This window comes from Oncorhynchus gorbuscha, linkage group LG04 (genome assembly GCF_021184085.1).
Source record: "Oncorhynchus gorbuscha isolate QuinsamMale2020 ecotype Even-year linkage group LG04, OgorEven_v1.0, whole genome shotgun sequence".
Classification (NCBI taxonomy): domain Eukaryota; kingdom Metazoa; phylum Chordata; class Actinopteri; order Salmoniformes; family Salmonidae; genus Oncorhynchus; species Oncorhynchus gorbuscha.
This window is the reverse complement of record NC_060176.1, coordinates 18,083,578-18,227,756: the sequence shown is the minus strand read 5'-3', so window position 1 is coordinate 18,227,756 and position 144,179 is coordinate 18,083,578. Positions and strand designations below refer to the sequence as shown.

Below are 144,179 nucleotides of genomic sequence, written 5' to 3'. Positions count from 1 at the left end.
TAGTATGGCAACTTGGTATGAACTTTGAATTCGTATTCACTAAAGAAATTATACATCCTAGACGTTGAGTTATCAGCAGCAGTTGTAAATGTGCGTGGCCTTGGAAAGGACGGACAATCTCTTCAGAACAACAGGGTACTACAACGTATCCGTTCTACCACACGACGATGGTACTACAACGTATCCGTTCTACCACAAGACGACAGACTACAACGTAGAGTGGCCAGATGGAAGCCACTCCTCAGTAAAAGGCAAGTGATAGTCCGCTTGGAGTTTGCCAAAAGGCACCTAAAGACTCTCAGACCATGAGAAACAAGATTCTCTGGTCTGATGAAACCAAGATTGAACTCTTTTTCCTGAATGCCAAGCATCATGTCTGGAGGAAACCTGGCACCATCCCCACAATGAAGCATGGTGGTGGCAGCATCATGCTGTCGGGATGTTTTTCAGCGGCAGAGACTGGGAGACTTGTTAGGATTGAGACAAAGATGAACAGAGCAAAGTACAGAGAGATCCTTGATGAAAACCTGCTCCAGAGCACTGGACCACAGACTGGGGTGAAGGTTCACCTTCCAACAGGACAACGACCCTAAGGACACAGCCAAGACAACGCAGGAGTGGCTTCGGGACAAGTCTCTGAATGTCCTTGAGTGGCCCAGCCAAAGCCCGGACTTGAACCAGATTGAACATCTCTGGAGAGACCCGAAAATAGCTGTGCAGAAACACTCCCCATCCAGCCTGACAGAACCTGTGAGGATCTGCAGAGAAGAATCGGAGAAACTCCCCAAATACAGATTATCCAATCTGTGCTTCAACAAAGTACCGGTTAAAGGGTCGGAATAGTTATGTAAATGTAACATTTCAGGTTTTTTTTTCTTATAAATTAGTAAACATTTCTTAAAACCTGTTTTTTGATTTGTCATTACAGAGTACTGTGTGTAGATTGATGAAAGAAAAATCAATTTAATACATTTTTGAATAAGGCTGTAATGTAACAAATTGTGGAAAAAGTAATGGGTCTGAATACTTTCCGAAGGCACTGTACACCTTCCAATGAATAAATGACTCAGATGAATATGACATATGTTCAGAGATTACCACACACACCTTACCCTTATAGTGTTGATAAGACAGCCTGCCCTACACTAACCTGGAGATATACATCATTACATCAAATGTGCTTTTCCAAATGACTGGAAATACACACAGCTGATTTGCAGCAATTATTTTACCCCAGCCTCTTGTTTCTGCAAATTAATTAGCTTTATTGAGGTAAATTGGCCTGTCAAAGTCAATGTGTGGCGGCTGACACAGTGCCAAGGGAGGATGGGAAATGGTTAAGAGGGAGAGAGAGACAACTGCAGCAGATAAACAATACCAAACAATGGAATCCTTAAATGCAATTAGGCTAAAGAATTAGGAAGTCTATGGTTGTGAAAGAGAATGTTATGCCTCAGAAGATCCACTCTTCTCAGGGAGAAAAATCTTCTGCCACCTGATAATGCAAAGCCCATAATTTCTCTTCACCGGTATCTTCCGAGTATTAAAGTGGCCATTCTACTTCAATATATTCATTTTCACATATCCAACCAAGAGAATAAGCACCTAAAAGCACTTGTAAAAGTTGTACTACTTTTTTGGGCTTGCTGAATAATTTCACTTGCTGAATATATTTTTGGATAAATAGGAGAAATGAGAGCATCTTTGTAATGGAAGACCTTATGGATCTCTGACCCAATACGTATCTGAAGTTACGCTTGGTTGGTTTGGCATTTTGCTAAAGCTGCAGCCGTTCAGTGACTTAGGAAGAAAGACACTGGAATATTGCATGACCCAGGAAAGACTCACTGCAACAACATGCTGCAGCTGAAATTTGGCCATACCAACCCTGTGGGATACTATAGCTGTCCCCATATACTCCCAGAGGGTTTGTTTTCTCCTCTACAACAGAATGGGTAATGCCATCATTACCCATGCTCCCGTGGACGGGGAAATAGTGCATGCTGCTAAAATGGAATGCTAAAAGGTGATGAGGAAACACCTATACCTAATTATCAACTTCCCTCATTCTAATTTCCCTCCACTCTGCCTTGTGACAGGTGCTCGCTCTCTCTCACAACTAATCTAGTTTATATTTCCCCATGATCTGCTAAGCTCAAACATGGAGCCTCAAATTGCAAACATTTGCTATGGTTGCTTGGAGGGAAAACGTGATGATGAGCTGTTTGGTTCATTTTACATTAGTCACTCGAATTTCACACATTCAGTAAAATATACACATGTTATCCCAACAACGCATTGGATAATGCAGTATGGAAATCTAGCTAGAATAGTGAGAATAGAGAACAAAACTTCAACTAGCAGTTCAATTAAAAAGAAAAAGTGACAAAAGCATTTTGTTAGGCTGTTGACATTGTCTATTATGTCATTCTGTCATTTTTTGAAAAATATACAGTACCTATAAGCTCTTATCATGAATGCTCCAAAGGCATCTCCATGGAAACCATTGTGGATAAATAAAATGACCAAAAATGATCTATTCACTTCCGTCTCTCACTGAGTAGCTTTCCATAAACATATATTCTCAAAGGGATACAATTAACCAAACAACGTCACGCTTCACTTATTAAAGGACAAATAAACCATGTTCATGAAATATTTACAACAAAACATGTAGCCCTAAATGAAACTGGAATAAACACCCTTTTCTCTTTCATAATGTGATATCTAGACAAATTGGAATTCATTCGAGTCGAATGTATTTAAACTCAAGCTGTCAGGCAATTGTCTGGAGCTTTCAAGTTTGTTTGCTGCTTTTTGCAAGATATTTCAGTGATTTCTTTTGTCCAAAATCAGCTATTTATATGATGTGATAGCTATTGCAATTATACCCTCAGCAAGTGGAGCGAAAACACACAAAATATTTTTTATCAAAATATGCAAGCCTAAATCAGCCGCATTTAAATCCTGCACACTGACAATTGGGAGGATGTTACACTGAAAAGGAGTGCTGCCCCAAATATCCATGGGTACACTCAACAAGACCCTATGTGTTTTCTCATTTCCTTTCATGTGTGGGTGTGTGTGAATGTATCTGGACCCCCTTTACACGGTCTCTCATTTATACCCAAAAGCACATCTTACAAGGCCACTGGACTGCAAAGTTTACCCAAAGGGCATTCTTTGTTTTATGGTGTACTTGGTTACCCTGCAGTCTGATGGGCTTGGAAGGTAGGCTACTGTTTCATACACAGTACAAGGCAGGTCAAGGCCGTTGTAACTCAGTCCTACAAGGGAGAGCAGCTCCAGAGGACCCGAGAGGAAACTGAGAGTGTGGGGTCAGGGAAGGTGCTGGGATGAATGAAAACCTGGTCTGTCAGATGTGCACACTGCCTGGAGAGTCCAGGAAAAACAGAAACTACTAGTCTATGGATGCACTATCACAAGGATTTCAGTAGATATCTCGCTGAAAGGGCTATTGTTCTGTACATCCTAGTGTTTGATGTGATAGCTGAAGGCTATGCAACCTAGAACTGGACTGTTGTTTGTTTGTTCAGAGTTTGTTGACTTTCATAATCCCAATGGCAGGCAAGTCTGCAAAAAAAATTATACTCTTGTTTTATGATAGGGAAAAATAGATCAAATCTGTTTGAAGACATGATTCATCTTGTATGAAGTTCATCAACCAACCCAGCCCTCAATTGTTTATTCTTTATTCTCCAAAGACCAAGTGTATATCACTTCCTTCCAACAGAAACTCAGCGAGGGAAAGGAAATCGGAATTATGCTCCAGGTCCATTTCCAAGTTTCTCAGTAATATGATCGGGTACTGGTGGGAACATTGTGACAACTCAGCCTTTATTAAGCCTTAACTCTGAATCTAATACCACATCTAGAGTCACTGAGTGTGGCTAAGCAGACAGAATTACAATCTGACCACCCAGAATGTCCAACACCACATGCCTGTATTCCACTAAAAGTAGCTTAGATGGAAAGGATATCCTTTACTACCCTTAATGAAGGAGGAAGTATTATACCCCCTCTAAACCTGCAAAAATGCAAAATTCTAATACAAACTCAGCATATTATGAAGAAGGCCATAAGCACAGTAACTCACTGTGCCCTCCTCTCTATCACTCTTCTCCTCTCTTCTACCTGTCATTTCATCACAGTGACTAATTACCTCTCTTGTTCTAACAAATTATTAGGACTCCACAGCTCCCATCTGTCCTGAATTCGAGTCCAATCATCAAACATAACCAGGTGATCCACAGCACGTGAGGAGGGACTAGAGCTGCCTTTTCACACAAAGAACACACAGCAATTCTGAGAAAATCCCAATAGGTTCCATTTCATAATGATTCTGCATCACCACATTCTTCACAGTCTTTGTTTCAGTGAGAAGGATTTGAAATGTAAGACTGCTGATTATGGCCATTCATTCAGCAATAGAAAAGAGTGCATCACCAGCCTGTGTGCATTGCAGCTGCATTAGCTTTCTGGACTACACCGTAACTCAGGGATTACACCATCTGGAGCAAGTGGATAATGACAGTCTCTTTTCCTCTTCCTTCTCTCTCTCACTGATTCATTTGTGATACAGCAGTACCCAGGCTCAATCCACTTATCAGAGGAGCATAGCCCTCACTCTGTTCAACAGTGTGGCCAGTGATGAAGATGAGTGGTGTGCTAACCTGGAAACAAACTGAGGCCAGACTTTCCTTTACCTGGCTTAAACTGGGCTGACAGAGAGCATTTAATTCGGCTTGGGACCATAGGTATAATATATGTAGATATTAGACAGGTGTAGAGAGAGAGAGCCAATCACATATATAGGATTTATCAGTGTGGTCCCACCAACTTTAAAGGGTTAGTAATGAAAGGACAAATGCAGATGTTTTCATCTCAATATCAAAACATTTTTTTTGCTAACAGTTACGTACCTTACTGGGATTGTTTTCAACTAAAATGGTAAAAAAGGAACCAAAATAGCTTATTTGCAAAAAACTATTTGTCATGCAAGAATTTTACTAGGACTGCCTGGGAGTGGTCTGAGTGCAGAGGGAATTTGAAAACGAGCTGTTATTGTTAGAGAGGTTTGGAACTTTCTTTCTTATTGGTCTGTTGACTCATTTACCACCTGGTGATGTTTTCCAGGCAGGTGAAAACTCTGTCCTACTAAAACAGGCAAACATTTCAGCCGGTCTTTTTAAACTGCTCTTACACTAAATGGCATTATCATCATTTTCACAATTTCACAGTATTATTCCCACCTCATACTGTGGAAATCTATATAAAATACAGGAAATCACATTTTTAACTGCACTGGGCCTTTTATAAGGAATTTTGGAAATTAATGATGGCTGTGTTGTTTTTATAAAATAACATTTTTATGGCATTTTAAGAAGACACCTGAAAAGGTCACTTTAGCAAGTCCTTTAAGTGATAGTATGTATCATCAAAATGCAGCTTCAGAATCTTAAATCAGATCACAAGAAGCTGACAGTACAGGATGAAACATACAGTAATTCCCAATAGTTATCTGGCTCCCTGATCAGTTTTGATTTATCAGCCATTATAGTTGGATATGATAATGGATTGTCTTCCATCCCCTCTACATCTGCTTCCAAGTGTGAACTGACTGCTTGATTTATGGGACTTGGGAAATGATCATTAATTAATTCAGTTGTTAAAAGATGTCCTGTTCAAGGTCATTGTCCATTAGGTTCCCATAAATTGGTCTCACGCAGTAAATCTCTATAGAATCCAATCTGAGTGGTGGTGAATGGAGTGGTCAGGAAATGGACAGTCCAAGACCTTAGGTATCGATATCATTTCGGAAATATGTGTCACCTCCACGTTTGTCAATTTTATGAATGGAATTTATCATTTATCCTAATAATAGGCAGTAAGATAAACCTGCGTTATGTCTTCTGTCAAAACCATTAGATGTAAAAAAGAGAGAACATATTAAAAATGAACACAGAGTCAGTGACACTTTCCTCTTGGATATACATTTTATAATGACTTATTGGTATAGATTCATGTTCAAGATGAAGATCAAATATCTTCCCCTAAAAAGGGGAAAGGATTGTGATAAAAATGAAAGACGCTTTCACCAGATTACAGCAGGTATCAAAGGGAATGTGAATCATTGTTGTGTATCAAAACTTATTGGCTGAAGGTCTGAGAAGGACATGCATCTTAAAGACAAAGGACATATCCTAGAGTGAATCATCATTCATCAGTTAGCATCCAAACATACTTTGTACAGTAAGGTCACAGTAAAACCTAACATACATATAAAAGTGTTGGCCATTGTTTCACAACCCCCGACAATGCAAATAACCTGAAAGATTAAGTCATTACACCAGGTTCTGTGGAGAGAATGGTCAGAATCTACTTCCCTGTAAGATGTTGAGGGAATTTTAGGGGGATCTGTTTGGCTGTATCAAGCTAAGTTAAACTCTCTTGAGCTCAGTAGGTGTTAAGGGCTTTATCCCTCTTTGCAAATGGACATTATATTCCAACAAATCCTGCTCTCTCTGCTGTGTGGGGCCGACCCAGACAGCTTGATCCTCACCCTGGAGGCTCTGACCTAATGACGTACCCAGCTCCTGTTGAACAGTCAGGAGAATAGACCAGCCGTTTGTAGTATTCATCTAGCCAGTCTTGTCTTATGACTGAAGGATTCTGATCAGAAGCAGCAGTACTACAGGACAACAATGTTTGAATGAGATTTATTTGTTTCACTCTTGTTTTGCGGAGAGTGTAGGTTGGGAAAATGCAATTCAAATGTCATTGTAACGAAAGCTGACAAATTAGATGTGTACTGTGCTTCAAAGGAAATAGGTAAATACATTCCTTGGGGACACCTGCAATCGGTTGGAAAGGAATTGAACAACAATGTAAATGTAAAAAGCCTAATTGGAAGTTCACGTTTCTCCATCTGCTTCATGACTTTGTAGTAGGGGTATGGGTTTAGACAAATTGCATAGCCTGTGGTTGATGTTGGAGACAGAAGAAGCTATTAATTCAACACAAGACAGAATAGATTTCACACTTGCTTTCTCACTTATTTCTTAGGGTTTTCACATACTGTGAGCTCCAAAAGTATTGGGACAGTGACACGTTTTGTTGTTGTTTTGGCCAGCGGTGAAAAAAGTACCCAATTGTCATACTTGAGTAAAAGTAAAGATACCTTAATATAAAATGACTCAAGTAAAAGTGAAAATCACCCAGTATAATACTACTTGAGTAAAAGTATTTGGTTTTAAATACACGTAAGTTTCAAAACTAAATGTAATTGCTAAAATATACTTGTGTCAAAAGTAAAAGTATAAATCATTTCAAATTCCTTACATTAAGCAAACCAGACGGCACAATTTTCTTGTTTTTTTCATTCACTGGTAGTAAGGGGCACATTTCAACATTCAGACATAATTTACAAATGAAGCATGTGTGTTTAGTGAGTCTGCCAGATCAGAGGCAGGAGGGATGACCAGGGAAATTATCTTGATAATTATGTGAATGGACCATTTTCCTGTCTTTTGGGTGCCAGGGAAAATGTATGGAGTAAAAAGTACATTATTTTCTTTTGGAATGTACTACTTTAGTAGAAGTAAAAATGGTCAAATATATAAATAGCAAAGTAAAGTACAGATACCCTAATAAACAACTTAAGTAGTACTTTAAAGTATTTTTACTTAAGTACTTTAGACCACTGGCGTTGGCTCTGCATTCCAGCACTTTGAATTTGAATTAATACAATGACTATGAGGTTAAAAAGGGGAGTAAGTACAAGTATTGTCATTTCTAAACAGTTCACCTGATATGGATTAAAATAGCCTACAATTAAAGCTGACAGTCTGCACTTTAACCTCATAGTCATTGTATCCTTTCAAATCAGTGCTGGAGTGCAGAGCCAAAACACAAACAAAAATGTGTCACTGTCCCAATACTTATGGAGCCCACTGTAAAGTCCTCTTTAAAATAACCTGTCGGTCCTCTTTAAAGTCAGTTAGCTAACTACTTCTCTCACACATCTGCTGTCTCAGCTACTGCCTGTCACCAAGGGTATACCCCAAGGCTCGATCCTAAGCCCCACCCTCTTCTCAATTTACATCAACAACATAGCTCAGGCAGTAGGAAGAGTGCACCTCTTCCACAGGTGTGATTACCCCTGAGGGTTTAGAGCTTGAGTATCTTACAATTACTTGGGAGTATGGCTAGACGGTACACTGTCCTACTCTCAGCACATATAAAAGCTGCAGACTAAAGTTAAATCTAGACGTGGTTTCCTCTATCGTAATCGCTCCTCCTTCACCCCAGTTGCCAAACTAACCCTGATTCAGATGAACATCCTACCCATGCTAGATTACGGAGACGTAATTTATAGATTGACAGGTAAGGGTGCTCTCGAGCGCCTAGATGTTCTCTACCATTCGGCCATCAAATTTGCCACCAATGCTCCTTATAGGACACATCACTGCACTCTATACTCTCCTGTAAACTGGTAAACTCTGTATACCCGTCGCAAGACCCACTGGTTGATGCTTATTTTTAAAACCATCTTAGGCCTCACTCCCCCCATCTGAGATATCTACTGCAGCCCTCATCCTCCACATACAACACCCGTTCTGCCAGTTACATTCTGTTAAAAGTCCCCAAAGAACACACATCCCTGTGTTGCTCGTCTTTTCAGTTTGCTGCAGCTAGCAACTGGAACAAGCTGCAACAAACACTCAAACAGGACAGTTTTATCTCAATCTCTTCATTCAAAGACTCAATCATGGACACTCTTACTGACAGTTGTGGCTGCTTTGCGTGATGTATTGTTGTCTCTACCTTCTTGCCCTTTGTGCTGTTGTCTGTGCCCAATGATGTTGGTACCATGTTATGTGCTGCTACCATGTTGTGCTGCTGCCATGTTGTTTTCATGTTGTGTTGCTGCCATGCTATGTTGTTGTCTTAGGTCTCTCTTTATTTCGTGTTGTGTTGTCTCTCTTGTTGTTATGTGTGTTTTATCCTATATTTTAATTTAATTTATTTAAATTTTAATCCCAGCCCCCGTCCCCGCAGGAGGCCTTTTGCCTTTAGATAGGCCGTCATTGTAAATAATAATTTGTTCTTAACTGACTTGTCCAGTTAAATAAATAATAAATCAATTAATTTAAAGTGAACTCTGGGGTGAAAACCTCAACTCAAACTCAACTAAAGCTCTCTTGCCAGTTCACTTCAAAATGTTTGTGATCTGAGTCCTCTGCATACATTTTGCTATGTTTAGAAAAGAACAAAGATATTTTTCCAACATTTTTTATTTATTTTATTTATTCATCCTTTATTTAACTAAGCAAGTCAGTTCAGAACAAATTCTTATTTACAATGACGGCACACTGCAGGACAAACCATACCATCAGAACCTGTTATCACACAGCCATGGATGTACCTACATACATTTTGAAAGGTAATAGTTTGTATTTAGTTACAAAATAAGACGTACTAATTATAATCAAAATATAATGTTTACATGTAAAAATTACTGGTAGCGTGATAAATAGCAGAAGAATAATTGTAGGTTTAAATAATGCTTAAATTGAAAATGTTATACTCAAAATCTTACCACCAACCTGCACATCATCTTTTTTTAGTTGGTGGCACTAAGGAGAGGGGCTGTGGCAGGGGAAACATGTTGCAGTAGCTTATGGTGCTTGATGTGGAAATAATAAGTGAACCTGGAGAGCTTTGTGTTCACATTGCACTAAAACAGAGAACCGAACAAAAGACTTCAAGTGAACCGAACTCTGACCACCTCTCGAGGATGTTCTCAGTTCGGTTCACTTTGTGGGCTCTTTTGACGGGTCTCTTAGTTCCTTTGGAGCATTCACAATGCACAAAAAGGTAAGCGAACCGCACTGAGTTCCCAAAAAATGTCTGAAAGGGACCAAGTGTGAGTTCCCAGTTCTGCTTGAGCGAGGCGCCACTTTGTTAAATGGATGATGAATGACTTGTGTCTTGAGGAAATGTCACCATGGCCTAAAAGCCATAACAGTAGGTCCATAAATGATTTTAGCCGCTGGTGCAGTGCCTGAATGAATAATGTTCAGACATTTAAGATATTTTAGAGCTGAAAGTTTTCCTTGCTGAACAGACGAGCTGGCCTTTTCATTGTACTGCGCTCCTTGCCGTTAGACAGTAATTGGTTTTAATGCACAGCTAATTGCACTCTCTGGCAGGAGAAAGACAATAACCGAGCTGAGTGCTTTAAGTAGGTTGTTGATTAAAAAAAATGTATGCTTTTAATCAGTACAGTTACAGTTCAGTTTTTATGTGTGGACATCCATTTTACTAATGGTCTCCAATTTGCTGAAGCAATTTGTAGATAATGCATCATTACCTCTCTCTCCACCTAAACCACTGGACAATGCCCTTCTCTCTGACTTTGACACGATAATGAGGAAGGAGAAATAGGATGTTTTTCATATCCATTGTCCTTCCAGTATCTTCACTCATCAGGCACACTCCACTCCAGTTAGACTTCAGTGTGAGAGTGTGAGGGAATAGCATGGACATGAGGAGAGCAGAATGCAAATGATTCCCCCTCCAAATGAACCTGCCCCCTCCCCTCGACCACACAGCCACTCTAAGGAACATTCCGGTGACTGTAGAAACCTGTGACAGGACCATTGGACCCATGAGCACTTCCATTTCCACAAATGGAATGGCCCGTCCTTCTCAATGAGGCCCAGATCCGTTCCTCTTAAAGAAGCTATTAGCTTTCTAACCAGATGGAGCACAGTTGGAGGAGACTGGAGGAGGAAGGCGGAGGGCTGGAGGAGACTGAGGGAGGACGGAGCAGGAAGAAAGAGGGAGGAGGCTGGGGGAAGCAGGAGGATGCTGAAGGAGACTGGGAGAGGCAAGAAGAGGTGGAAGGAGGCTGGAGCAGGGCTGGAGGAAGCTAGAGCAGGAAGGAAGAGGGAGGAGGCTGGGGTTGAATAGAGGAGGATGAGGGAGGCAGGAGGAGGCTGAAGGAGATATGAGGAGGCTGGTGCAGAGCTGGAGGAGACTGGATAATTGCTGGAGCAGGAAGGAAGAGGGATGATTCTGAATCAGGAAGGAATAGGGAGGAAGTTGAAGCAGGAAAGAAGAAGCAGGAAGTTGGAGCAGGACTGAGGGAGGCTGGAAAATGGAGGACCTGTGCTGCTGAGACAGAAAAGCTTTAGGCTACCCTCAGAGGGAGAAGCTGCTTGGGTGACTCTGTGTGTGTCCCAGGCAGCCACCAGTATACGCTTAATTTGCAAACACAGGTACTGGGATTTGGATGTTGTTGTGTTAGTGAGACAATTTTATCTTACTGCATTGTGTGCCTCGAGGACAATATCATTTAGCTTCTCTACATGAATGGCTTTGCTATTGCTTTCCTGCATTCCCATTTCCTTGGTGGTGTGATGCTTTTTCTCTCCCCTCCATCTGACCCTGGTGAATAATGAGCCCAGACTGCTATCGATTACCCCAGGGCCCATACAGCCAAGGTCTACAATTCAGAAAGGAGTCAATAGTATCGTAACAACAAAGGTTAGCGCAATGGCTATAACATGCCCCATTTGCAATTAGATTGACTAAACAGTAGGAGAAAGACACTTGTTAAAGTTCACTTTGAAATAGTGTCATTCACACATCTGGGATTCAATAGTTTTCTGTTCAATTGTTTCCCAGTCTAACTGGCTAACTATAGTACACAGCCCAAAAGGAATCACAAAGTGAAATGCTGTGGGGAAAAACATTTCTAGAAATGTTATGTTTCTGGTTGTGGTTGTTGGAAAATGTCATTTCAGGCTGCTGATATTATTTAGGAAAAGGAGTCCATAGCCATTGCCAGTTCTGCAGTGCTCAGATTGGACTTGCTGGGGCAAAGTTAACATTATTTTGATGCAATTTGTGGGAATTTTTGATTATTCCTTATGCTTATGCTAAACTTCACTCTAAAATGAATTGGTGCTATTTATTCTCTCCAGAGTTTGTATTGAAAAGGCAGCAGTGAATATGTGGTGTCGTGTTTTGGCTAGGACAGAGGCATGGGGAAGAGGATTGCCTGGGTTAAAGCTCTACTCTGAACCCTGACTCGGACTCTGGTACAAGACAGCGACGTTTCTCAGAGCCTGATGTCCATGATGAAGAGTGAATGTTGATCCAAGTCAACAAAAAACTGCCCAGTAAACAAACAGTGTCCCAGTAGTCCCTCCAGGTTATGGCATATGCAGTACTAGTTCTGCAGAGAGAGATAACGTGTGGTGAGTGTAGGCACGGAGGAAGAAGAGGCCGATTACAAATCCCAGACAGCAGGCAGTAAATCGGCAGTCCCTCAGCGGTTTGAGATGTGAACCATGTCACACTTCTTCCTGTATTTATCAGACCCGGGGGACAGTCTGAATGGCTTGTCATGTTCGTGGGGGGATATGTGTTCTGACAGTGTTGGTGTTCTGTCTGCACATCTCCCCACTTTGTGTCGGAGGAGCTCATGGACGCATACATGGTCTGGGATACAGGATGGGAGCGTTCATGACCATTGAATCACACAATGGGAGTTATGGACACACTGCAGCTGAGTTCTGCTTCACTGATGGGTATGACCAGTGGCTATGTAGCCTTTCAAAGGACTGTCTATTTCAAGACAGACAATTACTACAATTGTTACATAAGAGTTCTTACAGCTGTAGATATAATACAATGAAATATCATTACTCTGTAGAATAGACAATAGAACTCAGGTAGAGAGGAATGGTTACATCATGCCACCTCTGGCACAGCATCAATCTAAGGTGATGGCAAAGAACATTGGATTTGAACCACACTGGAGCTATTGCATTTTTGCCAGGAGTACAGTAGCTGCAGTGGATATTTGGTCACATAGGGCTGTTAGACAATACTTTTAAATGACACAAATGCACGAGAAGCAACATTCTTGAGACACAAATAATAATATGATGTCTTAAACCCCCACAGCATATTTAAGCCTATAAATATATCAGGTCATGAAAAGCCATGGCCTTTATTCTGACTCTGTATAAATCAACCCCCAAAGCAGAAGTAAATGCAGCGCAGCAGTCTGGATGCTCTGGTGCTCTGGTGCTCTGTACAGCCTGCTGAGGCATGTCTGTGGCAATTAACCTCCTCCTGCAAACAAACCCTGAGTCCTCACTGTTCCACTGTGGCTTCCCTTTCAACTTTAAAATGCAGGTCTGATAGAGAGAGAGTGAGAGAGAGAGAGAGAGAGAGAGAGAGAGAGAGAGAGAGAGAGAGAGAGAGAGAGAGAGAGAGAGAGAGAGAGAGAGAGAGAGAGAGAGAGAGAGAGAGAGAGAAGAGAGAGAGAGAGATTGAGACAAGAGAGAGAGAGAGAGAGAGAAAAGAGTGAAGAGAGAGAGATTGAGAAAAGAGAGAGAAGGAGATAGAGAGAGAGAGAGAGAGAGAGAGAGAGAGAGAGAGAGAGAGAGAGAGAGAGAGAGAGATTGAGAAAAGAGAGATAATGAGAGAGAGAGATTGAGAAAAGAGAGAGAAGAGAGAGAGAGAGAGAGAGAGAGAGAGAGAGAGAGAGAGAGAGAGAGAGAGAGAGAGAGAGAGAGAGAAGGAGAGAGAGATTGAGAAAAGAGAGAGAAGGAGAGAGAGAGGGAGAGAGGGAGAGATTGAGAAAAGAGAGAGAAGGAGAGAGAGAGGAGAGAGAGAGGGAGAGAGAGAGAGAAGGAGAGAGAGAGATTGAGAAAAGAGAGAGAAGGAGAGAGAGAGATTGAGAAAAGAGAGAGAAGGAGAGAGAGAGAGAGATTGAGAAAAGAGAGAGAGAGCAAGAGAGAGAGAGAGAGAGAGAGAGAGAAAGGGATAGAGAGAGCGAGAGAGAGAGAGAAGGAGAGAGAGATTGAGAAAAGAGAGAGAGAGAGAGAGAGAGAGAGAGAGAGAGAGAGAGAGAGAGAGAGAGAGAGAGAGAGAGAGAGAGAGAGAGAGTGAATCACTAAAACAATACAGAAATACACTACGGAAAAAGAAGGAACAGCATGTCAGAAATCAGCTCAATGTAATTGAAGAATCCATAGACTCTAACCACTTCTGGGAAAATTGGAAAACACTAAACAAACAACAACACGAGAATTATCTATCCAAAATGGAGATGTATGGGTAAACCACTTCTCCAATCTTTTTGGTTCTATAACAAAGAATAAAGAGCAAAAACATATACATGATCAAATACAGATCTTATAATCAACTATTAAAGACTACCAGAACCCACTGGATTCTCCAATTACATTGAATGAGTTACAGGACAAAATAAAAACCCTCCAACCCAAAAAGGCTTGTGTTGTCGATGGTATCCTCAATGTAATGATCAAATATACAGACAACAAATTCCAATTGGCTATACTAAAACTCTTTAACATCATACTTAGCTCTGGCATCTTCCCCAATATTTGGAACCAAGGACTGATCACCCCAATCCACAAAAGTGGAGACAAATTTGATCCCAATAACTACCGTGGAATATGTGTCAACAGTAACCTTGGGAAAATCCTCTGCATTATTATTAACAGCAGACTCGTACATTTCCTCAATGAAAACAATGTACTGAGCAAATGTCAAATTGGCTTTTTACCAAATTACCGTACAACAGACGATGTATTCACCCTGCACACCCTAATTGACAACCAAACAAACCAAAACAAAGGCAAAGTGTTCTCATGCTTTGTTGATTTCAAAAAAGCCTTTGACTCAATCTGGCATGAGGGTCTGCTATACAAACTGTTGGAAAGTGGTGTTGGGGGTAAAACATATGACATTATAAAATCCATGTACACAAACAACAAGTGTGCGGTTAAAATTGGCAAAAATCACACATTTCTTCACACAGGGTCGTGGGGTTAGACAGGGATGCAGCTTAAGCCCCACCCTCTTCAACATATATATCAACGAATTGGTGCGGGCACTAGAAAAGTCTGCAGCACCCGGCCTCCCCCTGCTAGAATCCGAAGTCAAATGTCTGCTGTTTGCTGATGATCTGGTGCTTCTGTCACCAACCAAGGAGGGCCTACAGCAGCCCCTAGATCTTATGCACAGATTCTGTCAGACCTGGGCCTTGACAGTAAATCTCAGTAAGACCAAAATAATGGTGTTCCAAAAAAGGTCCAGTCACCAGGACCACAAATACAAATTCCATCTAGACACTGTTGCCCTAGAGCACACAAAAAACTATACATACCTTGGCCTAAACATCAGCGCCACAGGTAACTTCCACAAAGCTGTGAACGATCTGAGAGACAAGGCAAGAAGGGCATTCTATGCCATCAAAAGAAACATAAATTTCAACATACCAATTAGGATTTGGCTAAAAATACTTGAATCAGTCATAGAGCCCATTGCCCTTTATGGTTGTGACTCTGCACGCAGAATTCTGCAAAAATATCCTCCGTGTACAACGTAAAACACCAAATAATGCATGCAGAGCAGAATTAGGCCGATACCCACTAATTATAAAAATCCAGAAAAGAGCCGTTAAATTCTACAACCACCTAAAAGGAAGCGATTCACAAACCTTCCATAACAAAGCCATCACCTACAGACAGATGAACCTGGAGAAGAGTCCCCTAAGCAAGCTGGTCCTGGGGCTCTGTTCACAAACACAAACACACCCTACAGAGCCCCAGGAGAACAGCACAATTAGACCCAACCAAATCATGAGAAAACAAAAAGATAATTACTTAACACATTGGAAAGAATTAACAAAAAAACAGAGCAAACTAGAATGCTATTTGGCCCTACACAGAGAGTACACAGCGGCAGAAAACCTGACCACTGTGACTGACCCAAAATTAAGGAAAGCTTTGACTATGTACAGACTCAGTGAGCATAGCCTTGCTATTGAGAAAGGCCGCCGTAGGCAGACATGGCTCTCAAGAGAAGACAGGCTATGTGCTCACTGCCCACAAAATGAGGTGGAAACTGAGCTGCACTTCCTAACCTCCTGCCCAATGTATGACCATATTAGAGACATATTTCCCCCAGATTACACAGATCCACAAAGAATTCGAAAACAAATCCAATTTTGAAAAACTCCCATATCTACTGGGTGAAATTCCACAGTGTGCCATCACAGCAGCAAGATTTGTGACCTGTTGCCACGAGAAAAGGGCAACCAGTGAAGAACAAACACCATTGTAAATACAACCCATATTTATGCTTATTTATTTTATCTTGTGTCCTTTAACTATTTGTACATTGTATATATATATATATATATATATATATATATATATATATATATATATATATATATATATATATATATATATATAATATGACATTTGTAATGTCTTTACTGTTTTGAAACTTCTGTATGTGTAATGTTTACTGTTAATTTTTGTTGTTTTTCACTTTATATATTCACTTTGTATGTTGTCTACCTCACTTGCTTTGGCAATGTTAACACATGTTTCCCATGCCAATAAAGCCCTTGAATTGAATTGAATTGAATTGAGAGAGAGAGAGAGAGAGATTGAGAAAAAAGAGAGAGAGAGAGAGAGAGAGAGAGAGAGAGAGAGAGAGAGAGAGAGAGAGAGAGAGAGAAAGGGATAGAGAGAGCGAGAGAGAGAGAGAGAGAGAGAGAGAGAAAGGGATAGAGAGAGCGAGAGAGAGAGAGAGAGAGAGAGAAAGGGATAGAGAGAGCGAGAGAGAGAGTGTGCGTGTGAGAGAGAGACTGATAGGATAAATCAAAGACCCTGTGGAATCACAGACCATTTATAAGGATATTGTGTTCAGTTATAGCATAAATCATCCTTTGCCAAAGTAACTCTCCAGCACACACACACAATTGGTCAAATGTGCAGTATAAAGTCACTGTTTAATATTTTCTGTTTGTACTGTAGTCTAGTCCATGTCTGGAAGTTAGAAATACCACACCTTTCAGGGTTTTGCTATTGTCTCTGCAGCTAAACCTAAAATTGAATTACAAGTATATGCGGCTGGAAAATGTAATCGCTATGGTGGTGTCCCTTTGGGGTTTAAATCCACTTCTTTCCATTCCTAGAATGCTTCAGAGAATATCAGAAGCTAGTGGAGACAGTGAGAACCAATAGCCATGAACTGGATATGCCACAGGCGTGTAACCCCAATTTCAAATGTTAAAAGAACCTAATTAAGCCAAGGCATGCCTGGACTGCCCTATAATATCATAGAATACTGGTGTAGTGGCTCTAACTCAAGATTACAGTTTGCACTGATTGCACATGTGAACATTTATAATAGAGATGAATGATGCTCTGTGTCAGCCAAGCTTATTATTTAGTGAGCTGTCAGGTCAATTCAAGCACTGCTTTTTAATAGAATAGAGGATCTTCCTAATGACTGTGAATTGTACAGTGCATGCTCGCTCCTATTAATGGAGTAATTGTGTCTCAGAAGAGGGTAAATGAACTACAAAATACTCCACAGAGAATTATACATTCACAGTCGATATCTGATGATTAAAGGAAAGGTAAGCAGTGCTCTGTGCTCAGTTGAATTATTGCTAATAGTTTCAGGCTTGTGAATTATTCCATATTCCTTTGTTTCAGCTTCAGAGCTTTGATCTTTGAGACACAAACACAACATGTCCACATAGACACCTGTTTCCCGGCCTCTCCTCTTGGCTGATCCATCCAAACTCCCATGGATCCAAATGTTCCTCCCCAGGTTTCCCAGCCTCATCCACCTCTCTAATGTCTCCTTCGTCTCACCTCACAAACTTTGTCTCACCTTACTGGCTGTGATTGGATATACCTGATTGGACATACATGTGGCACCAAAGTAGGTGTCGGCCTTTGTTTACACTGGTTACTGGTGACACTGGGATATGGAACAGACAGGGTCCCTTGCTTGTCTGGGGAGCTTCTGCCAATGCCTTACAAATGAGGGTGAGTGTAGTTGATGTATGGTCTTATGCTGTTTTCTGTGGGTTCCTCTGTCTGAGAGAGAAGAAAGCTACATTATTTCTGCCTGTGCTTCCAGGGACTTCATTTAGAGTCATATAGTGAAGCTGTAGGCTGATGGAACACTGTTTTAGTGAGGAGAGAAGCATCACCTTCTCTGAGAGAGGATTTTTTTAGTTTGTTTTGTGGAGGGGATTGTTGTTGGATTTCAATCTACTGACCGGTGAGTGTTGTACCACACTGTTGTAAAACATGAGAAAACATCCTCTTTGTGTTTCTGTATTTCACCCTGTAGCCATGCAAATTCAGTTAAAATCTCAAGGGTGGTCTCGCTAAAACAGTCTATGATCCACCTCTATACAAAATCCATGTATTTTCTTTTCTAAATAAGACATCAAGGTCAGGGCTACGCTTTCAAACAACTTTGCGTAGTAAGCAACTCTACAACAAGCCTCTGAGCTTAGCCCAATTGAGGTTTTTAATAGACGAGGCACCCAGTCAGCACTCCCCACTTTATAACTCTGACTAATGAGAGGAAGCAGTGCACTCTGGATCCGGCCACAGCACAGAGCAATAGCATAGTGACATCTCTAGCAGGCACAGCATCAGGAGGTCAGCGGCCTAGCACACAGGAAACAGAGCAGGGAGCTGCCTGTCAGCTTTTGATGTTCTCCCAACACAGAGGAGACAAACACAGCAAGTGCTGTGAGTGACAGCTGAGGACTCGTTTGCTCATCAAAGCGTCAGTCTGAATCCCTAACCATATCAACTGGGCACAGAGAGCACCTGCCCGGCAGTCCTAATGTTAGAGAGACGCTGGCCCAGAGTAACTGGGGGGAACCATCACCCTCACTCCAATTGATTTCCCCTTCTTTCTCAGACTTAATGAAATCAGAACCAAATCTGGAAGGCTTTCTGTCCCCACCTCTCTCTCTCTCTCTCTCTCTCTCTCTCTCTCTCTCTCTCTCTCTCTCTCTCTCTCTCTCTCTCTCTCTCTCTCTCTCTCTCTCTCTCTCTCTCTCTCTCTCTCTCTCTCTCTCTCTCTCTCTCTCTCTCTCTCTCTCTCTCTCTCTCTCTCTCTCTCTCTCTCTCTGCTGTTGCTGTTGCTTTGAAGTTTAAATTAGATTGGACTGCTACATGAAAGCAGAAAGCTCAGATCGTACACCAGAGACCTTTTAAAGGGCAGAGGGCATGCAGGAGGTCGGCGGGTGTCAGAGTGCATCTATTTCACCAGACGCATAGTTCAGAGAGGTCCACGTTACACTATCAGCAGGGCACCGGATCAGAACATGGTCCTCTCAGACTTGTTACTTCTGATAAGTATATGGACTTAATGCCTGAGAGTTAGAGGATTGGTTGTTCCATGTGATTCAATCTGGATGGTGGAAAATGTCTCAAAATTGATAGTCAATATCCACCCTAAGGGCAACTGGTGAGTCAGAGACGGAGTTCAGAAATTCAGTGGTGCGAACTTAGGATAGAAAAATGTCAACAGCCAAATGCAGTAGACTGCTCACATCTGTTCTAGGGTATAATGTATGAGCAATCTAAAGAACATGACTAAGCATGCCCTATTACATTTTGTATGAAACTACTTCACACAGCATGATAATGCGGTCATTAGGGCAGGCTGCTTAACTTCTACAAGAACACCACAACATTGGCTCAGACATACAAGCCTATGGCCACTGGGCAGTGTTCAATGCCAGTGGAACAATACAATTTAGAGATAATCCTTATCACTGGATTACTGCTAATGATGTGTGGGCTTCCAGTTTCCCAAACTATAAATGGTGTTCCTGTTGGATAAAAGAGGGAGTTTGTGTTGGATGGTTTACCATAGAAATGGACATAATAGAAAAGACAGAATTAAGGGTTGCCCTGATTAGGCCTAAAGTTGACTAGTTACTGGTTACTTACCGAGGCCCTTATTCTATAGTTTATGTAACCTAGCACGATATACAACTATGGTTGACGGCCACTGAAGGTTTTTGGCTGACATAAATGGGGTTCTTTTCAGACTTTTTCAGGAGTGGATTTAATCAGTGTTTGCTCCTTGACTCCTCCACTTCAGCACATAATTCCCTTTTTGTACCATATATTACGGTCTCCTGTTCAGTTCATAATGTCTGTAATATTATTTTCTGGCAATAAAAGATGGGTGCAACGCCGATGTGTGATAAGATCTAATGAATTAGTCATCCCACCTCCTGCACTTGCATCCATTTATAGAGAGAAGAACAAAACGACAACACAGACAGTGATGTCCTCATTTGATTCCTCCATGATGACATCTGTCCCCTGTGCTGCTGGTGGAGCTCTTTCAATAATGCAGGTTTGTCGTTCGGCCTCAAAACACACACTCACACACACTAACACGTCAGTGAGTGACAGGAATCACCATGTGATTGACAGCGTAAACATGATGTGCTCGGTGCTCCATGACAAAAACGGCAGACATCAAGGCATCCTGATGGGCTCGCTCAGTCCCCCGGGGAGAGGATGTCAAGACTAGTTAGCATTTAACAATCCAGGCCCAACACCTGCTGCTACTGCTCATCCAATGATCTTCACTAACAACCCCATCAACTAGCAGAGGGCTTGTCATGTTATACATGACTCAGGCGGCAGGCAGTCTAGTGGTTAGAGTGTTGGACTAGTAACTGAAAGGTTGCTAGATCAAATCCCTTAGCTGACAATGTAAAAATATGTAGTTCTGCCCCTGAACAAGGCAGTTAACTCACTGTTCCTAGGCCGTCATTGTAAATAAGAATTTGTTCTTAACTGACTTGCCTAGTTAAATAAAGGCACATCACTCAGCATTTGGTCATACGTGCCATTGGAAATGGAGAAGCACAAGATAAGAACCCACTGGGTACAGGTGTCAGTTCAACGTTTATTTTGGCTTTACACTTGGTTGAGTTGTCAACTAATGTGAATTCAACAAGAATTCACCATGACATTGGATTTAGGTTCGAAGTTGGGTGAAGAACATGAAAAATTACATTGATGACTTCTTGCAAATCCAATCAGTTTTCCACGTTGATTCAACGTCATCACATTGAATTGTTTTTTGCTGAAATGACGCAAAAACAATGTTGATTCAACCAGTTGTTTTCAGTGGGAAGTGACCTATGTCTATTCCTAATGAATCGTGATCTTTACTACACTTACCCCTTTGTCGTGTAGATACCTCACAAGAAATCCATCTGCCTCAAGGAGAGAGCAACTACATGTCTTCATTAGTGATGTGGCACTCTCCCAAGAGGGTAGACTTCAACTTTGCTCTGTGCCAGTTTGTTTTGTGACCTCAATTTGCACTGCGCGAGCAAATGTTCCTGGAAATGGAGAAGTCTAAATAGGTTTGACATTTCAAAGAAATGTGTGTTTATTCTGTCAAAAGGGACCCCCATAGAATGGGTTCGTTAAAGCCTCGACATGAAACAAATGCAGACTTCCATAACATATATATTTCCATTCTGCTTCAGAAGATACACTTGATAACTGAGATTCATTTAATGGGTTCATGCATGCCGTCGGTTATCCTCCAAAGTTTGTCTCTACCCCTACCCACATGTACAGTACATACTGTATTCCCTCAATGAGCTCAGATATCTCGTACCCCGGCACATTGACTGGGTACTGACTCCTTGCATACGGCCCCGTTATTGGTTCTGTTGTATTACCATTTCCTTTTTGTATTTAGCAAACACTCGTCTTGCTTTTCAACTAACTCTGCACTGTTGGGAATGGGCTCATAAGTAAGGATTCCGTTGTAAAGTCTACACCTGTTGTATTCAGCGCAAGTGACCAATACAATTTGATTTGATTTTGATTTGAAAAGGTCTCGTATAGCTACCAAAATGTATCAGATTCAGTCAGTAGCATAAATCAGAATCAGGCATAACATACAATGCCTCGTGTACACGATAGTGTCATTGTTGTTCACAGTGCTCGACTTGGAATGAAATAGGTTCCGCTACTCATTTTGGGTGCAGCTACTGTTTATATTTAGGTGCAGAAGCTCAACAGTACGTTTGTGCTTATAATCTGTAGCAGGAACAGGAGCTCAAGCAGTAGAACTTTTTAGGTGTCGGTGAGCTCAAGCTCAAGCACTGGTTGTTCAGTTAAATAATATCCCCCATGCACATGGGTCAGAACACTAATAATCTGTTCATGTAATTCTATCCCTGCTCATGGGTCTATCCTTATTGGGTTAATAATTCAGAGACTCAAAAAGCATCAATCTAATGGGCTAAATCATTAAATTGTCGAGAAGTCAGGGCCAGGAGAATCCTCACAATTGATTTTCTTCTCAAGTGTTCCTGCTATGCCTGTACTTAGATGCTCTTACCGCTCAAACCCATAGATTAGATTAGATTAGATTATCAAAGACCATGGTGACCTGATCAGGAAATTCAGTACATTTCTCAGGAAAATGCTATTGTTGTTCAATCCTCCCATAGCCGCTTGGTTACGATTTATATCCTCAAAATGGAATTTTCCTTTAAAATTGCATTTAAATATACTCACCATTGCTACTGGGTGTTCAGTCAAAGACAAAGTGTTATTTGCACACACTGATTTGTAAAAGCCTCTCTTCAGGGACTGAGTTTCCTCTTGTGTCCTTGTTTTCTGCTGCCCACAGAGAACATGGAGATAAGTGACAGTAACAAATTGGTATGAGAGATGAAGTGGCAGACACAAGGACGGGCAGGCTGGCGGCAAGCACCGACTGGTAGGCGGCCCTAAAAGCTTTTGTTTCACCATGGCCTGTCGCAGACTTCTTGGTCATAGTTCTCAAGCTTCACAAGCTTTCCACAATATGTAAAGAGCTTTTCAACAGCAAGCTAGCTAATCACCATACCGTGGTAATTACAAAGACACTCACTGAAGATAAATGAGTGATATCATCTGTAATATTGTCAAACATTATATGAATATGCTATATTGATCTGATATGTATGTCAATCGCTTTATAGGTCTAGGGAGAAATAAAAACAAGTTCCGCTGAAGGATCTGAGTCACGGTGGATGCAGCAATGACAGTCAGGTATTAGAACAATGTTACATTTACCCTGACCCCTGGGTGCCGAGAAATTACTGAGGTAAGATTCAGGAGTGAAATAGGGCAAAAGTGACCAGGGGCTTGGAAGATCACTCTCAAATAGGCCTAGTGTACAATATTTGGTAAAAATGTCCTTTCCCCCTTGCAGAGATGGTGATGCATTAGGACAGAGGCAGCAGTGTTCCTTTCCTGTCTAAATGTCTCTACGCTATAGAAAACCCCCATGCAGTCATTATTACTGACATGATCTCCTGAAGAGGATCCTCTTGACAATGGAAATTTCCTCAGATGAGGCCGATAGGAGTCTGTTGAGAGATCAGGCACTGAGAATCATGGGTGGTCAGTAATTAGACGCTGATCTACTCTGACCACGTGATGTCTGGCTGCTCCTTGCACTGCTGATATGTGACTCACCGCTCACTCTGACATGTGAGTGAAAATGTGAGAGGCAATAGTACATTCAAGCGCAGATTGTGTCCTCTCCTCAGTGCTCTTCTTACTGTATACACCAGAGAAATGGAGCAGATTGTGTCCTCTCCTCAGTGCTCTTCTTACTGTATACACCAGAGAAATGGAGCAGATTGTGTCCTCTCCTCAGTGCTCTTCTTACTGTATACACCAGAGAAATGGAGAGGAATTGCTGCCTCCGCCTGCAACACCAACTGAAAAAGAGGGATTTTCACCCAGGTGTTAGTTCACTACTGTTATCATGTTATTATTGCTACTTTCTGGTTACTGGGAGAGAGCAGAGCAGAATTTGTACAATTTTTGTGAATGCAAATGTCGCATTATCTCATAAAGGGCCATAAAAGGTAAAGACCTGCAGTATCAGCAGGAACCACAAGCTATAAGCACAGCACTATCTACACATAACATTCCAGTAGCATAGAACTGACATGCAGCTGTCTCCATGCATTGTTGGCCGGTTACTCGTAGTCTGTTGATCAGGAGGAGAGTTCATTGGATTGGATTAGAATAATTGATTAACCCAAAGCTGTACTTGACAAGGCTTATCAATTGGTTGTTTTTCCTCCACATAAAAAAAGCACATAATGGTTCAAACAAATACATCACACATCCAGCACAGATGAACCTGACAAGCATCTTTATATATCTATGTGGGACGAACGCAGCACAAGTGTGCGGTTGTTCCTACATGATGCAAAGCGACATTCAGTACTACAACGCCTCAGAGATAAATTGCAGTTTATTTGCCAAAACTTTAGTCTTATTTTGATTCTATTACAAGAGACCCATATGATGTATTGCTTGGGTGATGACTGAGACGGGAAGAAAACAATCATATACCAACTAAACATGTGCCCTCAGCAAGTGAAGCTTTCTCCCATTTTATAACCTCATGGATGTAACTTACGTCTCATACTGTAGTTCAAGAACAATGTTTCTCAAGTCAAAATTATTTCCCTTTCTACATCATTCAAGCAAAGACTGGTTTTCTTCACTACACAGGGTATTTTTAAGGGTAATCCTGTCAGGTTTAGCCTGGCATCATGTCTACAGACTGGTAGCTAGTGTTATCTCTCTCTCTCTCTCTGTCCTATATTTTTATTTCAGCAACTGAGAGGGCTTCAAAAATGTTCAACTCGTTCAACTCTTGGATTAGGGACTGAAATGAATGAAATAAAAGATACCATTAAGATTCAATGTCCTTTGCTGTAGCATTGTCTCAATAACTCGAGCTCAGTGATAAGTTATCCTTATTTGACTCCTGACTGCCTGCAGAGAGAAAGGCCCCAGACTTTTGTTCCAGGGGACCCAACTATGCCCGTTAATACTATTACCTTCAAATCCCCTGTGACATCACAGATGATTCTCTTCACATATTCATTTTCCTGCCTGTTGTTTCTCCTTGTTTCCTGATTATTTTCCACAATCTGAAGCAATTCTTTTTAAAGGCTCACATCTGGCCCCACTGAGCTTTCCCAGCATGCAGCATGATGAGAAAATTAAAACATGTCCCCTGTTAACTCCCCTCGTTGGTGACCTAAAGTGTCTGTTCCTCCTGTCTGAAGGCCTCTGTTTCCCTCCATTCTCTGGGCTCATTTATTGTGAACATATCTGAAGCCAGTGAAGTCAGAAGAGACTGGCCAAGGGCAGGAAATGTAATATCCCCGTTCCACCTTAATCTAATCTGTGACCACCCATCCAACAGCTCAACAGAATTGGGCACAGATAGTAATGAAAAACAAACAGACATTCTCCTCTGGGTCCATTTACAGCATAGAACAAGATGACGTAAAACTCAGAGCTCTGCCTCTGATATTATTATAGACGTATGACTTGCATGTGAATTTTGAATTAAAAAAAACATATCTCTAAACATTGCAACAGCAGTTTAGAAGTATGCCAGACTTCCAAAATACACATACACACACACACACACACACACACACACACTGAGCTATACTGTCCAAAGAGGAAATTGGAGTCCATCCCCCAAAGACCTACCACGAAGGCCAATAAAACTGCTTAGCTATTCAAACACCCTACACAGATCTCTTTAAAGGTGTTAGGGAAGATACTGTATAAAGTGAATTAGTTAGGTATGCCAAACGCAGCGCCGTAATCCCTGCAGATGCACAAAAGGTGCACAGAGCACCTGGCTCCTTCCTGTTGCCTTTCAGCTTTTCACGCTGTAATAAGCTGTGAGCTCATTAACGTGGAGCTGTGTGTTTGTGTTTACTATTAAGAGGATCCATTTCAAATCTTTAAAACCTCCATATAAAACCCTAGTCCACTCTTAATAATTCATATGCACAATGTGGAGACATTTAGAAAAATGACTCAAGCTCCTTGAGTTTATTTATTTCATCTGTGCCTGTGGCCTATAAACTGTGTGGATTGTTCATGCATGCAGAGAGAGGATTAGTCCCATGAATTATTCTAAGAATCACCCCATCACCACATTCCCTAGCTAAGAATCAATCGGTTGATTACTAAAGGGACTCATGGGACCCCAGAGCTTCCATCACAGTAGAGGATGCCATAACCCCATAATTAACCTGTATGAGTCCCATCAAAGTATTGATCATGGGGATTGGCCATCACTGAACATTTTCTGACATGATAACGAAGTATGAGTGTTTTCTGCGGCTCAGATGAAGGAGAGTGTCTGCAGACCAGCAGCCAGAGGAATACAATTACATCAGCACTGTTCACATCTGTAGGATCAGTATCGTATTGTCAATAGTGTAAAAAGTGTAAAAAGTACCCAATTGTAATACTTGAACAAAAGTAAAGATAACTTAATAGAAAATTACTCATGTAAAAGTGAGAGACCCAGTAAAATACTACATGTGTAAAAGTCTAAAAATATTTGGTTTTAAATATACGTAAGTATCAAAAGTATTTTTTAAATTTTGTACATTTTTGGGGGGAATTTTACCCCCTTTCCTCCCCAATTTAGTGGTATCCAATTGTTAGTAACTACTATCTTCTCTCATCGCTACATCTCCCGTACGGGCTCGGGAGAGACGAAGGTTGAGAGTCACGCGTCCCCGAAACACAACCCAACCAAGCCGCACTGCTTCTTAACACAGCGCGCATCCAACCCGGAAGCCAGCCGCACAAATGTGTTGGAGGAAACACCGTACACCTAGCGACTTGGTCAACGTGCACTGCGTCCGGCCTGCCACAGGAGTCGCTAGCGCGCGATGAGACAAGGATATCCCTATCGGCCAAAGCCTCCCTGACCCGGACGATGCTAGGCCAATTGTGCATCGCCCCATGGACCTCCTTAACTTTAGCCTGCTCGAGCCAGCTAGCACTGCGATGCAGTGCCTTAGACTACTGCGCCACCCAGGGGGCCCTTATTTTGTATTATTTAACCTTTATTTAACTAGGCAAGTCAGTTAAGAACAAATTCTTATTTGCAATGATGGCCTACCAAAAGGCAAAAGGCCTCCTGTGGTGACGGGGGTTAAAACTAGGATTAAAACTAAATTAAATACAAATACAGGACAAAGCACACATTATGACAAGAGAAACAACACAACAATACATAAAGAGAGACCTAAGACAACAACATAGCATGGCAGCAACACATGACAACCCAGCATGGTAGCAACACAACATGACAACAACATGATCGCAACACAACATGGCAGCAGCACAACATGGTAGAAACACAAATCAGGGTACAAACATTATTGGGTACAGACAACAGCACAAAGGGCAAGAAGGTAGATACAACAATACATCACGCAAAGCAGCCACAACTGTCAGTAAGAGTGTCCGATGATTGAGTCTTTGAATGAAGAGATTGAGATAAAACTGTCCAGTTGAGTGTTTGTTGCAGCTCGTTCCAGTCGCTAGCTGTAGCGAACTGAAAAGACAAGCGATCCAGGGATGTGTGTGATTTGGGGACTTTTAACAGAATATGACTGGCAGAATGGGTGTTGTATGTGGAGGATGAGGGCTGCAGTAGATATCTCAGATAGGGGGAGTGAGACCTAAGAAGGTTTTTATAAATAAGCATCAACCAGTGGGTCTTGCGACGGGTATACAGAGATTACCAGTTTACAGAAAAGTATAGAGTGCAGTGATGTGTCCTATAAGGAGCATTGGTGGCAAATCTGATGGCCGAATGGTAAAGAACATCTAGCCACTTGAGAGGACCCATACCGGCCAATCTATAAATTACGTCTCCGTAATCTAGCATGGGTAGGATGGTCAAATGAATCAGGGTTAGTTTGGCAGCTGGGGTGAAAGAGGAGCGATTACGATAGAGGAAACCAAGTCAAGATTTAACTTTAGCCTGCAATTTGATATGTGCTGAGAGAAGGACAGTGTACCATCTAGCCATACTCCCAAGTACTTGTATGAGGTGACTACCTCAAGCTCTAAATCCTCGGAGGTAGTAATCACACCTGTCTGGAGAAGGGCATTCTTCTTACCAAACCACATTTCCTTTGTTTTGGAGGTGTTCAGAACAAGGTTAAGAGCAGAGAATGTTGGACACTTTTTTGAAAGCTTTGTTGTAGAGCGTTTAACACAAAATCTGGGGAGGGGACAGGTGGGTATAAGACTGTATCATCTGCATATAAATGGATGAGAGAGCATCCTACTGCCTGAGATATGTTGTTGATGTAAATTGAGAAGCGCGTGGGGCCTAGGATCGAGCCTTAGGGTACACACTTGGTGACAGGCAGTGGCTGAGACAGCAGATGTTCTGATATTATGCACTGCACTCTTTGAGAGGTAGTTAGCAAACAAGGCCAAAGACCCCTCAGAGACACCAATACTCCTTAGCCGGCCCACAAGAATGGAAGGGTCTACCGTATCAACATATTTGGCCAAGTCAATAAAAAAGCAGCAGAACATTGCTTAGAATAAAGGGCAATGGTGACATCATTGAGGACCTTTAAGGTTGCAGTGACACATCCATAACCTGAGCGGAAACCAGATTGCATAACAGAGAGAATACTATAGACATCAAGAACGCCAGTCAGTTGATTATTGACAAGTTTTTCCAACACTTTTGATAAACAGTGCAAAATAGAAATAGGCCTGTAACAGTTAGGATCAGCTTGATCTCCCCTTTAAATAAATAAAGCATGAACCATAGCTGCCTTCCAAGCAATGGGAACCTCCCCAGAGAGGAGAGACAGGTTAAAAACGTCAGAGATAGGCATGGCGATTATAGGGGGAGCAACCTTAAAGAAGAAAGGCTCTAAATCATCTGACCCAGATGTTTTTTGGGGTTCAAGTTTAAGGAGCTCCTTTAGCACTTCGGACTCAGTGACTTTGTAGTGGGGCAGGGGAAAAAGAGGGAGGAGCATCGGGGCTAGTGGCATTAGAATGGGTGGGAGATGAGGAAATGTTGGACGGGCAATGAGGCACGGCTGAGTCAAATAGGAATTCTCACTTAATGAAGTGGTGATTAAAAGCTCAGCCATGTGCTTCGTCAGTAACAACCACATCATCAACTTTAAGGGACATGGGCAGCTGTGAGGAGGAGGGTTTATTCTCCATGTCTTTAACCGTTTTCCAGAACTTATTGGGGTTAGACCCACAGAGAGAGAACTGCTCTTTAAAGTAACTAACTTTGGCATTCCGGATAGCACGAATGCACTTTTTTTCTAATTTTCCTGAACGAGAGGCAGTCAGCCTGAGTATGCATGTGCCAAGCCTTTCACCAAATGCAATTCTTGAGGTGGAGTAACTCTGCAAGATCACGGTCGAACCAGGGGCTGAACCTGTTTTAAACTCTCATTTTCTTAACAATATCACTGAAAATATCTAAAAAGAAGGTCCAAGCGTCTTCGACAAAAGGGATCAAGCTGATTCTATTCTGGGTTGGCATCCCCCCCCCCCCCCACTTGTGTTGTGCCGTGGCGGAGATCTTCGTGGGCTATACTCAGGATGGTAAGTTGGTGGTTGAAGATATCCCTCTAGTGGTGTGGGGGCTGTGCTTTCGCAAAGTGGGTGGGGTTATATCCTTCCTGTTTGGCCCTGTCCGGGGGTGTCCTCGGATGGGGCCACAGTGTCTCCTGACCCCTCCTGTCTCAGCCTCCAGTATTTATGCTGCAGTAGTTTATGTGTCGGGGGGCTAGGTTCAGTTTGTTATATCTGGAGTACTTATCCTATTTGGTGTCCTGTGTGAATTTAAGTGTGCTCTCTCTAATTCTCTCTTTCTTTCTTTCTCTCGGGGGACCTGAGCTCTAGGACCATGCCTCAGGACTACCTGACATGATGAGTCCTTGCTGTCCCCAGTCCACCTGGCCGTGCTGCTGCTCCAGTTTTCAACTGTTCTGCCTTATTATTATTGGACCATGCTGGTCATTTATGAACATTTGAACATCTTGGCCATGTTCTGTTATAATCTCCACCCGGCACAGCCAGAAGAGGACTGGCCACCCCACATAGCCTGGTTCCTCTCTAGGTTTCTTCCTAGGTTTTGGCCTTTCTAGGGAGTTTTTCCTAGCCACCGTGCTTCTACACCTGCATTGCTTGCTGTTTGGGGTTTTAGGCTGGGTTTCTGTACAGCACTTTGAGATATCAGATGATGTAAGAAGGGCTATATAAATACATTTGATTTGATTTGATTCTATACCAATTTACAGAGGCCAGGCCATGAAGGAAGGCTTGCTCATTAAAACATTTTAACAAGCATCTATGACAAATCAGGCAAGGTAATTTCACTGTGCAGCAATTACGAACACAGGCTGTAAAACAGTGATCACTAAGGCCATTACAGAAAACACCAGACTGATACCTATCAGTATTATTTGTGAGGATAACATCCAGGAGAGTAGCCTTTTCTGGGTGTTTGGAGTCATACTTTGTGGAATTGGTAATAATCTGAGAAAGATTTAGCAAGTCCCATTGCTTTAGGACTTGGTCAGATGGTTTAAGCATGTTCCAGTTTTGGTCACCTAGCAGGGCACACTCAGACTTAGTGTAAGGGGCCAGGAGAGAGCTTAGGGTAGGTAGGGTACAGGCCGGTGCTGATGGAGGACCCAGCAACAGTCAACGAAGAGCTATTTGAAAATTGGGGCTAGTAACAGTAGATGGGCCAGGATGTATGTGTACATGCACATTTCCATTTGATGGCAACAAGATCATATTATACAGCAATTTCATCAGGTAACATGATTACAAAGCCAGCAAGAGGTGGTTAGAATAGGATGGGAGGCCAAAAGTCAGTGTAACCAATAGAGAGTCCGAATCCAGAGTGTGGGAACAAACATAGTCTGTCCCACAGTTGGGCAAACAAGAAAGTTCATAGTCAACAAAGCATGCAGTAGTCATGAGGAAAATAGCAAAAAGCAAAATGCAGAAGAAAAAAAAGATAACGACTTGGGGCTAGCTATTGTGAGTTCAGAGTCACTCGCCCCCACTCGGGGGGGGGGGGGGGGGACGACGACAACCAGAGCAGAAGGTGACAGTTCACCAGGTGGAATCCAAGCAGGAGTGCAGCAGGCAACGGGAGTAGGTGTCACGCCCAAGCTTTTATTTCTGGAGGCAGATTTCTTGTAGAAAATGCCAGTGGATGGACTGAACAGCAGGAGGGGGCTTCAAGGCCTCTGGATCTGGGTGGGGTAGCCTGCCATGTGTTGGGCTCATAGGCTTCGAAACCTCTCACTTCACACCTCAGTGCTAATTGAAGTTGTATCTAGTCTGTCTGTTCTGTCTCATTTCCAGGTTGGTGCGGCAGGGTAGCCTAGTGGTTAGAGCGTTGGACTAGTAACCGGAAGGTTTCAAGTTCAAACCCCCGAGCTGACAAGGTACAATTCTGTCATTCTGCACCTGAACACGCAGTTAACCCACTGTTCTTAGGCCGTCATTGAATATAAGAATTTGTTCTTAACTGACTTGCCTAGTTAAATAAAGGTAAAAACATGGTGTATTAATCCTTCCAGATCGTTTTTCCCAAAATTAGGTAATACATTTGGAGTTTTGATCTGGAATGAATGTTATGCTGTGGAGGGCTGTATATGTCCCTGCCGAAAAATCCATTATCTAACTCTATCTTTTTGAAAAATGTGAGAACTCACATGCAGCTGTGTTTCTTTCTCTCCCTCCACCTCTGTAGTAAATATAATTGCCAAAATATACTTTAGTATCAAAAGTAAAAGTATAAATAATTTCAAATTCCTTATCTTAAGCAAACCAGAAGGCACCATTTTTTTTACAGATAGCCAGGGGCACACCAACACTAAGTTACAAACTAAGCATTTGTGTTTAGTAAGTCTGCCAGATCACAGGCAGCAGGGATGACCGGGGAGGTTATTTTGATCAGTGTGTGAACTGGACAATATTTCTAACCTGTTAAGCATTCAAAATGTAATGAACACTTTTGGGTGTCAGGATAAATGTATGGAGTAAAAAGTACATTATTTTCTGTTGGAATTTAGTGGAGTAAAAGTAAAAATTGCCAAAAATATAAATAGTAATGTAAAGTACAAATACAGTGCATTTGGAAAGTATTCAGACCCCTTCACTTTTTCCACATTTTGTTACATTACAGCTTTATTATCAAATGTATTAAATTAATTGTTTTACTCATCAATCTACACACAAAAGCTGATAATGACAAAGTGAAAAGGTTTTTAGAAGTTTCAGCAAATGTATGAAATATAAAAAACATAAATACCTAATTTACATAAGTATTCAAAACCTTTTGAGAATTTCCATTGATCATCCCTGAGATGTTTCGCAACTTGATTGGAGTCCAACTGTGGTAAATTCAATTGATTGGACATGATTTGTAAAGGTAAACACCTGTCTATGTAAGGTCCCACAGATGAAAGTGTATGTCAGAGCAAAAACCAAGCCATGAGGTCAAAGGAATTGTCCGTAGAGCTCAGAGACAGGATTGTGTCGAGGCACAGATCTGGGGAAGGGTAGAAAAACATTTCTGTAGCATTGAAGGTCCCCAAGGACACAGTGTCCTCCATCATTCTTAAATGAAAGAAGTTTGGAACCATCAAGACTCAAGCTAGCCGACCAGGCCAAACTGAGCAATCGGGGGAGAAGGGCCTTGGTCAGGGAGGTGACCAAGGACCTGATAGCCACTTTGACAGAGCTCCAGAGTTCCTCTGTGGAGATAGGAGAACCTTCCAGAAGGACAACCATCTCTGCAGCACTCTACCAATCAAGTATTTATGGTAGAGTGGCCAGACGGAAGCAACTCCTCAGTAAAACAAACATGACAACCCAGCTTGGATTTTGCCAAAAGGCATCTAAAGGATGATGAGTAACAAGATTCTTTGGTCTAATGAAACCAAGATTGAACTCTTTGGCCTGAATGCCAAGCGCCACGTCTGGAGGAAACCTGGCACCATCCCTATGGTGAAGCATGGTGGTGGCAGCATCATGCTGTGGGGATGTTTTTCAGTGGCAGGGACTGCGAGACAAGGGAAAGATGAGCAGAGCAAACAGGATAACGACCCTAAGCACACAGCCAAGTCAAGACAGGAGTGGCTTCGGGACAAGTCTCTGAATGTCCTTGAGTGGCCCAGTCAGAGCCCGGACTTGAACCCAATCGACATCTCTGGAGAGACCTGAAAATAGCTGGGCAGCGATGCTCAACATGCAACCTGACAGAGCTTGAGAGGATCTGTAGAGAGGACTGGGAGAAACTCCCCAAATACCAGCGTGCCAAGCTTGTAGCGTCACACCCAATAAGACACAAGGCTGTAATCGCTGCCAAAGGTGCTTCAACAAAGTACTGAGTAAAGGGTCTGAATACTTATGCAAATGTGATAGTTCAACAACAACAAAAGAAATGTACAAAACAAAGTCTAAATAGGTTTTTGCTTTGTTATTATGGGGTATTTTGTGTACATTGATGAGGTAAAAAAAAAACTAAATCCATTTTAGAATAAGGCTGTAATATATGGAAAAAACCTAAATCCATTTTAGAATAAGGCTGTAATATATGGAAAAAACCTACATCCATTTTAGAATAAGGCTGTAATATATGGAAAAAACCTAAATCCATTTTAGAATAAGGCTGTAATATATGGAAAAAAACTCAAAAGGTATGAATACTTTCTGAATGCACCGTACCCCAAAAAATCGACTTACTGTATGTAGTACTTTAAAGTGTTTGTACTTAAGTACTTTACACCACTGCATAATGTAGTTTGACAAGCATAGTTTAGTTAAGTATTGTTCTGTGTCTGGCAAGACTTTTTGTTTTGTAATATTCCTCTCTAGCAAGTTTTCGCAAAGAGGAAATTAATTTCTAGCTAGAAGCACCATGGGTTGAGTCACATCCATGTTTGCAGGCTATAGTTCAGATTGCGTCCTTGGTACTTAGACAATAGACATAAAACTTCCTACATCTGTTCACAGTGAATCATTGTTCTCTCTGTAATGTAAAGGTCAGACTATAAATATACAGCACCCGCTCCAGTGTAAGGTATGTTGATTAATGGACCCTGTCTCTACTGGCTTAGGGCAGTTTCTTTGAACCCCGCAAAGTCCGGGTCTCTGTTGAGATTGGGAGGCTGCTAGTGTTAGCTGCTGCATGACTAGGCCTACTAGCTTCCAGCTGTGATGGTGTTTCATCAAACGAGGACAAGGGGGTAGCTTTGCTGATGTGAAAATTTGGTACGAGCTTGATCAGATAAAGCTTTTTTTGGCGGCGTATTTGTGCACCAATTGGTCTTGACTATTGTTTATCCACCTTGAACAACTCACTCACTCTCCATCCAAGTTCGATCCGATTCACCTAAATTTTTTGAACTTGATAGGCAATAAGGTGATGAGGCCGAGGCGGGCTGCCGCTGGCACCATTGAGAAATAGGCTAATTCGATTCATGGAAACTATATTGTCTGACTCACCTACTGTAGATTGGACAACACAATAATTTTGACAGTAACCCTCCTTTTTAATTTACATGTGAAAATGAAAAAGGAGGGTTACTGTCAAAATTATTTATAAAAAAATATATATATACAATTTAGACATAAATGTGAGATGACAGGCGCATGGGCCCCAAGCTTAATGACAACACACTGCTATGTCACTGCGGAGGCAAGGTTTCCAAGGTTGGCATCCTCAGCTATTATTATACCTGTAGTCAGAGATTGTTTGAGGATACTTTGACCACAACATGTGAGATAATCCTATGTTGGGAAATACAGGCATTTACTGTATGCACTGTCAGGACTAGATGTATTGGGTTAAAGAGGATGGAGTATATTTGCATCATGGGCTGGAATAAGCAGCATGGGCTGGAATAAGCATAAAACTATTTCGACATTAGCACTTAGACATTAACCTAAGGGCCATCTGTCAGCCATGTCTGTCATCAGAGTGATTAAAGACAGAGAATATCATATTAATAATATGGTGGTCTAAACCCAAGGAGAGTTGCCATCTGCTTTCTATACGCTTTGATTAAAACGCTAATGCCATAACTTGAAGCAGAAGAGCTTAAGGCCAGTTCTGTACCTTGTTATGAACTGTGCAGGGTTAGAACTTAGTTTAAAAAACACTTCAACTGACCTGGAAAAATCCAAGTCTAAGTTTTTTTTTTAGGATAGCCTGAACACTGATTTCCAAGACACATACTGTAATGTAGATAGATATGGCAAGGTTAAATGAAAGGAATGGAGGCTGGGCTGGAGTGGTGGGGTTGCTATTCATTCTGATGTAAGTGTAAATAAGCAGAGCCAGATGAAAATAAGCACTGCCATTTCACATCACACCCAGGTAGCCCTACAAGCCTCTGCCTCCACACTGTAGTAAATCACAGATGCAGTGGGCTGTATGCCTGTTAGCTGGGAGGAATGGACCACACTGATCATGCTGTATAAGGGCCTGACTCATTCTCGCATGAGTGTGAAGCTGATGAGATGGAGCAACAGAGGAGACTAGTGGTGGTTTGTCATGTCACCTCAGGGCTGACACTGGGATCCAAAACAAATGGATCCCATCTTGCCATACAACTCTCCTTCCGTGGCCTCCAACTGCTTTTAAATGCAAGTAAAACGAAATGCGTGCTATTCAACCGATCGCTGCCCGCACCTGCCCGCCCGTCCAGCATCCTGACCCCTCCTGTCTCAGCATCACTACAGTTTGTTTATCAGGATGGTTCTGACTTAGAATATGTGGACTACCTGAACTCCCCAGTCCATCTGAAGTTTCAACTGTTCTGCCTTATTATTATTTGACCATGCTGTCTGGTTCATGTTCTGACTGTAAACTGGCCACCCCTCCTTCCAGACTCACTTTTACACCTGCATTGTTTGCAGGCTGGGTTTCTACAGCACAATCAGCCTAAAAATAAATCTAGAATTTGGGTTCTGACTTAGAATTTGGACAACGCAAAACAAAGCATCCTTCAAAGCATCCTTCACTCATGCTGCCAAACACCCTCGTAAAACTGACCATCCTACCGATCCTCGACTTTGGTGATGTCATTTACAAAATAGCCTTCAAATTGGATAAGGTCTATCACAGTGCCATCAGTTTTGTCACCAAAGCCCCATATACTACCCACCACTGTGACCTGTACGCTCTCGTTGGCTTGCCCTCGCTTCATACTCGCCGCCAAACCCACTGGCTCTGGGACATCTACAAGTCTCTGTTAGGTAAAGCCCCACCTTATCTAAGCTCACTGTTCACCATAGCAGCACCCACCCGTAGCACAAGCTCCAGCAGGTATATCTCACTGGTCACCCCCAACACCAATTCTTCCTTTGGCCGCCTTTCCTTCCAGTTCTCTGCTGCCAATGACTGGAACGAACTGCAAAAATCACTGAAGCTGGAGACTTATATCTCCCACACTAGCTTTACGCACCAGCTGTCAGAGCAGCTCACAGATCACTGCACCTGTACATAGCCCATCTGTAAATAGCCCATCCAACCACCTCATCCCCATACTGTATTTATTTATTTATCTTGCTCCTTTGCACCCCAGTATCTCTACTTGCACATTCATCTTCTGCACATCTACCATTCCAGTGTTTAATTGCTATATTGTAATTACTTTGCCACCATGGCCTAATTATTGCCTTACTACCTCCCTTATCCTACCTCATTTGCAGACACTGTCTATAGACTTTTTGTACTGTATTATTGACTGTATGTTTGTTTATTCCATATGTACCTCTGTGTTGTTGTATGTGTCGAACTGCTTTGCTTTATCTTGGCCAGGTCGCAGTTGTAAATGAGAACTTGTTCTCAACTAGCCTAGCTGGTTAAATAAAGGTGAAATAAAAAATAAATTCAAATCTTGATGATCAAATATATTTCAATAACAATGCCCTCTATGTTCAAATGTGATGTGATTCTAATGGGATTATAAAGGAATACATTTGATATCAAATGATAAGCAGATGGTACATCTTCTAATTGTGTTTGCATAATGTCTTCCCCTACTGATCCTTACAAATTCCCCATCAACGCAATTGTTAAAGCTTTTTAATTCCCAAAGATGCTGAGGCTGCTTGGTGCTCTCTACTTGTGGCATCCTCTCTCTGATCAAGTTTGTAATCAAGGCCAGCCACACAGGCGGCCAGTAATTCATTCTGTTCTGAAGAGGCATGGACTGTGAGTGTCCCACAACGAAGATTGAGAGGGCAACTGCCACCTCCCTGCTGTGGCATAAATATGCTGGTCAAACTCCTTAAGCAGTGCAGACGTCTGTCAGGGGCAAAGAACTGTCATAATTATTCGCCTTTAATCCGGTGTTGAAAACACAACTGGCCTGCTGGGGCAACATTCCCTGCCTCTCTTTCATCACATCAATTGTGAGTCTGGCCCTGCTGCAATCTTTGACTGGTGCTTGTGATGACTAAGACACTGAGTGCCAATGACCCTCTAGCTCTCCTTCAGATCATATTGAGAAATGTAGTTTTTGGTTGGATGCTGATACCAAACTTTGATACTGCCATTTATGCCCATTAGGAATCCAGAGGGAGAGGAGGCTGAGAAACTCGATGCTTTAGAAATAGGGAGCTACACAAAAGTAATATTCTGGTCACACTGCAACAAACCTCACAAGAGGACCATGGGGCCAGCAGGATTTATGAATACAACGTATAGAGTGGACTGACCTGTAAAAAGGTATAAATTAGTTCTTCTTGATTGGCGACAGGAAAAGGGGGGTTGGAAGCCGCCCGTATCAGAGGAACAGTTGAGGCATTACACAAAGATCTGTCATCTCTAAAAGCAGCCAGCATGAAGAGGGAATCAGAATGGGTTTTGGGGACATTTTGTTCCAACAGGTACACAACAGAAAATCCATTGGCCCCACTGCACCATGAACATTATATTCCAGCAGATATGAGAATTACAGCATGATGCTTTGGACTGAGATTTTTACAAAAACCTCTCCACTCTGACTAGGTTCTGCGGAATAAGCCTGGCTTTCTGCTGTGCCCCTTAATTGAGTCTCCATTCTCTCCCACAGCTGCAGTGTGCTTGGCACTTACAAAACTGCCACTGAAGCCATTCACAAAGGGCCTACACTCTGAGCAGATGCAAATACCAATTTTCCAAATTAAAGTTTCATACGACTAGACGATTTGAATTCCATTAACAGCGTCACAACAAAAGGGAGGCCCAAAAGGAAATTAGTGTACAGTGGGGCATGTCATTCGGGTTCAAGTCCAGGTTCTGGCTGGGCCACTCAAGGACATTCGAAGACTTGTCCCGAAGCTACTCCTGTGTTGTGTTGACTTGAACCCGAATGTGGTGTGGGGGCTGTGCTTTGGCAAAGTGGGTGGGGTTATATCCTTCCTGTTTGGCCCTGTCCGGGGGTGTCCTCGGATGGGGCCACAGTGTCTCCTGACCCCTCCTGTCTCAGCCTCCAGTATTTATGCTGCAGTAATTTATGTGTAGGGGGGCTAGGTTCAGTTTGTTATATCTGGAGTACTTCTCCTGTCCTATTCGGTGTCCTGTGTGAATCTAAGTGTGCGTTCTCTAATTCTCTCCTTCTCTCTTTCTTTCTCTCTCTCGGAGGACCTGAGCCCTAGGACCGTGCCACAGGACTACCTGACATGATGACTCCTTGCTGTCCCCAGTCCACCTGGCCGTGCTGCTGCTCCAGTTTCAACTGTTCTGGCTTATTATTATTCGACCATGCTGGTAATTTATGAACATTTGAACATCTTGGCCATGTTCTGTTATAATCTCCACCCGGCACAGACAGAAGAGGACTGGCCACCCCACATAGCCTGGTTCCTCTCTAGGTTTCTTCCTAGGTTTTGGCCTTTCTAGGGAGTTTTTCCTAACCACCGTGCTTCTACACCTGCATTGCTTGCTGTTTGGGGTTTTAGGCTGGTTTTCTGTACAGCACTTTGAGATATCAGCTGATGTACGAAGGGCTATATAAATAAATTTGATTTGATTTGATTTGTCTTGGCTGTGTGCTTAGGGTCGTTGTCCTGTTGGAAGGTGAACCTTTGCCCTCAGTCTGAGGTCCTGAGTTCTCTGGAGCAGGTTTTTTATCAACGATCTCTCTGTACTTTGCTCCGTACATCTTTTCCTCGATCCTGACTAGTCTCCCAGTCCCTGCCGCTGAAAAACATCCCCACAGCATGATGCTGCCACCACCATGCTTCAACGTAGGGATGGTGCCAGGTTTCCTCCAGACATGACGCTTGGCATTCAGGCCAAAGAGTTAAATCTTGGTTTCATCAGACCAGAGAATCTATTTTCTAATGGTCTGAGAGTCTTTAAGTCCCTTTTGGCAAACTCCAAGCGGGCTGTCATGTGCTTTTTACTGAGGAGTGGCTTCCGTCTGGCCACTCCACCATAAAGGCCTGATTGGTGGAGTGCTGCAGAAATGGCAGTCCTTCTGGAAGGTTCTCCCATCTCAACAGAGGAACTCTGGAGCTCTTTCAGAGTGACCATCGGATTCTTGGTCACCTCCCTGACCAAGTCCCTTCTCCCTTCTCCTCAGTTTGGCCGGGTGGCCAGCTCTAGGAAGAGTCTTGGTGGTTCCAAACCACTTCCATTTAAGAAGGATGGGGGCCACTGTGTTCTTGGGAACATTAAATTCTGCCTAATTGTTTTTGTACCATTCCCCAGATTTGTGCCTAGAAACAATACGGTCTCGGAGCTCTAGCACAATTCCTTCAACCTTGTGGCTTGGTTTTTCCTCTTACATGCACTTTCCACTGTGGGACCTTATATAGACAGATGTATGTCTTTCCAAATCATGTCCAATCAATTTAATTTACCACAGGTATACTCTAATCAAGTTGTAGAAACATCTCAAGGATGATCAATGGGAACAGGAAACAGAAAGCGCCTAAGCTCAATTTCAAGTCTCATAGCAAAGGGTCTGAATACTGATGTAAATAAGGTATTTCTGTTTTTTATTTGTAATAAATTAGCAAACATTTCTAAAAACCTGTTTCGCTGTGTTTACTGTGAAACCATTACTTTACAAAATAATGACACCATATCGTTCAAGCACTGAATCACTCGTTAGAGGGGGGAAAATAATGGCTTGCACCAGCACATTTGCATTCCTACGAAGGCATAAAGTCAAAGTCTCAATGTCCCTCTGAACTCACGCTGGCATCAGAGATCAATAGCCTTCTCAACCTTACAATATAATATTGTATATCCATCTTCTATGATGCCCCCATTGAGCGGCTGTTGAGATGTTTCAGTGCTTATTACCGTTTTCAGGCCTGGGCCAAATGCTTTCACCATGGTCCCTACCCAAACAGTTGTAGCCTGTTTCAAGTAGGCTTCTCACTCAGGGACACCTAAATGCACACAGCAAATATTGATTTCTGTGCCATTGTGTAATTAAGGATGTAGCTGTGCATGCAAGGATAATGTGTATTCTAAGCGACTTTGATTATAATAATAATGATGACGATGAGGATGAAAATGGGAATGTGTTTCAGCACCTTATTGTTTTGTTTGGCTGTCTGTTTGTGTACTCTGTGTCCTCATATAGCGTACCTGTGATGATCCATCGAAATGTAGTAATTGGGTTGTCCAGTGTTCCTCCCTTTGGACAGAGAATAAACTTAATCTACGAGCAACAAGCAGGACACTGTTATGAGATAAACGTGTTAATTTTCTAACATGAACCTCTCCTGTCGAACTGATGAAGTAGTGTGCACAAACAATTATAATACACCTTACCATTTAGGTCCCAGTGTCTCTATCTTGTGGCTTAATTAAGTATTGCTAGTGATCTCTCATGCTCAGTGCTTCATCCATTGGAAACAAAGTTGAATGTTCAATTTGCAGGGAGAGACACTATAAAAAAAATAGGTCAATCATTTATTTGGATACAGAAACCATTAGGTGTCAACAATTACCATAAGCCATAAGGGGATAGTTTTATCACAAGTTCATGACATACCAACTGATTCCACTTTTCAACATGAGGAGTGCTTTCTCCAAGCCAGTCAGTCTGATTGTCAGTAAAGGTGGCACTATTTAATATACTGTCATCTCTAGGATACGTTTACTAGGCCTACTCTTAGTATGTGACAGGTTGTAGATGACAAGAATGCATGTGACAATAAATAAGTATTTGACAAGAATGTAAACGTCACATTTCGCTATATAAATTGTAGCCTAGGTTTTAATCTTTTCCTTGATTGGAAAACAGTAAAGTCAAAATGTAATCATTGTATGACTTCTTGGACTGTACAGTAGCCTCCCTTTATGTCAAAATAGAAAAATATTGAAACAATTACAATTAATAATTGCTGCGACATTGTAAACGAGCAATTACTATCCATTAATTATTAGCACAATTGAAAACGTTCACAATAAAACCCTCCCACATTCTAATCAAAATGGATAATTGTGGAAATGAATGCACAGTAGCCGATTACACAATTTCACTATCGTATCTCATTGGACAGCGGTTGAACGTATGTTCCACACGCCTTTTGTCGGTCGGGGAAATCGCGACTGGTGTGGACTTGCAAATTAAGCGAAATAGGGAACGTTCGTCACCAAGGCAATCAACTTTACTTTCCAACAACTGAGATTAAAAAAAAAAATCTTTGACCTACCTATTTGGATTAAATCATAGCCTTCTGCGTGTGAAGACACAGTGCGGTTATTGGCTCCGTTGCCCGCGTTTGCAGAACGAATTGCAACGTTGTGGAGTTGTTGTAATTTATCCAGGTTGCTCTCAAGTGACGCGCATAGCACATTCTAGGATTTTGGTGGGCGACAGTCGCACTTGTCCTCTGGTATACTGAATTTCGTTGGCTGTATGGAGGGATGTCGGGATGGCTTGCACCAGGAGAACCAAAACTTTGGTGTCTACATGCGTGATCTTGAGTGGCATGACCAACATCGTGTGTCTGCTCTATGTTGGATGGGTCACTAATTATATCGCGAATGTATACATCAAAGTCCCAATGCCTGTCCCAGAGAAAAAGTTAGAAGGCGACAAGAAGGGGGAAACCCTACGGATCATAGAACGACTTGATCGACTTGAGAATGTGGTCAACCAGCACATACAAGGTAAAGTAACCACTACAGTGAGCAAGTATCCTTTAATTGGCATTTGATAGATTCTGAGTTGCATATGTTTAATTGCATTGAATGCATGGTTTGTGATTTATTCATGATATAGGCTCGTTCACATAGGTCGATATCTCCAAACGCAGCAAATAATGACATTGACCATAACATTGTCCTTTATGAATAATGTGACCGCCATTTGTCATCTCCTTACTTCGAATGGTTTGCCTGTCTGGACCATGTGACAGAAAGGGAAAAGGACAATGAGATCATTGCAAAGGCCATTGATACTCTGGGGGCAAAATTCCTAGTAGTCTATGCATTATAATTTGAACAGTGTTGGTGACCATAATTGCTTCTCCCACCATGTGAAATATACATATAATAAATGTATAGCTGCAGTTATACTCAACCTTATTGTTAAGTTTGCTGTCTCTCACATGCTGAAGCTTGAAACCTTTTTCAAAACCCAAGTCTGTCTCCTTATACATTTTGGCATAATTGTCTATTTTTTTGTGTCTGCTCATCAGGTTTATTATGAAACTCTTGAAGTGTGTTTTTCTGTTAGGCCAATAGTAGAAAACGGTCTAATTCTCTCAGACTGTCTCAAGACTGTCTACAGTTTGTAGTGTAGAATGTGAACTAGCCCAGCATATACTGTACGTATCTGCTACAATGTCATCTATTTTGAGCTATAAACTCAATGTCAAATGTACTGGGACTACATTTTGAAGGATGTTATGTCAATGTAATACGGCACACACAGTATAAACTGTACCCAAACAGACGTTGGTCTGTCTTCCCCAGACATAGCGTTGGAGACACTGTTGAACTTGCAACAAGTGAATTTCCACAGACAATGTTTTTATACTGTACTTTATAGTGTTCTCACAAGCTCAAATGCAACAGAATGGTGCCATTAATTCAGTTAATCTAATGGGAATTTGATATAACATTTTTTTTGGGGGGGGGATATTTGACTTTGGATTCCTCTTGTGTTCTAGGGAATGTCTGGAATTCCCTTCTCAAATTCCTTCAGGCTTTGCCCCTCGCTACAGCATTACTCCATACTCTTACTGTAATTCTCTCCCTCCCTTTCTGTGTCATGATTTGAGCTTTACTATTGTCAACTTGAGAATAATGTTACCCAGGCTCTGATTTGAAGAGAGGACAGGTAGAGTATGAGTTACAGGGAGGCACCCATCCCTAGGTCACGGGCAGAGGTGGACTTCACTGAGCTGTGAGGCACTGTACATAGTCAAGCCTGGCTGGTCAGTTGAGTAAACATTCTTTGTGGTGCCAAGACTACATTTCACTGTTTGGCACTGACAGAGAGCAGCCTGTTGAACAGCGCTCTGTACATTTTCTGTGTAAGAGTGTCTGCCTCACTGTCCTATCTCCTCGGGAAATGTTTTGACTATTTGTGTTACTCAAAAGGGGAAATGTCGCATTAGGTCAGATTGTAAAGATCAATTCAATGTGGCACAGAACACGGCTGGAAGGGCAGAATGCACTCTGTCTATAGCACTATACTGCATGGGTGGACTGATAAAACATGCACTGTAACTCAGCTGTACATGCATGTTGATTTGGAATGTATCATCAATCAGCCTATTAGAGGTGGGCCTCCGGTTTGAGAGCGGTTTGAAGACACGGCTTGGGCAGGCATAAAATATTTGGATGCATTTTGTAGAATAGTAAACTAGGAAGACTACTACTCAGAACACATCTAGAGTTCTGTTTATCTTGCCAATGTAAGTGCCAAGAATGAAAACATTTCTAGTTTGCGTAGCTGACAAGTCCACACACGCCCACCATAAGTGCTGTTACTGCAGTCTATGGCTTTCCTCATACTCCCAAAAGGCTTCATACTGTTAATGCTTGTGTGTGAGGGTGCTGCTGTACTAAACGGACAACAACTTACACAGTCCTCTATTAATAAATGCGCTGCCATGACACTTGTTTACCCTGAACAAATGACTATCGTTCTAAACCATTTAGTATGTGACAACCAAATATGGATGGAGTGTTCTTGTACAGAGACATAGAAATGTGTCTTGCACTGTATAACACTGGGCGTCATTCAGGCATCAACCACTCCGAATTATGGTGTTTGTCTTGTAAGTGTGAAGTGTCTTTCCTCCTGCAGTGTATTTACCTGGCTTTTTATGAGCATACCAGCGCTCACATTTTGAGCCACTCCGAGTGCTCCTCTACACAGGTAACTGCGAATTCACCTGAGAGGTCTTCTTGAGTCATCAAAAAGTGAATATGAATTTAGACATGACAGAACTCCAAAGGAGTTTTCTTCCATAAAGTACAGTTGTGCCTCAGACTTTTTTTATTACTATAAATCTCCCCTCTGAACATGAGGAAATGAGGAAACATTTGGGGATTGTTTTTGTGAGAAGGCAGTGGTCCTCTGGTTGATTTAACCCCTGGGGATAACTAATTATATGGTGCTGATTCAGAGAGATGATGATGCCTCAATCAAATCAATTGAAAAGCCCTCTAAATCATAATGAGTGTTTACTCTTGAGAAGAGGAGTGGGAGAGTGTGTTTGTTATTGTATAATGGATCAAGAAATGTATATCCGATGGTATTATCTTTTTGCTTGGTTTTGGCTACAGAGCACTTATCTGCCTTGTTGCTTCCACTAAAATATCACTCCACATAATCTGCCATGCCAAGTCAGTTTGCCCCTATATCATTTTCAATGAAATATTGAATGACACATAACGACTGCAAGAGGCTGCAGGCGTTGACCAAGTGTCATAATAATACATAATGCTTAACTTGCCGAATATAGGTTAAATATGGATCACAAACAAATGGTTCTTGATCTAACATTAGGGCTGAACCGGTCGTGTTCCGCTGATCTGCTGACTGTTGAGAAGCTGCCCAAAACATTAATCAAGTCATTGGCAATGCCAGGTTACTTTTAGATATTTAGTTAAGTACCCTGTTTCCTTTCACTGACAGTCTTTATGTAGCCTACTCTTCAGAGACCAATGAATATCCTCATTTCAGAGCAGAATTCAGATATGCTGTAACCCTTTTCCCTCAAAGGGAAGTGGAGATACAGCATCTCATTCTCCCATACTTCCTTTTCTTTTCTCTCAGAATTCCTCTTAGCAACTCCCACAACTCTCTTAGCAGGTTGTGGATTGGTAGAATGTGGGTGTCAGGGTAACATTAGTGCCACCATAATCAAGTAGAAATGTTGTCATTTCTCTACAGCGTGTCTGTTCTTTACAGAGCACAGCCTCAATGTATGTAGTGGTTTTGGGATTGTAAACTTACTGGAATGACTAAGATCTACCAATCCTAAGTGAATGTGGTGTCAGTGAAAGTGTGCTGAAGCAGAGCTGAAGTGTGGATAGGGAGGGGAAAGGGAGTCTCCAGAATGTTGATTTCCTTTACCAGTAAAGGACTGATTATTGAATTACAGTTAAACAAATGCACAGGAGGACGATTGCTAATGAAAACAATTAATTACCATGTATCCAGAGGGCAAAAGCATCATGAAAAAAATCTGAATAAATTAGAAATTGTAACCTCCCTTGCAAGTATTTCAGTTCTGAGTTTCCCCTGACAATTTACTCTAAACAGGAAAATATCTATGGCACTTCTTCAAGGCTGCTGTTCCTTGTTTATTTGAATTAAATTATAAAATAGTGTCTTCATGTAATTGTTAGTCACTACTCTGATTCTGAGGTAGATTCATGTCTCATTGCTGGAGAAGTGTAAGGAGGGGGTTATTTTTACGGTTTACTCACTATCTGCTATAATATCTAGAAAGCAACGTGCAACGTGTCCCACTGAAACAAAAGCGTTTGACAGCCCTCTCTGGCTTTACCTTGATTAAGATGGTCCCAATGCAGACTCTTCCTCTCCTCTATACCCCACCATCATCCAAAGCAATTTGTCTCAGTCCCTCATATCTGCCCTGTCTATTTCCTAAGTGCACACATGGGCACAGACAGCTTGTGTTCCACCAGACAGGCATTTTAGGGAAGGCTCATCTCCATGTGGCGAAACGAGGAAGCTGAGTGAAGGTGACAGTAACTTAGACAAATTGGAGTGCTTTGTTTTTACATGCTAGATTGTCTGTCTACCCATATTCATCTGCCATCCTATATACTTCATAATTCATGCCTCTGAGTAAGAAAGCAAAATTGTGGTTTTAGCAAAAAATTACATATTTTTTTCTGGAGTTCTACAGTCTTTCTAGTTTTCTAATACCCTGTTAGTCTTTGTTGTATTAATTTATGAGTAGGAATGTCTTCTCATAGAGCAGGAAACATACCAGGATGTACTACACAGGGGAAATGCACAAACTCATTTTCTTATTTAGGAATTCGTATAGAAACTCCCTGACAAGCATGAAGGAAGGGTTGGCACAGTGGTGCAAATCGAGGTCATGCGGAGCACAGCACAGTCTGGCTGCATTCAAAAACGGGTCTTAAGATATTTACATATGTAGGATCTTAATTTGAGCCATTTCGCTACAGCAGGAAAATAATCCTGCAGCAACAGGAAATGTGAAGTATTATGTGGATTATCACGAATGGACATCTTTGTAGGGGTTGATGCAATTTTTCAAAGGGAAAAGCAAGGGAATAAAGGGAAAATCCAAGGGAAATTCCAAACTTCAGAATCCTTTTTAAACCTTAAATACACTACACGTTTGACATTTTCTGCATTTCAGGAAGGTTCTCCTGCAACACAGTGATCAAATGAAGATCCTGTATCTGTAATGAAGATATTATTCCGTAGGTAGTGTCTGCAGGTTAAGACATTTAAGGTAGGGTATTGCTGGAGTATTGGCAAAGAGGAAAAGAAGAGTTGTTCTTTATTGCATGTCTAATTACTCTGTGCCTCTCCCTTGTGAATCAGCAGACTACAGATGTAGGATCTTAATTTGATCACCCTGTTGCAGGTGAACTTTCAAATGTAGTGTATTTTAGGTTTAAAAGGGCTTCTGAAGTTTGACATTTTTCAGACTGGATTTACCCTTTTGAAAAATGTATCAACCTCTACAAAAATGTCTTAATTATAATCCACATTTCCTGTTGCTGCAGGATATTTTAACCACTGTAGCAAACTGGCTCAAATTAAGATCCTACATCTGTATCCTGCTGAATGTTTGTGTAAACCGTGGATTGATAACCCAGAGACTGAAGGAAGAGATGACAGGAAGGAAGGAGGATACTCAGCAGGAGGATACTCAGCAGGAGGCTGCCTCACCAGTGACCTGCCCGGAGATTCATCGCTGTTAACCCTAATTGGGATGTTAATCAAAACGCGTATGTCTCATCATGTCCCCAGCTCACTGGCTCCCAGGGCTCATAAAACAACAATAATAATCCATCACTGATACAGAAGTGAACCGAATGGACCTAACTGTCATTGTGTGTTATTCTATGATCGTTATTCATTGGCACATGCGTAGCTGTGAGACTATTGAGGTTGTTGCTATGTCGTTGTTTAACAGTCAGTGAGTGAAACAACTCCCTCCTGCATCAGTGTTCTTATTACGGAGTGTACTGAGTGGAGAGGCTTTCTAACTTATACTAACTATTGAGTGTATGACGCAGCCAATTACAGAGAAGCCACTTTTTTTGCACCCATATCTTGAGCAGGGGATTCTAATTAGCGGCAATGGGACCTAATTGCTGGTTAATTAGAGTGAATGAGGAACCTGTGAGTAGCTGTGAGTATCGGCCCAATCAGCCAGAGTTGAACATTCCCTGATCCTGACAGAAATTAGCGCTCCACTGCAGACAGGCATTTGTGCTGATGTATTGCAAGAGCGCGCTACTAAGGCATCTCATACCCACAGGATGTTGAAAATCAGCCTCAATTATCACCATGTCTCATTTGATAATTTTTACCCTGGAACTTAATTACTTAGTGCCGCTAAATTCTCCTGTTATCTAATTGTTTGTCAGTATTCCTCACAAAACACCTTGAAGGCAACACCCACACCACACAGGTTTATTTTCAGATGTTTATTAAAATCGCTAGAGCAATTAGCATCTGGCCACTTTTGTCCACTGGGTTGAAACACGTCCTGTTATTCATAATAGTTATTACCAATCCATATAATCACAATCTGCCCTGTGCGCATTAAAGACATGCCTCATTCATGCTGTCGTGTTTTCTTATAGTGCACATTTACTACCAATAATAGACTACACATTACTATCGTTATATTGAACATATTCTGTGGGGGTCATGACCTCTTGTCAGTCGGTGATTGTCAAGCAAATAATTGCCGGTCTCACAAGGCAATTTACTGTTAATTAACATAAACACGTTTAGCATCTCCTGGCTTCCACGCATAGCCTACAAGCCACTGATGCAACATTTGGAACATCTACATTTTAAAAAGTTTAATTAATCCATTTAATATAGCCTACACCATCACAATAAATCCATTATTAATTTTAGCCCGGTCTAAAGAAACATGATATGAAGAAAATATAGTCTTTCAGAAGATCAGTACAGATTTCTGAGTTGTCCACATGTTAGCCATATGCCATATGGCTGTGGGCTACACTAGTTCATTTAGCAGACTAGTTGCTTAGATTCCACATTATTTTATAGTATGGAGAATACAATTGAACATGGCTGAATAAAAATGAAAGGATATTTTCTCAATGATTTCCAAAGAAGTGCACGCTATTCTGTGTTAACAAAGAAACAGGTCCTGATATATGATTAATATTGAGTTATTTATGTTACTTTAGTTGTGATATAAATGTTGGGCTATATGTTTAGATTTAGGCATGAGCTCTGATTTATTTGTTCTGCAGGCTGCACAAACTTTGTCAATCACTCATTCACAATTTGACAAGCATTTGATAATATTCTCAACAGCCCATTGTTCCAATAGCAGTCGGAAATGTGTTTTGTCTTGTCCCGTGTATATATAATTTCTTCATATATATTTCGTATATATTGTTAATCTCAATTTCCATCTACGGACTGAACATACTCTCCTGCAACCCGCCTCACCCAATGTGGTACGGATCTGCTATTTTATACTTTAGAACCGGAACCCCCATCAGAAGCTTACCAGCTAGTCGTCAGTTAGCCACTGCTAGCGGTCATCACCGTTAACTCGGACATCAGCCAGCCTTAGTCCGGTCAATTCCTGCCAGTCTGCACAGCGTGATATCAATCCAGAGCATATTGCACTGCTTTTTCTCTACCGCTCTGGATTCCTACTGCAAGCTCTGGACCTTTACACCGGATCATCACAGCTAGCTAGCTCCTATCCGAGTGGCTACTCCTGGCTGACGTCTCTGTCCCGAAGCAAGCACCAGTTAGCCTGGAGCTAGGCCCATCTCCCGGCTAGCCGAAGAGGTCCATCAGCCAATTCTTGGGCTACAATACCTCTTTTGCCAATTTGCCTGGACCTGTTGCTGCCGACACGGAGCCCAATCCATCATGACTGGTCCACCAACGTAACCGTCCGAGGTGATTTCAACAGGCTCTTCTGTTGCGACGTCCCCTGTTTTGGTTCGTGATTGCCTTTATTTCACTGTAGAGCCTCCAGCCCTACTCAATATGCCTTAGCTTGTCCTTCTGTTCCACCCCCCACACATGCGGTGACCTCACCTGGCTTATATGGTGCCTCCTAGAGACACAATCTCTCATCATCACTAAATGCCTATGTTTACCTCTACTGTACTCGCATCCTACCATACCCTTGTCTGTACATTATGCCTTGAATCTATTCTTCCGTGCCCAGAAATCTGCTCCTTTTATTCTCTGTTCCGAACGCACTAGACGACCAGTTCTTATAGCTTTTAGCCGTACCCTTATCCTACTCCTCCTCTGTTCCTCCGGTGATGTAGAAGTTAACCCAGGCCCTGCAGCCCCCAGCACCACTCCCATTCCTCAGGTGCTCTCATTTGTTGACTTCTGTAATCGTAAAAGCCTTGGGTTTCATGTATGTTAACAGTAGAAGCCTCCTCCCTAAGTTTGTTTTATTCACTGATTCAGCACACTCCGCCAACCCAGATGTCCTAGCTGTGTCCGAATCCTGGCTTAGGAAGGCCACCAAAAATCCTGATATTTCCATCCCTATAACATTTTCCAACAAGATAGAACTGCCAAAGGGGGCTGAGTTGCAATCTACTGCAGAGAGAGCCTGCAGAGTTCTGTCATACTATCCAGGTCTGTGGCCAAAAAATTTGAGCTTCTACTTTTAAAAATCCACCTTTCCAGAAACAAGTCTCTCACCGTTGCCGCTTGTTATAGGCCCCTTTCAGTCCCCAGCTGTACCCTGGACACCCTATGTGAATTGATTGCCCCCCCCCCTGTCTATCTTCAGAGTTGGTACTGTTAGGTGACATAAACTGGGACATGCTTAACACCTCGGCCATCCTACAATCAAGCTAGATGCCCAAAATTATCAAAGAACCTACCAGGTACAACCCTAAATCTGTAACTATGGGCACCCTCTTAGATATCATCCTGACCAACTTGCCCTCTTAATACACTGCTGTCTTCAACCAAGATCTCAGCGATCACTATCTCATTGCCTGCGTGCAACAACCGCTCCCTAAAACACTTCAGCGAGCAGGCCTTTCTAATTGACCTAGCCCCGGGTATCCTGGAAGGATATTGACCTCATCCCATCAGTAGAGGATGCCTGGTTGCTCTTTTAAATGTGCTTTCCTCACCATCTTAAATAAGCATGCCCCATTCAAAAAATGTAGAGCTAAGAACAGCATTTTATTGATCACCTACCAACCAGTAACAATTCCGGCTCTCACAGACCTGTTAGTTTTTCTTTAAAATGCTAATTAATTACTTAAACCACACAATGTGATTCCATCTCTCACAGTTGAAGTGTACCTATGATACAAATTACAGACCTCTACATGCTTTGTAAGTAGGAAACACTGCCGATTTTGCAGGTTATCAAATACTTGTTCTCCCCACTGTATATATATATATATCTCTCAGTCAGTTAGGAAAGCAAAGGCTAGCTTTTTCAAACAGAAATTTGCATCCTGTAGCACTAATTACAAAATGTTTTGGGACACTGTAAAGTCCATGGAGAATAAGAGCACCTCCTCCCAGCTGCCCAATGCACTGGGGACAGGAAACATTGTCACCACTGCTAAATCTACGATAATCAGTAATTTCAATAAGCATTTTTCTACGGCTAGCCATGCTTTCCACCTGGCTACCCCTACCCCATCCAACACCTCTGCACCATCTGCAGCAACTTGCCCAAGCCTCCCCCTGCTTTTCCTTCACCAAAATCCAGACAGCTGATGTTCTGAAAGAGCTGCAAAATTGGGATCCCTACAAATCAGTTGGGCTAGACAATCTGGACCCTCTTTCAAAACTTTCTGCTGAAATTGTTGCAACCCCTACTACTAGCCTCTCGTATCGTCTGAGATCCCCAAAGATTGGAAAGCTGCTGCAGTCTCCACTATGCAATCTGGTTTCCGAGCTGCTCATGGGTGCACCTCAGCCACGCTCAAGGTCCTAAACGATATCATAACCGCCATCAATAAAAGACAGTACTGTGCAGCCGTCTTCATCGTCTTGGCCAAGGCTTTCGACTCTGTCAATCACCGCATTCTTAGCCTTGGCTTCTCAAATGACTGCCTCGCCTGGTTCACCAACTACTTCTCAGAGTTCAGTGTGTCAAATCGTAGGGCCTGTTGTCCGGACCTCTGGCAGTCTCAATGGGGGTGCCACGGGTCAATTCTTGGGCCGACTCTTCTCTGTATACATCAATGATGTCGCTCTTGCTGCTGGTGATTCTTCATCCACCTCTACACAGACGACACCATTCTGTATACATCTGGCCCTTCTTTGGACACTGTGCTAACAAACCTCCAAACAAGCTTCAATGCCATAACCCTCCTTCCATGGCCTCCAACTGCTTTTATATGCAAGTAAAACTAAGTGCATGCTCTTCAACTGATTGCTGCACGTGCCCGCCCAAATAGCATCACTACTCTGGATGGTTCTGACTTGGAATATGTGGACAACTACATACTTAGGTGTCTGGCTAGACTAAACTCTCCTTCCAGACTCGCATTAAGCATCTCCAATCCAAAATTAAATCTAGAATCGGCTTCGTATTTCGCAACAAAGCCTCCTTTACTCATGCTGCCAAACATACCCTCGTAAAACTGACTATCCTACCGATCCTGGACTTCGGCAATGTAATTTACAAAATAGCCTCCCACGGTCTACTCAGCAAATTGGATGCAGTCTATCACAGTGCCATTCGTTTTGTCACCAAAGCTCCATATACTACACACCACTGTGATTTGTATGCTCTAGTTGCCAAACCCACTGGCTCCAGGTCGTCTAAGTCTTTGCTAGGTAAAGCCCCGCGCCAGCACACTGGTCAGCATAGCAATATCCACCCGTAGGACTCGTTCCAGCAGTTATATTTCACTGGTCATCCCCAAAGCCAACACTTACTTTGGTCGCCTTTCCTTCCAGTTCTCTGCTGCCAATGACTGGACCGAATTGCAAAAATCGCTGAAGCTGGAGACTTATATCTCCCTCTCTAATTTTAAGCATCAGCTGTCAGAGCAGTTTACCTATCACCGTGCCTGTACACAGCCAATCTGTAAATGGCACACCCAACTACCTCATCCTGATATTGTTACTGGGGTACAAAAGAGCAAGAGGATAAGTATCTCTACGTGCAGATGATCTGCAAATCTATCACTCCAGTATTAATGCTAAATTCAAATTATTTTGCCTCTATTGCCCCCCCCCCAGGTAGCCTAGTGGTTAGAGAGTTGAACTAGTAACTGAAAGGTTGCAAGATCGAGTCCCCGAGCTGACGAGGTAAAACTGTCGTTCTGCCCCTGAACAAGGCGCTGTTCCTAGGCCGTCATTGAAAATAAGAATTTGTAATTAACTGACTTGCCTAGTTAAATAATGGTAAAATAAAATTTGCACACACTGTACATAGATTTTCCTATTGTGTTATTGACTGTACGTTTGTTTGTAACTCTGTGGTATTTTTGTTGCACTGCTTTGCTTTATCTTGGCCAGGTTGCAGTTGTAAACTGGCCTACCTGGTTAATTAAATAAAGGTGAAATAAAAAAAGGAATTTCCCAGTGGCATCCCCCTTGTAGCTAGCCTACAAAGTCAACAACGCAGCCACTGCCAGCTAGCCTACTTCAGCAGTACTGTATCATTTTAATCATTTTAGTCAATAAGATTCTTGCTATGTAAGCTTAACTTTCTGAACATTCGAGACGTGTAGTCCACTTGTCATTCCAATCTCCTTGCATTAGCGTAGCCTCTTCTGTAGCCTGTCAACTATGTGTCTGTCTATCCCTGTTCTCTCCTCTCTGCACAGACCATACAAACGCTCCACACTGCGTGGCCGCTGCCACCCTAATCTGGTGGTCCCAGCGCGCACGACCCACGTGGAGTTCCAGGTCTCCGGTAGCCTCTGGAACTGCCGATCTGCGGCCAACAAGGCAGAGTTCATCTCAGCCTATGCCTCCCTCCAGTCCCTCGACTTCTTGGCACTGACAGAAACATGGATCACCACAGATAACATTGCTACTCCTACTGCTCTCTCTTCGTCCGCCCACGTGTTCTCGCACACCCGAGAGCTTCTGGTCAGCGGGGTGGTGGCATCGGGATCCTTATCTCTCCCAAGTGGTCATTCTCTCTTTCTCCCCTTACCCATCTGTCTATCGCCTCCTTTGAATTTCATGCTGTCACAGTTACCAGCCCTTTCAAGCTTAACATCCTTATCATTTATCGCCCTCCAGGTCCCCTCGGAGAGTTCATCAATGAGCTTGATGCATTGATAAGCTCCTTTCCTGAGGACGGCTCACCTCTCACAGTTCTGGGCGACTTTAACCTCCCCACGTCTACCTTTGACTCATTCCTCTCTGCCTCCTTCTTTCCACTCCTCTCCTCTTTTGACCTCACCCTCTCACCTTCCCCCTACTCACAAGGCAGGCAATACGCTCGACCTCATCTTTACTAGATGCTGTTCTTCCACTAACCTCATTGCAACTCCCCTCCAAGTCTCCGACCACTACCTTGTATCCTTTTCCCTCTCGCTCTCATCCAACACTTCCCACACTGCCCCTACTCGGATGGTATCGCGCCGTCCCAACCTTCGCTCTCTCTCTCCCGCTACTCTCTCCTCTTCCATCCTATCATCTCTTCCCTCTGCTCAAACCTTCTCCAACCTATCTCCTGATTCTGCCTCCTTAACCCTCCTCTCCTCCCTTTCTGCATCCTTTGACTCTCTATGTCCCCTATCGTCCAGGCCGGCTCGGTCCTCCCCTCCCGCTCCGTGGCTTGAAGACTCATTGCGAGCTCACAGAACAGGGCTCCGGGCAGCCGAGCGGAAATGGAGGAAAACTCTCCTCCCTGCGGACCTGGCATCCTTTCGCTCCCTCCTCTCTACATTTTCCTCTGTCTCTGCTGCTAAAGCCACTTTCTACCACTCTAAATTCCAAGCATCTGCCTCTAACCCTAGGAAGCTCTTTGCCACCTTCTCCTCCCTCCTGAATCCCCCCTCCCTCTCTGCAGATGACTTCGTCAACCATTTTGAAAAGAAGGTCGACGACATCCGATCCTCGTTTGCTAAGTCAAACGACACCGCTGGTTCTGCTCACACTGCCCTACCCTGTGCTCTGACCTCTTTCTCCCTCTCTCTCCAGATGAAATCTCGCGTCTTGTGACGGCCGGCCGCCCAACAACCTGCCCGCTCGACCCTATCCCCCCTCTCTTCTCCAGACCATTTCCGGAGACCTTCTCCCTTACCTCACCTCGCTCATCAACTTATCCCTGACCGCTGGCTACGTCCCTTCCGTCTTCAAGAGAGCGAGAGTTGCACCCCTTCTGAAAAAACCTACACTCGATCCCTCCGATGTTAACAACTACAGACCAGTATCCCTTCTTTCTTTTCTCTCCAAAACTCTTGAACGTGCCGTCCTTGGTCAGCTCTCCCGCTATCTCTCTCAGAATGACCTTCTTGATCCAAATCAGTCAGGTTTCAAGACTAGTCATTCAACTGAGACTGCTCTTCTCTGTATCACGGAGGCGCTCCGCACCGCTAAAGCTAACTCTCTCTCCTCTGCTCTCATCCTTCTAGACCTATCGGCTGCCTTCGATACTGTGAACCATCAGATCCTCCTCTCCACCCTCTCCGAGTTGGGCATCTCCGGCGCGGCCCACGCTTGGATTGTGTCCTACCTGACAGGTCGTTCCTACCAGGTGGCGTGGCGAGAATCTGTCTCCTCACCACGCGCTCTCACACTGATGTCCCCCAGGGCTCTGTTCTAGGCCCTCTCCTATTCTCGCTATACACCAAGTCACTTGGCTCTGTCATAACCTCACATGGTCTCTCCTATCATTGCTATGCTGACGACACACAATTAATCTTCTCCTTTCCCCCTTCTGATGACCAGGTGGCGAATCGCATCTCTGCATGTCTGGCAGACATATCAGTGTGGATGACGGATCACCACCTCAAGCTGAACTTCGGCAAGACGGAGCTGCTCTTCCTCCCGGGGAAGGACTGCCCGTTCCATGATCTCGCCATCACGGTTGACAACTCCATTGTGTCCTCCTCCCAGAGCGCTAAGAACCTTGGCGTGATCCTGGACAACACCCTGTCGTTCTCAACTAACATCAAGGCGGTGGCCCGTTCCTGTAGGTTCATGCTCTACAACATCCGCAGAGTACGACCCTGCCTCACACAGGAAGCGGCGCAGGTCCTAATCCAGGCACTTATCATCTCCCGTCTGGATTACTGCAACTCGCTGTTGGCTGGGCTCCCTGCCTGTGCCATTAAACCCCTACAACTCATCCAGAACGCTGCAGCCCGTCTAATGTTCAACCTTCCCAAGTTCTCTCACGTCACCCCGCTCCTCCGCTCTCTCCACTGGCTTCCAGTTGAAGCTCGCATCCGCTACAAGACCATGGTGCTTGCCTACGGAGCTGTGAGGGGAACGGCACCTCAGTACCTCCAGGCTCTGATCAGGCCCTACACCCAAACAAGGGCACTGCGTTCATCCACCTCTGGCCTGCTTGCCTCCCTACCACTGAGGAAGTACAGTTCCCGCTCAGCCCAGTCAAAACTGTTTGCTGCTCTGGCTCCCCAATGGTGGAACAAACTCCCTCACGACGCCAGGACAGCGGAGTCAATCACCACCTTCCGGAGACACCTGAAACCCCACCTCTTTAAGGAATACTTAGGATAGGATAAAGTAATCCTTCTCACCCCCCCCCCCCCTAAAATATTTAGATGCACTATTGTAAAGTGGCTGTTCCACTGGATGTCATAAGGTGAATGCACCAATTTGTAAGTCGCTCTGGATAAGAGCGTCTGCTAAATTACTTAAATGTAAATGTTGTGTGGCCATAATGCCACCTAAAAAAATCAATGCCTTTTGCGTTGGCTGTTGTGCCCTTGGGCTGAATATAACAATTATAATTCCCTCCCCCCTGGCTGTGGCACTCCAAAGAGCCTCTCAATCACATGGCTCTCTCGGATATCTAAATTCTTATTAACCAATGCCCTTCACGTGATCAGGTCCGACTCCGGGATGCTGCCCTTCTAGGCAGAGTTCCTCTGTTCTTTTGCCCATCTTAATCTTTTCATTTTATTGGCCAGTCTGAGATGGCCTTTTTTCTTTTCAACTCTGCCTAGAAGGCCAGCATCCCAGATTCACCTCTTCACTGTTGACGTTCAGACTGGTGTTTTGTGGGTACTGTTTAATGAAGCTGCCAGTTGAGGTCTTGTGAGGCGTCTGTTTCTCAAACTAGACACTAATGTACTTGTCTTCTTGCTCAGTTGTGCACCGGGGCCTCCCACTCCTCTTTCTATTCTGGTTAGAGCCGGTTTGCACTATTCTGTGAGGGGAGTAGTACACAGCATTGTACAAGATCTTCAGTTTCTTGGCAATTTCTCACATGGAATAGCCTTAATTTCTCAGAACAAGAATAGACTGACGAATTTCAGAAGAAATGTCTCTGTTTCTGGCCATTTTGAGCTTGTAATCGAAACCACAAATGCTGATGCCCCAGGCCAGTTTTATTGCTTCTTTAATCAGAACCACAGTTTTCATCTGTGCTAACATGACTGCAAAAGGGTTTTCTAATGAACAATTAGCCTTTTAAAATGAAACATGGACTAGCTAACACAACGTGCCATTGGAACACAGGAGAGATGGTTGCTGATATTGGGCCTCTGTATGCCTAGATATTCCATAAAAAAATCTGCCGTATTAAAGTTTATTTGTCACGTGCGCCGAATACAACACCTTACAGTGAAATGCTTACTTACAGGCTCTAACCAATAGTGCAAGAGAGGTATTAGGTGAACAATAGGTAAGTATAGAAATAAAACTACAGTAAAAAGGCAGTGAAAAACCGTAGCGAGGCTACATACAGACACCGGTTAGTCAGGCTGATTTGAGGTAGTATGTACATGTAGATATGGTTAAAGTGACTATGCATACATGATGAACAGAGAGTAGTAGTAGTAGTACACAATGCAGTTAGCCAATGTGCGGGAGCACTGCTTGGTCGGGCCGATTGAGGTAGTATGTACATGAATGTATAGTTAGTGACTGCATATATGATAAAACCGAGAGAAGCAGCAGCGTAAAAGAGGGGTTGGGCGGAGCACACAATGCAAATAGTCCAGGTAGGTATTTGATTACCTGTTCAGGAGTCTTATGGCTTGGGGGTAAAAACTGTTGATAAGCCTTGGCACTCTGGTACCGCTTGCCATGCGGTAGTAGAGAGAACAGTCTGACTGGGGGGGGGGGGGGGTGGCTGGGGTCTTTGACCATTTTTAGGGCTTTCCTCTGACACCGCCTGGTTTAGAGGTCCTGGATGGCAGGCAGCTTAGCCCCAGTGATGTACTGGGCCGTACGTACTACCCTATGTAGTGCCTTGCGGTCGGAGGCCAATCAATTGCCGTACCAAGCAGTGATGCAACCAGTCAGGATGCTCTAGATGTTGCAGCTGTAGAACCGTTTGAGGATTTGAGGACCCATGACAAATCCTTTTAGTTTTCTGAGGGGGAATAGGCTTGGTCGTGCCCTCTTCACGACTGTCTTGTTGTGTTTGGACCATTCAAGTTTGTTTGGTGATGTGAACACCAAAGATCTTGACGCTCTCAACCGGCTCCACTACAGCCCCGTCGATGAGAATGAGGGTGTGCTCGATCCTCCTTTTCCTGTAGTCCACAATCATCTCCTTAGTCTTTGTTACGTTGAGGGATAGGTTGTTATTCTGGCACCACCCGGTCAGGACTCTGGCCTCCCTATAGGCTGATCAATGACAACAAGACAGCCTATCACTGTTGTGTCATCTGCAAACTTATTGATGGTGTTGGAGTCGTGGGTGAACAGAGAGTACAGGAGTGGACTGAGCACGCACCCCTAAGCGGCTCCAGTGTTGAGGATCAGCGTGGCAGATGTGTTTCTACCTAACCTCACCACCTGGGGGTGACCCGTCAGGAAGTCCAGGATCCTGTTGCAGAGGAAGGTGTTTAGTCCCAGGATCCTTAGCTTCATGATGAACTTTGAGGGCAATATGGTGTTGACTACAGCTCAGCGTACAATGAATGGTTATTCTCACATATATGTTAATTTTCTTCACTTGGGAAAGGGCAGTGTGGAGTGCAATAGATTGCATCATCTGTGGATCTGTTTAGGCGTTATGCAATTTGGAGTGGGTCTAGGGTTTCTGGGATAATGGTGTTTATGAGCCAGCCTTTCAAAGCACTTCATTGCTACAAACGTGAGTGCTATCGGTCTGTAGTCATTTAGGCAGGTTGCCTTTGTGTTCTTTGGCACAGTGACTATGGTGGTCTGCTTGAAACATGTTGGTATTACAGACTCAATCAGGGATCTGTTGAAAATGTCATTGAAGACGCCTGCCAGTTGGTCAGTACATGCCCGGGGCACACGTCCTGGTAATCCGTGTGGCCCCGCAGCCTTGTGTATTTTGCCCTGTTTTTAAAGGTCTTACTCACGTCTGCTACTGAGAGCGTGATCACAGTCGTCCGGAACAGCTGATACTCTCATGCATGTCTGTTGCTTGCCTCGAAGCGAGCATAGAAGTGATTTCGCTCGTCTGGTAGGCTCGTGTCACTGGGTAGCTCGCGATTGTGCTTCCGTTTATAGTTTGCAAGCCCTGAACTGATTTAAGTTTCCCTGCATTAAAGTCTCGGGCCACTAGGAGCGCCGCATCTGGGTGAGTGGTTTCCTGTTTGCTTATTTCCTTCATTTTCTGACTGAGTGAGGTCTTGGTGCCAGCATCTGTCTGTGGTGGTAAATAAACAGCCACTAAAAGTATAGCTGAACTCTCTAGGCAAGTAGTGTGGGCTGCAACTTATATCAATATATTTCAGGCGAGCAAAATCTAGAAACTTCCTCAGATTTCGTGCACCAGCTGTTATTTACAAATATGCACGGACTGCCCCACCTCGAGTGTGCTGTTCTATCTTGCCGGTGCAGCGTATATTCCACTAGCTGAATATCCATGTCGTAATTCAGCCACGATTCTGTGAAACATGTCCCGTTGGTAGGATATTCGTAATCGTACCTCATCTAATTTATTGTACAATGATTGCATGTTGGCGAGTAATATTGATGGCAACGGCAACTTTCCTACTCACCTTCTGCGGGTCCACTCGAGGCATCCCACTCTGTGTCCCCTGTACCTGTTGGATGTTGGCCCTGTCCTGTGCCTCTTGCTTGTTGAAGAAAAACTCTTTGTCTAATCCGAGGTGAGTGATCGCTGTCCTGAAATCCAGAAGCTCTTTTTTTGCCGTAAGATACGGTTGCAGAAACATTATGTACAAAATAAGTTACAAATAACATGAAAACAAAACATAATAGCACAATTGATTGGGCGCCCGTAAAACTGCTACCATTTCTTCCGACGCCATTTTACTACAATAGTCATTTACATCTACACTGTATTTCGGATTAATTTGATGTTATTTTAATGGACAAAAATGTGCTTTTCTTTCAAAAACAAGGCCATTTCTAAGTGACTGATCCTAATGATTCGTTTTGAAGCCAGAGCAACGTGCACGGTTCGGTTGAAGCCCATTGAGGGCACCTGCTGTTATTGTTTTTTTGTTGTAAACCACAGATGACTCAAAATACTAACTTTGAACAGGTGTTATTATGAGGGGGAAATCATCCATGCCTGCACTATCAAACCTCTCCATTCTGGCCAGTGGGCGGAGGGCAGCGGTTTAGTCATCTCTGTCTCATAGACTGACTCATCTCGTAAGGAAGAACAGAGCTGTAGAAGCTAACACACTCAAATTCAGCGTAGCTCACTCAAGAGACTGTTGTCTTGAAACAAAACATTGGATTAGGTTTAATATTTGTGTTTTTTAAAGATTTTTAAAGCAGTTTCCCAAGAACGGTTCAGGTAGGCTTCAAGGCAAGCTCCTAATCTGCTCTGCTCAGAAAGAAGACTCAATGATGTGTAAACTTTCCCACTGTGTTAACTTTGCCACCTGTGTTGGTATGTTTCGCCTCTGGCATTACCATGCGTCTTGTAACCTTTTGAATCTAGATAAAATTGCTTCAAAGAATATCAACCACTCTCATTATCCCATCCTGTTTTGATTACTTCATTCACCTTACATCAAAGATAAGCCCTAATTATTTTAACTTTAAAGTTGTGACATTAGCATGAAAGACAGTAGCCTTAAATTCTTATTTTAAGAGAATGATAATCTATTTAGCCTTCAGGTTCAACTCCCTCTTCCTCTTCTCTCCAGTTGAAATTGAAAGCCCCTGTGACATTGGCATTTGCGTACGTCAGATGTGAGGACAGATAGCAGCCTGTTCCTCTGCTGTTTCAGTAAACTCTTACACTTGGGGTGTTGGTGTCAGATGCCTCATGTTGAAGAGCACAGACCACAGGGCTGGAGGAGGAGAACCCTTTATACATCTGTTTTCACAGGGAACCAGTACAGAGACTACTCTGTTACTGTAGGACGTGATGCTCGGTGAAGTTATTAGGCCCTTTGAAGCTCAGAGCTTGCACCTGAATTGCATCAGTGTCACAGGGGACATCTTCCACATTGACTACAGCAGGTACATCAGGCAGAAACCATGTGGGGGTATTTATCATACACAATATTCAGGAGTATCAAATGTTGTTTTCTGTTTTAAATCTTGTCTGAAAAGGTCTCTTCAACTTGTCAACACTGGTTAAGTCCTATCCACCTCTCTAGAGGTGTCACTATGTCACTGCAGGCCATACCTCAAGGAATGCCCAGCGAGATGAGTGGTGTTCTGAAACATGTCGTCTCTACTCCTGAAATAGTCTGACATTTTACTTGTTCCAACAAATGCGTCTGGCACACAGGCATCACACATGTGTTTCTCAATCAGCATTTGAGGTTTTGCACATTTGAGAGGTATGGATCTGTAAACCTCATTACTGATATCTTTAGCATGTGTGGTTTCTATATTCTACATCCTTATGAAACCTGCTTCTGCTGGCATTCTTTTTGAGCTGCTATTCTTTTTATTGATTTAGAATCTCTCCTATGTTCATCAAGGCCATCAGCCTCTATAGAAAAGTAGCCTACGCCAGTCAGAGGTTGAAGTGGAGCCAGAAACTTTGGTCAGAAGAGGAGTTTATGCCTGGAGTGCTCTGCTCAGCTCTGCCAGCCTCTCTCCTCTGCCTCTCTGTTCCGCCTCCTCACTGCACAAGTGCAAGCCATCAAATATTCACTGCTGCCTTTAGAATGCAAAGTGTAAAAATAGATCCAATATGTTTTACGGTGGTGATACTGGAAGGAACGAGTCATTACACATTCTCCCCAAAGATGCTTAAAATGCTGTTTGTGTTTGCATCTGACCGCCTCCACTGAATTGTGTGCGGAACTCTAATGAACTCAGGCTGAGCATTCCAACAGCGGTAGTGTTGGCTCGCTGCAGTCTTGATTCTGTTGGACCCACAAAAGGCTCCTTTAAATGGTAGTGGTGCATTCATCAAAGAGGATAGCCTGAAATGTATGATGTGCATCTGCTAGTACTTTGCGCACACATGACCCCTCAGACCTCATGTCTCAGGGTCAGGTTCTGCCTCATTAGCTACTCCCGCTCTCTATCAGGTATTTAATAAATTCCCTAAACTGCAATTAATTCAGATAAATATCTATGTGAAGACAAATAACACTGTGTGGAGAAGGTTAGAGGACTGTTAACAACAAACCTGATGCAGGTATTACATTCTAAAGTTAGTTCCACAACAGTGTATTGTATTCTCTTATTACAGGTTTATCAACTCTGAGAATTTGTAGAAAGGATAGTACTGTACTGCTCTGTAACTGACAAATTGTTATTTTATTACATCTGCTACAGAAGGACAAGAGTGAGCCATGGAAATGAAAGTGCTAAAAACAAATTAGCTCCCTACTTTAAAAATGAGATGGAGAACAAGCTGGTGCAGGTACAGCCAACTAGTGCAAAAATAATATTGCGATATATTCAAACTGATATTATATAATATCCTGATTTGCTTTAAACCTTAACTGTATACTTTTTTTCCCGCTATCTCTAGTAATAACTCTACAGCAGGCATGCTGCACAGAGCACAATGCAAATAATGCCTATTTCGTAACCAGATATTCATTCTCCGGTCACAGCGTTGAATGTCTTCATGCTATGGTTGGTGAATATTGTCGAGCCACCAGCAGCTTGAGAAGAACAGAAAAGAGAATGGTCTTGATTTGAAAGGCTACAGGGCATTGTGTATTACTTCTGAAGGCTCTAAATGGAGACTTCTGAGCTGCCTTTCATAAAAACCTAGTTTGAAGCTTTGGAAAACAGATATTCTGACAAAACGTGATAGGAGGAATATAGCCACCAGGCAGTGCTTTGTCAGTCTGGCACAGAGGGCAATGGCAGCCGTCAGCAGCCAACCACTCTGTCTGACCTAAGGGGTTAGCGAAGCAGCACAGCGAAAACCTTCCCTCTCGTGTGCTTTAGTGGGGCATCTGCAGGGTGGTGATAAGGAGTGGACTGTTTAAAATTTCCCCCCCTCACTGGAGACAGTTTCGAGTCAATTAAATCTCTCATAGCACTTTTTAGAATTTTAAGTTAGGGAAATTGTTTGGTTCAGAATTTGCAACCCCAGTCGTGATAGAACATGTTGTAAAATGATAGCTGGGTTTATTGTCGTAAACCCCTCCAACAGTAAGTTTAGCATGTATGTGATTTACTCTGATTACAGAATTGAACATCTAAGCATTTCTTCCCTCTCACTGTGCTGCATATGCCAGGAGACTGCAATTTTCTTTGAATTAGAGCTACAGTTTAAACTTAATCTTATTGCATCTGAGTATCAGTGTTACTGCCAATTTCACATCCCCATAGTCAATTTCAATTCATCAAGTTCACCTCACATGGGAGTTTTACTCCATTTTAATGATTTTGAAGGTAACATTTCCTTCTGTAAATAGTTTGAAGAATGATGGCTCTAGTGTTTTCTATGCCAGGAGACAGAAACAGCATAGACGTGCATGATGTAGAATGCTTTATTCTCCAATGCAAAGACTTCCAGGGACTACATACTATCGGAAGTTTCTTCAATGAATTAAAATGTAAACCGTAGGTGATGTCAACAATTGAAATGTCTTTTCTTCTATGGTTATCTATTGCTTTCTTGAGATGTAGTAGGCTGTGTATGAATATAAGTTTGTTTTCATAACTGCTCAAACTCTTCAGAACTCCCATAATCTAATGTCGTGTTCATGTGCTAGTCGTAACTAGGAAACTCGTACATTTACAGCTAACAGGTTGTGGTTATACATGTTCCGTGTCCAACCAGTTAGCAAGTAGAACATTTCCCTACTTCCGACTAGCACATGAATGCGGCATTAACTGGTGGTCCATGCAGCTGCAGTTCCCTGTTGTGATTCACTTTAAAGAATGTGTTGTTTGATGTGTCTGAGAGAAACTTTGCTAAGGAGATAGGTCAAACCCTCCAGCTTTGAGAGAAATGAAAGTTGTCTGCTGTAGCAAGGTTGGTGAAATGGTAATTATCACAAATGAGAACGCTTTCACCTTTCCATAAATATTTAGAGAGGAAAAACATCCATGAAAAAAATATAAGACATCTGAATGCACATCTTTGTAGCCTCATTGAGTAGCCTTCCACCTCAGGCAAACAAAGCGTAACGTTGTTTGTCTGGTACATACAATGCAGGTTCAGCCAAGCACTTCTCTCTCTGAGAGGAGCCTAAAGCTCCCTGCTGGATGTCTGTCTCTGCAGCACACAGACTGAGCACACTCAGCAGCACAGAGCCCCCCCAGTCAGTCAGGCCCTGTTTAAAGGACGGTCTCATCCATTCACCCCCAGCCTCCTCCCTCCTTCTTCCTGCTTCAGCCACTTCCTTTCTGCTCCAGTCTTCCCTGGTCTCCTCCAGTCCTGCTCCTTCTGGTTAGAGAGCTAATAGCTTCTGGAAGAGGGGATCTGGGCCTCATTGAGAAGGACAGGCCTTTTCATTTGGGGGAAGTGGATGTGCTGTGTCCATTGGTCCTGTCACAGGGTTTCCATAGTCACCAGAAAGTTCATTAATCTCTTTGGAATATGTGGGACGGTAGCGTCCCACCTCGCTAACAGCCAGTGAAAGTGCAGGGCGCCAAATTCGAAACAACATAAATCTGTTAAAATTCCTCAAACACAAGTATTTTACACGATTTTTAAAGATAAAATTCTCATTAATCCAGCCACAGTGTCTAATTTCAAAAATGCTTTACAGCGAAAGCACCACAAACTATTATGTTAGGTCACCACCAACTCACAGAAAAACACAGCCATTTTTCCAGCCAAAGAGAGGAGTCATAAAAAGCACACATGGAGATCAAATTAATCACTAACCTTTGATCTTCATCAGATGACACTCATAGGACTTCATGTTACACAATACATGTATGTTTTGTTCGATAAAATGCATATTTATATAAAAAAATCTCATTTTACATTGGCGCAATACATTCAGTTGTTCTAAAACATGTGGTGATTGTGCAGAGTCACATCTATTTACAGAAATACTCATTATAAATGTTGATGAAAATACAAGTGTTATTATACATGGAATTAGAAATATACTTCTCCTTAATGCAACCGCTGTGTCAGATGTAAAAAAAATAATAATAACTTAGCCAAGAAGTTAGTGGCTCTGTGGTACAGGGGAGTGGGCAGGTTCAGTTGGAGAGGGGTAATCATTTAAATTCTGCTCTCCTTGTGCCCATATTACTCCCTCTGAGAGAGTGGGAGGTGGTGGAGACAGGACTCAAGAGAAAGCTGTTTATTTTCAGACTGCATGCACCCTTATGGGTGACTTAGGCTCTGGGGCTTGTTTTCCACCTTCAATGGCTTGTGACACATTCAGCCTGCTGGTTCATTTAAGGAGGCTCTGCTATTACTACAACAACAACAACAACACTACTACCTCAGGCTATCATTCCACCCATCCCATCTCTCCTTCATGCAGCAAACCTGTTCACACCGGCAGCAGAACAGAGGAGGCTGGTTCAGTAGAGCTGGGTTAGCAGAATATAATGGCAGACAAATCACACGCTTACTGTACTTCAACTCTGTGCTTTGATGAAGCAGGGTGGTGTACGTGTGATCCTAGCCTCTGCCATCTAGGAACTTATGTTCCTTGCCAAAAGTCAAGCACCAACAGAGCAGCAGTTTGTCTGATTTGAAGTAATTGCAAAAGGCTCAGTCTGGACTGACCTGTACCAGATTCTCATCAACATTCCCACAGTAAAAATCTGAGCTCTCCCAACTTGAATAATTAATTGAAAACCAACACCAGCTGGAATAACTGATGTTATGATGATGAGAGATCCCAGTGATTGGGCCTGCAATCCAAATCCATGTGGACCTAGTGTTCTTGTATATAGGCCAGTGAAGTCTGTTTTTAGTTGCAGTGAGAAACGACTCCAGCTAAGGAGCACATCACAAGTGGTTGGTGTGACATCTGTAGAATGGCTGTTTTAAAGACTGCAGTCTGTAAATGAAATATTTTAACACAGCAGATCGAAACCTTCAGTTGTCTCAAGTTCCTTTACACTTTACCTACTGGTGTCTTCATGGATTGGTACAGGTAAAGGAATAGGTCATGGTGGAGCATGACTTGAGTTCTAGATTTGTGTTTTTTGTTCTTTCTGTTCAAAGTTTTCTTTATAAAATATTATGTTGTCTCATTTGCTTGATTACAATAATTAAGATTTAGATATGGTTTAGATTAGCGGTCGGAATGGCCAATTTTAATTAGGGCCAATTTCAAGTTTTCATAACAATTGGTAATCAGCATTGTTGGACACCGATTACATTGCACTCAACAAGGAGACTGCATGGCAGGCTGAGTGCAGCAAGGAGACTGCATGGCAGGCTGAGTGCAGCAAGGAGACTGCATGGCAGGCTGAGTGCAGCAAGGAGACTGCATGGCAGGCTGAGTGCAGCAAGGAGACTGCATGGCAGGCTGAGTGCAGCAAGGAGACTGCATGGCAGGCTGAGTGCAGCAAGGAGACTGCATGGCAGGCTGAGTGCAGCAAGGAGACTGCATGGCAGGCTGAGTGCAGCAAGGAGACTGCATGGCAGGCTGAGTGCAGCAAGGAGACTGCATGGCAGGCTGAGTGCAGCAAGGAGACTGCATGGCAGGCTGAGTGCAGCAAGGAGACTGCATGGCAGGCTGAGTGCAGCAAGGAGACTGCATGGCAGGCTGAGTGCAGCAAGGAGACTGCATGGCAGGCTGAGTGCAGCAAGGAGACTGCATGGCAGGCTGAGTGCAGCAAGGAGACTGCATGGCAGGCTGAGTGCAGCAAGGAGACTGCATGGCAGGCTGAGTGCAGCAAGGAGACTGCATGGCAGGCTGAGTGCAGCAAGGAGACTGCATGGCAGGCTGAGTGCAGCAAGGAGACTGCATGGCAGGCTGAGTGCAGCAAGGAGACTGCATGGCAGGCTGAGTGCAGCAAGGAGACTGCATGGCAGGCTGAGTGCAGCAAGGAGACTGCATGGCAGGCTGAGTGCAGCAAGGAGACTGCATGGCAGGCTGAGTGCAGCAAGGAGACTGCATGGCAGGCTGAGTGCAGCAAGGAGACTGCATGGCAGGCTGAGTGCAGCAAGGAGACTGCATGGCAGGCTGAGTGCAGCAAGGAGACTAGCTAGCATTAAACGTAGCTTTATAAAAAATAAAAAAATCTTAACTAGTGATTATGTTAACTACACATGGTTGATATTACTAGTTTAACTAGCTTGTCCAGCGTTGCAAATGATCATTGTGGTGCCTGTTCATTTCTCATCGAATCACAGCCTACTTCGCCAAACGGGTGATGATTTAACAAGCGCATTCATGAAAAAAGCACTGTCGTTGCACCAATGTGTACCTAACCATAAACATCAATGCCTTTCTTAAAATCAATACACAAGTATATATTTTTAAACCTGCATATTTAGTTAAAATAAATTAATGTTAGCAGGCAATATTAACTAGGTTGTGCAATGGAACAGCAATATTTAGACTTATGGATGCCACTCATTCAATAAAATACTGAAGTTCCGTATTTCACTGAAAGAATAAACTATATGTTTTTTTTAATGATAGTTTCTGGATTTTACTATGTTAATGACCTAAAGGCTTGTATTTCTGTTTGTTCATTATGTTATAATTGCTCTATCAAATCATAGACTTAGTCTGACTGAGCGGTGGTAGGCAGCAGGCTCGTAAGCATTCATTCAAACAGCACTTCTGCTTTTGCCTGCAGCTTTTCGCAATGCTTGAAACACAGCGCTGTTTATGACTTCAAGCTTATCGACTCCCGAGATTAGGCTGGCAATACTAAAGTGCCTATAAGAACATCCATTAGTCAAAGGTATATGAAATACAAATGGTATAGAAAAATAGTCCTATAACTACAACCTAAAACTTCTTAACTGGGAATATTGAAGACCCATGTTAAATGGAACCACCAGCTTTCATATGTTCTCATGGCACATACAGTTGAAGTTGGAAGTTTACATACACTTAGGTTGGAGTCATTAACTAATTTTTCAATCACTCTACAATTTTTTTTTAAACAAACTATAGTTTTGGCAAGTCGTTTAGGACATCTACTTTGCATGACACAAGTAATTTTTCCAACAATTGTTTACAGACAAATGATTTCACTTATAATACACTGTATCACAATTCCAGTGGGTCAGAAGTTTACATACACTAAGTTGACTATGCCTTTAAACACCTTGGAAAATTCCAGAAAATGACGTCATGGCTTTAGTCTTCTGATAGGCTAATTGACATCATGAGTGTACATGTGGATGTATTTCAAGGCCTACCTTCAAACTCTGCCTCTTTACTTGACATCATGGGAAAATCAAAAGAAATCAGCCTCGTAGACCTCCACATGTCTGATTCATCCTTGGGAGCAATTTCCAAATGCCTGAAGGTACCATGTTCATCTGTACAAACAATAGTACGCAAGTATAAACGCCATGCAGCCGTCATACCGCTCAGGAAGGAGACTCGTTCTGTCTCCTAGAGATGAACGTACTTGGGTGCAAAAAGTGCAAATCAATCCCAGAACGACAGCAAAGGACCTTGTGAAGATTCTGGAGGAATCTGGTACAAAAGTATCTATATCCACAGTAAAACAAGTCTTATATCGACATAACCTGAAAGGCCGCTCAGCAAGAAAGAAGCCACTGCTCCAAAACCGCCATAAAATAGCCAGACTACGGTTTGCAACTGCACATTGGGACAAAGATCGTACTTATTGGAGAAATGTCCTCTGGTCTGATGGAACAATAATATAACTGTTTGGCCATAATGACCATTTATGTTTGGAGGAAAAAGGGGAGGCTTGCAAGCTGAAGAACACCATCCCAACCGTGAAGCACGGGGGTGGCAGCATCATGCTGTGGGGGTGCTTTGCTGCAGGAGGGACTGGTGCACTTCACAAAATAGATGGCATCATGAGGTAGGGAAATGATGTGGATGTATTGAAGCAACATCTCAAGACATCAGTCAGGAAGTGAAAGCTTGGTCACATTGGTCTTCCAAATGGACAATGATGCCAAGCATACTTCCAAAGTTGTGGCAAAATGGCTTAACGACAACAAAAGTCAAGGTATTGGAGTGGCCATCACAAAGCCCTGACCTCCATCCTATGGAGAACTTGTGGGCAGAACAGAAAGTGTGTTCTAGCAAGGAGGCCTACAAACCTGACTGTTACACCAGCTCGTGAAGGAGCTGTGTAACAGTCAGGTTTGTAGGCCTCCTTGCTAGAACACTTTTTCTGTTCTGCCCACAAGTTCTCTATAGGATGGAGGTCAGGGCTTTGTGATGGCCACTCCAATACCTTGACCACAAAATATTTATTATCTCTGTGATATAAATACCTAACGTATTAACCTGCAGGGCTTTGATCCACGTTAGTGGAAATTCATGTTCTGTAATGGATCAAGCACCATAATTCTGTACTTATAATAGATTTTGACCACAATTCTCTATTATCATCAGACAGATCTTGGCAGCTTTAGCCGCCTTGATGTCATTTAATTTGGCTCAGCCAAGTATTTATTTCCTGAATCTTGTGATCCAATCTAAAAGTTAAGGGAAGGCGAAATGTTATGGGCATGAAAGTCATTTTCTGCCTCTTTCCAGCTTCAGAGTCTTATTACCATATTGGAAAATATTCAAAAGCTTTTGGGAGGCGCATCTCTCGCTCTCGCTTGCTCTCTCGTGCATTAAAATGAAAAACATTCAAGTATGCTTTGTTATTGGGTGTCTTTATCCTCTTATCCTCCCAGCATTATATTTCTTTGATGAATTGGCTATTATTGAAACTTTGATTAAAAGTTATGTTCTCAATTTTGAAAAAGTGTTTTGATTTCCATTACAATACGTAATTTGTGGCAGAGGAGAAACATTTTCAATGAGGTTTAGGTGGTGAGCAATCAAGGCAAGTAATAGCTTACTGGAAATCAATGTAGTCAAACATTAAGGTGCACATACTAGAACTTAATTTGATACAAAGTAAATGTGAGCCATGTTGACTTTTTATAGGTCTTTCATTGAGGAATATTCAGTGCGTCCCTAGAGCTTATTTTATGTCATTGGTGTATTTGCTCTAGCCCTGCCAAACTTGTTAGCTGAGTGATGCGCTGTGAGTCAGACTTTCTGGCAACTGAGGACATTAAATCCGTTAGATGATTCCCAATAGGCTAGTATAGATCTGAGCAAATGAGACACAGGATAATTTACATAAGAAATTAGACTTTTGGGGGATATGCCTGTCCCATAAAGTTAGCAGTGTTTCTTGATACCCCTCTAGGTTTGTAGGTTTGCAGTTTTTGGCGTAGCCTAAGGAAATGAGAGTTTAAAGTGTAACCACACCTCCATGCTAATTTGCACTCAATAAAGCATGCTCGGTGCTCTCCATCTGTGACCATGTGACATTTAATCAAATGAATGACTCAAGGAGATATAAATAGCACCAGTGCAACAGATTTTTAACAACGCCCACACACTCACAGTATTTTCATATTGATTCCTGACTGTCTTTGCATGCCTTTGGCAACCACTGTTGTTCAGCCTCTAATGTGTTGCTGTGAAATGTTTTGATTTGTTTCCTGCGGTGGTGAGTTTTTCTGAGCAGAGGCCATACCCTACACTGAAAATAGAAACCCTTCATGAGAAATCATGCTCAGAGCGCTGTGCATATGAGACTCACAAAGCAAAAACAGAATCTCTTTTAAAAATCTCCCCTCTTCAGAGAGTGAGCACTAATCCACAGGCGCCAAGTGTAGTGGGAGTCAGAACAACATGATAGGAGGCAACAGGAGACGCAACTCCACTGACTGGTTTAATAGAGTGACACATCTAACATCTAGTCTCTCAAAGACTGCTGTCTACTTCATTGAAAAATGTACACAAACATAAGAAACAAAACCAATGTTTTTGTGCTGTTTTTTTTTAACATGTACTGTGCTTTGGGGAGAGAAATATCCCCTTCTGATGTTCTCTTGTTTATTTTTACATTATTTTTCATTTTGTAGCCTGGAATTGTTAGAATAGGTCATATCTATCATCCGTGAACCACCCATTGGTTTCCTAAGGGATGTCAGGGATGGAAATGTGAGTGCCTTCCTGAAGGGCCTTGTGATTGTATTACTTTAATGAGCAGAAAGTAAGAAGGAGCAAGGTAAACAATAGTTTGTGGGGAGCAGAGACAACCCTACATCCAAACTCTGCCAGTGTGTATTTCCCCCCTCAGTAATTTTAAATATATATTTTTATTTTACCTTTATTTAACCAGGCAAGTCAAAGAACAAATTCTTATTTTCAATGACGACCTAGGAACAGTGGGTTAACTGCCTGTTCAGGGGCAGAACGACAGATTTGTACCTTGTCAGCTCGGGGGTTTGAACTCGCAACCTTCCGGTTACTAGTTCAACGCTCTAACCACTAGGCTACCCTGCCGCCCCAAGGAATAAACCCAGAGAGTAGGCCTACTCTCCACCACACCGAAAGAAATAGCAGCAGTTTTACTGGCGCCCAACCAATTGTGCTATTATGTGGGGGTGGGGGGGGGGGGTTCCGCTTTTTAAACTTATGTGTTTCTGAAATCGTATCTTATGGCAAAAAAAAGAGCTTCTGGATATCAGGACAGCGATCACTCACCTCGGATTAGACAGATTTTTTTTATTCAACAAGCAGGACGCATAGGACATTCTCCGAACACCCGACAAGGCCAACATCCAACATCCCAGTTATTTGCAAGATGAAGAGACACAGGTACAGGGGACACAGAGCGGGATGCCTCATAAGGATCCACAGAAGGCGAGTGGGAAAGATGCCGTTGCCGTCAATATTACTCGCCAACGTGCATCACTGGACAATAAATTAGACTAGGTACGATCACGAATATCCTACCAACGGGACATCAAAAACTGTAATATCCCATGTTTTCATGGAATTGTGGGTAAATGATATGGATATTCAGCTAGCGGGATGGCAAGATGGAACATCACACTCAGGTAAGATGGGGGGGGATTTTGCTCGCTTGAGGTAGAGTATTTTGTGATTAATTGCAGATCACACTACTTACTAGAGTTTTCAGCTATACTTTTCGTGGCTGTTTATTTACCACCACAGACAGATGCTGGCACTAAGACCTCACTCAGTCAGAAAATGAAGGAAATAAGCAAACAGGAAACCACTCACCCAGAGGCGGCGCCCCTAGTGGCCGGAGACTTAAATGCAGGGAAACTTAAATCAATTCTACCTAATTTCCATCAACCTGTTAAATGTCCAACCAGAGGGAAAAACATTCTAGATCACCTGTACTCCTTACACGGAGAGGCGTACAAAGCTCTCCCTCACCCTCCATTTGGCAAATCTGACCACAATTATATCCTTCTGATTCCTGCTTAAAATCAAAAATTTAAAAAGCATCTGTGACTCGGTCTATGAAAAAGTGGTCAGATGAAGCCGATGATAAACTACAGGACTGTTTTGCCATCAGACTGGAACATGTTCCGGAATTATTCCAATGGCATTGAGGAGAACACACCACATCAGTCACTGGCTTTATCAATAAGTGCATCGAGGACGTCCTCCCCACAGTGTCTGTATGTACATACCCCAACCATAAGCCATGGCAACATTCGCACTGAGGGTAGAGCTGCCGCTTTTAAGGTGTGGAAGTTTATAAGAAATCCTGTTATGCCCTGCGACGAACCATCAAACAGGCAAAGCGTCAATACAGGGCCAAGATTGAATCGTACTACACCTGCTCCGACGCTTGTCTTATGAGACAGGGCCTGCAAACTATTACAGACTACAAAGGGAAGCACAGCCGCGAGCTACCCAGTGACACATGCCTACCAGATGAGCTAAATCACTTCTATGCTCGCTTCGAGGTAAGCAACACTGATCCATGCATGAGAGCATCCGCTGTGTGTTCCAGACGTGAGTAAGACCTTTTAAACAGGTGTGATCACACTGATTTGAGTCTGTAATCATGTTTAGCCATAGTCCCTGTGAGTGTAAGACCTTTTAAACAGGTCAACATACACAAGGCTGCAGGGCCAGACGGATTACCAGGACGTGTGCTCTGGGCATGGTCTGATGTCCCTGATTTGAGTCTGTAATGCCAACATGTTTCAAGCAGACGACCATAGTCCCTGTGCCCAAGAACACAAAGGCAATCTGCCTAAAAGAGTACAGACCCGTAGCACTCACGTCCCTAGCAATGAAGTGCTTTGAAAGGCTGGTAATGGCTCACATAAACACCATTATCCCAGAAACCCTAGACCCACTCCAATTTGCATACCGCCCAAACAGATACACATTTGATGCAGTCTCTATTGCACTCCACACTGCAGGTAGGTAGCAACACATCGCCACGCTGATCTTCAACACTGGAACCCCCCAGGGGTGAGTGCTCAGTCCCCTCCTGTATTCCCTGTTCACCCACAACTGCATGGCCAGGCAAGACTCCACCATCAAGTTTGCAAACGACACAACAATGGTAGGCCTGATTACCGACAACGATGAGACAGCCTATAGGGAGGAGGTCAGAGACCTGGGCAGGTGGTGCCAGAATAACAACCTATCCGTCAATGTACAGGAAAAGGAGGACTGAGCACGCCTGCATTCTAATCAATGGGGCTGTAGGGGAGCAGGTTGAGAGCTTCAAGTTCCTTGGTGTCCACATCACCAACAAACAAGAATGGTCCAAACACAGCAAGACAGTCGTGAACAGGGCACGACAAAACCTATTCCCCCTCAGGAAACAAAAAAGATTTATCATGGATCCTGAGTTCCTCAAAAGTTTCTAAACCTGCAACCATGAAAGCATGGTTGCATCACTGCCTGGTACAGCAATTGCTCGGCCTCCGACCGCATGGCACTACAGAGGGTAGTGCGTACGGCCTAGTACATCACTGGGGCTAGGCTTGCCTGCCTCCCAGGACCACTACACCAGACGGTATCAGAGGAAGGGCCTAAAAATTGTCAAAAACCCCAGCCACCCCAGTCATAGACTGTTCTCTCTACTACCGCATGGCAAGCGGTACCGGAGTGCCAAAGTCTAGGACAGAAAGGCTTCGCAACAGTTTTTACCCCCAAGCCATAAGACTCCTGAACAGGTAATCAAATAGCTACCCGGACTATTTGCATTGTGTGCCCCCAACCCCTCTTTTACGCTGCTGCTACTCTATTTTTCATATATGCATAGTCACTTTAACTGTACATTCATGTACAGTGGGGCAGAAAGTATTTAGTCAGCCACCAATTGTGCAAGTTCTCCCACTTAAAATGATGAGAGGCCTGTAATTTTCATCATTGGTACACTTCAACTATGACAGACAAAATGAGGAAAGAAATTCCAGAAAATCACATTGTAGGATTTTTTAAAATGAATTTATTTGCAAATTATGGTGGAAAATAAGTAGTTGGTCAATAACAAAAGTTTATCTCAATACTTTGTTATATACCCTTTGTTGGCAATGACAGAGGTGAACACTTACAGAAAACATTTGACAAGGTTTTCACACACTGTTGCTGGTATTTTGGCCCATTCCTCCATGCAGATCTCCTCTAGAGCAGTGATGTTTTGGGGCTGTTGCTGGGCAACACTGACTTTCAACTCCCTCCAAAGATTTTCTATGGGGTTGAGATCTGGAGACTGGCTAGGCCACTCCAGGACCTTGAAAAGCTTCTTACGAAGCCACTCCTTTGTTGCCCGGGTGGTGTGTTTGGGATCATTGTCATGCTGAAAGACCCAGCCATGTTTCATCTTCAATGCCCTTGCTGATGGAAGGAGGTTTTCACTCAAAATCTCACGATACATGGCCCCATTCATTCTTTCCTTTACACGGATCAGTCGTCCTGGTCCCTTTGCAGAAAAACAGCCCCAAAGCATGATGTTTCCACCCCCATGCTTCACAGTAGGTATGGTGGTGTTTGGATGCAACTCAGCATTCTTTGTCCTCCAAACACGACGAGTTGAGTTTTTACCAAAAAGTTATATTTTGGTTTCATCTGACCATATGACATTCTCCCAATCTTCTTCTGGATCATTCAAATACTCTCTAGCAAACTTCAGACAGGCCTGGACATGTACTGGTTTAAGCAGGGGGACACGTCTGGCACTGCAGGATTTGAGTCCCTGGCGCCGTAGTGTGTTACTGATGGTAGGCTTTGTTACTTTGGTCCCAGCTCTCTGCAGGTCATTCACTAGGTCCCCCCGTGTGGTTCTGGGATTTTTGCGATCATTTTTACACCACGGGGTGAGATCTTGCGTGGAGCCCCAGATCGAGGGAGATTATCAGTGGTCTTGTATGTCTTCCATTTCCTAATAATTGCTCCCACAGTTGATTTCTTCAAACCAAGCTACTTACCTATTGCAGATTGTCTTCCCAGCCTGGTGCAGGTCTACAATTTTTGTTTCTGGTGACCTTTGACAGCTCTTCCTGACTGTCAACATGATAGGAGGCAACAGGAGTTGGAGTGTGACTGTTTGAGGTTGTGGACAGGTGTCTTTTATACTGATAACAAGTTCAAACAGGTGCCATTAATACAGGTAATGAGTGAAGGACAGAGGAGCCTCAGAGCAAGAAATCTTATTTTTCACCATAATTTGCAAATAAATTAATAAAAAATCCTACAATGTGATTTTCTGGATTTTTTTTCCGTTGTAATTTTGTCTGTCATAGTGTACCTATGATGAAAATTACAGGCCTCATCTTTTTAAGTGGGAGAACTTGCACAATTGGTGGCTGACTAAATACTTTTTTGCCCCACTGTACATACTACCTCAATTGGCCCGACCAACCAGTGCCCCCGCACATTCGCTATCTGCATTGTAACCCACCACCCGCCACAACCCCTTTATTTACACTACTGCTACTCTCTGTTTATCATATATGCATAGTCACTTCAACCATATCTACATATACATACTACCTCAATCAGCCCAACTAACCGGTGCCTGTATGTAGCCTCACTACTTTTGTAGCCTCGTTACTTTTATATTTCCTCGTTGCTGCATGTAGCCTCGCTACTTTTATATTTCCTCGTTGCTGCATGTAGCCTCGCTACTTTTATATTTCCTCGTTGCTGCATGTAGCCTCGCTACTTTTATATTTCACTGACTTTTTACCTAGTTCATTTTTTGCACTGTTGGTTAGAGCCTGTAAGTAAGCATTTCACTAATGTCTACCCCTGTTTTATTCGGCACGTGTGAAACTTTGATTTGATTCTTCCTCCCCTACTCCCAGAGAAAGAACAATGTCAGGAAGATGTGTCAGCTGCTGATGTGTTCTAATGAGAGAGTGCCCCTTTTACAGACCCAGTCAGAACTTCATCAGTCTCCACTGGGGCCCAGTATGACAGAGTACACAGCCTCCCAACCTGTGTGCACGTTAATTGGCTATTCGCTGTAAAATGAGCTTTCAAGCTAGCGGGCTCTGGCACCAACCAAACTACAGTCGTTGAGAGAGAAGTGATACAGTATGTCACGGCACTGAGCTGAGCCGTGTGGAGTTGGAGTGTAAGCTAATTGTGCATTTATTTTCACAGGAGAAGTCTTGTTCTGTGAAGATGTAAGTGGTAAAGGGCTTTGACTGTTGAAGAGGGGAGGGGTTGATAGCTGGATTGGAGTTATGTAACCTTGTAGCATGAATAGATGAGCGGTAGAAGTAGTGGCTTTGTACACACAGGGAACAACAACAGTACTCCACCTCCTTATCCCACACATACTAGAGTTGTCCATGTCAATACATGATTATGCAGTACGTTAAAATGGCAGCACCATTGGTTCTTTATTTAAGCATCAATTTAGCATGTTGAAGGTAATGTCTTTGTTCTCGTCCAAAATGTTTTTGGTAATAATTCCTGGCAGTGTGCATAAGCCAGAGTATTCCATCTGTCTGTCCACATGGTATGCTGTTCAATGGGCCAGGTGCCCCTCTTGTTTCAGTAGCACACTAGTGTCTTTTCAACACTCCAGCTCACCTGCACAGCCAAACACACATATTAAATGGAAAATCCACCAAACACGAATTCCTTTAATTGAGTGTTATTTAACATTTAATATGTACACAAATGTTTAATTTTGGTATTACAATAAGGTTGGTAGCAACATGGAAAATGGTTTTGGGAATCTGTTGTAGCTTAAGTTGACTACAAAACCAAACAAATCAAATCAAATTTTATTTGTCACATGCACCGACTACATCAGGTGTAGACCTTACTGTGAAATGCTTAATTACAAGCCCTTAACCAACAAATCAGTTCAAGAAAGAGTTCAAATATTTACAAAATAAACTAAAGTAAAAAAGAGAAGTAACACGATACAATAACGAGGCTTTATACAGGGGGCACTGGTCCCGAGTCAATGTGTGGCGGTACAGGTTAGTCAAGAGAATACGTCTATGTAGGTAGGGATAAAGTGACTATGCATAGATAATAAACAGCGAGTAACAGCCGTGTAAAAACAAAGGAGAGGGGGGGTGTTAATGTAAATAGTCTGGGTGGCCATTTTTAATTATTCAGCAGTTTTATGGCTTGGGAGTAGAAGCTGTTATGCAGCCTTTTGGACCTAGACTTTGCGCTCTGGTACCGCCTGCCGTGTGGTAGCAGAGAGAACAGTCGATGTAGCGCCTTACTGTCTGATGCCGAGCAGTTGGTCAGGATGCTCTCGATTGTACAGCTGTACAACTTTTGGACGATCTGAGGTCCCATGCCAAACATTTTCAGTCTGCTGAGGGGGAAAAGGTGCTGGAGTTGTGCTTGGTCATGCAGTCGTGGGTGAGCAGGGAGTACATGAGGGGACTAAGCACGCACCTCCAGTGTTGAGGATCAGCGTGGCAGCTGTGTTGTTACTTACCCTTACCACCTGAAGTCCAGGATCCAGTTGCGGAGGGAAGTGTTTAGTCCCAGGGTCCTTCGCTTAATGATGAGCATTGTGGGCACTATGGTGTTGAACACTGAGCTGTAGGTGTTCCTTTTGTCCAGGTGGGAAAGGGCAGTGTGGAGGAGTGCGATTGAAATTGTGTCATCTGTGGATCTGTTGGGGCGGTATGTGAATGGAGTGGATCTAGGTTTTCCGGGATGATGGTGTTGATGTGAGTCATTACCAGCCTTTCAAATCACTTCATGGCTACCGACGTGAGTGCTACAGGGTGTTAGTCATTTAGGCAGGTTATCTTCGCTTTCTTGGGCACATGGACTATGGTGGTCTGCTTGAAACATGTAGTTATTAGACTCGGTCAAGGAGAGGTCAAAAATGTCAGTGAAGTCACTTGCCAGTTGGTGCGCACATCCTCTGAGTACACGTCTTGGTAATCCATCTGTCCCCGCAGCCTTGTGAATGTTGACCTGTTTTAAAGGTCTTGCTCACATCAGCTACGGAGAGTGTGATCATACAGTCGTCTGGAACAGCTGGTGCTCTCATGCATGCTTCAGTGTTTCTTCCCCTGAAGCCAACATAAAAGGCATTTAGCTCATCTGGTAGGCTCGCTTCACTGGGCAGCTCGCGGCTGGATTTGCCTTTTAGTCCGTAATAGTTTGCAAGCCCTGCCACATCCGACAAGTGTCAGAGCCGGTGTAGTAGGGATTCAATCTTAGTCCTATATTAACGCTTTGCCTGTTTGATGGTTTGTCTGTTTGATGGTTTGTCTGAGAGCATAGCGGGATTTCTTATAAGTGTCCAGATTAGTGTCCCTCTCCTGTGTGTGTAGAGTAAAGCAATGCAATGCAATGCAATGCTGTTTCTACGGACTGGCTGTTGGCTCGCTAGTTAGCAAACTACACACAATAATACCAAAGACTATCAGCATGTAACGTAGCTAGTTAGTGTAATTTGTTTTGGCAATTTTACAGCTATCAATTTAGTCTCCAATCGCATCATGTTCAACCTGCAGATCGATGTGCCTCAGTGGGGTCAACATTTGCAACAGCAGATATACTTTTGAGAAGATGGGAAACGTTGCCCATGCTATGTCAATGAGCAGCACGGTGCATTCTGGGAAATTCTGGGACAAGGAGCACTCTCCTTCAAGGAGTGAATGTGAGTCTATTGGGTGCTAGCTCATAAACCCAACATTGGCACGAATTTTGGCAACAAGAAGTACATTATTAATATTTTCAGAGATGTGAGATTAATTTGTAATCTGTAGTATTGTATAGTTTTGGTATCGTGCCATAAGGGACCTTGGAGGACAATGGGCACGTTTCTCGACATATACACTGACTTTGAGAAGGGATTGTGTGACCATTAGCTTAGCAACTGCGAGACACAGCATAACAACATAAGCACAATTGGTTGACAGTATGCTGGGTGGGGCATTATCAGGTCCATCATTCAATGGATTCCTATCTCCTGTCTATAATATCTCTGGCAAAGGCAACATGCAATGCACCCTGGACTAAAGAGGCCGACAAATAGGTAAAATGCGCTAAACCCTCCATTAAATGACACATTTCTCGAGGTTGGAATATCGCAGAAATATGACCAATGGGTCATTCGAGAGAAGACATCCTCCAATTATGGCATCGGCTAGTGTTGAAATCTGACGTGCGAAAAACATTTATCATAATCTAAAAGTCGTATTCCTATTAAGTTCTAGTGTAGTGCGAGCGAGTTAATCTCAGTGATGCGTCATACCGGACGGATTTCTGGGTAATAAAGTTACACACAAGGGCAATTTATGAGGGCCTAATGTGTGTACTGAGGGTGTACATTTTCCTTTTTTTCTCGACAGGTAAAGATTTAGTGTTTTCGTCAACACAACTTCGCCTCAGTGAGTTACATTGTGTGCAGGGCCTCACGTTGAAGGTGTCAAAGACAAACGGTTCCTGGTTGAAATATGTTCCCCCTGTGAGGCCACCGGGAGTTGTAATGTGATTTCTTCACATTATCTCTTCATCATCTTCAGAGTACTCTAATCACAGTGATTTCACTGTTAGTGTTTTGTGGGGAAAATGTAATTGAAAATGATGGCTTGATATGATGGCTTTAAAATATAATAATTATTTAATTGGGTTGGAAAGGGGATGTAAAGGGTTCATGTAAACCTTCAGTGTATTTTCTTCTCTCTGTCTCTGCTGACCTCCTCACTCTGCTCGAGAGCAGCTTTAATCCATCATCATGTATATCATCTGATAGTGTTTGATATGGTGCCTCGTGGTACAGCAGCACAGATGAGTGCTGTTGAGTCTTAATTGCCTATTATACCCCAGACAAGACATTCATCTCACTGAACAACTGAGGGGAACAGTGATCGGCAGGCAAGAGCGGAGCTCTTATTGTTCTGAAATCCCTGTTTTCCCATAATACAGCAGAAATCCTCCCTCCGTACGGTTCGCCCTGGGTTGATTCTGTGTGTCCTGTCATGGAGGTTAGCATAGGGAACACATTTGCTGCAGCGTACAGACCTGTTCACTGTATCTAACTATGTCTCCCTCTGCGGTGGACCTCCTTTTGTAAACCTTCCCCTCGCCTCTCGTTGCCATAATCCCTTCGCTATATTGTGCCGTTTGCCTTCCTGAACCAGGAATAAAGGCACTTTGTGTCCTGTTTCCCTCTGTATGTTGTCTCTCAGCCTTCCTCTTCTGTGGATGTGCCACAGTAAGCACATGGCCCTAACTGACTTGTCCCGATGTACACACAATGGAGCGCACTGACTGACTCACTTCACCAGGCTGGGTTGCTGCTGATAAGGTCTGGGACTATGTTGCTGCTCTCTGTGTCTGGACCAGAGCCATCACAGTTTAAAGCAAAACCCCGCTGGGTCCCCCTTCCTGAGCCCTTCAGAACCCACCGCATACACAGACACACACTCCCACCCACAGAGAAACAAGACAGGAGCGAGAGACCGGCAGGGTGTTTCTCTTCCTATTACAGGAGTTGCAGTTGTAGGCTACTTAAATGGAACCACTCAGTATTATCTGAGGAACGCTCAACTCTGTTCTCTTATAATGAGGCGGGGTAGCGTTTTGACAACTGGTCGCGTGATTTGCTATTTTGACAACATTGAGCCACCATCAGTCGATACTTGTTCAAATGTAAATTCTGAAAACGCTTACTTGTACCTATGTTTGTCCTGTACAACTGTGGTCCTTCCACTGTGTGCTTAAATTCATGCTTTTAATTACTTTTGAATACAACCACCAACTTTTTCCTCATTTGTTACTCATGTCAGTATGAATGCGCTTGGTAACTCAATGTTGTTCCTAGCAAATTGTGCGACATGCTATCAAAACGCATCATTCCATAGCTAGACATGTATTGACATGCATCCTCCTTTCCTTCTACTCTCACTCTTCTTCTCCTACTGAAAGATCAGTTTATCTGCTTCGTGTCATGTTTTTGAGATATACATTTCTTCTGCCTTCTACATTTTTTAAAGTCTCTTGTTTTGATGCCATAGTGCTATGAGTTGTTGAACTGTGATTGGGACTTGTATGTGTCAGCAGAAAGTGGGATAATACGGCCTCCCGGGTGGCACAGTGGTTAAGGGTGTGCCAGCTGCGCCACCAGAGACTCTGGGTTCGCGCCCAGGCTCTGTCATAACCGGCTGCAACCGGGAGGTCCGTGGGGCGATGCACAATTTGCCTAGCGTCGTCCGGGATTGGCCGGAAGGGAAATCCTTGTCTCATCGCGCACCAGCGACTCCTCTGGCGGTCCGGGCACAGTGCGCACTAACCAATGTTGCTAGGTGCACGGTGTTTCCTCTGACACATTGGTGTGGCTGGCTTCCGGGTTGGATGCACGCTGTGTTAAGCAGTGTGGCTTGGTTGGGTTGTGTATCGGAGGACGCATGACTTTCAACCTTCGTCTCTCCCGAGCCCGTACGGGAGTTGTAGCGATGAGACAAGATGGTAGCTACTAAACAATTGGATGCCACGAAATTTGAGAGAAAAAGGGGTAAAAAAAAGTGGGATAACATGACTAGCAATAAGCGTTTAGAAATATATGAATGCATTCATTTATGATTCATTACAGACTTGGTTCATAGTGTCAAACTCAGTAACACAATCTTTTGTCTTTGAGGCGATAATCACTGAATTACTGTACCATTTTTTTTTGTCAGAGAGCACTGAGCATGCAGTAGTTGAGTTCCTCTACTGTGTCCAATGGACATGAGAGGCTGCCTACATGTTTTAGGGGTTTCTGAGTTCTTGTCCCAACAAAAGAGCCTTTGGGATGACACACTGCCCAGACTAAGCCAGTACAAGTTGTCTAGGTTACCCTGTCTGCAAAACATCAACCCACTTACCCAGCCGGGGCTCTAGGCTTCTCCCGAGGAGAGCGTCTCAGAAGGCCTAATTAATCACCAACACAAGTGGTCACATGAATGATCCTGGAGGCATGTTTGCTGGGATTGGCAGACTTTTAGAACTTCATCCCTGTCTGAGCCTAATCACGGTGTTCTTCTCCCATCAAGAATGGAGGCATTCCCTTGTTCATCAAAGCAAGCGAAATGTTCAATGCTGCATGTTTAACTTACGGTACACAGCTCCAGGCATTATAGTGCCCTCCACTAATATTGGCACCCTTGGTAAATAATAGCAAAACCTTTTTTTATCCTCTTGGTCTTTTCATTCAAAATGTTCACAAAAAAAATCTAACCTTTTTTAATTAGTCAAATAATTGAAAGACAAAACATTCTTATCATAAAACAAATATTTTTCTCACTTTTGAAATATTTCCAAAAAGCTCTATTTTGGTCTCATTTGACCATAGAACTGGGCCCATTGAAAGTTCCGGTAACGTTTGGTAAACTGTAGGCTTGGGTTTGTTTGACAGCAAAGGATTTTTATGGCAACCCTCCCAAACAACTTGTGGTTATGTAGGTAGCGTCAGAGACCTTCTGACCCCAAGACCCAACTAACTTCTGCAATTCTCCAGCTGTGATCCTTTTAGATTTTTTGGGCAACTCAAACCATCTTCCTCACTGTGTGTGGGTGGGGTCAATATAGACACACGTCCTCTTCCAGGCCGATTGTTAACATCTCCAATTGCTTTAAACTTCTTAATTATTGCCTTGATAGTGGACATTTTTTCTTATAGCCATTTCCTGATTTGTGCAGCACCACAACCTTTGGTCGCACATCATTACTGTTCTCGGACCTTTCCCATAGTGATGAATGACTACGGGAACTTTGCCTGTGTCAACTTTATATTTACACTACCGGTCAAAAGTTTGGACACACCTACTCATTCAAGGGTTTTTATTTATTTATTTGTACTATTTTTTTTTACATTATATAAGTAGTGAAGACATCAAACCTATGAAACAACACATAATGCCAAGTGTGCCAAGCTGTCATCAAGGCAAAGGGTTGCTACTTGAAGAATCTAAAATTATATTTTTATTTAACACTTTTGGTTACTACAGGATTCCATATGTGTTATTTCACAGTTTTGATGTCTATTCACGATTATTCTACAAAGTAGAAAATAGTCAAAAATAAAGGAAAACCCTTGAATGAGTAGGTGTTCTAAAACTTTTTACCGGTAGTATATACCCCAATGACAGAAGGGGTGAGGGAAGAATTAATGAATTTTAAATGGACCGCCTGGAAATTCGTCACTCACACAGTTGTGTTTTCAGTCATCATGGAACCACTGGTAGCTGTTGTGTGTGTGTGTGTGCTTTGTATGCGCTACAGTCGATTATGATTACATTTCATATCTTGGCTAGAAGCCAACGCATCCGCAGACATCGAACACTATCCGACGATATCAAGTAAATCGAAAATTACAATGTATTACTGTTGATTGCAGGGAAATTTATATGCGCTAGCTAACATACAACCAAAAATAAAATAAACATTACTTTTACAAAGTATTTTTTTAACACTTACGTTGATTGTTTAATAAAAACAAGTTTTGGTAGACTTTTCATAGCGAATGTACAATTATTGCAAATTGAATTATGGGCTGTTTCTGGCCCTGGAGTGAACAGAATTGTACACTCGCACACTTGATCTCAAACTAGGGCTGAGGGGCTTACATGCTGACCAAACCGGACATGTGTGTGCTCCATCGCACACACGTTGATTTTGTTCACCCACACCAGAAGCGATCGGGCACGCAGGCTGAAATATCAAAACAAACTCTGAACCAATTATATGAATTTGGGTAAGGTCAAAAAGGATTAAACATTTATGGCAATTTAGCTAGCTAGCTAATTTTGTTTTATTTTAGCTAAAATGCACAAGGGCCTCTTCTCCGACAATTAATCCACAGAAGAAACGGTAAACCGAATTTGTTTTTCGTCATCTCTCCTCCTTCCTTCAGGCTTCTTTTTCTTCTTTGGACTTGATATGGCAGTTGGCAACCAACTTCACAGCATTACTACAACCTACTGGAGTATGTTCCTAAATTAACCTTTCAATCACCCACGTGGGTATATTCTCCTGACAACCAATGAGGAGATGGGAGAGGCCGGACCTGCAGGCGTTGGGCGTCAAAAATATAACCAATTTCTGTTTTAGCGCCTGGCCACGCAGATGCTCGCTGAGGCGCACGAGCAGTGTGGGTGCAATAATTTGAATAACATGTATGTGTACATTTATTTTGCAATGCTCGCACACGCGAGCAGTGTCATCAACATGTGTTGCCAACTTCCCTTGCTTGGCTAAGTGTTTGGACTGACAGCAAAGATTGCCACGGGGATTCCACCAAGGGCATAAGGCCAGGGTAAGTGGAGGAGGGGTGTGTCTTTTATGAGTTTGAAATGCAGCCAATAACTAGGTTGTTTGTTTCATAGGAAAGTCCAATGCCGCTCTGCACACTGACTCAAGTAATACGATTAAATGCTATACTTTCACTATAGCAGGCTAGCAAGGGCAAAGATGCTGCACTGATTTTATAAGGCAGCACTGTGTTCCTGATGGAGACCTATACCTACAGATAGACAGACCATTGGAGGTATTGTTTTCTGTCTCTGGAAGTATACCATTCAATCTGAGGTAAACAATCAACCATCTGCTATGTTTATTTTCAGTTTTCGATAATTCATTAAAGGCACGTATTTCCTTCTGAATTTGTTGGATGTATAACTTTAGCATTACTTGTTAATGTTTATCTATTCTTGGTTTGGAAAACACATTTGATACCTGGAAAATAAATGGAAGTGTTTTTTTCCCCCACTGTCAAGCTTAATTTTAGTTTTAACCAGTAACAGTGGGTTTCTGTGAAAGGGTAATGGTTCATTGTCATGCAGTCATCAAACAGATTCTCAGTGTTGTTTCAAGTCTAATTCCCACCCCATTTTTTTTTCCCCAATATGACCTCATGTTACGGGAAATGTAATTTGTCTTGTCAAAGCAATTATTTTAGCCTGCTGAGTTCATCTGGAAATAGCTGGAGGCAATCTAGATTCATTGGCCCTTGACATTTTGTCTGGTTTCATGTTATCTCATTTTTATTTTTTATTTTATTTCACCTTTATTTAACCAGGTAGGCTAGTTGAGAACAAGTTCTCATTTGCAACTGCGACCTGGCCAAGATAAAGCATAGCAGTGTGAACAGACAACACAGAGTTACACATGGAGTAAACAATTAACAAGTCAATAACACTGTAGAAAAAAAGGGAGTCTATATACATTGTGTGCAAAAGGCATGAGAAGGTAGGCAAATAATTACAATTTTGCAGATTAACACTGGAGTGGTAAATGATCAGATGGTCATGTACAGGTAGAGATATTGGTGTGCAAAAGAGCAGAAAAATAAATAAATAAAAACCGTATAAAAAACAGTATGGGAATGAGGTAGGTGAAAATGGGTGGACTATTTTCCTATAGACTATGTACAGCTGCAGCGATCGGTTAGCTGCTCGGATAGCTGATGTTTGAAGTTGGTGAGGGAGATAAATGTCTCCAACTTCAGCGATTTTTGCAATTCGTTCCAGTCACAGGCAGCAGAGTACTGGAACGAAAGGCGGCCAAATGATGTGTTGGCTTTAGGGATGATCAGTGAGATACACCTGCTGGAGCGCGTGCTACGGATGGGTGTTGCCATCGTGACCAGTGAACTGAGATAAGGCGGAGCTTTACCTAGCATGGACTTGTAGATGACCTGGAGCCAGTGGGTCTGGCGACGAATATGTAGTGAGGGCCAGCCGACTAGAGCATACAAGTCGCAGTGGTGGGTGGTATAAGGTGCTTTAGTGACAAAACGGATGGCACTGTGATAGACTGCATCCAGTTTGCTGAGTAGAGTGTTGGAAGCCATTTTGTAGATGAAATCGCCGAAGTCGAGGATCGGTAGGATAGTCAGTTTTACTAGGGTAAGCTTGGCAGCGTGAGTGAAGGAGGCTTTGTTGCGGAATAGAAAGCCGACTCTTGATTTGATTTTCGATTGGAGATGTTTGATGTGGGTCTGGAAGGAGAGTTTGCAGTCTAGCCAGACACCTAGGTACTTATAGATGTCCACATATTCAAGGTCGGAACCATCCAGGGTGGTGATGCTAGTCGGGCATGCGGGTGCAGGCAGCGATCGGTTGAAAAGCATGCATTTGGTTTTACTCGCGTTTAAGAGCAGTTGGAGGCCACGGAAGGAGTGCTGTATGGCATTGAAGCTCGTTTGGAGGTTAGATAGCACAGTGTCCAATGACGGGCCGAAAGTATATAGAATGGTGTCGTCTGCGAAGAGGTGGATCAGGGAATCGCCCGCAGCAAGAGCAACATCATTGATATACACAGAAAAAGAGTCGGCCCGAGAATTGAACCCTGTGGCATTCCCATAGAGACTGCCAGAGGACCGGACAGCATGCCCTCCGATTTGACACACTGAACTCTGTCTGCAAAGTAATTGGTGAACCAGGCAAGGCAGTCATCCGAAAAACCGAGGCTGTTGAGTCTGCCGATAAGAATATGGTGATTGACAGAGTCGAAAGCCTTGGCGAGGTCGATGAAGACGGCTGCACAGTACTGTCTTTTATCGATGGCGGTTATGATATCGTTTAGTACCTTGAGTGTGGCTGAGGTGCACCCGTGACCGGCTCGGAAACCAGATTGCACAGTGGAGAAGGTACGGTGGGATTCGAGATGGTCAGTGACCTGTTTGTTGACTTGGCTTTCGAAGACCTTAGATAGGCAGGGCAGGATGGATATAGGTCTGTAACAGTTTGGGTCCAGGGTGTCTCCCCCCTTTGAAGAGGGGGATGACTGCGGCAGCTTTCCAATCCTTGGGGATCTCAGACGATATGAGAGGTTGAACAGGCTGGTAATAGGGGTTGCGACAATGGCGGCAGATAGTTTCAGAAATAGCGGGTCCAGATTGTCAAGCCCAGCTGATTTGTATGGGTCCAGGTTTTGCAGCTCTTTCAGAACATCTGCTATCTGGATTTGGGTAAAGGAGAACCTGGAGAGGCTTGGGTGAGGAGCTACGGGGGGGGCGGAGCTGTTGGCCGAGGTTGGAGTAGCCAGGCGGAAGGCATGGCCAGCCGTTGAGAAGTGCTTATTGAAGTTTTCGATAATCATGGATTTATCGGTGGAGACCGTGTTTCCTAGCCTCAGTGCAGTGGGCAGCTGGGAGGAGGTGCTCTTGTTCTCCATGGACTTCACAGTGTCCCAGAACTTTTTGGAGTTGGAGCTACAGGATGCAAACTTCTGCCTGAAGAAGCTGGCCTTAGCTTTCCCGACTGACTGCGTGTATTGGTTCCTGACTTCCCTGAACAGTTGCATATCGCGGGGGGCTATTCGATGCTATTGCAGTCCGCCACAGGATGTTTTTGTGCTGGTCGAGGGCAGTCAGGTCTGGAGTGAACCAAGGGCTGTATCTGTTCTTGGTTCTGCATTTTTTGAACGGAGCATGCTTATCTAGAATGGTGAGGAAGTTACTTTTAAAGAATGACCATGCATCCTCAACTGACGGGATGAGGTCAATGTCCTTCCAGGATACCCGGGCCAGGTCGATTAGAAAGGCCTGCTCACAGAAGTGTTTTAGGGAGCGTTTGACAGTGATGAGGGGTGGTCGTTTGACTGCGGCTCCGTGGCGGATACAGGCGATGAGGCAGTGATCGCTGAGATCCTGGTTGAAGACAGCAGAGGTATATTTGGAGGGCCAGTTGGTCAGGATGACGTCTATGAGGGTGCCCTTGTTTACAGAGTTAGGGTTGTACCTGGTGGGTTCCTTGATGATTTGAGTGAGATTGAGGGCATCTAGCTTAGATTGTAGGACTGCCGGGGTGTTAAGCATATCCCAGTTTAGGTCACCTAACAGAACGAACTCTGAAGCTAGATGGGGGGCGATCAATTCACAAATGGTGTCCAGGGCACAGCTGGGAGCTGAGGGGGGTCGGTAGCAGGCGGCAACAGTGAGAGACTTGTTTCTGGAGAGAGTAATTTTCAAAATTAGTAGTTCAAACTGTTTGGGTATGGACCTGGAAAGTATGACATTACTTTGCAGGCTATCTCTGCAGTAGACTGCGACTCCGCCCCCTTTGGCAGTTCTATCTTGACAGAAGATGTTATAGTTGGGTATGGAAATCTCTGAATTTTTGGTGGCCTTCCTGAGCCAGGATTCAGACACGGCAAGGACATCAGGGTTAGCAGAGTGTGCTAAAGCAGTGAGTAAAACAAACTTAGGGAGGAGGCTTCTGATGTTGACATGCATAAAACCAAGACTTTTTCGATCACAGAAGTCAACAAATGAGGGTACCTTGGGACATGCGGGGCCTGGGTTTACCTCCACATCACCCGCGGAACAGAGAAGGAGTAGTATGAGGGTACGGCTAAAGGCTATCAAAACTGGTCGCCTAGAGCGTTGGGGGCAGAGGATAAGAGGAGCAGGTTTCTGGGCATGGTAGAATATATTCAGGGCATAATGCGCAGACAGGGGTATGGTGGGGTGCGGGTACAGCGGAGGTAAGCCCAGGCACTGGGTGATGATGAGAGAGGTTGTATCTCTGGACATGCTGGTTGTAATGGGTGATGTCACCGCATGTGTGGGGGGTGGGACAAGGGAGGTAACAGGGGTATGCAGAGTGGATCTAGGGGCTCCATTGTGAACTAAAACAATGATAACTAACCTGAACAACAGTATACAAGGCATATTGACATTTGAGAGAGACATACAGTGAGGCATACAGTAGTCACAGGTGTTGAATTGAGAAAGCTAGCTAAAAACAGTGGGCGAGGCTAATCAGCTAGCACAACAAACAGCAGGTAAAATGGTGTTGACTAGGCAACTGGGCCGACAGATAAAACAAACAAGCAGAGTGGAGTACCGTGATTAATGGGCAGTCCAGTGTGCGTCAGCTATGTAGCCAAGAGATCAGTGTCCAGGGAGCAGCGGTGGATGGGGCAGGGGGGCTGGGCTGGCGAGGTTTTTTTTAAATTGATTTTTATTTATTTTTATAACTAACAATGACTAAATAGCTAGTTAGCTGGTTAGCGTCTGGAGGTTCTTGAGTGTGTCATAAAAATAAAATTACAATTAAAAGTAACAGCGATTCCGTACAACAGTGGGTGAGGCAAGTTTCCGGAAGGTATAAACAAAATAAAAATCAAAAAGAGATAGAAAGTAAATGGGTTCAGAGTGTTTGGGATGCAGTGATTCAGATGGTTAGCAGGCCTGTGCTAACAAGCTAACAGTTCGTAGGCCCGGGCTAGACAAGCTAGCCGTTAGCAGGCTGAATTAGCAAGCAGGGAGATAGCGAGGGCTAGAGAGTTAACCTTTGGGGGACGTCGCGATGGGGTGAGTCTGTTTATTCCTCTTCATGCGGTGACATCGACAGACCGGTCGTGGGCCCGGGTAATTGTAGCCCAGGAGTATGCTACAGGTGCTCTAGTACGCTAGGTGAGCTGGAGACACAGCGTTTCAGAAAGCTCGTGGGCCTTGGCCAGCAGATGGATCTTTGACGATGTCGCAACGAAAAAGCCTGTTGGAACCACCTCGGACGATTATGTCGGCGGACCAGTCGTGATGGATCGGCGGGGCTCCGTGTCGGCAGTAAAGGGTCCAGGCCAATTGGCAAAAGAGGTATTGTTGGGCCTCTTCGGCTAGTCGGGAGATGGGCTTAGCTCGAGGCTAGCTCAAGGCTAATTGGTGCTTGTTTTGGGACAGAGACGTTAGCCAGGAGTAGCCACTCAGATTGCAGCTAGCTAGTTGCGATGATCCGGTGTAAAGGTTCAGAGCTTGCGGTAGGAATCCGGAGAAAAAGCAGTCTGATGTGCTCTGGGTTGATGTCGCGCTGGTGTCCTAGTTAGCTTTGAAGACCGCTAGAAATGGCTAACTGAGTACTAGCTAGTAGCTAGTTAGCTGGCTAGCTTCTGATGGGGGTTCCGGTTCTAAAGTAAAGTATAGAAAAAGCAGATCCGTACCACAATTGGGTGATGCGGGTTGCAGGAGAGTATAATCAGCTCTAGTTGGAAAGTGAGATTAAAATATGTACGAAATATATACAGAAATAAAACGAATAAAACTATATTTACACTAGACAGGACGGGACAAGACTAAACACACTAAACACACGTCCGACTGCTACGCCATCTTGGATACGAGATTTCTTTCTTACAGTATGTTGTTACCCAGGTTTCTGAAGAAAGAAAACACTGTATAATAGTTACATTTGCATATGAATACCTTATTTTTCTTCATGTAGTGCATCCTATCACATGCCCACATCTAACAGACCAGGTTTTCATTCAACTCAGTGACCTCCCTGACCTCTCAGTCTCAGCGTCCTGACCGGTGCCTCTGGAGCTGCTCTCCCTTACTGTTATAATGGCCGTGAACACTCTGCCTTGTTTTGTGTATAGAACAATGACTACTCAGTGACATTCCCACCTCCCCTGTGTTACAAGGTATTGGCTAAACCCCTTAAACAAAGACTGTCCTCCTGCTAAACTTGAGCCCCACTGTGGTCACCATGTGAGATGTGTATTTGACAAGAAATGGGAGACTTGTAGGCTTAAAGTCATCACAGCAGCCAAAACAAAATGAGCAGATTGAAAACCTACAGCTCTTCAGCTTGATTTTCTGCAGTTTTCTCTAGGATCATTCTAGATCCATTGAAAGCTCCTAGATACACACTACACTGAACCATCATAACAACCTTTTCCACTGATCCCCTTTAAAGTCATTTTATTATGACGCGACATTCAAGATTTGCACAAATGTATTGAGTCTTTTTTTTTCTTGTCTTCACAGCGATCATAAATGTAATCGAGCTGTACAACAATGTCACATTCAAATCACACTGCAGCGTTCAGCATTACAGAGCTTTCAGATGTATCCTTCTGTCCTCACTCTAACGTAGAATCCCTCCACACTGGGATTTAAAGGAATGACTGCATTAAATGGCAGCCCTGGGGCACTCGCAGTGTGGCTGTGAGAGTCATAGAGGAAGATGCAGGATCTATTTAAATTCAATTGGATTCCAGGAGTAAACACTGTAATCACACGTACCAACACAGAGTCTGTTTGACAGCTTTAATGTTTTACCTTTTCACGCTCACCGGAGCCTTAATTTTTGTTGACTTGGTTAAATGTGTCTTTTGGTTCACAAACCACTAGCCCGTGGCTGCGTTCTGCGAGGGCTCATCACAATGCTGGACTACATCTTTCTCAGTGGCCATGGAAATCTATCTTGAAAAGCTGTATAAATGGATACAGTTTATTTTCTATCATTGTATACGAATGTAATACTATACAATTATTTACTCAACATTCGGAACTGTATATTGATATGAGTATTGTTACTGCTTTCTAAGGTGTGATAGCTGTGTGGACATAAGCAGTGTAACATCAATTCATGTATTAATGTAAGAGCTCTACTAAGTGTTCTAAGGGCAGTTACATTGACCTTGTTATTGCAGTGTTCCTCTCACCCTCAGTTATAGGCAGGGACTATGTGTGGCTGGCTTATACACATATTATATATTTTTTTCTCTCTCTCTCTGGCTCCCACAGAAACCCCCCTGAAAGGAGAGGATGTTCTAGGAGACAAATCGTTTTCTGACTCGTCCCTGTTTGCCCACTGGGGTCAGGAGCTGAGCGCTGACAGCCGCAGGGTGGCCCTGAAGATGTTTCAGTACTACGGCTACAACGGCTACCTCAGCGACCGCCTCTCCCTGGACAGAGCCATCCCAGACCTCAGACCTGATGGGTACGCTGAACTATCTGAATAGAACACAGAAAACCACTGAGAATATCACCCACTTAAACTTCTACTGTCCCCCATCCAAGTCATACCAGGAGCCCAGCCCAGGGGCTAACAGGACCTTCATATCCAGACTGTCTGATTTCACTATGGTCTTACTATAACACACTAGTTGTGATCGTTTTGGATCCAGACGATTTGGAAGATTGTTTGACTGTGTAGAGAGCATAAAAAACAAAGCTGCCTAGTGGGTTTTCATGTTGAGAATATGCCTCTGCATTTGACTCTAGCCTTCACTGTTTTGACAGGCAACAGAGGAGGAAAGTGTTACTTCAAAACAGCAGGGTGCAATTTTATCTCCCATGATTACCAACTCTTGTCTACCCAGTAGGAGCATAAAAGACCCTCACTCCCCCTCTGTCTATCTGTGGTTCTCACACTAAAGTTACATTGTGAAAAGTGTCATCTTATCCCATTGTTTGCTTCACAGATGCTTTTATCTGGATCACATTGTATTGTTGCTGTCACATCTGCTGTTGCGTTTGGAGGTCTGCCAGGGACATTAACATAACAACCACCTCAACATTGAGACTACAAATTGCCGAAGTCTCTGAGAAACAGACAAATCTTTTTAATATAGCTAGAATGTTATTGCTATGAATGTCCACTTCTCTAAATCAGGTCCCTTCTTTCCACACTCCGCTCACAATAGGTCTGTTTTCTCCCCAGGTGTAAAAACATCACGTATCCATCTAACCTCCCTCAAGTTAGCATTGTGTTTATCTTTGTGAACGAGGCCTTGTCCGTCATCCTGCGTTCCATCCACTCTGCCATGCACAGGACCCCCTCCTACCTCCTCAAAGAGATCATCCTGGTTGATGACAACAGTGACAACGGTGAGCATCATTAGACTATAGTACTGAAATGACCCATGATGAAAGTGTATTGCAACCAAGTGTTTTATCTGAAGCAGCTGTAGCTTGCCCATATTTTGTTTGATTGCCTTTTCCTTTGAGAACTTGAGCAGTGGTACTTTTCTTTCGCTCTGGGCCTTGGCTCTGTTGGCCTCCAGTTTCTGTGGGAATCTTCTAGTCTTAGTAATTACCCCTTTGTTTCCTGTAGACTATCTCTAATCTAGCTCTTTAATGTCCTTAATTATGGGCTGTGCTCACTGGATTTAAATGATAGGTGAAAGAATACTAATTAGCAGGAAAAGCAGGGAGATCTGCCTGATGGTAGATTACCATCCAGAGGTAATTAAGTATTTTGAATTGTATTATGGCCTCCCAGCTGTGTGAGTCCACTGGTTCTGAGCTCTGTCTCAAATTGTGCCTGGTTTAAAACACCAGCTGATCCTATGGAGTCTCACCACAAGCACAGTCTTTTAAACAGTGCAGCCGTATCGATGAGCGGCCTGTGTCTACTGTTACTAATGACCACCGTCACACAGACGGGTGTGGAGGGGAAGGCTGATTAAAGATGAAGCCAGCTGTGAGATGTAGGCAAACCTCCTGCTGTTGTAGAGTTTGTGCAGGACGACATCACTAAAAGTCAATAATGCCAGCTATCAGTTGGTGCAGACTGCTGATTGGAAAGGATGCTGTTGGGTGGGTCAGTGTGTTGGGTCAGCCAGAAGAACCTCATGCTCTCCCTGCTGGGATAAGAACTCATTTAAAGATATCCCTCTTTCTCTTTCCTTTTCTCCCTCGTCTCTTTTTTTCTCCTCTCTATCCTGCTGTGCACTCAACCTCCTGCACCCTTCTGCTAATCCATAGGTACCTGAGGCACACTTTATTGCCTCTGCGAGTTGACAGCCTCCTGGGACAGTCCATTATTACCTGGGTACGGGGGGTAGGCTGAGTGCCCCTGTATGGAGATGCCATCTGTTTCCCCCCTAAGTGAGGTGAAATTCCAAAGGTTGTTGCCATCCTCTCTCAGCTCAAGTGGATTACCGTGTCGCATGGAGTCTTTGATTTTATCACGTAATTGGGAGGCAGAGAGCCGCCCCTGAGGTCCCTCAGGAAAGCTAGTCACGCTGTGACATTTTACTAATGGCATTGCAACCTGTTTGCCAGAGCATTCTGTCAGATTCACTCTGATAGATTTACCCTTATCATTATCGTCATGATTTCTAATCTTATCTCTACTAAACGTTGTCAGACTGTTGACCCATGGTGCTGCTTAGGCCGTTTCAGGGGGTCACCATCTAGCTGCGGTCCTCCAGCACCAGGAGCATCATAATGGGAATCTCTGTCTGCAGAGCGAGTTCACCTCCACCTCCACCCAGCATTAGCATGCAGGAGACAATGTGACCGTTGAGGGGAAGAAGGGCCAATTTGCCTGGCTGATTGGATGATGTACCCTGCCTAAGGAAGACATGTCTCCATGCCACAGGGACTCTGACAGGTGTCCAATCATCTGACTGATTGGAGGAAGGCTCCAGATTTCATTGGAAGCCAAGCAGGATTTGGATTGTCTGCCAATGACTCCTCAGTGTTTCAACATTGAGCTACACACTACTGTATTTAAGGATAATTGTAAACCGCAGAACTTATATTGTTTGGAATGTTGTCAGTCCTTAGTTGAACCTGTGATCTTGTGTATTTCTCTATTCAAATTAGCATGAGGTCATCTGACAGGGTTGTATCACAGTGAGTTTCTAAATGATTATCATTAGGAACAGGCAATGAGAACCCCCTAGGTACATCCTAACAGAGAGTAGAATATATATATGAGGGTGTCAAGCCTTGTTATCCAGCTACTCTCCATTGCAGGGAGAAAGGCCTTATATCACAGGGCAAGAGCAAGAAGCATGAAGGAGGATCCATCTTTGTCCATCTACTCTCTCTGTCGCTCTCTGGTCCCTCATCGTCTCTCAACTCCACATCAGTCCTCGCTCGCGCTCGCGCTCTCTCTCGCTTTCTTTTCTCTTTCCCTCGCTCTCTCGGTCTGGGCGGAGTGACGAGGATTTGTTCATGTATTACATTCACAGCCCTGACAGAGTTGCCAACCCAGGCTCATGAGTGATGGATGGCAGCCTCTGTGTCTCGCCAACTCCCAGCTTTTAGCTACAGAACATACAGAAACTTTGACTCAACAACAAGGATTGGGCCCATCCCCCCTGGATTATAAACTCCTCAACGGTGCCCAATTTAGAAAGACACATTTGGAATATAGGAAATGGCTTAACAGTGAGCTCCAAAAGTATTGGGACAGTGACAAATTTGTTGTTGTTTTGGCTCTGTACTCCAGCACTTTGGATTTTAAATAATACAATGACTGTAAGGTTAAAGTGTCAGCTTTAATTTGAGGGTATTTTCATCAGCTTACTAAACAAGCTGACAGTCTGCACTTTAACCTCACGGTCATTTTATCATTTCAAATCCAAAGTGCTGGAATACAGAGCCAAAGCAACAACAGTCAGTCCCAATACTTTTGGAGCTCACTGTATATCATCACCTATTCATTATGCTTCTTATACAGATGTGGGATCTTAATTTGAGCCAGTTTGCTACTGCAGGAAAATCATCATGCAGCTACAGGAAATGTGAATTATGATGTGTATTGTAATTCATTGATATCTTGTAGGGGTTAATACATTTTTCGTAAGGGAAAAATCAAGTCTGAAATTTCGTAGTGGAAATTACAAACTTCAGAAGACTTTTTAAACCTCAACACTTTTAAAGGAAAGTTATCCTGCAACAGTGTGATCAAATTAAGATCCTACATCTGTACTGTGCATTTGCTTTTATAGCAACCCATTATGTCCATGATTCTGCAGTTGTCTTCATTGGCTTTTTCCACAAATTTACAAAACAGAATATTTATCAAAGGAACTTTGAATCTATATGAAAAACACTTTGCACTTGATGACTCTAACTGTAGGACTCTGCCTATTACATTCAAACATGATAATTTCATAGGGATCTTCAGTTAGGGTATCAGTCATAAAAGATTGATGTTCTTGGTCATCAGCCGTTCCCAGGGTAATGAACCTGTAACTCCATGTGCTTTATTATGATTCATTAGAAACCATTACACTTCATCATTATTCTTCTCAATTCACACACATCTAAATCTCTTAATTATTAATTGTATAAAACAAATTACTTAAGGCGGCTGATGAAACGTCATCAGCACGTGCCCTTAAGGTGCCAATTGCTTTCCTGAGGAGACTGATAAGGGGAATGATCTGAACAGAGAATGTCATTTAGCTACTCCCCATTCCATCACTGAACTGATATGTGCCACTCTGAAAGCATTAACGTAATTTGTGAAACATCTAGCAGCTTGTAACCCAACGCTCATTTTCTGAAATGGAACCGCCCCACCATTCACAGCACGTCCAGTTGGGCTATTGAACTTACCCCAAAGATCGATGAGGGACAAATTTTGCTCAAGGATAAACAAAACGCTAGTGCGCTCAGCCAAAATGAACAACCATTTCAAGGGCAAGGTGTTGTGCTTCAAGGCAGCAAACAAGGTTCTCTCAGAACACGATCTACTTGACCCTGAACTGGGACTGCATGGTGCTGGAGTGGTTATTAGAAATAAATGTACCATTGTATTATAAAATAATCTAATTCAGTCATGTACTTTTTTTTTCCAAATTCTGCTGCATGTATTATATTTGCTGAAAAATGTATCTTAGGTCTAGTAGAGATCTCGTGTGCTTTTCTTATTCAGTGAGATTCTATAGTACCTGGATAACCGGGAAACATAATGAGAATATGTGGTGGTTGTTAGATGTTTTAGTGAATGTTAGGAGAACATTCCAAGGATATTTCATCAAAAACATTTTGAATTAATGCTTTTGGGATGTTATCATCCGAATGTTCCCAGTTTGCTGGATCGCTACAAATGCATTCTCAAAGGTTCTTCAGTCGATCTCGATGGAGCGCAATCCCCATAGCGTTGTGTTGTAATGAGTGTACTGACTGAAAAGGGAACCACCCAGAAAATCTAGGCAGGGAGGCCTTCTGTCCCTTTCTCTGTAGATCCATTAGTGTTTACAGTAAGTCATTACTCCCAGGTGGACTGTTTTAGTATGGTGAAATGTGTGATTATTGGATTATGGCTGCCAGCCATACACAGCACAGTAGTTGTAGTGCTTAGGGGTCCCTCTGTTCCTGGCCTGTAGTCATACCATCTGGTGTACATTGTGAGAGATGACTGATAGCACGTCAGATGCAACCAAGCAGGTGCCTGGTGGGGGTGTGCAGAGTCATTTACCACATCTTTCGACTTTATAATGATGCAGCAGAACGCTGAGACTTACTCTTCCAACGTGCCCTTGTTCATCTTCATACTGTAGGCATTTCTCTGGAAGTTTACACAACACAGTTCATTAAAGTGTGTTTAATATTCTTTGTAATTGACTGAAACCTTTGGATTGGCTGGCATTTCATCGGCTGCTATTCCCCAATGTGTGATTACTCTGAATGTAAAGATTTCCTGTCCTGTAGAGTGAATTGTAATGTTTCAGGTTAAGTCAGTGGTACCTCAAAGTTGTTTCACCTGCGTGCTAACTGGAACTATCTGTCCGCTGACGTCAGTTGATATCAGGTGGTTGACCTTGTGTTTCCTTCAGTTGGAGACTTGGCTTGACATGTTGATTAGTAAGACCTTTACAGGTTGAAATGGCAGATTTGGACACTGATAAGCGCCTAAATTGGAATGCAGTGGCTGCACAGTTACATGCTATACATGTCAGAGCTCAGGGTCTTTACAGCTCATTATGGGTTTTGAATGACTAACGTTCTGAATTTGAGCTCCGCGCACGACATGTTTTTCTTCTCATTATCAAAAGTTGAAGGATAGGCCACGTGACAACATTTCAGTTTACATAATATGTATATTCACTTTTCAATTCACATTTGCAACGGAACGTCATGTGCCGCAAGAGGGTTCGGTGCTCGGCAACGGACATTTTACCGTAAATATTCCTATGAACTATCCCAGTAGACTATAGCCACAACCAGTATGCTTCAACTATGCAAGTGACGTTTCTTCTTAACCAGATTACACATTTGAAAAATGGAACCAAAACACATTATACTCTTGAATAAGGTAACAATTCACAAGCATGTGCAGTCAAGTTGGGCCAGTAACCGAAAGGCTGCCGGTTCAACTCCTCGAGCCGGTAAGGTGGAAAAAGCAAAGCAGTTAACCCCCCCAGCAAAAACAGCTATATATATGAGGCGTCACTATAGTCCCGGATTCGAATCAAGGCAGTATCACATCTGGCCCTGATTGGGAGTCCCATAGTGCTGCGTATGATTGGCCCACCGTCGTTCGGGTTTGGTCGGGGGTAGGCTGTCATTGTAAATAAGAATTTGTTCTTAACTGACTTGCCTACTTAAATAAAGCTTAAATAAAAAATGTGTCTCTGATTGACACTCAACATTAAGGAGATTGGGGGTAAGGCCCTGCTATAGACTAGTGTTTTGTCCAAGGGGTTTACTTGTACATCAAGCTGCCTCATGCTACAGAAACAGGAGATGGGCTCCTATGTGCTGTTCCAGCTTGCACAAGCCAAGGCTACTTACTTACTTTACTCTGGGACCTGTGATGCCACCTCTGAAATCACCACACAATGTTAAAAATGTATATATCCTTTTTGTAGGATCTACTATTGACATTATACATTTATTTTGGTGGTGGGGGTGGGCTTCCATAGTTTACGTGGCTCAGTGCAGGTAAAAACTCAATAAAATCAGCCTCAAATACTAGGAAAATGTCTACATTTTAGCGGTTTCAAAAGTATTGCTCTAGGAGTGTTGGGCTGAACAAAGAAATTCTGTTCCCACTGCCTTGCTTCAAGGGGGGCAACTGTCAGGTGAGCGTTGTGCTCTCCCTCTGAAGGTAGATGTAGAATGTTTGCAAGTTCACATTATTAAAAACAGTATAGCCAGGGTATTCTCTCAATCTCTAGAGAATCTGTCGTGGTGTGAAAAGGGTCAAAGTTGCCCCCACCACTCCTGCTAATTGGGCAACTTTTTTTTTATTGTTTGAGTGATGGAAATGGTGTATGCATATGATGAGGACTCAATGTATTTTTGAAAGATTTTGAAGATTATAATAAATACTGCTTTGATGTCAAACAAGCAAGCCAAATGTGCACTTCACATTTCCATATCATAAAACTCATGTAAATATACAGTGGTTTATGATCAGTTGCAAGATGCCATGGCATTATACACTGGGCTGTCCTAAACAGAATGAGCCTATGTTTGTTGTATTGTGAATACATTTTTTTCCACAGACCACATACAGAAGGGAGTCATGCACTTATGACTCCATTCTATGCGCACACAAATGACAATCTGCTTCTCTGAATTGCCTTGTGAAAGCCTAACACTGTAAGATCATATGTTATAATTTAGCTAGTCATGCTGGCAATAGAACAAGCTTTCAAATTATGCCCACCCTAACTCAGCTTCTGATTTGTAATGGATAGTTTTTGAATTGAGTAAACAGCAGCACTATTTGTGTGATGGCGTAGTTGTTTTGTTTGGAACACAGACCTGCATCCCCAAGTGTGCTTGCTCTAGTTCCTCAATGGCACATCTAGGAGAGCAATAAAAAGCACCTTGTAGTTGAAGACTCTTCTTTGAGTCATAAAAGTGCATTGAAATAACTTAGGAACTGTGCAGACTTTGGAGAGGTCTGTGTGTGTGGCCATTTTGAGACACCAGATAGACCTCTTACTCAAACCCTTGTAATTATGTTGCATCTACCCCAAATTTCCCATGAATATTCTTATCATATTACTGAATGTATTTACAGGTTTTATTATTAATAAATGCGGCAAAAAGTACAGTTAATAAAATCAACAGTAATGTTTGTATTGAGTCTTGTGTCACGTGAACTGTTGTGTCCTCACCTTTAGTGGCTAACACTAATTTCCCCATAATCTCCAAATTTTTCCCTTTTAAATGCTACCATGGTTATGCATACAGTATGCTTTCCATGTTTCTTCTGTAAGGAACATTTTAATTTGGCCCTATAGGCCAATACCAATGAGTGTAAGGGGTTAGAGAAAAAACGGTCTTTGGTTGACCTCTATAGCAACACTTTACAAGCCGTGGCACTATGCCACCATCTTTATTTAGGCCCTTTCATTTCCATAAACCTACAGTTTGTGTGACTCAAGCCTAATGTTGAACTGATGATGTAGTGACTTGTTGGTTTGTCGAAAAGTTAAATACTCTACTGAGGCCAAAAGCACCAACTGTGCCCAATTCCTGCTTTTACTTTCACTCTTTTGATAGAATTGCGGTTTGATTCTTCAGGATTGCAATATCCCCTCAAGCACAGCGAGCCCTATGGAGCCCTACAACTGGAGGCAAGTTCTTTGGTCTAGTGATCAAAGCAGTGGAGCATGAGTGCTTTTTGGCTGCCTCCCCCTACCCTTAAATACCCCAAGGTGGATAAGATGGAGTCTATTGGGTGTGGTGTAGGCTATGTATCATCAGTAGCCTTTCTTACTTACCTCAGCAGAGATTGAGGAAACTCAAGGTTTAACACATTATTGTGTGCATATGTGTTTGCGTGTGTGTGTGTGTGTGTGTGTGTGTGTGTGTGTGTGTGTGTTTGCGTGCATTCATGCCTTGTGTCTGTGTGTCTCCTTTTTAGATGAGCTGAAGGAGAAGCTACAGGACTTTGTGTCTGAGACCAACAGCCAGCGGCCCGGCTTCATCAAGGTGGTGCGCCATGATAAACAGGAGGGTCTGATCCGCTCCAGGGTGAGTGGGTGGAGGGTGGCCACCGCTCCGGTTGTGGCCCTGTTCGACGCCCACGTGGAGTTCAACATAGGCTGGTGAGTCACATGACATACACACACACACACACACACACACAGTACATTAACACACTTCCTTACACTGATTTGTGAAGCATATGGGTACTCAGCTACAGCACTCTATAGCCATGCTCAAAGCTACATTTGATCAAATAATTTAAATTATAAAAAAAACTTCACCTTTATTTAACCAGGTACGCCAGTTGAGAAAAAGTTCTCATTTACAACTGCGACCTGGCCAAGATGAAGCAAACCAGTGCGACAAAAACCACACAAAGTTACATATGGGATAAACAGTCGTACAGTCAATAACAAAAATCTGTATACAGTGTGTGGAAATGAAGTAAGGCAATCAATAGGCCAATAGTGCTGAAATAATTACAATTTAGCAATTTACACTGGAGTGATGTATGTGCAGATTAGGATGTGCAAGTGGAAATACTGGTGGGCAAAAGAGCAGAAAAACAAAAACAAATATGGGGATGAGGTAGGTAGGTGGTTGGTTGGGCTATTTACAGATGGGCTGTGTACAGCTGCAAGGATCGGTGAGCTGCTCTGACACGTAAAGTTAGTTAGGGAGATATGTCTCCAACTTCTGATTTTTTTTTTTATTTATTTATTTTTTTTGGGGGGGGGGATTTGTTCCAGTCATTGGCAGCAGAGAACTGTAAGGGAAGGCGGCCAAAGCAGGTGCTGGCTTTGGGGATTACCAGTGAAATATACCTGTTGGAGCGTGTGCTACGGGTGGGTGTTGCTATGGTTACCAGTGAGCTGAGATAAGGCAGAGCTTTACCTAGCAAAGACTTCTAGATGACCTGAAGGAGGTCATCTATAAGTGAACGAGGACCAGCCAACGAGAGCATACAGGTCGCAGTGGTGGGTAGTATAAGGGGCTTTGGTGACCAAACGGATGGCACTGTGATGGATTGCATCCAATTTGCTGAGTAGAGTGTTGGAGGCTATTTTGTAAATGACATCGCCGAAGTCAAGGATCGGTAGGATGGTCAGTTTTATGAGGGTATGTTTGGCAGCGTGTGTGGAGGAGGCTTTGTTGCGAAATAGGAAGCTGATTCTAGATTACATTTTTGATTGGAGATGCTTAATGTGAGTCTGGAAGTAGAGTTTACAGTCTAGCCAGACACCTAGGTATTTCGAATATGTGGACAACTATAATTTCGAACCTTCCAGAGTAGTGATGCTAGTCGGGCAGGCGGGTGCAGGCAGCGATCGGTTGAAGAGCATGCATTTCATTTTACTTTTGCCTCCTGAGGTATAGCTAAGAGTTGCCAGTGTGGTGGCATGACATGTCTATGATGACAGTGTGGCAGGAAGTGTGTGAGGCCTACTGTAGGCCCTACACATACTTCCCTGGGGTACAACGATCATTGCTCTGACAGAGTTCTCATACCGTCAAATTGTGGTCTCAACAGCCTGACCCAAATCTGTCAGGGCCGTTTGAACAGCATCCAAAATATTTCTGTTTTTAATCTGTGCTGATTCGGTATTAAACCTACATAGCACAAATGGCATCCCTCGGGAATGCTTTTACCTAGATGTGCACTTGCTACAGGCCGATTCATTGTTTCAGTCTGAATACTTGGCAGGTGTGCCTACGCACATGGTTTGTTCAGAACACAATAGATTCATTTTCCAAATCAGCTTCTACAAACGAATCTGTTTTTAGTGTCACACACTAGATGGGTGCAGTGAAATGTGTTGTTTTACAGGGCCAGCCATAGTAGTACAGCATCCCTGGAGCAAACTAGGGTTAAATGCCTTGCTCAAGGGCACATCAACAGATTGTTCACTTTCTTGGCTCAAGTATTGGAACCAGCAACCTTTTGTTTACTACTTGTAACTATTGGTATGTAGCGAATCCAAGCCTTTACTGAGCATGATTGCACAACTATTGTATACTGTTTGCATTTGTTTTTTTTGTGCTCATTTGGAGAAGTGAATCATTAACACATCTATGCTCTATTCTCACAATTATTTTTTTCCAGTGGCTTAAACTTTACATATATACATTTTAGTCATTTAGCAGACGCTCCTATCCAGAGCGACTTATAATTAGTGCATTCATCTTAAGCTAGCTGGGTGAGACAACCGCATATTAGTCATTACAAATACATTTTTCCTCTAAAGTAGTTATCAGCAAAGTCAGTGCTAGTAGGATAATACACATGTTTATATTTTACATTTTTGGACCCATAGTTACAATGGACCCTGGATCTTTTTTAGGGGTTGTTACAGAACGTTAATTGCAGAGTTTTTATTTATTGCACATGGACCTCATGTACATGTGTAGGGTAGGTAATTGATCTTCTCATGTACTCAAACTTAATTGCATTCTACTATGTGTTTGAAGGGCTGAGCCTGTTCTCATGAGAATTCAGGAGGACAGAACACGCATAATCTCTCCGTCGTTTGATAACATCAAATACGACACGTTTGAGATTGAAGAGTACCCACTGTCTGCTCAGGGCTTCGACTGGGAGCTGTGGTGCCGCTACCTCAACCCACCCAAGTCCTGGTGGCACCAGGCCAACAACAGTGCTCCAATTAGGTGGGTAGAAATATGAGACTTATGAATATATATTCTTTCAGCTCTTTTGTATGCAGGCAGAATGTGATGGTTGCGTTGTTTCATAACACCTGTTAAAACATGCAGTGTGTTTTCTGATTTACAAGGCAAATGCATACATACAGTATACATGCCAATTAAGTATCCAGGTATATTAGAATATACTAAGTAATGGGAACAAAATATTATCTTGATAGATATATACATTTTATTTGGGGTAACAGTTTGCACAAATGAAAAAATACAGTATTTAAGTACAAGATACCGAGAGGATGACACATGAAAGCGTAAAAACACTTATTTCCTCATGTTGGACAAAAACAGGATATAACACATTGAAATACACATTGATTGATTTCATTTGTTCATGCCTCAAAGTTATTATTTTTTTAGTTCAGCAAAGTATCCAGTAGGTCGACTAACACATGTATCTATTCCATGTGTGATGGTGTAGGAGCCCTTCTCTGATTGGCTGCTTCGTGGTGGACAGGCTGTACTTTGAGGAGATTGGCCTGCTTGACGAGGGGATGGAGGTGTATGGGGGCGAGAACGTGGAGCTGGGTGTCAGGGTGAGTAATAACGCCGCAGGCACAGAGCATTGTTCATTTAGGTAATGGCTCTGATCCTGGAGAATTAACAACGATAATAATCCACACTGTTTTTGGCAGCCCTACCTTTTTATGTAAAGTGTCCTCTGGCTCAAAGCGTTGTGCGGTCTGTAATTAGAACACATTAACAATGTATAGTAAGAGGACTAGGAGGAGTTATACCACCCCAAACCCATTTACATTTTTTCCTATTTCAGTCTTTAAAGGCCCCCTTATTTCCTAGCAAAGAAAAATGTCAGATTTAAATCAACACCTTTTATACACTTCAAAGACTGCTTTGGGTTGTGCCAGTTATATTTCTTTGTGTTAATCTTACGTCATATTTCCAGACTGTCGAGCATACCTCCAGTCAAGTATATTCCCTGTATGTGTGAGTGATGGTCCATTCCCCTGCTCAGCTCTGTCTCCGAGGCAGACTCAGTGTGATCTCAGCAGTACAATGAGCAGATGGGCCAGAGGAGGCACGACTTCCCCAGGGAGGTCTAATAATAACCCTGCTATACTCACAGTACACATACTGCCACTAAAACCACAATCAACTCCAACAATAACATCCAGAGACGGGACAAACAGTCTTCCTCCAGCTGTACCTTTTTAGATGACAGTAGAGGGGGAGAGAGCGAGAGAGAGTTGATGCCAAAGTGGGGAAATATCCATCCTCTGTAATGACAGATGTAATCATCAGTCACTTTTTAGGAAAGAGGAGGGAGATTAGTCACGTAAGTCATTTTTCTCCAATAAATTACATGCTTTTAAGATTTGGGGCTTGATAATGGCCCCGCTGATTGCTTTCTGCTGAAAATGTTGGTGATTTTTATCACCTACATAATACATCAGTGTTCTGCATACTGCTATGTACAAACAGTTGATGAATCATTTCAGGTAACTACCTCTAAAAATAGAGACAAAGGAAATCTGTGCCTCCAGATGTGCTGCTTGAACCCGTGCTGTTTTAATGGCTGGGGTCTATCTGGACTGAGTCTTATAGGAAGTGATCCCTGGTCCTTGGATGGAGGGTTAATGTGGTGTAGCTTGCAGCCCTTGTCTGTGTCCTGGATGTGTGGACTGATGAGAGGCATTGGTCTGACAGAAGGAGATGCAGTGAATTGAGAGCTGCAGGACTGGAGCCCATAGATTCCCTGGAACTGATCCCAGATCAGCAAGCGCACTGAGCTCCATCAGGGCCGGCCTCGTGCAGCATATTGGTCCTGCCTGCAGACCACCTGCCTGCACACACTCGGGCTGACAGCAGAACAGCGCTAAGGGACATTCACAGAGATACTCACACACAAGGCCAACACTGCTGCACAGTGCAGGTGACCTCTCTGGTCTAGGCTTGGGCTTAATCTGTAGGGGGATGTCCTGGGTGTATCAGGATGACAGCTGCACAATGTTCACATTCTGTCACTGGAAGAAAATATACAAGAATCATGAAATGTCATATGAATGGCATTTACAATGAATGGTGTTCATTTATTGTATGTGTCAGTCTTCACGTAATCGTCCCCTGTGTGCTGCTTCAGCTCGCAGAGTGTGTTGCTAGGGAATGGAAATAGAGGAGCTAGAGGGTACGACATGTTTCTGTCCTTTCTGATGAAAAACCCAGCTGTAGACGGCGGCCAAATCTAAATTATCTTTCTGAAAGATAATCCCTCAAATTTAATTTGGTAATTAAACACAAAGCAGAAATGTACTTTGTTGTGCTAGATGGTGAGAATTAGGGTTGAATATTTTACAAATGAGGGGTCACTACTTGAGCATAAATCACTTTTCACCCGGGTAACCTGGATTGTCCCGCCAAAACCGGGAGTGTCATTCAAAAGCATTATAAAGTATAAATTTGCCTATGTCTGCATTTGATTAGAGCTTTGATCGAAGAATTCAAGCCTGAGCCATTAAATCAATTTTATGAGCCCTACATTAAAGACATTTAATGAGCCCATGCCCAAAAAAGCCCAAATGAGTGTGCCGTTCAGTTTCTTGGCAATTTCTCGCATGGAATAGCCATCATTTCTCAGAACAAGAATAGACTGACAAGTTTCAGAAGAAAGTTCTTTGTCACTGCACAAATGCTGATGCTCCAGATACTCAACTCGTCTAAAGAAGGACAATTGTATTGCTTCTTTAATTAGAACAAGTTTTCAGCTGTGCTAACATAATTGCAAAAGGGTTTTCTAATGATCAATTAGCCTTTTAAAATGATAAACTTGGATAAGCTAACACAATGTGCCATTGGAACACGGGAGTGATGGTTGCTGATAATGGTCCTATGTATGTCTATGTAGATATTCCATAAATTATCTGCTGTTTCCAGCTACACTAGTCATTTACAACAATAACAATGTCTACACTGTATTTCTGATCAATTGTACAGTGGGGCAAAAAAGTATTTAGTCAGCTACCAATTGTGCAAGTTCTCCCACTTAAAAAGATGAGAGGCCTGTAATTTTCATCATAGGTACACTTCAACTATGACAGACAAAATGAGAAAATAAATCCAGAAAATCACATTGTAGGATTTTTAATGAATTTATTTGCAAATTATGGTGGAAAATAAGTATTTGGTCAATAACAAAAGTTTATCTCAATACTTTGTTATATACCCCTTTGTTGGCAATACAGAGGTCAAACGTTTTCTGTAAGTCTTCAAGGTTTTCACACACTGTTGCTGGTATTTTGGCCCATTCCTCCATGCAAATCTTCTCTAGAGCAGTGATGTTTTGAGGCTGTTGCTGGGCAACACGGACTTTCATCTGGAGACTGGCTAGGCCACTCCAGGACCTTGAAATGCTTCTTACGAAGCCACTCCTTCGTTGCCCGGGCAGTGTGTTTGGGATCATTGTCATGCTGAAAGACCCAGCCACGTTTCATCTTCAATGCCCTTGCTGATAGGTTTTCACTCAAAATCTCACGATACATGGCCCCATTCATTCTTTCCTTTACACGGATCAGTCGTCCTGGTCCCTTTGCAGAAAAACAGCCCCAAAGCATGATGTTTCCACGCCCATGCTTCACAGTAGGTATGGTGGTGTTTGGATGCAACTCAGCATTCTTTGTCCTCCAAACACGACGAGTTGAGTTTTTACCAAAAAGTTATATTTTGGTTTCATCTGACCATATGACATTCTCCCAATCTTCTTCTGGATCATCCAAATACTCTCTAGCAAACTTCAGACGGGCCTGGACATATACTGGCTTAAGCAGGGGGACATGTCTGGCACTGCAGGATTTGAGTCCCTGGCGGCGTAGTGTGTTACTGATGGTAGGCTTTGTTACTTTGGTCCCAGCTCTCTGCAGGTCATTCACTAGGTCCCCCCGTGTGGTTCTGGGATTTTTGCTCACCATTCATATGATAATTTTAGCCCCACTGGGTGAGATCTTGCGTGAAGCCACAGATCGAGGGAGATTATCAGTGGTCTTGTATGTCTTCCATTTCCTAATAATTGCTCCCACAGTTGATTTCTTCAAACCAAGCTGCTTACCTATTGCAGATTCAGTCTTCCCAGCCTGGTGCAGGTCTACAATTTTGTTTCTGGTGTCCTTTGATAGCTCTTTGGTCTTGGCCATAGTGGAGTTTGGAGTGTGACTGTTTTAGGTCGTGGACAGGTCTTTTATACTGATAACAAGTTCAAACAGGTGCCATTAATACAGGTAACAAGCTTCTGTCCCTCTTTGAATAGTCTATTGGTATAAGAAAAGCTAATCCAGCGAACTATTCTAGTCTAGATTTTCCTGCAGGGAACTCCAAGAGCTAAGGAGCATTTTTTTAAGGAGAGACCAGCGAGCACAGGTATGTGTGTATCGCGCAAGAGACCGATGCTATAAATTAGAAGCTTATTATGCATAATCCAGCATTAATTAGTTAAATATAAGGCTAATAGGTGAGGGAGGAGGTGAGGGCCCTCGGAGTGTGGTGTCAGGAAAATAACCTCACACAACGTCAACAAAACTAAGGAGATGATTGTGGACTTCAGGAAACAGCAGAGGGAACACCCCCCTATCCACATCGATGGAACAGTAGTGGAGAGGGTAGCTAGTTTTAAGTTCCTCGGCATACACATCACAGACAAACTGAATTGGTCCACTCACACTGACAGCGTCGTGAAGAAGGCGCAGCAGCGCCTCTTCAACCTCAGGAGGCTGAAGAAATTTGGCTTGTCACCAAAAGCACTCACAAACTTCTACAGATGCACAATTGAGAGCATCCTGGCAGGCTGTATCACCGCCTGGTACGGCAACTGCTCCGCCCTCAACCGTAAAGCTCTCCAGAGGGTAGTGAGGTCTGCACAACGCATCACCGGGGGCAAACTACCTGCCCTCCAGGACACCTACACCACCCGATGTTACAGGAAGGCCATAAAGATCATCAAGGACAACAACCACCCGAGCCACTGCCTGTTCACCCCGCTATCATCCAGAAGGCGAGGTCAGTACAGGTGCATCAAAGCTGGGACCGAGAGACTGAAAAAGAGCTTCTATCTCAAAGCCATCAGACTGTTAAACAGCCACCACTAATATTGAGTGGCTGCTGCCAACACACTGTCATTGACACTGACCCAACTCCAGCGACTTTAATAATGGGAATTGATGGGAAATGATGTAAATATATCACTAGCCACTTTAAACAATGCTACCTTATATAATGTTACTTACCCTACATTATTCATCTCATATGCATACGTATATACTGTACTCTACATCATCGACTGCATCCTTATGTAATACATGTATCACTAGCCACTTTAACTATGCCACTTTGTTTACTTTGTCTACATACTCATCTCATATGTATATACTGTACTCGATACCATCTACTGTATGCTGCTCTGTACCATCACTCATTCATATATCCTTATGTACATATTCTTTATCCCCTTACACTGTGTATGAGACAGTAGTTTTGGAATTGTTAGTTAGATTACTTGTTGGTTATCACTGCATTGTCGGAACTAGAAGCACAAGCATTTCGCTACACTCTCATTAACATCTGCTAACCATGTGTATGTGACAAATAAAATTTGATTTGAATACTGCATTGAATGTATTACCCGAAGATGTAGGCTATGACATCTTCGGAAAGTATTCAGACCCCTTGATTTTTTCCCCCACGTTTTGTTAGGTTACAGCTTTATTCTAAAATAGATTTTTTTTTAATCCTCATCAATCTACACACAGTACTCCATAATGACAAAGCAAAAATAGATTTTTAGAAATGTTTGCTAATTTAAAAAATATCTAAACTGAAATATCACATTTCTGTAAGTATTCAGACCCTTTTACGCAGTACTTTGTTGAAGCACCTAGGCAGGGATTACAACCTTGAGTCTTCTTGGGTGTGACTCTTCAAGCTTGGCACACCTGTATTTGGGGAGTTTCTCCTATTATTCTCTGCAGATCCTTTCAAAGCTCTGTCAGGTTGGATGGGGAGCATCACTGCACAGCTATTTTCAGGTCTCTTCAGAGATGTTCAAGTCCGGGCTCTGGCTGGGCCACTCAAGGACATTCAGAGACTTGTCCTGAAGCCACTCCTGTGTTGCTTTGGCTTAGGGTTGTTGTCCTGTTGGAAGCTGAACCTTCGCTCTGGAGCAGGTTTTCATCAAGGATCTCTCTGTACTTTGACTCCATCTTTCCCTTGATCCTGACTAGTCTCCCAGTCCCTGCCACTGAAAAACATCCCCACAGCATAATGCTACCACCACCATGCTTCACCGTAGGGATGGTGCCAAGTTTCCTCCAGATGTGACACTTGGTACTCAGGCCAAAGAGTTCAATCTTGGTTTCATCAGACCAGGGAATCTTGTTACTCATGGTCTGAGATTCTTTAGGTCCCTTTTGGAAAACTCCAAGCGGGCTGTCATGTGGCTTCCACCTGGCCATTCTTCCATAAAGACCTGATTGGTGGAGTGCTGCGGAGATGGTTGTCCTTCTTGAAGGTTCTCCCAACTCCACAGAGATATTCTGGAGCTCTGTCAGCGGGTTCTTGGTCCCCTCCCTGACCAAGGCCCTTCTCCCCCAATTGCTCAGTTTGGCCATGTGGCCAGCTCTAGAAAGACTCTTAGGGGTTCCAAACTTCTTCCATTTAAAAGGGATGGAGGCCACTGTTCTTGGGGACCTTCAATGCTGCAGACTTTTTTTTGGTGCCCTTCCCAGATCTGTGCCTAGAAACAATCCTGTCTCGGAGCTTTACGGACAATTCCTTCGACCACATGCCTTTGCTTTTCAACTGGGGGACCTTATACAGACAGGTGTGTGCCTTTCCAAATCATGTCCAATTCAATTTACTACAGTGGACTCCAATCAGGTTGTAGAAACATCTCAAGGATGATCAATGGAAACAGCATGCACGTGAGGTCAATTTCAAGTCTCATAGCAAAGGGTCTGAATACTTGTGTAAATTAGGTATTTGTTGTTTTTATTATTACTTTGCAAAACAAATCTAAAAACCTGTTTTCACTTTGTCGTTATGGGTATTGTGTGTAGATTAATGAGGAAAACCTGTATTTATCAATTTTAGAATAAGGTTGTCTTAAACAAAATGTGTAAATAGTCAAAGGGTCTGAATACTTTCCTGATGCACTGTAGATATAATATATATACATTTAGCTACTATATTTTGGATGCGATTTGAAGCCTGGTGGAGATGTGTAAATTAGATACGCATTCAGTCTATATTGCTGTAGCATAGACTATGCAGCAGCAACTGTAGGCCTTCCTGTCAGAAGAAAAAAAGTTATGATGAAATGATAGGTCTACACGCATTGTGAGATGCGCTGTCTGTCCACACCCTGAGTGTTGATTTACCATGCAGAGGCCGTAGAGAAACCAGGTTTAGACATTGCATATAATTTAACAGTTCCATTTCATGCTGTTCACATGAATTATTTATTATAATTCACCGGTAACCGGGTTCCCCCCATTCAACCCCATTGAGAATGTATGGCTTTGCATACATATACTTTAACACCTGCACATTTAGGAAAATCAACACATGCTGCACAGAATGAATATTAATGTGTCACACAGAAGTAATTTACTGAACATCAGGTAAGACTGTTTTACTATATTAGTTATTGTAGGCAGGAAATATTCCATAGATTCCAAAGGCACTTACACGCTGTATGTTGTGAACATCCTATTCACAATGTTGACGCAATAAGCCAATGGCTGGAAAACTGTCATAACACACCCTCTGTGTATACACAGCTCCTGTAGCATGAAATGCAATCTTGACATGTAGGAGAGAGAATAAGTGGCTTGTGAAATGGTTTTCCTGAAGGTTCACCTGAGGTCATGTGTCTGTAATCGGTCTGCCTGAGGTCATCGTCTCTCTGATTCTGGCGTGTCCATACTCTGCACAATGCCGTAAGGGCTGAGAGATCAGAGGATGATAATGATGATGAGAGCAGTTTCTGAGGACCTTTACTTCACCTCTCCAATCAAAGAGTGATGAAGAGTTCTGTCTAGTGTATTAACACCAGTTCACTCAGGTCAGGGGAAAAGATCGACATGCATGTACGTGACTTTTTCACAGATGCCTGTTTTGCACCTTCACTTAGTTTAGTAGAATCTCCAGATGGGGCAATGGGACTGTGGGTGTTGACATTACCAGTTGGTTAGTTTGCCATGGAGAAATGAGCACAGCAAACAGAGGCGAGGAGGTGACTCTGGAAAGCAAGACTGAACGCCTCTGTGAGAGAAAGTGACAGAGTGCCTCGTCCTTGGAAATAGATCACAGCACAGCAGTCACAGACATCATCAATTACATGACTTGCGTCATTGAGCTGTATCACTCCTATAACACTGTAGTCTGACTGTTGTGGTCTGTAACCGTGTGTTGTGTGTGCACTTGTTTCTCTCTCTGTGTGTGTGTGTCCTGTTTCGTATCCCCTGATAGACGACTTAGAGATTTCTGTGGCTGTCCCTGAGTGCTATAAGTAGACAGGAAGGTAAACTCCTTGCAGACAGCGGGAGCCGATCTACTCTCCATGCCAGTTCATGCAGTGCTGTGGGCAGCAATGTAGGAAATGATAACATTATGGAATGAGCATTACCTTTCCAGAAAATCTATCAGAACTCTGGAACAACATCAGAGCTTTGAAGTACATGTTTGCACATAGGACCTGATAAGAGATGTGGAATGAATGTCGGTGTGCAGGAATTCTCAGGATGGAATGTTGGCCCATTGAAGCCCGGTTAGATGTCAGTTAGTGCTGTGCTGTGGAGGGAGTCGAGAGGCTATGAGCTCTTCAGGGCCAGAGATAAAAACAGGCAAAGCACAGAGCCACAGGGGACAAAGAGCAGAAAGTTTTATCACAACACTGAGAATCACAGCATTACACTACGTCTAAGAAAGAACAGGAGATATGGCCATATTGTAGGAATGTTGTTACTGACATGCTGAATTCTCCCACTCCCTTTTTCTCATTCGCAAACACTCTCTCTCTCTCGCTTCCTCTTCCCCTCGCTCTTGCTGTCGCTCTCTCTCTCGCATGCCTAGCAGCCATTAATCATGACGTTAAGCATAAGGCACTGGGACTCCAAATGTCATCACATATCAGCAATTAAAACTGTTAGACCACTAAGCCAGACACAGCATGTCAGATGTCAGTGAAGACATGGTGCTCCTTTTTGATGAGGCTTCTGGCACCCTCAACACCTCACAGTACTATCTGGATGAAGGAGTCTCCAGGTTCTCCTCTTCCTGGCTGCATTTGACAGGCTTTTTGGATCAAGTGGAGAGGTGGAGCTCATGTAGCCCTGTCAGCCTCAGCTTCTGATCTGTCTTTCTACTGGAGCACCCTCTGGAACTTTAGATCTGCTCTAGGTCTTTTCCTGCCCGGCAACATAATTAACCAAGCTTTGCTCTGTCTTTTTATATGTAATACCAGGTGTGGCAGTGTGGGGGCAGTGTGGAAGTCCTGCCCTGTGCCCGTCTCGCCCATATAGAGCGTGCCCACAAGCCCTACACTGAGGACCTGACGTCTCACGTGAGACGGAACGCCCTGAGGGTTGCGGAGGTCTGGATGGATGAGTTTAAGAGCCATGTGTATATGGCCTGGAACATCCCTCAGGAGGTGAGAGTTTGTCAGCTGCTAACTGAATCAGGGCTACTGAACCATGTCTAATGGAGGGTGGGCAAGAGGTCAGGGTAGGAATATTGTCTCGCTAGTGGGGATTTGTAAATAAAGAGTGATGTATAGTGTAATATGTTAGTGTACAGGTTTAGGATCTTCATTTGATCACCCTGTTGCAGGAGAACGTTCATACAATGCAGGACATTTGAAACTTGTAGAGTATCTGAGGTTTAAAAAGGCTTCTGACGTTTGTAAATTCCACTTTGAAATGTAAGACTTAATTTTCCCTTATGAAAAATGTGTCAGCCCCTAAAAGAAATGTGCATTAATTATAATCGACATAAATTATCCTGCTGCAACAGGACATTTTAATTTTCTGCTGTGGCAAACTGGCTCAAATTAAGATCCTACACCTGTATTGTGAAAAGAACTGTTACTAAAGTTATTTTTGTAGATCCCAATTTTATATGGCATTGTGTGTGTGTGTGTGTATATATACAGTTGAAGTTAACATACGCCAAATACATTTAAACTCAGTTTCACAATTACTGACATTTAATCCTAGTAAAAATTCCCTGTCTTAGGTCAGTTAAGATCACCACTTTATTTTGAGAATGTGAAATGTCAGAATAATAGTAGAGAGAATGATTTATTTCAGCTTTTATTTCTTTCATCACATTCCCAGTGGGTCAGAAGTTTACATACACTCAATTAGTAGCGTGGCCTTTAAATTGTTTAATTTGGTCAAACGTTTTGGGTAGCCATCCACAAGCTTCCCACAATAAGTTGAATTTTGACCCATTCCTGCTGACAGAGCTGGTGTAACGGAGTCAGGTTTGTAGGCCTCCTTGCTCTCACATGCTTTTTCAGTTCTGCCCACACATTTTCTATAGGATGGAGGTCAGGGCTTTGTGATGGCCACTCCAATACCTTGACTTTGTTGTCCTTAAGCCATTTTGCTACAACTTTGGAAGTATGCTTTGGGTCATTGTCCACTTGAAAGACTCATTTGTGACTAAGCTTTAACTTATGTCTTGATGTTGCTTCAATATATCCACGTCATTTTCCCTCATAATGCCATCTATTTTGTGAAGTGCACCAGTCCGTCCTGCAGCAAAAGCACCTCCACAACATGATGCTGCCACCCCCTTGCTTCAGGGTTGGGATGGTATTCTTCAGCTTGCAAGCCTCCCCATTTGTCCTCCAACAATGCTCATTATGGCCAAACAGTATTATTTTTGTTTCGTCAGACCAGAGGACAAAAAGTACAATCTTTGTCCCCATGTGCAGTTGCAAACCGTAGTCTGGCTTTTTTATGGTGGTTTTGAAGCAGTGGTTTCATTCTTGCTGAGTGGCCTTTCAGGTTATGTCGATATAGGACTTGTTTTACTGTGGATATAGATACTTTTGTATCCATTTTCTCCAGCATCTTCACAAGGTCCTTTGCTGCTGTTCTGGGATCGATTTGCACTTTTCGCACCAAATTACGTTCTTCTCTAGGAGACACAATGTATCTCCTTCCTGAGCAGTATGACTGCTGTGTCGTCCCATGGTGTTTGTACAGATGAACGTGGTAGCTTCAGGCATTTGGAAATTGCACCCAAGGATGAACCAGACTTGTGGATGTCTACAATTTTTTTTCTGAGGTCTTTGCTGATTTCTTTTGATTTTCCCATGATGTCAAGCAAAGAGGGACTGAGTTTGAAGGTAGGCCTTGAAATGCATTCACAGGTACAACTTCAATTGACTCAAATTATGTCAATTGGCCTATCAGAAGCTTTTAAAGCCATGACGTCATTTTCTGGAATTTACAAGCTGTTTAACTTATAGGCACAGTAAATTGACTATGTAAACTTCTGACCCACTGGAATTGTGCAACAGTGAAATAATCTGTCTGTAAACAATTGTTGGAAAAATGACTTGTGTCATGCACGAAATAAGTGTCCTAACCGACTTGCCAAAACTATAGTTTGTTAACAAGACATTTGTGGAGTGGTTGAAAAACAAGTTTTAATGACTGCCACCTAGGTGTATGTAGACTTCCGACTTCAACTATATATAAATATTAGCAGAGATGCCTGGTGTTTCTTTGAACAAAGGCTGAGTTGATTAGATGCTTTATAGTTTTCCTATTTGTACTCAATACTCACAATTATGTAAAAACTCCTTTCAAATGGATGAGCATCAGCAGGCAATCTCTAAATTGATATCGATACACTGAGTTCTGCTATTCTACTCAACAAGCTTGGAGGGAAATTTGTCCTCCGGATTAGCCTCATGAATTTATTATGTCCAAACGTATTAGAAACCTATTCCATTTCAAGTCACAGCTGTTGCTGTTTTGTCTATTAGACTCTCGTTAGTCCGTTTATTGTATCTCAGAAGGATGCAAGTTTCCTCAATTGCAGTTGATGTTGGATCTATCAGGTCTGCTTCAGCTTTTCAGTTTTGTCAGTGAGGCAGCAATTAAGATAATTGGGGTAGAGTGGACAGGAGCGGCAGCTTGCTGCAGAAGGAAGGCTGGGCCAGAGCATGGCTGTTGCAGCGTGAGGACTCAGAGGAAATGGCAGATGTTAAATGATGTCAGTCACTGAGTCCTGCGGTTCTATATACAAGGAACATGAAAGGCTGGCAGGAGTTGTGTCACATTCCCAGTTTCACTGATTTCAGAGAGGCAATGTGATTCCTCTTTCCACCTAAGAGCTTGGCACATATAATCTTTCCTGTGCATGATATCTTTATGAATTTGTATCTTTACAGCAATCAAGGTCAATCTGTTTATCTCTGTTTGTGTGTGTAGGACTCAGGAATAGACATTGGAGATATCTCTGAGAGGAAGGCCCTTAGGAAGAGGCTCCAGTGTAAGACGTTTCGGTGGTACCTGGTCAACATCTACCCAGAGATGAGGATGTACACAGACACCATTGCATATGGAGTGGTAAGCAACATGCCCTCTGCAAAAGAATTGGGATGTCAAGTAAAGCCTCCACAGAAAAAAACATGCGGTCCATGCCTGAACAAATAATCATCATCCACTGAGTTACGATTTGGATGACTGCAGTTAGGAATAGATCAATTTCACAGAGCGATGCATTTCTGTGGCAGCTTGGCTCTAAAACACGTGGACAGGCCTACCATAGCCTCAGTCTTTGTGTACTGCCAGGGTTGGCATGCTTGGGCAATGTGGGCATGATGTGAAAAAGGTGCAGGAACTCAGACTCCAGGAGAAGACAGAAGACTTGCTGGAGATTATACAGTACACAGACCTGCCCAAGTGTTAAAGCTTTATTTTTCCAGTCTACTCAGAGGAATCTGTCCATTGTGTATGCACATAGAGTAGAGTCTATTGTTTCCACATGCATACATACAGTAAGAGACAAACCATTGTATAGTATGCACATACACTGAGTATACAAAACATTAAGAACACCTGCTCTTTCCATGACATAGACTGACCAGGTGACTCCAGGCGAAAGCTATGATCCCTTATTGATGTCACGTGTTAAATCCACTTCAATCAGTGCAGATGAACAGGATGAGACGGGTAAAATAAAGATTTGTATTAGATTGTGTATGCATGCCATTCAGAGGATGAATTGGCAAGACAAAATATTTAAGTGCCTTTGAACGGGGTATGGTAGTAGGTGCCATGTTCACCGGCTTGTGTCAAGAACTGCAACACTGCTGGATTTTTGACGCTCAAAGGTTTCCTGTGTGTGTCAAGAATGTTCCACCACCAAAAGGTTATACCATTGAGTATGCACATATTGTTGTGCAGTGGTGGGGCTGGTGAGCAGAGCTTGTTTTGTCGCCTCCTCTCACAGAGATCTGCCTGTGTGGAATTCTCAGCAATGCTAGACAAATGTTTCTGATTTGTATTCTGGCCATGAGGGCACGCTGGCAGTATTTATATTAGCAATTCATGTTCAACACAAACAGCTTTATTTCTGTGGGGCCACAGTGCGTTAGTGCAATATGCCTGAATCTACAGTGACACACCCAAAAAGCAGTCTCATTGGAGTACGGTCTTCATTTCATGGTTGGTTTCTTTCTCTGTATTTCCATATTATTATGAAAAGTAGTAAGACCGAGAGGAAAATAGGTCAGCCTTATTAAAATTAATTCAAGTAGTAAGTGGGTTCAAAAATAGAATGTCCTCATTACTCTGCATTTGCTAGGTGCATTTTATGAACTTGTCAATCATTTTTGTCAGAATTCATTATCAAGAATGCAGACTTTGTTCAGCACAGCATTTGAGGTCAAAGGTCATGCTTACACCCCACACTGACAAGCAGCCCCAGGTTTTATTCACTCATGCATGAACTTTGCACGTTACAGTTTTTTCATTTCATGGAACCTGAGTAGAATGGTTAGATGTTGTCTGTCAGACTTTATTCCATCATGTTCAGTCCCTGACAAGTATCCCAGGTGCTGCCTGGCATTTTAATGATCAGCTGACAGAATGAGACATATCCTGTGCCAGTGGGGAGTTGACAGGCACAATCTCTGACTGTGTCCTTGTAATGTCATATCCGTACCTAATCCTGTCCTCACGGAGAGCAAGGCAAACACATCTTAATCCGCCCAGCCACCAATCCCTGCCTCCAGAGTACCTCTCCTCTCGTCACAAAAACCTGTTGACTATATCTGTAAAATAAATACTGCTACATATTGAAATAACTGTGCAAACACCAGGCTTCATGTTTGGATTACAAGTTCCATTTATGTTCTATGTCATGTTCTGCTAAGAACAGAAAATAGTTCCCTCCATGTGTTGTTTTGAAGTTATAGCGGAAACCTGCTCTCTGGTTTGATTGAATAGGGAGCTGTGATGGCAGGAATATTTGAATCGTTTCAAGGTCTCATCGATTCTCTGTCACACAGCTAACCTCTCCCTGAACTAGCCGATTGAGTGACATGTCAAATTATGACTCCCTTTGTGATCATTTCCTCCCTCAGCTGAAGAACTCTCTGAAGAGTGACCTGTGTCTGGACCAGGGGCCGGACACCGACAACGTCCCCATCCTGTACCTCTGTCATGGGATGACACCTCAGGTTAGATCCCCCTCGAGCCCTCTTCAGCCCACATCACTACATCATCAAATCTGTCTCTGTGTCAAATTTCCCACGTGTATAGCCCGCCTTTTCTTATCCCTCCTTTTGACCCTTTCTTATCTTGCATAAGGCTTATCAGTGAAATTCACGACTCTGCTACAGTACGATTGGTCCCTTTGAAGAGCTATTATTGTATGAAACATGTGTCTGGTCTCTTTTATGGCTTAGTAAGGGCAGCACCTGTGCTCTACCAGCTGACCAGCAGGACTCCACTTATCATTCACCACACTGCTAAGGGCCCCCACATCCACCATGGGCTTTATATCTGAACTTCATTCAATCTGAGAGAGAGAGGGTATAAATAAATAATCCAAAAGTGTTTATAAAAGGTATACTTTCCCAGTCTCCAGACAGGCATTAGCAGTTAATTCCAGGAAGCCACTACAGTGCTGTTGAGATGGAGAGCATCCCCTGACACGGTTTCTATCTGGGTCAGGCTGGCAGAATGATACAGCCATATTTCAGCACAACTGCTGTCTCTGCACTATCTCACCTCTAACAATTTCCATAATGTTGTGAAAACTGAGAAACCATGGACTATGTACTATGTAAATGTTAAAACAAAAATTGAAACTCAACTTTCTACAACGGCTACCTAGTTGTATATTTTTCTGCCGTAAATATGCACAGCAGTAATTTCTTATTAGAGCTTTGGTTCTATTGATTCTGAATTTACTTCTCTCAAGTTTGCAGAAGGTGAGATTTTAGGCCAGGGTGAGTGTTTAAACTTGCATATACTAATGTCGGCTAGCACCAACCTTAGCCCAGGCCAACTGTAGCTGGTCCTGTTCCGGAGCAGGGTTAACATCGACTTTTCGGGGCTAGCTCCAGAATAGCCAGCCAAAATAGGCAGTGTGAAATAGGGTGAAGAACAATGCCTGGAATGCTCACTGTCCAATCACAAAAGCTGCACGGTCACTTAATTTACATATTCTTGTGATGATGCCTCTAATGCATTCTACACATTTAGTAAATTCATACTATTTCAACATTCCATCTGAGGGAAAAATATATCTATTTGGTTGCTGTGCCAAAGGAATGGTTGCTATGCAGGCTGGTTAATGTCTTCTGACTTAGCCAACTAAAGCTACAAACTCTACAGCTGGAAGACAGCATATGCTTAATTTTCTTCGCCTTTTTATATGTTTTGTATTGACATTTAATTTGATATATCCATGATAATAATATTGTTGCATACTTTGGCCTGGATCAAAAAAGTTATTGATTTTTGTTCATGCACAGCATTCTCTGTGTAGACCTACAGGGGCAAGATCGAATTTCAAAATTAAAACATGGTTTCCGAGGTTAGACAGGCAGACAGCAAGCTTTATACAAACCATCACTGTTGGAAATCAAATGATCGACTAGAAGCAAGAGGAAATCATGTGCTAATAAATGTCTTATTGCTTATAACATTGGTCGCGTGTCATAGATATAATGTTGGTTGCATGTTGTGTTTGTCCGTTAGCCCAGGGCTTTGGAATACAAGTGTGAATCATTAGCCCGGGGCTCAAGCTTAGCCCAGGGTTAACAAATGCTTGCGTGAACACATGCTAAGTTAGCCCAGGGCCAGACTAGCCTGTGGTTTAGCTAGCCAGGGGCTAAGAACAATGCCTTGATGTTTATGTGATCCTTAACCAGACTAGAATTTGTATTTTTTAATGATCCCCAATTGGTATTCACGTAATAAGGAATTCCCCTCGACCACGTTATTTTCTATTGACCCCCCCATTGTAAGAGAGGCAACTTCGTAATCTATATATATATATATTTGTTTATTTGCTGTTATACATGAGTAACACAACATGCTGAAAAGCTGCTGTATTGCTCAATGTACATGTAGCCAGGTCAAAAATCACAATTTATGGTTCGTAATTCTCCCACGTAGGGAAATGGTGCCTGTGAGAAGAGCCCTGTGGCTTCAGGCTATTCGGTGTGGGAAATGTGGGGACGCAGTGTCCAAGTAGGCTACATGTAGCAATGTGTGTAAAAAAAAACATTTAATCACAGGTAAGACATTTAACTTGTTAAGTACAGTCTGCTTGTTAATTCCACTCACTACTTGTAGCTGTATAGTCTATTTGTTTGTGGTGTTGGTCTTGGCTAGCTTAATGTTTCGGTCGGTAGCCAGCTACAGTAGCTAGCTAGCACTAGTGGCTGCTAGCACCGTCATTAAAAGGGGCTTGAGAGAAGTAGGGAGTACTTTTTCTAAGTAGTGAGAACACTAGGGAGCAGGCAATATTTAAAAGTAATCTTTAGACATGGTGTACTTTTCTTAAATGTAGTTTTGTAACTGACTAAAACGGACAACAACAAAACAAATTGTTTGAAAACTCAAGTTTTTGCCATGAGCCAATGGGATCCAAACGAGATTAAAGCATTTGCATCACACAAGAACAGTACATCATACAGCACATTATTACACCACTACACTTAGGTTGGAGTCATTAAAACTCACTCCACAAATGTCTTGTTAACAAACTATAGTTTTGGCAAGTCGTTTAGGCAAGTCTACTTTGTGCATGACACAAGTGATCTTTCCAACAATTGTTTACAGTCAGATTATTTCACTTAAAATTCACTGTATCACAATTCCAGTGGGTCAGAAGTTTACATACACTGAGTTGACTGTGCCTTTTAAACAGCTTGGAAAATTCCAGATAATTATTTAATGGTTTAGAAGCTTCTGAAAAGGCTAATTGACATCATTTGTGTCAATTGGAAGTATACTTGTGGATGTATTTCAAGCCTACCTTCAAACTCGGTGCCTCTTTGCTTGACATAATGGGAAGATCAAAAGAAATCAGCCAAGACCTCAGAAATAAAATTGTAGACCTCCATGTGTCTGGTTCATCCTTGGGAGCAATTTCCAAATGCCTGAAGATACCACATTCATCTGTACAAACAATAGTACACAAGTAATAACACCATGGGACCATGCAGCCATCATACCGCTCAGGAAGGAGATGTGTTCTGTCTCCTAGAGATGAACACACTTGGGTGCGAAAAGTGCAACTCACTCCCAGAACGACAGCAAAGGACCTTGTGAAGATGCTGGAGGAAATGGGTACAAAAGTATCTATCCACAGTAAAACGAGTCCTATATCGACATAACCTGAAAGGCCGCTCAGCAAGGAAGAAGCCTCAGCTCCAAAACCGCCATTAAAAAAATCCAGAATACAGTTTGCAACTGCACATGGGGACAAAGATCACACTTTTTGGAGAAATGTCCTCTGGTCTGATCAAACAAATAATAGAACATTTTGGCCATAATGACCATTTATGTTTGGCGGAAAAAGGGGGATGCTTGCAAGCCGAAGAACACCATCCCAACCGTGAAGCACGGGGGTGGCAGCATCATGTTGTGGGATTTCTTTCCTGCAGGAGGGACTGGTGCACTTCACAAAATAGATGGCATCACGAGGAAGGGAAATTGTGGATATATTGAAGCAACGTCTCAAGACATCAGTCAGGAAGTGAAAGCTTGGTCGCGAAAGGGTCTGCCAAATGGACAATGACCCCAATTATACTAGCAAAGTTGTGGCAAAATGGCTGAAGATTATCAAAGTTAAGCTATTGGAGTGGCCATCACAAAGCCCTGACCTCGATCCTATAGAATATTTGTGGACAGAACTGAAAAAGTGTGTGCGAGCAAGGAGGCCTATACAAACCTGACCCAGTTACACCAGCTCTGTCAGGAGGAATGGGCCAAAATTCATCCAACTTATTGTGGGAATCTTGTGGATGGCTACCCGAAACGTTTGACCTAAGTTAAACAATTTAAAGACAATGCAACTTATTGAGTGTATGTAAACTTCTGACCCACTGGGAATGTGGTGAAATAATTATCTGTACTATTTTTCTGACATTTCACATTCTTAAAATAAAGTGTTGGTCCTGACTGACCTAAGACAGGGACATTTTACTAGGCTTAAATGTCTGGAATTGTGAAACACCTTAGCCAAATACATTTAAACTCAGTTTATGTTAACTTCCGACTTTAACTGTATATACGGTCACTGTGGGAATGACGTCATCGATACACTTATTGATGAAGCTGTTGACTGAGGTGGTATACTCCTCAATGCTATTGGATGAATCCCAGAACTTATTCCAGTCTGTGCTAGCAAAACAGTTCTGTAGTGTGGCATCCACTTTTGTATTGAGTAAGTCACTGGTACTTCCTGCTTGTAAGCAGGAATCAGGAGGATAGAATTATGGTCAGATTTAACAAATGAAGGGTGTGGGAGAGTTTTGTATGCGCCTGTGGTGTGGTCTTTTTTTCCCCTCTCCAAATGAGGTAAAACGGATTTAAGTTTGCCTGCATTTAAGTCCCCAGCCACTAGGAGTGCCACTTCTGAATGAGCATTTTCTTGTTTGCTTATGGCCTTATACAGCTCTTTGAGTGCGGTCTTAGTACCAGCATCAGTTTGTGGTGGTAAATAGACGGCTACGAAAAATATCGATAAACTCTCTTGGTAGAGAGTACAGCTTATCATGAGGTACCCTACCTCAGGCGAGCAATACCTCGAGACTTCCATAATATTAAACATAGTGCACTAGCTGTTATTGACAAGTAGACACACCACCAACTCTCGTCTTACTGGATGTAGTTGTTCTGTCCTGTCGATGCACAGAAAACCCAGCCAACTGTATATTAACTCTGTTGTCGTTCAGCCTCGACTCTGTGAAACATGAGATATTGCAGTTTTTAATGTCCCGTTGGTAGGATAGTCTCGAACGGAGCTCATCCAATTTATTCTCCAGTGATTGCACTTTGGCCAATAGAACAGATGGTAGAGGTGGGTTATCCACTCACCAACAAATTCTCATAAGGCACCCCGATTACCTCCCTTTGTACCTCCGTCTTTTCTTCACGCAAATTACTGGGATTTGGGCCTGGTCTCAAAGTGTATCCTTCACTTCGGATTCATTAAAGAGAAAATCTTCGTCCAGTTTGTCTAATCACTGTTCTTATCTGAAGCTCTTTTTGGTCATAAGAGATGGTAGCAGCAACATTATGTACGAAAGTTTCAAACAATGTGAAAAAACAAACAAAATAGCACAGTTGGTTAATGGCCTGTAAAACGGCAGCCATCCCCTGCAACGCCATTCTCTAAAAGTCTTTCATACATTGGTCAGCTATGCATTGATGTGTAGGATTAGAGTTTTTTTGTTGGCATGACATGCCTAATTTTGCTGATCTTGCCAGTGAAAAAATCATTGAAGTAGTTGGCAATATCAGTGGGTTTTGTGATGATTGGGCCATCTGATTCAATGAATGGTTCACCTTTTTGCCCAAAATTGTATTTAAGGTGCTCCAAAGCTTTTTACTATCATCCTTTTTATCTTTATTTCATGGTACAGTTTGTTCATTTTAGTCACACGATTTCTCAATTTACAGTACGTTTGCCAATTTGGCAATTGCTTATGTCTCTTCCCTGTCAACCATACACTTTTTAAATTCCTCATCAATTTATGGGTATTTAACAGTTTTTACAGTCATTTCTTAATGGGTGCATGCTTATTAGTAACTGGAATAAACCATTTAATAAATTATTAGAGTTCAGTGTCTGGTTGGCCCTCAATAAAAGACACCGACCAGTGAATACTATTTACATCTTCAACATAAGATCAGTACAAAACCTCTTGTATGATCTCTTAAACACTATTATGCCCACATGTTGGTGTTCTTAGATAGGGCTACTATGATCACTACATCCAGTTTAGAGCAGATTTCTGTAAATACCCTGGTAGGTTGACTGACAGCCTGAACCAGGTTGCAGGCACTGGTTACCGTTTGAAGCTTTTTTTTGAGTGGACAGCTTGATGAAAGTCAGTATTTAGGTCACCCCAAAAATATATCTCTGTTGATATCACACACATTATCCAGATACTGACCGTTAGTACTTTGTGATCTATGGCATTAGGTGAGGCAAGTGAACCTGTAGCCATATTACTTCAACGGCATTTGAAATGAGATTCTCGCTAAGTTTTAAAGGAATATGACTAAATATAAACAGCAACACCTCCCCCATTGGTATTCCTGCCTCTAATGTATGTTTTATAGCAAATTATTGCTACCACTGTATCATCAAAGGAATTAGCTAAGTGAGTTTCAGAGAGCCAGTATATTAATGTTATCTGTTACTAGCAAAATATTGATTTCATCAACCTTGTTTCTTTGGCTACATACAGTATGGTAATGTGGGCTAATTCAACACTTTTCTGTGTTGTGTTATTGTTTTTATTGCTTTACTGGGAGGTTTATCAGAGGTAGACATGACAGTGATTTATATTTGAGCTGAGAGTGCAGGTGAACTACTCAGTGGGCTTCCTACTAGAGCAAACCGTAAACCTGTTTTCATAAGCGCATGATTACTGCTGACAATTGCTGTCCGATTGACGGAGGCATTCGGGGGAGTTAGAGGAACATAAATTAGGTTACTTACATTATGACTGATAACTCTCTTGGGAAACTGTACATTTGCAGCAGCACTACGACATCTCAGCAACACAATGGTAGGGATTATTTAAGCAGGGCTTGGGTCACTGATAAATCATTGTCTCAACGCAGCCTTGAAATGGGAGGACAGGGTCCAAGCACCAAGATGATTTGGATGGACTCTGTCATTCCTGTAGAGTATCTTCTGTTTCCAAAAGGTGTCAACGTTATTTATAAAAGTTATTCAGACAGAGCTACAGTAATCTTTTAGCCAGATGTGTAGTAAAAAGTGGTCTAATCCTTGGAAGTGAAGCCTAAAAGTTGCATCCAATATCATCCTTGCCTATTCAAACATCTCCATGGTAAACATTCACACTCATTGCACCTGTATTGATGTTTACGCTGGTTTGCAAATTATAGCTCTGGAGGAATCTCCTGTGATCTCTTACAAGAAAGACAGTCAGAGCTGATCTTTCCCAAGATGCCTTGCACACTTCTTAACAAATAACTTCAGAGAAAACATGACACCAAATCTCACATCCCGAGAGCAGGCTAATTTAAGAACTCATTAATGTTAGAAATCTGTTCAGATGTCTCTGTTGAATAGTTGTCGGGTTACGGTGCTGTTACTCTTTTTAGAATCCCGTTTCATTTCACACCACTACTGATGCCGTTTTCTTCCTGCTTTACCTCCCACTGATGGTGAGGGACTGAATGATAGTTTTCATTTTTTTGTGATATTTTCCCTTTTTAAACTTTTTTATTTTAACGAACTTATACATACGATCATCAACTTACAGGCGCACACAAACAATGGCGCCATCTTTTCTATCGAGATCCGCATGCCCATACCTCCATCCCTAGTACCTGCATTATTGTTTGCCAAATGGCCTTAAATTGTACCAATTAGTTTTTCTTGGTCACCCATGCGATTTCAATAATAAATGTTTATTTTTTTCCATTGTGTCAAAGATGGCAGATTGATTGATTGACTTCGAAGTTTATAGTATACATTTTTTCAAGACGAGTGATGATAAAGTAATCGTCCAGTATAAAACCTGAAGGCCCGCACACTTTCTGCTCCCAATTCACCGCTTAGACTGTTTCGATCTCAAACTGATCTTCGTCAGGTCAAACAGACTGAGTGCTCACATCCAAAAATATACACATTTCACCTCACATGACCGTTACGCACATGATGCATGGTTGGTGTGGAAACCATTTAAATTCACTTTTGCACATAGTCCATCATAATTAATCACATAGGTACTGTACATAAAGTAGTATATACATACAAAAGGGTCCAAGTTCAAACCTAGGCAACAGTAATGAGATTACGTTGGAAACTGTTACCAGCGCATTTAACCATTACACGCGGAACGAGCAGTGGCCATAGATATAATTAGTGACCTATTTCAAAAGCAACTTGTGTACCTCTAATAGATTTTCTTGTAACTACTGATATTAAATTATGTACAAAATGACCAAGTTGAGACCAATATGCCAGAACAAATCAATGTGACATATTCATGTAAGTAATGGTCTAATACATTACTCTTGGTTCAGACCTTTAGGAGACATGGCCGACAAATAGTGAATCCAATACAATTCTCTTCATAGTAATAGATTATCACAATTCCCCTCCCCCTAAGAGTTTTAACATGTTCGATACCAATGTATCTCAGAGAGCACTCCATGAAATCCACAGCCACAGTGTTTCTCTGATCAAGAGTCCTGATATTACTATTGTGTTCTGCTATCCCTGTTTCAAATTTTTGGTGGAACACGTAATGTTGCCCTTCACCTTAATGGCCTTGGCCATGACATGTCATTGAACATTCTGCATTGTTCGTAAAGTTACACTGGGTACATCGGCCACATCTGTGATTACCGTCCAGCACATTGTCTAGGAAGGTGCTACGTGGCACCGGTGGAAGATCAGACGTCACCACCATTTGACGGATGTTGAGGAGGGGTCGAAAGACTACCCACAGGGGCTCTAAAAAGCGTATTTTCCAGTTGTGAATCAGGGCTCAAGATGTGCCAGTGTTTTTTGTTTTAATGATATGGTCAAACTGTTTGCTAAGTGAGGAGTATTGAAGGAAACTCTGAACTCGTTGGTCAAGGCGGGCAGGGTGGTTTGGGTGTGAGGATGTCATTCTGGGTCCTTTTTTTTATCATCCCTTGCGCCATGCAGCCATTCCTCTGGGTAACCCTGCTGTCTGAAAAGTTTGTCCAGACAGTCGGCTTATTTGTCATAGTCACTGTGTGTACTACAGATCCTGCGTATGCAAATGTATTGGATGATAGGGTTGTCAGCACTCAATCTGTTTGACCTGACGAAGATCTGTTTTGCATAAAAATGTAGACAATAAAGTGATGAATTTATTTGAAACTATCTACATTTGTCAGTGCAAAATTACTTTTAAATTCTGTCATTGAAATAAATGTATTTCCTGTTACCAAGTCATTTACGTTTTCTCTGCCTTTAGTTTTCCATGTGGGCCTATTTTACGATGAATTCTGAAAATCTATCCAAGGATTGTTCCATAAGGTTGTGTTTCTAGAGTGATATTGGTTCTTGTAAAATGTTTAATTTTCTTCCATATCATTATAGTGTTCTTAACTATGAAGTTGTTAATGTTCTTGTCTATTTTCCAAGGATAAAGCTATGTGAAAAGATTCTGGGGATGAGCATGTGCATCTTCAATATGTACACATTGTTCCTCTTTAGTGCATTTAACTATATGTGGCAAGTAAAAGCCTTGGGTGGTGAGTTGATACAATCCCGAGTCTGGAAGGTTTAAACCACCCTCTGACTTAGGAAGAGGTAACACTTTTTAATTTTTATTCTTATTCTACGACCAGGTATGCTTTTTTAAAGAATGTCGGTGGTGGGGTAATTGGTATTACCAAAAAATAGGGATGGGATAGTTTTCAAGCATACAGTGTGTTTATGACAACTGTAAACCCCTCCTAATGTAATACGGTGCTACCTACCACCTTCATCCCCACCCCTATCCAGCTGTGATGTCCTCCCTCCCCTCCAGCTGTTACATTCCCCCGCCTCTCCCAGGGTTCTAGCTAACCCACATGTGCAGACAAGCCTCCTCATCCCTCATATGCACTGCGATGGAGTCAGGGCACAGATGCAGCTGCCATCTGTAGCACACAACTAACTCTGCTGCTCCGCTCAGTTCAAACAGATGCTTTTTCCTGCCACTGGTGTTTTACGGCCTGTTGGCTAAATATGGGCACTCAAGTGCCCTTGGAAAATACGGTCTGGAAGACCGCATCAGAGAGTGTCATTAGAGGTGTTTGGACTAGCTGGTCGATTTGAACTGTTGATGGAGAGCGCTCCTCTCCATAAACAATAAGCCATTTCCCACACTGTGCGATTTCCTGCCCTGTGCTCCAGTCCAGCGAGGTTAGCTGCATGAATAGACATGCCATATGGGTGATGTAAGTCCGAGTGAAAAGCCTAAAACAAATCAACATTTTGTGAAATGCTTGAATGCCTTCCAGCTCTCAGTAGCTTATGTATGTGCTGCCTCTTCTGTCATTCCAGAATGTGTACTACACCAGCACTCAGCAGTTACATGTAGGGGTGCTCAGTCCCACCATCGACGACGATGACAACAAGTGCCTGGTGGATGTGAACAGCCGACCGCGCCTCATCGAGTGTAGCTACGCCACAGCCAAGCGCATGAAGCTCCACTGGCTATTTACTCAGGTAAGAAACCATACAGACCTGACCAACACACTCAGACTGCTCACTGAATATAGACCAGCAAGTGATCAAAAATGGCAGGTCAATGATCTAAATTAATACTTTGTTGCAAGGGATTTGGATCATTAGCAAATGTGGCACAAGTGGAGGTAGATATCTTGGGTACATTTTAGGGTGGAATATTCACAGAAGTCCATGGCTCTGTGCTCAGTGTGGTTGGGTTGGTCTCATTAAGGAGTATCACAGGAATAAGAGTTTTACGGTCCATAGACCTCTCCACATTCCTCCAAACCATTTAGACGTGAACAGTAAATACATCATAATGACTCTCTCTGTCTTCATTATTGGACTGGCTCACTGAGCACAGTGGCCTGTAATGAGGGCCACATCAACATGGCCTGAAGAGTACTGAAGTTTTGAAGGTGCAATTAAAACCGTTCTGATCATGTTCAGTGTCGTCATAATGTATGCACTCAAAATATCCACTCAATAGTGGGGTGCTAACCTTGAATTCAACTTCTGGGAATTGTGTTTACAGATAAAGATGTTTTTTTTCTCCATTGGTGGATCACTTATTTATTTTGGGTGGAAGCCCACACAAGTTAAACTTGTAGGTTCTGTACCTTATCCCCCCAAACGCCTAAAAGTCTAGGTATTGTCAATATTGGATTCAACCTATTTGCGTCTTTAGTTTTGACATTAGTGTGATGCCTTGTGAACTTACTGAGAAGGAAATCATGTATGTTCCATTCAAAGGTTTTCATTGAAATGCTGCTAAGCACAGTTTTACATCTTAATGCAATTTTTCTTTTATGTTGGAGAGATCATTGTTGATGGAACTGTGTCAAATTCTTAGAATGTACCGACCTGGTTTCACTGAAGTATATGTAGCTCTGCGATGTAAAATGATTTAAATGCTTCGTCTCACGTGTCACATATCTACATAACTCTTCTGTAGGTGGTGTCTTGGTTTAGCATTGTATAATTCAAGAAGGAATGGAGTCAGACACCATGCATTATTGATCACATTTCTGCTAGACATAGTGTGAAATGTGTTTTACCTCAAAAGGAAGTAGGATGCATCGATACAACTCAAGCATACGGTTGTACGGTGCTGTAGCGAGGAGGAATGTTCCCATTCTAGCTTAAGCGTTACCACACTTAAATTCTACGAGATGGAGAAGAGCAGCAATCAATGCCTCTCTCTGGTTGAATGTGCTTGACAATTGTGTGACTTTTCTTCGCTTTAGAGCCTTATAGTGGAAATTCAACAAGTGAAATAATTGTGATTTATCTTGGGAAGCAGAAGAAAAGAAGTGGGTGTTTTTGTATTTGTAAAGATTTTGTCAGCAGTTAAGGTGGCTGCAGCGTGGGCTGAAGTATGGAGACACAGAGGGTTTAGGTGTAAAGAGCCCTGCTTGGGAGACAGTCTTAACACGCTGATTAAACACATCTAATTAGCTTTCTGTTCATCCTCAGTGCTTTCACTGACTCGATGACAAGTGCTTCTGTTTTCTACTATCCTTTGTGCTTTTCTACTACATGGTGTATATTCTGCCTCTCATGTTGGCTTACCCACTGTAAATACGTCCTCCTTATGCAACACACAAACGCATGCACACACAGACTCCCAAACTGTTCACTCAAAAATAATCAATTAGATGAAAGAACACAGGAGAGTTGGTTAACCTTTCACCCCTGCTTGTGAACCCAGGACCATTATCATTCTGACTCGCTGGTTCACTCTCTATAGCAAATCAATATGTTGGTTTTGCAGCAGCCCACGGGATCAAGCACAGGGAGCAAACAGGACTGGTCCTCTGCCAGTACAGAATTCAACCTCAGGCTTTTTAAGCACCCTGAAGGTTATAATGGTTATTGGTGTTTAGAATCTTTTGATGTTGACTTCCCAGATAGAGAAAGGCTGAGTAATGCTGATATTTGTTGTCGTGTGAAATTGTTCTGAAGTGTTCAGTGACTCACTGGAATTCAACTGCCTCAGAAAATATTTGCTATTTAGCCATGTATAGCCAAAACATCAGGTCAAGAACATTATGCCGAAGCCCTGAGGTAACTTGGCAGGCCTCCTGCTGCAAGATGGTAATCTTGCAAATATGAGTAGAATCCGGATGAAATTATGAATACTTTCTGTAAATAAATGAGTGTTTTAGCAGTTTGGTAGACACCTCTTAAATATTTCAGGAAGTGCCTCTGGCAACGTATGATAATGACAGAATAAAAAGTGAATTTATTATTGTTTTATATTTTGAAACAACTTCAGATGTCTAAACACAGTCTTAACAATTGATGAGCTGAAATAAATACAGCAGCAATGATAAGAAAAATGTACATGCACAACTTTTTTCATATGGGACTTTTTGGTTCTACTGCATTGGTGTAGCTCAATTCGTTTTCTTTGTCATATCTTATTTGCAGGTAATGTTGTTTTCCTTGGACTCCTTCCAGGCTATATGCACCATGTGGCCAATGAGGTGTATCTAATGGCTAATGTTTTTTTCATTTGGCTGAACATATGGAATCCACCATGTTATATTTCATGCTACTGTACATCTGATAACCAGTACTACATGTGGAGATGTTGATTACTGATGAAAGACTATTAGTGAATATGTAAACTGTATCCGTACCCCATGTATTTGACAGAATGCACTCAAGCAGATAATTGTTTCATTCCATAGCTTTTAGGACAGTATTCTATTCTAATGAAAACCTATCATATCCTGAATCAGTGACATCAACTAGACTGTCATTTTGATTAATTCACTTTCAAATTAACCTGACCAAATCCTCAGTATGCTGTATGTGCAACAAAACATTAATGACAAGTTGACAATGAGATCGCTTAGAGGTGGTTGTTGACTCTGCGTATAAATATTAATCCCTCATAAAATGTCCTCTTAATTATTAATTGGTAAGTGCAAATCTTAAGGATGTGTATTGGTCTGAATTTCTGAACCTTAACATGCCCTAGCCTCTTTCTTATTAGAGCATCTAATCTTGAACCAAAACGAAAGCCCATTTTAAAACGGTTGCCTTTCCAGTTTGTCATCCTTCTTCCTGACTGAGAGGTGACGGGAGATTTTCTGATCCCAGGCCCTGAAGCTACACATAGATGGGGAATTTATCTGATCTGTGCAGTTACTCCCATCGCACTGGTCCCAACAGTTGAGTCCAACCCAAAGCTTTAAGGCCTCCAATACATGTGAGCGACTCCACTCTAACAGATGGCAAAGAGATGAGATGGAGAGACACTTCGAAGCACACGATTCCTTAGGTGACAAAGATTGAGTGAAGGTGTAAAGTGTAAGTTTTTTTTTCCTCAGGTGACGTGTGAAAATGTTTTCTTCTCATCTAATGCGGTCTTCTTCTGTTATCACATAATCTTGGCATTCCTACTGAGTGCTACTGAGTATAATGGCAGATAGCATCAGCATGCTCATGAAGCAAGAACAACACTATCTGGGAAGGCCCCAGTGCTGGTGCCAAAGGGAAATCTGTACAAAACAGAGCTGCGGGTGCTTGTTAAGCTATACACATCAACCCCATCCATTAATTCATAGCACTGTGGGGTTAAGGTGACACCGCAATCAACGACATGCACACCAATGATGCTGTCGCATCCCACTGTAATTTGATCTACCTGTTTTTCCTTTCAGGGAGGTTCCATTCAGAACAGGAAATCGAAGCGATGCCTTGAGCTGGTGGCCAGCAATGACAACGAGTTCGGGTACCAGCTGGCCCTTCAAAAATGCACTGGACAGAAATGGTCCATCACAAACACACTGCCTGGCAGTGCCCTATGATGGGCTCCTCTGAGAGAACACTGGATATACTGTAGCTCACTGGACTGGGTGGGGTGCTTATTCTGTTGCTCCTATGGACTTTCTGTTGTGGATAAAGGAGAATGGTGTATGGTTAATGACAGGCATTGGAGGACCATGATGTCTTTTGTTCACCAGTTGACATCACATGATAAATGTTAAACATTTTCTTTCTCCTATGGATCAGCCATAGAAGGTTGATATTGTGCATTATGATATACTACAATGTTATGAAACATATTTTGTTAAGAGTGTAGTTGGTTTTCTGTTGACTTGAAGGTTGTACTGGGTTCTATATGTTCATTGTTGTACTTGGTAAATAACTGCTACCGTGTAGCAAGCATTACGAAAAGTTCTCTGCTGTTTTCTTTTCTTCTAGTGTCTCAGGTTTGTAGGATAAGTTTATAATGCGATTAAGCTGTACAGTTTTGGGGAATTGCCAACATGTTGGAATATATATATGGAAATAATATACTATTTTCTAAGTGTAAATATTCAAAATATTTATAATATATGCCAATAAAAGTACTGATGCTATATGAATGTGTTGCAGTGGTTTTTTTTCTCCCAATGGTACAATGTTGAGTGTGCCCTTTCCATGTAAACTGCCACCAGCTGTTCCGTATGTGCGTCTGTCCCATGTGACACAAGGCAAATGTCATGTAATCAAAATGAATGTGTCTTTACGCTCATGCCTTTAAGGTTATAGCTCTCTCAACATACAGAAGTGAATCATTATGTTCACTTTTTTAATGGATGCGGATTACACAAATTCTATTAATGATCACATACAGATGTAGGATCTTTATGTGATCACTCTTTTGTTGTTGAGCAGCAGGAACTTGTAGTGTATTCAAGGTTTAAAAAGTATTCTGCAGTGTCACATTTCCACTTTACTTCAAATGTCAGACTTGATTTGCCCTAATGAAAAATGATCCACATAATAATTCACATTTCCTGTTGCTGCAGGAATATTTTCAAAATAATATCCTACATCTGTATACTCTTATGGTTTTGTGCAATAATGTATCAAAAACATTTTGCGAACACACACACACACACACGCATACACACACACACACACACACACACACACACACATGCATACTATACACAGAGAAAATTGGAGAAATTACATCTTGTCAGTTTCTCAGTGATATCAGTAGAAGCAGACCGCAGTCTAGAATCAGGGCTTGTTTCTGTCGAAGCCTTTCTATTCTGACTTGTGTGTACCCGGGGAGGAGAGGAGTGGCACATTCCGTTTTCAACATGCCAGTCCTCATTAACATCCACATTCATGCCGGGCCAGGGGAGGCGTGCCATTAAATATACATGTAAACCCACTTTCATCAGAGCTTCCTTCGCCAACAGATTTAAATCAGGATTTTGTTTTTGCGTTCTCAAATTCAAAATGGAATTGATTTTCCAACGGTTGCGAACTGATATGCACAAACCTCATGTGGAAAACCATATTCATCAACTCAAATTTTGCCACAGTAGTTGTATTGCTCTAAATTCATAAAATAATGCAGAACCACACAGTGAACTCTTCAAACAAATCTCACGTTCAGTGAGATATTCAAGTCTTTGAATCTGTGTGACATTGAGTTATTTATGACACTGGAGCTCTTGTTAACGCATAGAGTAGGTGGCCTTTTTGCATAATGTTAATCGTGAATCTTTAAAACCTTTCAGATGGGCATAATGATGAGAGCACCTGCTTTGAATTGTCCTCTGTAGACTGACAGTAAAAGCATTAGGATTCACATACCGTGAGAAATGTAAGTGTGACTTATTACATAATGACAACATGGACCTGTTCAATCAATCCCAGTAACAGTGATTCTAAGATACCTAAAAAAGCATGTGCATCATATGAGAAATAGTATTACATTTTCTATACACTGCTCACAAAATCACACAAATTATCAATGGAAATCAAATTTATCAACCCATGGAGGTATGGATTTGGAGTCAATCAAAATTAAAGTGGAAATCCACACTACAGGCTGATCCAACTTTGATGTAATGTCCTTAAAACAAGTTAAAGTGAGGCTCAGTAGTGTGTGTGGCCTCCATGTGCCTGTATGACCTCCATACAACGCCTGGGCATGCTCCTGATGAGGTGGCGAATGGTCTCCTGAGGGATCTCCTCCCAGACCTGGACTAAAGCACCCGCCAACTCCTGGACAGTCTGTGGTGCAACGTGGCGTTGGTGGATGGAGCGAGACATGATGTCCCAGATGTGCTCATTTGGATTCAGGTCTGGGGAACGGGCGGGCCAGTCCATAGCATCAATGCCTTCCTCTTGCAGGAACTGCTGACACACTCCAGCCACATGAGGTCTAGCATTGTCTTGCATTAGGAGGAACCCAGGTCCAACCGTACCAGTATATGGTCTCACGAGGGATCTGAGGATCTCATCTCGGTTCCTAATGGCAGTCAGGCTACCTCTGGCGAGCACATGGAGGGCTATGCGGCCCCCCAAAGAAATGCCACCCCACACCATTACTGACCCACCGCCAAACCGGTCATGCTGGAGGATGTTGCAGGCAGCAGAACATTCTCCACGGCGTCTCCAGACTCTCACGTCTGTCACATGTGCTCAGTGTGAACCTGCTTTTATCTGTGAAGAGCACAGGGTGCCAGTGGCGAATTTGTCAATCTTGGTGTTCTCTGGCAAATGCCAAACGTCCTGCACGGTGTTGGGCTGTAAGCACAACCCCCACCTGTGGACGTCGGGCCCTCATACCACCCTCATGGAGTCTCTTTCTGACCGTTTGAGCAGACAAATGCACATTTGTGGCCTGCTGGAGGTAATTTTGCAGGACTCTGGCAGTGCTCCTCCTGCTCCTCCTTGTACAAAGGCGGAGTTAGCGGTCCTGCTGCTGGGTTGTTGCCCTCCTACGGCCTCCTCCATGTCTCCTGATGTACTGGCCTGTCTCCTGGTAGCGCCTCCATGCTCTGGACACTACGCTGACAGACATAGCAAACCTTCTTGCCACAGCTCGCATTGATGAACCATCCTGGATGAGCTGCACTACCTGAGCCATTTGTGTGGGTTGTAGACTCTGTCGCATGCCACCACTAGAGTGAATGTACCGCCAGCATTCAAAGTGACCAAAACATCAGCCAGGAAGCATATGAACTGAGAAGTGGTCTGTGGTCCCCACCTGCAGAACCACTCCTTTATTGGGGGTGTCTTGCTAATTGCCTATAATTTCCACCTGTTGTCTATTCCATTTGCACAACAGCATGTGAAATTTATTGTCAATAAGTGTTGCTTCCTAAGTGGACAGTTTGATTTCACAGTTACATTGTGTTGTTTAAGTGTTCCCTTTATTTTTTTGAGCAGTGTATATTTTTCTTTTACAGACATTGTACAAACTTTACATAAAGATACTGATTTAATTCCTGGATATGTCACTGAGTGAGTAATGACCATCTTGCTTTGACAACTGAACATTTTTTCCAATATCTGAAATTCGGGTTTGATTCTATGAATGGCATCGCTTCTTGTTTTTTTGTTTTTTTTTTCATCTGAAAACCAGAGCTTTCTGAGAAATCTAGAATTCCTAACCCAGTAAAGCAGTGGTGTCTTTGGCCTGTGTGCGTGAGACGGTCCCATTACCCTTACCCACATTTATAATTCAGGTTTCTGCCTCTTGGGAGAAAGGCAATGAGAGAGCACACCGCGATAATCATGCACAGTTGCAGTTACGGCTGCCTCTGACACAGACGCAATAAAAAAAGAGTGAGAAGAGATATATTCTTGGCACAAAACAAGCCCACTGTGATCGGGGGAATCAGAAAAAGGTTTGGGTAGCAAATGGAGGGAGTCGGCACCTTGTCTGAATTGAGAATGAATAAATGTCCCACAGGACTCGCTGGAGGAGAGAGTTTATCAGTTGTGGATCCTGCAGGTAAGATACAGGTGGCTAAGTGAAGCAGAAGAGCCACCGCAGGAGGGCCCAGGGGATACGAGCGACATATTAGAACTGGGGCTGGCGATGGGGAGCCAACTTTCAATTGAAAATTCAATTAAATCTTGCTCAAAGTAAAGTCATTTGTCATCTCTATATTGCATATATATTTCAAGCCTGCTGATCTGTAAAAGAGACTGATTTATAGTCATAGCTTTACACTGGTTTAGTGTGGACCTACATCCAACACATAGGGGTGGCAGCATAGCCTATTGGTTTAGAGCATTGGACTAGTAACCGAAAGGTTGCGAGATCGGATCCCCGAGCTGACAAGGTGCAAATCTGTCGTTCTGCCCCTGAACAAGGCAAGATGACCCCGTGTTCAGGCAGTCATTGAAACTAAGAATTTGTTCTTAACTGACTTGCATAGTAAAATGTCCCTGTTAGTTGTTTTCCAAATTGAAAGTGCATTTTATCCACACCGTCTCTTTGAGGATGCTTAATTTAAGTCACCTTATTTTTAGATCCCAAGACGTCACACCAGAGGTGAACATACAAACACGACAAATCTACATGTCCTGCTGATACAAGATTCTTCTCTGACCTTTTAATACTATCCTTGAATGCCTTGAGCTATGCACAGGAACTGACTGACAAACATATCTGAGTATGTTGTGGTCTGTGTGTGGTACAAAGGGGACATGAGGAAAAAAGAACATTCACGAGGTGTGCTGTGCACTGATGGATAGCTTTCCAGAGGTTCACATGTATTAAAAAGGCAACCACAATAGCATGCAGTACCATCAGCTTTTTTTTAGGTTAGGCCCCTTGTACATCTCAGACCAAACTCAAACCATATCTGAAGTGAATTGAAGCCGTGCAACTCGTCCATAAACTACTCTGAAAGTATTATTTTAGTCCTTTCCCATTTCCTCACTGTTTTCACAGTGCTCGTTTCGATTGGACATCCACTAGTGCAACTTCAAAGCTCCTCCAAAGCAAATGTCAGGTGGACTGTCTGTCAGTAGATCGATACATGTTGTTGAAGCAGTCGGTGTTCGCTTCTCTGCTCCAGATAGAGCAATGAAGCTGAATAGTACGGCTTTCTGTATTTGTCAAACTTCTGGATCCTCACAGAGAGGCAGAAGGAGCCTTGATAAATCATAAGGCTCATTTCCTGGGCCTCACTTTCTTGATGCTTATGGATTACAGCAGTATGCTGGATGACAGTGTACATTAACACAAGGCATATACAGTATGTCTGTTCACCTCAATTACTGCCTAAGAACATTTGGTTGTATGACGGCGCCTGCAGTGACGGATTGTGCCATTGCCCAATGGAATGGTGTTTGAATAAAGAGTTCCAATCCTCTAAATAAAGGTTGTCTCATCTTTTTATACCAGTGCGTTTTGCTTTTGTTCTTTTGCCAAGTCTTACTGTATACATTTCTATAGTTATTATACCAGCCCTCCAATTGCACCAAACCCTCCTGTGGACTGTTGTGAAATTACTTTTCTCTTGTATATAACCACACCCTCTGTTAAGCTCTGCGTGAATAAATCAAGCTGAAAATTACACAGGTATCTTGGCGTCATGAAGCAGACAGATTTGGAGCAAGTCTGCAAATGAATTCATTACATACTGAGAGGAGAGAGAACCTTTTGAAGAGTCAGCGTTTCTCTGTTCAGCATGAGCTCATCACTTGGAGAGACTATCCGGGGAGGCAATATAAAGAGTGAGTGGATCTTTATTGAAATAAATAGACATGCACACAGCTCAGAAAACCTCTCAACACAACCAAATATCAATTGCAATTAGTGTGTAGGAATATTTCATGCAAAATACCTTGAGATTTCGGTGCTGTACTGAATGTTTGATCTTAAAAAGTGCAATCAAATATGCTGACTTATATTCAAAATTAATCATAGATTGCCTGTTAGGCAAACAGCACCTTTCAAGTTGCAGTTCAATATTTCAATGGTGTTTACTTTACAGGGATAAAGACCCATTTTATGACCACCTGGTGGTGAACTCTCTCGGCGGTGCACACAATACAATAAGCCCTAATCCTCTGTATATTGCAGTAGGAAACCCATCAATACTTCTGAATGGCCTTGTGACTCAGCTTCATAAAATACATTGCTTATGGCATTGAAACACATAATGTGCTTCCTGGCGATACATATTGGGTTTAGAGTCCTAGTTTGTACAATGATTTATAAACGTCTGAGTCATTTAGAATTGTCAGGGTTTTAATGTGAACCTCATCCTTGAAGTCTGCAAAAACAGAAGCACGACCAGAAGCTTTCTGTTCCCCTGCCGTTCCTAGTTTAGTTAATATACTTTTGATCAACATCTCAGCTCAACTTTGTTTTCCGTGTGCTTTACCGGTCTGTGTAATTAAATCATCTACATATGAGAGATGAACTTCTCCTTTATAGGCAAGGTTGACCTTTTATGTAGGCTACTAATCTTCCTCTAAAGTAAAAGTTCATGCAATGACAATATTTATTTCTTTATCTACGTCTCTGCCTTTGCATGATCAGTAATCTTCTCACTTGAGCTGTAATTCTTACAGTTAGACACTGTGACATAACCTAATTTATGAGCAGGTTAGCGTTTTTAGCGTTCATCATGAATCTTGTTTTGGAAGCAGTTCTGCAGAGTGGTCACTACAGCCACAATGTCATTAAATCTGATTTTAAACCAAACCCTAACCTTAACCACTCTACTAACCCTAATGCCTAACCCTAACCTTAAATTAGGAACAAAAGCACATTTTAGCAGCTGGCCCATCTGGTGGAAATCGCTCAGTTCTGCCTCCAGGACAAGAATCATGAAAGTAGACAACCTGCAATTTACGAGGGAATGAAAAACAGGCCTTTATCATGGATAGATGATAACTGAAAGCAATATACTGCAACTTTGAAGAAATCCATTAGTTTATACATTCAGAGTACAGGGGAGGTCTAGCCCCCCATTAGAAGACTGACAGTTCTCAGTGGTGGGGGGGGGGGGGCAGATAGGGGGGCAGGTCAGCTCAATCACTGGGGCAGTGTTTTCATACAGCTGAGCTAAGGTTTGCTTTAATTGGAAAATGAACAGGGATATGTCAGGAATACATTTGTCAGCACATCCCGATGCTTGTGTCAAGTAGGGATCACATAACAGTGACATGGGGTGAATAGATACAAACAAAAGGCAACACTAAATGAGGCATCCTACTAGGCTGGCCTTCTGAGGCTGACCAGACCGGGTGCCGAAATATTTAAACAGAGGTTAGACACTTGGCCCACAATATAAATGGTCTGCCTTGTACTGTATGTGTGATATGATTTGATTAAGGTTTCATCTTGGACAGATATTGCAACCTGAGTAATCATGCTCAATCTGTACGCTAGACACAGGACCAAACCTCACCACATCATTAATCACATTCATATTGTGGTTTGTATTGTCAAACAATATGAACATTTCCACAGAGGCAGATGCCTCAGTAGGATCCAGGAGGTGTGTGGTATGAGTAAGTGTATACTGTATATGTGTATCTTCACATGTGATCACCCCAGGTTCTCTTTCATCCCTTCTCCTTACTTTCGATGATTGTCTGATGGCTGCGATACAAAACACAATAAGGGAAACTGGGGCATGGAGGAAGGAGCGTTACCTTTGTATTAATATGCTGATAGAACTATGTGTGATAACAAGCTCCATGCCTCATAGATGCTGCAGTATTACCCTCTGCGGTGCAGGTTTTGTCCTCCTCATCCCTCTAATGCAACCTGGCTGCAGAACTGATGAAGCTGCCTGCAGACAAACCTGCCCTCTGACACATTGTTTCAGATTCACAGTTTCCCAGGGAGCAAATTGCCCACAAGCCAGAAGATGATAGCTTTTGATATGACAAAATAGGGTTCAGGTCTTAAACTATTTGTTGCCCATTGTTACCCATAAATACAATTAGATTATAGAATATAATAGCTATTGAGATTGTCAGTGTGTGAGATTGTGTTTTATTACCTCCGCTAAACTAAACATACAGTATATATTGGAAATGTACTGCTGCACTCAGGGTTAACAATGCAATTGTATTGATTATGAAAAGGATTTATGGTTTGATACTGTTAAAGAAACCAATAATTGCACTCTCTAAGGGATAAACATTCATTTACAGACATGCTGATCATATTAGTGTTGAGTTTGTTGGGTAGAAGAATAGAGTTAGAGTCTCTAGGTCAAAACCAAACACTAGGCATAGATTTAATATGCCTCTCACTCCTCCTTCCCCACTGAAACCATTTGACCTGAGTAGCATGAAACAAGAGGCATTCACATTGAGCAGCTGTGATGTTGTTTCCTTGGCCGGAACAAGGGATGCGACAGATGCTGAGATAGTTTGATATGCTAATGATATCTGTCAGGAGAAAACTGTAAGCAGAGGAGGGTGTTTGATACTGCACAACAGTGGGCAAGGTCACACACACACACACACACACGTACACACACACACACACACACACACACACACACACACACACACACACACACACACACACACACACACACACACACACACACACACACACACACACACACACACACACACACACACACACACACACCAATGTGCAAGTACAAAATATTGATCCATGCCAGCACTCTACCCAGAGAGACAAAGAATGTGTGAGACAGAAAGAACAAGACGGGGGAGAGCGAGAGAGAGAGAGAGAGAGAGAGGAGAAAATAAGAAGTCATTACTGTAATTCATTTGGGACGATGTGCTCATAACAGCGCTAAGACACAGTAATGGAAGCCCTTGAAGTTAGGACTGTGGAATGACCACACAAGGAGTGCCAGCCAGGGAAGGATAAAGTGCAAGGCCAAGTGCTGTGAGGTCATTCAGAGTGGTGCTCACAGTGACAGCCTGATGAAGTCAGACTATCAACTTTCTGAGTGCTCCAGCAGTATATCAAACATATTGATCATTGAGCCACGTATTGAGCTGCACATTGTGCCCTTGCCACATCTCATGAGAGAGCTCGTTTGGATGGGCCAGGATGATTTCCTTGCCTTTTTTAGTATTGTGAGATAGATATAGTGACAGGCATCACCAGCCTTGACAAACAAAGCGTGTGTGTGTGTGTGTGTGTGTGTGTGTGTGTGTGTGTGTGTGTGTGTGTGTGTGTGTGTGTGTGTGTGTGTGTGTGTGTGTGTGTGTGTGTGTGTGTGTGTGTGTGTGTGTGTGTGTGTGTGTGTGTGTGTGTGCATGAAGTGGCTGTTTGAAGAGGCAGACAGACACGGTGGTCCCTCTGCGTCTGCCTCCTACACCGCCTGTCTGTCTACAGGAATGGAGCACCCAGAGAATTAGGCCGCTGCCAGGGGGATGACAGCTCAGTGACACACCACTCCAACAGCATAACACCACATCTGAAAATGTCTTATTCTGTCAAACAATCTGTGTGTTGTACTTGAATGAACTCTAATATGCGATATATGGGCGTGACTTTTGGAATGTTTTGAGTTGAGTAATAATCAAGGTACTGTAACAGACACTTCTCAGAGGTTTTCTTTTTTTAAATTGTATTTTTCTTTTAATTAAAAAAACAAAAATTTTACCCCTTTTTCATCCAATTGTTTAGTAGCTACTATCTTGTCTCATCGCTACAACTCCCGTACGGGCTCGGGAGAGACGAAGGTTGAAAGTCACGTGTCCTCCGATACACAACCCAACCAAGCCGCACTGCTTCTTAACACAGCACCATCCAACCCAGAAGCCAGCCGCACCAATGTGACGGAGGAAACACCGTGCACCTGGCAACCTTGGTTAGCGCGCACTGTGCCCAGCCCACCACAGGAGTCACTGGTGCGCAATGAGACAAGGATTTCCCTACTGGCCAGACCCTCCCTAACCTGGACGACACCAGGTCAATTGTCACCCCACAGACCTCCCGGTCGCGACAGAGCCTGGGCACGAACCCAGAATCTCTGGTGGCACAGCTGGCGCTGCAGTACAGCACCCTTAACCACTGCGCCACTCGGGATGCCTGGGGTTTTCTTTTGAGTAGAGTTAGGTACATACAGTATCACTAAGTGCACAGAGTATCCTATATTAGGGTAGATTAAAGTGTATTTTAACACTTTATTCATCCCTCCTCTACTCTTCTTCAGTTTAACAGCATGAGCCTTGTCATTATATGCTTCCTTTTCAATTCACATTTGCTTAAAACATTAGTTCCCTACTGCAATGTATTGTTTTTTTTATTATCCAGGCGTCACTCAAAATACTATCTGAAACCATATATTTAATGACCCGAGAAAAGTCACTTATTTGTTGTTGAAAAAAGCCTAAGCCGCAGTAAATTGTTTCCTAGTGACTAACGCACTGAGCAAAATTAATTATACAGTGACTGCACAGAGCTCAGAAGAAAGTGAGAGACAAGCCACCCAGGGAATGAGTCTGCAAAACTTTCCACACTTCTCCTCTGGAATCTCATTTGAATGTAACTTTAGAGCACATCAGTCTCAATCTTGAGGAAACAAAATCAATAGGAACTGGGCAAAGCAAATTGAACCAGAGGAAGGAGGGGTGGTAAATTGTCTTAAAGCCTTGTTTCTCTTACATAGTACTTCACCAAACTGGATACATGTTTAAAGTGTTATAGATGTCTCTGACTGTGAGTAAGGTGCCCGAATCAGAGTGTGCAGATTTGTAATTGACTTCATTAGATAAGGAATTAGGTCAAATCTCAAATGTTTTCCACATCGAATTGGGAATATGAATTTCAACATATCTACCAAGAAATTGCTTTATTCCATTTTTTATTTTAACCTGTTACTCCTACCCCCTACTTTTTCAAACATTCTGTTAAAAATCGCGCAACATTTCAGCGCCCTGCTACTCATGCCAGGAATATAGTATATGCATATGATTAGTATGTGTTGATAGAAAACACTCAGACGTTTATAAAACTGGTTAAATCACAGCTGTGACTATAACAGAACGTGCGTTTCATCGAAAAGCGCAGGAAAATCTGATCACTGAAAATGGGAAAATATATCCATGCGCCACTTGAACCCATTGTTGAATGTGAACCACATTAAATGGGGCCGAGGTTGCAATACCTACAGCTTCCACACGATGTCAACAGTCTTGTCATTTGCCTAGGATTTGTTTCTTGGTCAAACGGACACGAGGCAGCGCATTTCTTCCCGTTTACTAATACCTAAAGTTGCATTACAAAAGTATTTCGAAGTGTTTTGTGAAAGTTTATCGTCTACTTTTTTAATTTTAAAAAATGACGTTGCGTTAAAAAACTATGTTTTTTTCCTTGATCACACAGTCTTCATAGATCGATATCTAGGCTATATATGGACCGATTTAAATGAAAAAAGACCCAATAGTGATGTTTATGGGACATCTAGGAGTGCCAACAAAGAAGATTGTCAAAGGTAATGAATGTTTTATATTTTATTTGTGCGTTTTGTGTAGCGCCGACTATGCTAATGATTTTGTTTACGTCCCCTGCGGGTCTTTTGGGGTGTTACATGCTATCAGATAATAGCTTCTCATTCTTTCACCGAAAAGCATTTTAAAAATCTGACTTGTTGGCTGGATTCACAATGAGTGTAGTTTTAATTCAGTACCCTGCATGTGTATTTTAATGAACGTTTGAGTTTTAACGAGTGCTATTAGCATTTATCGTAGTGCATTTGCATTTCCAGATGTCTAGATGGGACGCCTGCGTGTCGGGTAGGAGTAAGAGGTTAATGCATCCCTGAAATGTCAGCTGATGGCCACTAGATAGAGGAGTTAGCCACTAGATTACTATGTTTACACATTTGCCATTACACAGTCTATGTATTCTTCATTATAATTGGATTTAAGCTAGTGATGTCTATGTTACCCCAGCATTGTGAGATGAGGGAAT

General features: G+C 42.7%; 1 protein-coding gene across 2 annotated transcripts; it reads left to right on the top strand.

Moving 5' to 3' along the window:
* Nucleotides 1–41,290: 41,290 nt before the first annotated feature.
* Nucleotides 41,291–132,864, top strand: LOC124033786 (polypeptide N-acetylgalactosaminyltransferase 18-like). Of its 2 annotated transcripts, XM_046346080.1 has the most exons (11): nt 41,291–41,949; nt 91,937–92,132; nt 92,856–93,022; nt 100,764–100,947; nt 103,298–103,495; nt 103,968–104,082; nt 113,010–113,195; nt 115,996–116,133; nt 118,155–118,250; nt 128,324–128,488; nt 132,163–132,864. In XM_046346080.1, the coding sequence occupies exons 1-11, from the start codon at nt 41,712–41,714 to the stop codon at nt 132,307–132,309; spliced, it is 1,830 nt and encodes a 609-aa protein (XP_046202036.1). In that variant the 5' UTR covers nt 41,291–41,711; the 3' UTR covers nt 132,310–132,864. The 2 variants fall into 2 exon arrangements, with proteins under 2 accessions (XP_046202036.1, XP_046202037.1); XM_046346081.1 differs by lacking the exon at nt 115,996–116,133.
* Nucleotides 132,865–144,179: the final 11,315 nt, after the last annotated feature.

What these genes read in the sequence shown, in the direction of transcription:
- LOC124033786 (XM_046346080.1), top strand. Translation starts at nt 41,712, where the DNA reads ATGGCTTGCACCAGGAGAACCAAAACTTTGGTGTCTACATGCGTGATC. An exon ending in CCTGGAACATCCCTCAGGAG is followed by an intron (nt 113,196 to 115,995) that starts GTGAGAGTTTGT and finishes TTGTGTGTGTAG; the next exon opens with GACTCAGGAATAGACATTGG. An exon ending in ACACCATTGCATATGGAGTG is followed by an intron (nt 116,134 to 118,154) that starts GTAAGCAACATG and finishes TTCCTCCCTCAG; the next exon opens with CTGAAGAACTCTCTGAAGAG.